General features: G+C 42.2%; 2 protein-coding genes and 1 long non-coding RNA gene across 8 annotated transcripts in view; 2 read left to right on the forward strand and 1 right to left on the reverse strand.

The window, feature by feature from the left end:
* The first annotated feature begins 3,667 nt into the window (after positions 1-3,667).
* Positions 3,668-52,936, forward strand: PAXBP1 (PAX3 and PAX7 binding protein 1). Its single transcript, XM_089688924.1, has 18 exons — positions 3,668-4,485; positions 9,482-9,607; positions 12,513-12,683; positions 13,005-13,223; positions 14,698-14,801; positions 15,989-16,209; positions 18,127-18,316; positions 20,569-20,692; positions 30,404-30,506; positions 36,134-36,249; positions 37,900-38,099; positions 41,665-41,809; positions 42,003-42,124; positions 44,215-44,291; positions 44,519-44,585; positions 47,606-47,752; positions 50,712-50,866; positions 51,644-52,936. The coding sequence occupies exons 1-18, from the start codon at positions 4,281-4,283 to the stop codon at positions 51,759-51,761; spliced, it is 2,610 nt and encodes an 869-aa protein (XP_089545050.1). The 5' UTR covers positions 3,668-4,280; the 3' UTR covers positions 51,762-52,936.
* Positions 52,937-69,357: 16,421 nt separating this feature from the next.
* Positions 69,358-72,158, reverse strand: LOC149452832 (uncharacterized). The gene is made up of 2 exons (XR_016314826.1): positions 71,960-72,158; positions 69,358-69,666 (listed from the first exon to the last, which is right to left on the reverse strand). It is a non-coding gene; the product is annotated as an uncharacterized LOC149452832 (long non-coding RNA).
* A 7,520-nt stretch (positions 72,159-79,678) lies between these two features.
* The window catches only part of SYNJ1 (synaptojanin 1), a 180,846-nt gene continuing 116,345 nt past the window's right edge, over positions 79,679-144,179 (forward strand). For all 6 annotated transcript variants that reach the window (XM_089688925.1, XM_089688928.1, XM_089688929.1 and 3 more), the window contains exons 1-2: positions 79,679-79,780; positions 104,016-104,163. In XM_089688925.1, the coding sequence (XP_089545051.1) occupies positions 104,043-104,163 (121 nt within the window). In that variant the 5' untranslated portion in view covers positions 79,679-79,780; positions 104,016-104,042. The remainder of the gene's footprint in view (positions 79,781-104,015; positions 104,164-144,179) is intronic.

Genomic DNA, 144,179 nt, shown 5'->3' on the forward strand with positions numbered 1-144,179 from the left:
CCTTCTGGGTTTGCGAGCTCCGGCTGTCTGACTGGCCGTGCTGTGATGACATCACAGGTCTCAGGCCATGGCACAGCGCTCTGAAGCAGCAGCACGGAGATGCAGTTCGTTCAAATTGCATGTGCTGGCTGTCAAAAAGAGCAAATATCTCCTAAACATGGCACATTAAACTGGAGCTCCATTTTCTTCGGCAATTTTTTTTAAAAAGCACCCCCATTATTCTCTTTATATGTACAATCAAATTAGGATACTGTCACAAGTGTAATCATTCTTTTTACTTCTAAATCTGTCATTACTCACAGGATCCCCCACAGGATCATCTGAAGCCCTCTCCTATTTGTTTCCCAAATTCAGTGCAGCTGGCTACCCAGCATGCACCTCCAGATCTTGTGCCTGCGCAGTAATGACACTGTGTTGATTACAGGTTGCCAAAGCAATGGCAGCGTTGGCGAGTTCCTGCCCCTTTGTTATGGCAACCTCTCAATCAATTAATCCAGCGGTGTCCAAAACACAGCGTCTGTATTTCCTCCTTGCAGATCCTATTTCTCAAAAATGGCCTCTCGATCGCATCATTTCTAGTCTAAAAATACCGTGAGATTTCACTATTAGGCTTCCCGAGGACTGCTGGGATAGGTGATGCTGATATCCCAGGAGACCTCAGAAATCGCCTAATGACGAAATCGCTTAGGCGGCCAGGACCGGAAGTGCCTCTTGTATACAGGAAAAAAAAATTATTTAAAAAAAAAAAAAAAAAGTTTATCCATTTTTAACTGTACTATGTTATAACTGTACTCTGATATCAGCAACATGTAAAAATAGGTAGAACTCTGCTTTAAGGAGATATTCATTTTATCTACAGGTAAATTTTATTATAAACCTACCCGTAGGTAAAAGATACAAAAGTGGGTTTACTTCCACTTTAAAAGCTTAGTGGCGCACTTCAAATCAAACCATATGATTCTTAATGCCAAAAACAATTCCTTCCTGATCCCCCGAGAGGCAATCGGATATTCCCTGGTTTAACTTTACCTATAAATGTTAGTACCCAGTTACAGGGACGTCCCTAGGGTTGGTGTCAACTAGTGCAATAACACTTGGTGACACCCCCCGACAATCTCCACAGAATGGATCGGATCTCTGGATTGAGCATAATGGATCGGACTCCGATCCATTATGCTCCCCAATCCGATCCATCCTGCGGGGATCGTCGGCTTTCTTTACAATTTACCTTTTCATGGAGCGGGTCCGGTGTCACCCCGTATAGGTTGCATGCCGACGATCCCCGCAGGATGGTTCAGATCTGCGGATTGAGCATAATGGATCGGCATCCGATCCATTATGCTCCCCAATCCGCAGATCGGATCCATCCTGCGGGGATCGTCAACTTGCTTTACAACTTACCTTTTTGTGGAGCGGGTCCGGTGTCACCCCGTGCGGTAGGTATCACCCGGTGCAGGCTGCACCCCCTGCACCTGCCTTGGGACGCCACTGTCCAGTTATACTCTGTGTATCTAGGAAAGAATCCAGGCCTTTTTTAAAGCAATCCACTGAGCTGGCCAGAACCAACTCTTGAGGGGTCCCTTTTCTTGATGACAACCGGATGATCGTGGTCTCAGTGTGAGAGTGCCTGGGCTGGGTGCACGTAGCTCATGGCGTCCCCTGTGCAGGGGTGGACTGACAACTCATGGGGCCCCCGGGCAATAGGTAGTAAACTGTCTTTTTCAAAAACGCACTGACAGGCAGGGTACCCTAGAGGGGGCGGACTGACAACTCATGGGGCCCCCGGGCAATAGGGGATCATGGGGCCCCTGTGTCCTTGCCCAAACTGAAAAGAGCCTATGAAAAAGGTACCAGGGGCATCTCATGGGGCCCCCTACTGACCCCGGGCCCTCTGGCAGTGCCCGAGTGCTCGAATGGTCAGTCCGCTCCTGCCCCTGTGGGTACCAATAGGCGATGACAGACGCATTCCATTTTTGATATGGCTGCACCTGATCCAAATGTATAAAGGATGGATGGTTTTGCTCTTTCTATGTAAACTATTATTTATGTATGAGCCAATGCTGCATATGTGTACACTTATTATATGTATTCATGTTATAGGACATACCGTCCTCCTCCAAATGCTCACCCCTGATGAAAGAGAGTGATCTGAAACGCGTCGGGTGTTCCACTGATGATATTCCATGAAGATAAGGAGGACTTCTTATCCCTGATAGGCTGGATCTTTTGAATTATTGTAGCCATGCAATATAACATTTTGTATTTGGCTTTTTATTAATGACATCATTGTGTCTTTTAGATATTGGAATAAAATATTGTTCTATTTCACCTCAGTATTTCGTTTTTGAGTTGCCTGTAAATTCCCACTTTTTTGCGGAGGTCTCTCATTTACTATTTTTATTTATTTGTGTATTTATTTTACATGTATGTATTCATTTATTATTAGTATTATTATTATCACCCTAACACTATAAAAAAAAATAAAGAATTAATAAATAATAAGAATACAATAAATAAAATATTAAGCCATACCCCAAACCCTAATTCTAACCTGAACTCTAACCTCTTAACAAAACACTGGCTCCCAATTGTCCCGCGCATTAAATTCAAATTACTAACTCTGACATACAAAGCCATCCATAACGCTGCCCCAAACTACCTCACCGACCTGATACCCAAATACCACCCTACCCGTGCCCTTCGCTCCTCACAAGACCTCCTACTTTCTAGCTCCCTGGTCTCCTCCTCCCATGCCCGACTGCAGGACTTCTCCAGGACTTCCCCCATCCTCTGGAACTCCCTACCCCAATCCATCAGACTGTCACCTACCCTCCTCACCTTCAGGCGCACCCTGAAAACCCATCTCTTCAGGGAAGCCTACCCCACCCTCACCTAACAGCCGATCTCCTCCACTCCTCCTACCACTCCATCCCCCACAGCCACTTCCTCCTGTACCTCTACCCCCTCCCTCCTAGATTGTAAGCTCGAAAGAGCAGGGCCCTCGAACCCCTCATGTATTGTATTGTTACTGTCTTGTCTCATGTTCTGTCCCCCACTATAATGTACAGCGCTGAGCAAACCTATTGGCGCTTTATAAACACTGTATAATAATAATATATAAATAATAATAAAAGGAATAAAAGCTGAAACACCTAGCAACAAATGATGCAACAGATGATATATTTCTCTATTGGCTAATAAAAAGTGCCAAAGCTCAAAAACACCTAAAAAAAGAAAATGTGCAAAAGAACATGCGCGATAACCGCTTAAATTCACTACACTCAAATGTGAATGCAGAGATGGCCACTCCCTCTACATCACTTCTTTAAAAAAAATATCAAGGGGTGTTTGTGGTGCATTAACGTGATATAAACGTTTTAACACTATAGGTGCGTTAGAATTAAAAAGCCAATGTGAACTTGTTGTTTGGCGAGGGCTAGGTGCAGCTATAATCCCATGGCTCATACAAGTGCGGTGATGAGCAGACTCTGACGCTAGATGTCGCTCTTATACTACTCAGGAAATTGGAGGCCGCCGTACGGTAGGGGTCGCTGTGGGCAACAGTCTAGTAGTGAGAGCTTGCATTAGAGGCCACCATGATAGCAATAGCACAGAGAGCCGGGGGCATTGGATACAGCCTTGCGGTAGGGGTCGCTGTGGGCTGTAATGGTGTAGTAAGCACGGAGCATTGAAGACCGCCGTGCGATGGGGTCGCGGTGTGCTGTAGTTGTGTAGCAAGCACAGTGCATTAGTGGCCTCCTTGTGGTAGGGGTCGCTGTGGTGTAGTACGCACGGTGTATTGGAGGCCTCCGTGTGATAGAGGTCGCTGTGGTGTAGTTTGCACAGTGTATTGGAGGCCGCTGTGTGGTATTGTATGCACGGTGTATTGGCGGTCTCTGTGGGCTGCCGTGGTGTAGTGATCGCGCTGTACTGGAAGCCGCCATGCGGTAGGGGGTCGCTGTGGGCTGCCGTGGTGTAGTGATCGCGCTGTACTGGAAGCCGCCATGCGGTAGGGGTCTCTGTGGGCTGCCGTGGTGTAGTGATCGCGCTGTACTGGAAGCCGCCGTGCGGTAGGGGTCTCTGTGGGTTGCCGTGGTGTAGTGATCGCGCTGTACTGGAAGCCGCCGTGCGGTAGGGGTCGCTGTGGGCTGCCGTGGTGTAGTGATCGCGCTGTACTGGAAGCCGTCGTGCGGTAGGGGTCGCTGTTGTGAGCGCGCTGTGCGTGGTGCGGAGCTCGGCGCGGCGTTGCTCGGTGCTGTGTTCGGTTTGGCGGGGCCGCCATGTTTCGCAAGGCTCGGCGGGTGAATGTGAGGAAGAGAAATGACTCGGAGGAAGAGGAAAGAGAACAGGAGGCCTCGGAGGTCAGCGAGCCCCTCGTCGTGCCTCCTCCGCCCAGCCTCCCTCAGACAGACGGCGGCGTGCAGACGGCCTTCCGGGCCCGGGAGCCTAAATCCAAACTCCTCAGCTTCCAGGATGAAGAGGATGGTGAGCGTGGAGGAGGGGAGGGCGGGAATGGGCTCCAGGTGCTGGGAGTATCACGAGTGATGGGTGACAGACCTCCCCTCCCCCCATCATTGACAGCAATGGGCGGGCTATGAGTGCCCCACAAGTCCCAGCATGGCTGACCTCCCCCAGATGTGGGCCCTCCTTGTCCTGTATTGTAAAGCTGCTGCTGGAACTCTTCCACACCTCCAGTAATAGCCGCCCAACCCCCATGTTTTCCAGGCTCTGTGAGCCCAACGGCGGTCCCTGGACTGGCATGGGGGGTATAACCAGGTAGAGGGGAGGGAGAGCAGCGAACATCCTGTCTCTGATCTCCCCTTCCTGTTACTGATCCCAAAGCAACTTGTAAATTGCCATGTCTGCTCCATGGGTCGCTTTCCCCATCTGATATGGCCGGCAAAAGACGCTAATAAAGAGCAATGTGCACATTATTATCTTCATTGGAGGACAGGAGAGTCATCAGGTGGTCTTTTAGCCTCCAGGAGGTCTCATTAACCACTTCCCTACCAGGCAAATTCTGAAATTTCTCTCCTACATGTAAAAATGATCATTTTTGTTAGAAAATGACTTAGAACCCCCAAACATTTTATATTTGTATATACACTATATTGACAAAGGTATTGGGCCAGCCCTCCAAATCATTGGATTCAGGTGTTCCAATCACCTCCATGGCCACAAGTGTATAAAATCATCACCTAGGCATGCAGACTGCTTCTACAAACATTTGTGAAAGAATGGATCGCTCTCAGGAGCTCAGTGACTCCAAGTGTGGAACCGTGATAGGTTGTCACCTGTGCAATAAGTCCATCCGTGACATTTCCTGGCTACTAAATATTCCACGGTCAACTGTTAGTGGGATTATAACAAAGTGGAAGCAACTGGGAACAACAGCAACTCAGCTTTTGTAGCTGCTTTTATTTTTTGACAGGGCGAGTGGAACTCCGCTTTAAGGCATCAGCATACCAAGGCATTTTGGACAATTTCATGCTCCCAACTTTGTGGGAACAGTCTGGGGATGGCCCCTTCCAGTGCACAATGCAAGCTCCATAAAGACATGGATGAGCGAGTTTGGGGTGGAGGAACTTGACTGGCCTGCACAGAGTCCTGACCTCAACCCGATAGAACACCTTTGGGATGAATTAGAGTGGAGACTGCGAACCAGGCCTCCTCCCCCGACATCAGTGCCTGACCTCACAAATGTGCTTCTGGAAGAATGGTCAAACCTTCCCATAGACACCCTCCTAAACCTTGTGGACGGCCTTCCCAGAAGAGTTGAAGCTGTTATAGCTGCAAAGGGCGGGGCCAACTCAATATTGAACCCTACGGACTAAGACTAGGATGCTGTTAAGGTTCATCTGTGTGGCAGGCGTCCCAATACTTTAGGCGATATAGTGTGTGTGTATATATATATATATATATATATATATATATATATATACACACACACACACTGCTCCAAAAAAAATTTAAAACACTTTTTAATCAGAGTATAGCATCAAGTCAATTAAACTCCTGGGATACTTATCTGGTCAGTGAAGTAGAAGAGGAGGTTGTTAATCAGTTTCAGCTGCTTGGGTGTTAATGAAATTAACTCTAGATGGGCTACAATTAGACAACCTCCAAAACAGGAATGGTTTTACAGGTGGAGGCCACTGACAATTTTTTCCCTGCTCCTCTTTTCTGACTGTTTTTTCACTAGTTTTGCATTTGGCTAGGGTCAGTGTCACTACTGGTAGCATGAGGCGATACCTGGACCCTACAGAGGTAGCACAGGCAGTCCAACTTCTCCAGCACAGCACATCAATACGTGATATTGCCAGAAGGTTTGCTGTGTCTCCCAGCACAGTCTCAAGAGCATGGAGGAGATTCCAGGAGACAGTTACTCTAGGAGAGCTGGACAGGGCCGTAGAAGGTCCTTAACCCATCAGCAGGACTAGTATCTGCTCCTTTGTGCAAGGAGGAACAGGATGAGCACTGCCAGAGCCCTACAAAATGGCCTCCAGCAGGCCACTGGTGTGAATGTCTCTAACCAAGCAATCAGAAACAGACTTCATGAGGGTGGCCTGAGGGCCCGATGTCCTCTAGTGGGCCCTGTGCTCACTGCTCGGCACCATAGAGCTTGATTGGCATTTGCCATTGAACACCAGAATTGGCAGGTCCACCACTGGCACCCTGTGCTTTTCACAGGTGAGAGCAGGTTCACCCTGAGCACATGTGACAGACATGAAAGGGGCTGGAGAAGCCATGGAGAACGTTGTGTTGCCTGTAACATCGTTCAGCATGACCGTTTTGGTGGTGGGTCAGTGATGGTCTGGGGAGGCATCTCCATGGAGGGACACACAGACCTCTACAGGCTAGACAATGGCATCCTGACTGCCATTAGGTATCATGATGAAATCCTTGGACCCATTGTGAGACCCTACACTGGTGCAGTGGGTCCTGGGTTCCTGCTGGTGCATGACAATGCCCGGCCTCATGTGGTGAGAGTAAGCTGCTGTTCCTGGAGGATGAAGAAATTGATACCATTGAATGGCCCCCACGCTTGCCTGACCTAAATCCAATAGAGCACCTCTGGGATATCATGTTTTGGTCCATCCGATGTCACCACGTTGCACCTCAGACTGTCCAGGAGCTCAGTGATGCCCTGGTCAAGATCTGGGAGGAAATCCCCCAGGACACTAACCATCGTCTCATTGGGAGCATGCCCCGACGTTGTCAGACATGCATACAAGCACGTGGGGGGGCCATACAAACTACTGAGGACCATTTTGAGTTGCTGCACCTAAATTTCAGCAAAATGGACTAGCCTGCTGCATCAACGTGTCCCTTTAATTTTTTTGAGCTGTGTGTGTGTGTATGTATGTGTGTGTATATATATATATATTATGTGTGTAATTTTTTTTTTAAGTAGAGGCAGAGAATAAAATGGTGGGTGTTGCAATTTTTTTATGTCACAAGATATTCACGCAGCAATTTTTCAAACACTTTTTTTTTTTTTTTTTTTTTTACACTTTCATTAACTTTTCATTCAAAAAACAAATCACAATATAATAAATTTTGCGTTTCCTTGACCTTTGTGATAATATTCCTGTGACTTAAAAAATTACAACTACTGCTCTTTTATTCTCTAGGATCTCTGATTTCAGAAAATATATGTTGGGGGGCTTTGTGTCATCTTCAGGCCTTAAATTATTTTTTTTTAAACGTGTGCAAATAATGCAAAAACTGGCAGCGAAATGGAGAGAGGATAAGCCAGACACTCCCCTTTCCTGAGGAGCAGCCAACCAGTGCTCATTACACTGCACGGTCTCTCCCCTCCCTGCTAATCCCTGGGTGCGGTGCTGGAGAGAAGGAGGGGTGGAGGAAATAAATGGCGCAATGTTAAAATTATTAAGTGTTTAAGTCGCCATGAAGCTCCTTTTATTTTTAAAAGCCCCAGACATTACTTAAAGCAGAGTTCCACTCACTCTATAAAAAAGAAAAGTCACAGCTACAAAAACTGTAGCTGCTGACTTTTAAAAAAACAGCCACTTACCTGTCCCGCGGTCCCCCTGCTGTAGCCCATTTCACCGGCCCTCCTGTATTCTAGGTGGCGGCATCTTCAGTGTGGGCACCCGGCTGTGACAGCTTGCAGCTTCACAGCTGGGTGCCCACTGCGCATACGCAAGTAGCGCTGCGCTTCTTGAATGGCTCTGTTGTATTCTGGGACCTGTCACGTGTCCTACAAGACAACAGGGAGGGAGGGTATGAGGACCACTTCCTCTTCCGACCGCCTAGGTGATCGCAGCGGATGTGGGAGCGGGCATCTGTCAACTTCAGGTACCCACTCGCCAAAGGTGCCAATCCTTAAAATAAGTTTGGAGTTTTGTTGATCTCTTTCTGTCTTTCACATTTGCATAGTGCTCATTTCATGTTGTATTGCTGTGAGGTCTTTGTTCTTTGAATTGCTCTGTGATATTCAGTTATTCTTAGCACAGTGCTAGTTAAAGCAGATCTATAACCAACATTTTTTTAACATTTTGCATATAGTATCAAGTGGTTTAAACCCCCAACAAGTTTTTTTTTCTGCCTGTCTCCTGTCAGGAAGATTTGCCTTTATTGCCTGTTTTGTCCTGCGCAACAGGAGAGAAGAGGAGTTTTCTCTAATGTGAGGGAAATCCATTGTTTTACAGTTGTCACCAGAACACTTATACCCAAGTGAAGATTTTGCCTCTATTTTTGTTCTATTTACATCTAAATTTCTCCTCACTTTAAGTCCTGGTGAAAATGGTCATAGGACAAATGGTGTGAAGCTCAGCAGAGGCCGCAAAAAAAAAACCTTCCCTACTCCATCCAAGTTTAAAAAAAAAAAAAAAAGTTTTTAGATTTACTTTAGAGTAGAACTGTATGAAAAACTTTCATTTTGAATAGAGTTAGGCAGGGTTATAACCCCTGTCAGTTTATATTTTGTCTTCTGTGTCCCATTTGGGAGATTTGCACTCCCCTCCTGTCCCATAGCCAAAATAGGAAGTGAGAGAAAATCCCTTTTAAAATTAAGAGAATTCACAGGTCACCAGAACTAGTGTCCCCAATGAAAAATTTCCCTCTTTTACTTTTTTGGAGGCAGTCCAAAATTTGGGGTTTCTTTTCCACTTTCGATGATAATGGTAAACAGGACAAATAGAGAGGGTGAATCTCCATAACAGGAACACAGCAATAAAAACTGACAGATGGTCTAACCCAACTCCACTCTATCCAAAACTAAAAAAAAAAAAAAAGTTTTATTTTTAGTTCTACTTTAATGTTTGAATATCTATAATCTAAAAGGTGAAAGCCATTCAGGAATTTTGTTCCATGGGCGACGTGTTTGTGTGTGAATGCCACGAACTGCATTTTTCAGTTTGAATTAGGTTCAGGGAAGGGAAAGGGTAATATGTTCTTCTTTCCTGACTATTGTAGTTCCTGATCATTTCTATTTGTGGTATCTTTTACTACACAGAGGAAGAAGTTTTTAAAATAAAGAAATCAAATCACAGCAAGAAGATAGTAAAACTCCTTAAAAAGGAATTTAAAGAGGATCAGGAGAAAACGAAACCCAAGCCAGATGTTATCCTAGGACTAGATGGTAAGAAATTAATTCAACTGTGTGGTTCTCTGCTTTCTTTTGCAGGTAAATGAGTAATTGTTCTAACAATGAAATGTGTATTTTATACCACATGCTCTTCCAGTTCGTTTAGAGCTTGTTTAAGTGCTTGTTCGCACCTGAGATTGGGGGGGCATAAAACTGAGCCATGCTTTTACCCTGGTTACTCTCTCCCAACACCCCCCCCCCCCCCTCCCCCTGCTGCTACCCCCTTCAGCAGCTGTGGGTGTGCACATGGCATGATGCTTTGTTTCTTGTCCACGTCATGGAATTATATCTGCGTGTATTGTATGCAGTTGTAGGTTGCTAGTGTAGGATCAAATGTGAAAGAGGAGGTGCAGCGCTATATAACTAGACACAATAATAAATAAACCACTAATGGTACACAATAGTGATAAACAGTGACTGAAATTAATACCGCCACTAAATGGTGGCCGTAAAGTGAGGAGAGTGAAACAGTCCAATGAAGGAGTGCTCTTGAGATCCGGGATGATCTTCAAACGTCCTATATGAAGGACCAACAGGTGATAAAATATGAAGACTGCGCACTCACCAGATACGCAATCTTTATGCGCATTTGTGTAAAATATCACTGGACCTCCTGTATCCTCATCCTGGTCTGGTCAGATCTGGTCAGCATATCCCTCAAGGCCTGGTATCCAAATAGATGTAGCTTTTCCGTAGATTTGGCCGGTTTTCACCAATGCTCAAATAAATAGAAAGGGCCACATAGTGTAATATCCTCAGGTATCTTTATTAGAGGTACAGGATAGCAGGAAAACTGACATGCAAAAGATCAAAGATGGCCGCCGGGGCCCCTCGTGGCGCCGGCGGTGATGCGTCCGACCTGCTGTAGCTTTCTCTGACGCGTTTCGAGCAATGGCTCGTACTCATAGGGGTGCAGCTTACAGTGGTGGACGCAAATGACAGTCTTTAAATACGAACGGTGGCGCATGCGCGGTACGTCATGCGCCATTTTCCCTATGCTGGATGTCCGCGCAACAGGCGCCATATTGTTGTAGTCCGACCCGATGGCGCATGCGCAAATGCCAAACATCGGGTACACAGAAGCAAACAGCTGAGATCAATGCTGTAAGCACCAGGAATGATTCGATTGAATACTATGGACATCAGGGATTATTCTATCTATAGGTTATATAGGTTATAAACACCTGTGTAAAGTGAAACCCAAGAATTATATCTGTGTGTATTGTATGCAGTTGTAGGTTGCTAGTGTAGGATTCAAGAAGATAAATCAGGCAGTGGGGAGACTCGATTACGTAACATAATCGTTATGTGGGCGGCAAAAAATTAACCACCTTACTGCCATGATTACTATTGTAAAAAAACGCACATGGACAATCTGCTCTTTTTGAAAGCCTGTGATCAAGACGTCATTATGTAGCACAGATCACAGAGTGGCTCTGTACCTTGTGATCATATAATTTGCAAATGTAAACAAACCATTTCCTGCTCTGCTGCCAATCCTTTGTAAGTAACACTCCCACTGACCACCAATGAAAGGGTTGTGAGGGGGGGCACACTGACCACCAATTTTATGGGGAGAAAAACACCATTGACCACCAACAATTATGGGTCTCTCATCACTGATCACCTGAATTTAAGGGGCACACATCACTGACTACCAACATTTAAAGGTGCACTCACACCGATTACCACCAAAAGGGAACACTAATTTTGACCGCTGATATCTGCAAGCTGTGCACTACATAGTCCTGACCCCTACGCTTGGGCTGTGGCACTATTCACTATATCCTAAACTAGACAATTTTGGGAATGTTTGTATTGTTCTGGCATTTTAGGGACTCAAGAAATGCAATAGGGAGTCGGAATGTTAGGTGGTGGGGTTTCAAAATTTTTGCTCTTTTCTTTCTTCATATAGTAAGAGAAAAAAATCCAGTGGTTAATTTAAGAGAAGTTGGGGAACATTTTTTTAAAATTATTTTTACTTTGGTGGATGCAGTATCGATCTGATGCTGCATCTGTCTGCCTCTGGCTCCAAGGCTGAGAACTGAGTGATCCTACTGCTCTGATCAGAGTGTGGTGACTGTCAGTCTCTGCTGTCTGCTCTGAAACCCCCAGCCATACCCCTCCGCTGCTGAGCCAGGTGCTGGTTCAGGCTGCTGGGTGGATCCTGACCATATTGTTGCGATATGGACCTGCTGAGTCACGACAGCAGACTTGAGCCCGTTCTCAGCTGATAACTGGTCACAGGAGTGCAGAACGAACTGTACTCCTGGGATTCACAGAAGTAGTACAACCAAACAAGCTGTGACTGTACTTCTCCTTTAAATGCCACCAAAAGAAAATCCTCTGTTTAAAAATTGTTAGAACATGTTTTTTTTGGGGGTACATCGTTTTACTGGCCAAGTAATTATCAAACTATCACAGCACTAAAAAAAGGCCTGGAAAGGAAGGGATATACACTGGCTAGTGCTCTAGTGGTTAAAACACGTGTTATCAATCACAAAAGGTATGATTGGAACTTTGTGTTTTTGTCAGGATGGTTTTATGCTTTTCTTACCTATACATGATTTATGATTGTTAATGCCCTGTCCTCACCAGTTTTTCTATACGTTATCCGCTAAATGTAAAACTAATGCCAGAGGTGAATATTATTACACATTCTACAATACATTTTTAGAAAGCATAAGTTGCAATAAGACAATAGGAATTTAAGAGAGGCGTGGGGACAATGTCAGTACTATCAGAAAGTGCTGAACTTTGTAGATTATAACCAGCTTGTGATTCCAGACTACAAAAGAGTGCAACTAGAGGCAAGAACAGGCAGCAGTGTGCTGGAGCACCAAGCTGTTTATTCCCATGTTTGGATAAAATGTTTTCATTTTTCTTCCTTTTTGTTTAGGAGATCAGCCTGTCAGAAATATTGTTATTAAAGATGGTGGCCTGGAAGATATGAACACTGGCAGTGACCTTGGTGAAGAAGAGATGGAAGTAGAAAGTGAAAAAGAGGATGAGAAACCCAAAGCTGGTTCTTTTGCCAACTCTATGTCATCTTTAAATGTTCTGCGCCCAGGTACTAAGTCAGAATGATTGCTGATAGAGTAGGTTAAAGATCCCTGATTTTCAAACACAACACTGACACCGCTACTCCAGTTGTGGCCACTTGTTTCTGGGTCCGGTGCCAAGTGGCTGCATTCTGAACACAGGAGCTCAGCTGCTTGGTGCCGGCACCGTTCAGAGAATGATTTGCATTTTCTGAATGAATGCAAAGCATTCTCTGATTGGACGAGGTGGAGAGGCGGGTCTCTGACGTCCACACATGTAATTCCTCTTTAAGGTTTGATTCCCTTTTCACTTCCTAAATCTTCATAAAACCGTTGATGTGATTTTGTAGGAGAGATCCCAGATGCAGCCTTTATCCATGCTGCCCGCAAGAAGAGACAGATGGCTCGGGAACTAGGGGACGTTCCATCTTTGGATACGGATGGTGGCAAAAGATTGGTACGTGAAGATGAGAATGATGCCAGCGATGACGACGATGATGATGAAAAGAGGCGGATCGTTTTCTCAGTACGAGAGAAATCACAAAGGCAGAAGATAGCTGAGGAAATTGGTGAGCCCTATTACTGTGTTACTTTTAGAGGTCGTGCTTAATTTTGTGCTGAGCTAAGTGACAAGAACTTTCTGTCAGGCAGTTCCTGTTTTACTCGTTTGGGTAAATCTTGCAGTAGACTTTACATTGGCTGTTGGATGCATGGGAAAGATTCCTGTATTTGAAAGGGAAAAAAAATCACATTCACACTTTGTAGTGCATTATGACAATTCATATGTTGCATATGTTGGCAAAATGCAGTTGCATTAATTCTGAGGCATTCCAATACACTTTGCCAGTGGATGTGTATGCTGGTGTGCTGCTGAGAATGCTGCATGCATGATTTTGGGTCTGTTGTGATAACTAGTTAAAATGAATGAGATGCACTAATGCAACAAACTTTATGCATGCTTTTAACACACCGCAGAGGACCAGGCTGGTGTGAATGGACCCTTGGGGTGATTGTTAAAGCGGGACATCACCCTAAATGGGGTGTTCCACTTTTATTAACTCCCTCCAACCCCCTCATTATTATTATTATTATTATTATTATACAGTATTTATAAAGCGCCAATAGTTCGCTCAGCGCTGTACATTACAGAGGGGGACAGAACATGTGACAGAATAACAATACAATGCAAAACATGAGGGGATTAAGGGCCCTGCTCTTTCGAGCTTACAATCTAGGAGGGAGGGGATGGTGGCACAGGAGGAGATAGCTGTGGGGGATGGGGTGGTAGGAAGAGTGGAGGAGGTTGGCAAGTTAGCAGGGGGTGGGGTAGGCTTCCCTAAAGAGATGGGTTTTCGAGGTGCGCCTAAAGGAGAGGGAGAGTAGGTGATAATCTGATGGGTTGGGGCAGGGAGTTCCAGAGGATGGGTGACACCCTGGAGAAGTCCTGGAGGCGGGCATGGGAGGAGGAGACCAGGGAACTAGAGCGAAGGAGATCTTGTGAGGAGCCCCTCATGGGGCACTGCACAGGTCTCGGGAGGCTGCGGAGCCATTCACATAGCACTGCTTGACTTTCACTTGCACAGTGGGAAGCTGATTGTAAAGTCGCAAGGAGTCACAGCCAGCTTCACACAGTAAATATGCTGGGGACGTCAAGAACTGACCCAGGTGATGATGTCACTAGATCATTGGAAAGCTAGGTATCTTTTTATTAAAAGTCAGCAGCTACAGTATTTGTAGCTGCTGAAATGTAATTTTTTTCAGAGACTGAAAGTAAGTAGCGTAAGTTTGAGGAGTTTCCCTTTTACCCTATTGCTATTGTTTTTTTAAACCGCAGCCTTTGGGCTTTTTTTTGTGTAAGTGTTGTGCACCACTTGCACACTACGCCACACATACCACAGTATGTGTAAAGAAAGTTAAATAGTGCTGTAGGTTCTCATTAAGGAGTTCATTTCATACCCTTTACTATATTGGCAGCATTTTTTCTCCGTTTGGACCCATATTTCAGACAATGCAGCTTCCCACAACTCTTGTTTTTTGTGACAGGAATCGAGGGAAGCGACGACGAAGCTCTTGCAACAGGGGAGCAAGATGAAGAAATCAGTCGCTGGGAACAGGAACAGATACGTAAAGGAATTAGTATACCACAGGTGGGCATTTTTTTTATACTAGTTGCATATAATAGCAGAATGTTTTATACAGTTCGAGTTAACATTTTATATCTAACCCATTTTTTTTTGTTTTTTTAATTTTGGCTAGGGTTGAGGTTTACCAGTCTTGTTGGGTTTATCCAGGGCTCTGTTAGAGAGGTTTAACCTCACTTCCTGTTTTTTACTAAACAGGAAGTAAGGGAAAATCTGCTGCAGGGTTGCAGACAGAAATTAGCCTTACCAGGAGTTCTAATTTTCCAATTCTCTACTTAAAATAAAAAAAATAGCTGCTATGTAAGAGTCCCCCTCGCTTCTTTTCTGGCAAAAGGTTTTTCTCAGAACAGGATGTGAGGGGAAATCTCTGTGGCAGAGTCCAAGATTGCAGTAAAACCTGACTGGGTCTAGCAGTTCCCCATTTACCCTTTCAGATTGAAGACTGATGCTGTGAATTTGAAGGTCCTTTGTCCAAATTGGTGAAACTGCTCCGGCTTGGTCCAAATAAACTATTTAAAATGACAAAACTGGAACAGCTTTAAAGTGTTACTAAACCCACAACAGTAAAATCAGTCTGTATATGCAGTAAAGCATGCTTGTTATACTCCCTGTGGAACCTAAGGGGTTAATCCTCTGCATTGTGTAGAAAAGGCTGTTTGATCCTTTCTTCTCTGTTCATCCCCTTTTTCAAGTGACCACCACTTGTCTCCAGACTGAACCGTAGGCATGCACATGCTCAGTTTGGTGTATATTGCTGGAGAAGTTTTTTTTTTTTTTCTTGGGAGAGTACATATGATCAGCACAGGGCCAAATCAGCACTGTCCAGACAGAGGTCAGGGTATTTCCATCTTCTTGGAGCAGAAAAAAAAACTCCTCCTTCAAGCTTTAGCTAGTGCTGGGCTGGGCACAGAAGCCACAAGACTGCTCTAACTGCTGATGAGAAAAGGTATTTAGCCATTTATATTTACTACAATAATTGCAGTTCCATGTTCTGTGAACTGTGGGAGAGCAGATATAGTGGAGGGTCCGGGGTTTAGTAACACTTTTAAGACTAATTTGGCTTTAGCTGGAATTCTACTTTAACACACTTGTTTGCAGGATCATCAGATGAAAGAACTTGTAAATTTCAATATATTATTAAAAAAGCTTTCATGACTGCTTAGTTTAGCTAATATTTTATGTTTCTCTTTCAGGTCCAAGCACCCCAGCCTGCCGAGACAAATAATTTGTTCTACCCAAGCACTTACCAAGGAATACCCTATGGTTCATCTTATAATGTCCCTTACACCTATTCTACTTTCGGATCTGCTGAAACAAAACCTCCAAAACCAGATAATTCTGTCTCTTTCAAAACTCCCAATAATGAGATGACTCCTGTTACTATTGATTTGGTAAAGAACCAGCTTAAAGACAGGTAGGGCAGACTAGCTTTACTTTGGGGGACTACCACAGGCTTTCAGTTGCTCTGGCCTTTGTTGTATGGGACCAGGAACCGTAAAACTTTTGTGTAACAACAATGAACTGAAGAAGTCGGATGGAATCAAGAATTGAGCAAATGGCTTGCCTACTGAGGTTGCTTTCTGGGCCAGGGCTGTGTCACTAGGACTTGAGGACCAAATATAGAGATGACAATGAGTTTCACAGAGGGCCACAGGTATACAAGGTTAAGCCTACATATGCAGCATTTCATTTTATCGTTGTACAATATAATGAACCCGGGCACAAATCTATGAGTTGCTCTGTTTTGGAAATTAAATTATACCTTCTTTTTTTTTTTTTTATAGACTTCTTTACTCCAAGCACAAAGTTGTACATAATAGGATAATTATTCCTTCAGTTTTGATAAGAAAACAAACTGTGAACAATTCTCTGTTAGGAAAAATAACTGTTGCATGCCCATTCTTATTAATTTGTGAATGGAAGGGTCTGTTTTATTACATTCACTTGAGCAAATCTCAATTTTCTAATGAGAAAAGGCTAAAGCGTCTGCATCCTTTTTGGAGAGTGATTAGCCTTAGGATGAATTCACACTATAAGAAAAGCTTGCGCATACGGTAGAACATCTGTCGCTGCATATAGTGTGATTTCTCCCTTAAGCAGCCCATAGAATATGCAGTTTTCTTTCCTTCCACCAGGGGTGGAAGGGAAGAAAATTGCTTGATTCCCCCATCAACACAGTCAGTGATGGGGAAATACTTCTCACAGTGTTATGGTGTTCTGCAGGCGGAGAGCCTTCCTTGCCAGCAGAACTAAATGATCACTGCTTGTGGCTATAGCCGCTGACAGTAATCGCATGAAAAAAAACATGACAGGCTGGTTTTACTGAAGTCGATTGCTGAATCAACTTCAGTACAACCATCCTGCCCAAAGATGGGTCAAATCTCAGACGGTCCTTGCTGAATTGACCAAGATTCGATCCATATATGGCCAACTTTAGCAAGTATCTCACCAAAAATTAAATAACTGTTGCAAGGGATGTCTATAACTTGATTTGTATCAGTGCAACGTCCAGCTAACATGGTGAGCTGAGAACAAAGTTAGATGTGTGAGGCATTCTGTACACCAACAGTGTATAAAACACAATGTGGTTGTAATTTTTTTTACATTTATTTTATTTTTTAGAAGATTACAGCAGCTGCAAAGTAAGGTGGAAAAGTAATTTTAATGACCTTAATCACAAAACAGCTTGTGCAGCAATTGTGCTATCCTATTGGTGAAAGGTTTTCCTTTGTACTATTTATTCTTTTGCTTTTGTGTCAGTATTTTTGCAAAACTTAGATACGTTGGTATCTACATTTTAAATGGTTGCTCTTTTTAGAGTGAGATCTCTGTTTTAGATGTTTATGGATTTCTAATATCATTTGGTATTGGTTCACACCGAATGCGGCTTTGAAATTGCACTACTTCAGTTGAAGTAGTGCGATTTCAAAGCCACCGGTCAGTGCGATTTCATGTGTGGCTTGCTGACATCTGTTTAACTTCATGCACAGATGTCAATGCCAGTTGCACATGAAATTGACAAAAAAATAGTTCAGCAACCTTTTTCAAAATGGGTGCAAGTCAGGCGCACCGATTTGAGTGGTTCCATAAGCACAAATAGGGTGCAACTTGTCGTGCAATTTTTGAACTGTCAAATCGCATTGGTGTGAAGAAGGGCTTAAGGACTCACTTCTTTCTACACACACGTGTATTACTAGGCTGGAATGTGTTTTGTGGTGTAAGGTCTGAAAAAATGGTGCATGGATTAAAGTTAGGAGCTATTGTTGCTAATACTTTGTGTGCAGAAATAGAAACAGACATAAACATGCTCACATGTAACATTTTATACCAGGCTCAGAGCAATGGAGGAAACTCACAAAGCAAATTTGGAAATGTATGAGAAGCATGATCAAAGCCGGCAAGACTCCAATAAAGCAATTAGCCGATTAGAAGGGTGTTCTGGGGATAATGCCGAACGGTATCAGTTCTTACAAGAAATGCGAGGGTATGTCCAAGACTTGCTTGAGTGTTTCCGTGAAAAGGTAAGAATGCAATCGTTTTTAGTCTTCTGTTTCAGACCTTTCTGTGGTTTTCACATTATTATCTCTAAGCTTTTCTGTTGTACTTTTGTGTTTGTTGTCTCAACGCTCGTTTGCCTATTTGTTTTTTTTTCATGTTTGAATCCAATGCCAGTTTAGTCCAAACGTGTTTTAATTTTATTATTCAAAAAGCAAAATGTCACTTTCCATACCTCTCTTGCAAATGCAATGAAAGTTTTTTCCTTTATGAAGCCCATTTTTACACACAATTTTTAATATGGTTTTAAATCCCAGATATCTGCAGTTAGAATCTTAGGTTTTGACCTTTTTATGGCCTTAAAACATTCTTGGTTTTCTATTTGGACCACTCGCATATCTCTTGGTTCCTACATATTCAGCTTGGGCATGTGTACACCTTCTTTTAGATCATGTAATTATTAAATAACTGCTGCTCTCGCTGTAGGTTTGACATGTTCTGTTTTGTTTAAATATTGAGGCTGTATTTTGTAGCCTTTTGTTGGGAGTTGGTGCTAATAACTGCAATGTAAAAGAGAAGTTTGCATTGGGTCTCCAGAATCAGTCGTCTTATGAGACTACAGATCTGGTTAAATAATTTACTGTTTGATTTAATTTATCAGGGCTGGTCATATCCAAAGAATCGGGTAGCCTATGTCTTATATAGAATCATATGCACCTGGCTTCAGAGAAGTGCACAAACTAATCTTACAGGTCCGTTGTTCAAACATAGGTACTTTTAGGCCTTGTACATACAGGTCGTTAGCTTGTAAGAGGGTTTTGTATACAACAAGCTTTTTGCAAAACATTTTCCAAGCCTTCAGCAAACTTTGTTGTAGCCATCGCCATCCTGTTCCACTTTAGGATCGGTAATCACAGATCCTAATGGTGTGGTATGTTAAACAATCAGGCTTCAGTAAAGGCTCATTTACACTAGTGGCTGGGGTGGGGGGTAAATTCTCGCATTTTTATCTCCCAGCAACTGCTGTCCTTTTAGCTGGAAAGTCAGCGCCTGGGGTGTACACATGTTGCAGCTGTGAAGTTTTGCTTCTCAAGTGTGGCAGGAATTATACCCCCCGTCACGTTCGGCGGGCACTACAACCCACCAAATGCAACACATTCAGGTGAATGGGGCCACACTGCAACCACATGCAGTTGCAGAGGAATAGTCCTTCATTTAGGGGGTTAAAACAGGCGTTGAGGAAGTAATACAATGCCTCCTCACCCCACTGGTAAAGTGCTCTCTGAAGAGCCTACTGAACATAGATTGCAGGGTTCAGCAGGGACCAGATGAATTTTGATCTATGTGTGGCCATCCCTGTTCAACAAAAGTCAATCAGAAGTGTTTGAAAACTTTTCTCGATCAGCAGCTACAGTCAATCAGCTGCAACTGCTGATCAGTTTATACTGACAGCCCCACTGTCACAATAGTATGTCACGGGGGGAGATACTTTCATCCACCTCACTTGTGTCGATGGAGGAATACGTTTTTATTTTTTTCATTCAGCCCGCTGGTTGAATAAAAAAAAAAAGACTCATCTTTGACCAGTCTTAGTTTGTGGAGTTAAAGGTCTTAGTAGAGGATTACATATTATGCAATCTTGCTCCACCAGAGGCTTGTATAGGTCTAATTTATATGCTCTACCCCAACCTGAATAAGCCAAATTTACATTTCCACTATCGAATGCACATTGTCTGAGTATTGGCTCTGTTTATTGGGGGCATATTTGCAGTTCCCACCAAAAGCGGACTCAGCGCAACTCTCCACCTTGTTCCCAACATGCCTTTATGGAAGCAGATGGGAATGATGTACTCAATGGAGTACAGAAGAAAATTGTCATGGGTGTTCTCTCTATTGTGTGATAGCGGCCCATTGATATTAATTAAACAAGTTTCCATCCTACAATCTTGAGGGTATATCAGGTAAGTCGAGTCTTGGAAGATGCCAGGGTTCTGTTATGAGGGTAGGATGTATATCTGGTTTGTATGGCAGCATGTTTAGGTTCTCTTTGTTTGACATCCTGGGATAGATGAGCAGGCAATGTACAATGCACTATATACTACCAAACATTTTGATTTTTGCTCTTTTAGTCATTACAGACTGCATTTCTCTTGTTTGATGTGTTAATTGGAAAGAGAAAAGTAGACTGTTCTCGGGAAGTCCTCTTAGTGCTTGGAATAACCTGTCCCCGATGCATGCACAAAGGCCGGGTATTATGAATGTTGTTATATTTTTTCAGGTGCCCCTGGTTAACGACCTTGAAACGGCAATGCACCAGCTGTACAAACAGCGAGCTGCCCGCCTTGTCCAAAGACGACAAGATGATATTAAAGATGAATCTTCGGAGTTTTCGAGCCATTCAAGTCAGTCCATCTTGAAGGTTTTTATTATTCATTAAACAACCTTGTTAGTAAATCACTTGAAATGTCTGTGCTTTAACCATTTCAGAGCTGGTTTAGGTGTCAAACTGGTGCTCATCACTTTTGCAGTGTGCTCTTGTGGACATGTGGAAGGGACTAATCGTGTACATGTACAATCCTAAGCTTTGTATATCCACGTGTCAGATTAATATTTTTTTAGTACAGCTTATATATTGGCCAGCTCCATCCAAAACCAATCATCTATTGGTTTGTGGTCAAGGCTGCATAGAACGGTCTTTACCTGTGAAACTTCAGTGTTGAGATTGTCTTGCAGTAGTGTGTATCTCTGTCCCTGCCACAAATTCATAACAGGAAGTGTAATTCATAAATAGTCCTTTATGGACCCCTTTCTTTAGTGGTTTCCCTGTGGGTATACATAAACTTGTTTCCCTGCACCTGTGATCTTCATTGTGATCCTGGGACGGCACCTTTTTTCTTCAAAATGGGCCCCCCCACCCTGGGCATGTACCTTGTATTTCCCTTCCATTCCTATGGAGAGGCCGCTATACTACAAGTGAAATACAGGAATACAAGTATAGATCCGTCTATATAAGTGGGGACTGCTGTGTACATGTGTGTCGGGCTCAGCCAGCATTGTTAGCAGTGCTGGGCTTAGGCTGCAGGTAATATTTTTCCACTGAGAATCCATTGTTGGGCAGGGAACTGAGGGTCCAAAAAGGACAGCTTTACTAAAAGTGAAATTGTCCTTTGATCCATATTTTTAAGGATGCATCAAAGGAGCATAACATTATTTGCCATTGCAGTGCTTATTGCAGCTCTCGTACAGATATGTAATCTCTAGAATCTCTGAGCAAAATCTGTTTTGGGTAGATTTGGCGTTTAACCACTTGCCCTCTTAAGGATTTATCCCCCTTCCTGACTAGGCCATTCTTTGCGCTATGGCGCTGTGTTACTTTGACAATTGCGTGGTCATGCAGCGCTGCACCCAAATGAAATTTGCGTCCTTTTTTCGCACAAATTGAACTTTCTTTCGGTGGTATTTGATCGCCTGTGCAGTGTTTTTTAATTTTGTGCACTAAAAAAAATTGAGAAATTTTGACTTTTTGCTATTAAACATGTCCAGTAAAAAAATAAAAGTAAATTTTCATCTTAAATTTTCACCAAAATGTATTCTGCTGCATGTCTTTGCTAGAAAAAAAATACCAATACATGTTAATTCGTTTACGTGAAAGTTATAGCGTTTACAAATGGCGTTATATATACTGGGATTTTTTAATTCATTTTTAATTTTCACTAGTAGTGGCAGCGATCAGCGACTTATAGCGGTACTGCGGCGGACATTCTGCCACTGGGGGGAACTGATCTGGTGTCACTGACATCCCCAGTGACACCAATACAGTGATCAGTGCTAAAAAAAAAAAAAGCAGTGACACTGTACTAATGGCACTGTGCAGCAAGGGGTTAACATGAGGGACGATCAAAGGGTTAACTGTGTGCTGGGAGTGTTTTACTAGGGGGCTGTGTCCATGTGCTTCACTGTAAGCAGTGTGCCTGAGCTGACAGGGGGGAGAACTGTTAGTAAACAAAACAGTTATCCTTCCCATCAGAGATCCTCGGAAATCACAGGCCGGGACCCGGTGAAAATCGTGTGTGTGTGTATATATATGATATATGTGTGTGTGATCTTGCACACTGCTGCTGCCCTGCACCAGTATTTCTGCTATAGGGTGCTCAGGAAGTGGTAAAGATATGTATTGAATTTGCAAAAGCTAACCGTTATCTTCATTTCTCTTCATGGACGGACGAAGCTTCATATCGCTAGAGGGCAATTACAAATCAGTTTTCAATACTGATTGCAATAAAATGGTTGATTCCTGATTGAGTGGTGTGCAGCGAGTTACTATTACTGTTCTCTACGTAGTTACTAAATGAAAGCCCTGTGTGGTATTGATTATTCATTTTAGTACCTTACGTGGTTCCTCCTTAAGCTGGCCTGCTGCTTGTTGAGCCTCATTCTATACTGTAGTGTAGAGGCCTACCTCTCTGGCTGCAGATTGAGTGAATTGTTTAGGTAAGATTGCACAACTACATAGGAGATGGTAAATTGTAGGAAAATTGCTAGATATGTACCAGATTATTCTTTTTATAAACAGTCAATCATGCGGTCAAGTGAAGTTACTTCTAAGTATGACATGATCATCGCCCAATGTCTTAAGTACTTTCAACTTCAGCAGACATTTCCAGCCAGCAGATCTTGGGTAACAAAACTAACTGTTTAAGTTGGATTTTCTAAGGTAGTATCCACTGTTCAATTGAGATGGGCTTGTCTGCTGATAGCAGCAATATACCTTTAAAATCTGTCTACCCCATGAGTGTTCTGGAGATCAGTGAGCTGAGAGTATGCCCTGTACTCCTGGTCATATTTATAGAAAATTTCTATTTTTTTTTGGTCAGGAAAGACCACCCACGGGTGTCTGGACAAGTTGTATGTCAAACATGTATGAGATATGCAGCTAGCTAAGCTAAATACCCAGCCCAGTTACTGACATCTATGGTGTTTGCCTAGGACAAAATCAAGAGATAGCTTTGTCCTCCTTTTTTTGATCGGGAATCCAGTTAAGCAGACTGGTTGTGACCTATAGTAACTGAGCGCTCTGCAAATCTCTAAACCACAGACCTATTTTCCATTCCAGTCATAGGCCATGTGAGGTGATAATTATCTTATGTCTGTAGATATAGACATCTGTACACCTATGTTCTAGTTAAGAAAAGATTGTTTGTTCAGACCATGATGGATATTTTACAGATGGATTAAGGCCGTATGCACACTAGCGTTTTTTTATAATCTCAAAAAAAAAAACGCTATTAAAAAACGTTAATAGTTTTTGTGCCAGCTTGTACTAGCATTTAGGAGTGTTCAGTGTTTTGTTCTGCTGGGAAAACGCTTCCAAAAACTCTACAGAAAAATTTTTCTTTTCTGCTCCTAAACGCTGAAGTTTGAAAATCACTTCTAGCAGAAAACAGTGTGCATGGACACAGGATAACTATTCACTTCCAGGAGCAGAAACAAAAATGCTCATAACTGCTTCTAGGAGCTTAAAAAAACACTAGTGTGCATGGTGCCTAACACGGTCTTGAATTATCTTGATGACTGTTCACAATTGTGCAGACTGGGTTAATACATGTATTAAAAAATGTACATTGTATGTCGCTGGCTGCTTTTTTGTTAGAACAGAACTCAAGTCAGTATACTTTCCTCTTGTCCGAAGTCTGTGAGGTTTCCCTTGCTGGCGTCAGCATCTTCCCACTAAATGCCAGTCTTTGGGCCTTTTCATTGGCCAGCGCGGGATGATATAACTCCTGCATGTGTGCTGGAGTCAGTAATCTCAGCACATGGGGACCATGCCGGCGATGTTAGTTGAGCTTTGTATGCGCAGCTTGGATTACATGCCAGCGAACACTGTGAGAAGGCAGGTAGGTGTATTTTTGAGGAAGAGACAATGCATGTCTTTTTTTTGATAAATAGCCTGCCTGTGTTATCAAAATGCCTTCAGTTCTTCTTTAAATGCACATTTTTACAAGATGCTCGAATGTTTGGTTCTAACTGAATATTTTGATATATTGGCTTTGTTTCTGGGTCCTGAGGTGTCTACAGACCTGATTAGAGATTTATCTGCCGTGTGTGTGCTTCGCCAGTTCTCCTGTTCTGCCCTTTTGTGATTCAGCATCGTCCTCTTCTTTCACCTTACAGAATATTTGTTTGCATGTCCTTGGAACTGAGCTGAAAGCACAATATTGTACAATTAGATCACCTCCAGCTCCTCCTTATCTTCTCATACTGAGAATTTTACATTTACTGCTTATCTGTTATTTTCTGTAAATGTGTTCTTGGTAAAAGTAGTCTAATGGCAGCTTGACATGGCTTACAAGTATTCCAGAGGTTCTGTGGAGAAAATAACTGTATAATACATTGTAGTCTTCATTGTAGTGTACAGTTCTTTCCTATTTTGCATCTGTTGACATTTATTCAGTGACTTAAACGTCATGTGTTTTTCTAAGCCTATCGAAGGCAAACCTGTATGTTCCCCATAGTGTGAAAAGTAATAGGATTGCTTTTCAGGAGGCACTGTAGTCAACACCTACCTGCTAGGCTTGAGCCCAGATTAAAATATTAAAGTTTCCATTTTTTTTTATTAAAATAACAAACATGTTATACTTGGCTGCTCTGGGCAATGGTTTTGAGCAGCAGCCCTAATCCTCCTCTTCTGGGGTCCCCAGCCAGCACTCTCAGCTCCTCCTCTTTTCCATGAGCCATCACAGGAAGCCACTATGGTAGCATATGTGTGGGCTCACTCCCAGACCCAGCTATCTATGTCTATTGACACAGACAGCAGAGTTCAGCTCTGGACCCTCATCATATGATTTGATTGACTGGAGCTGGAGCCAATGGCCCAGCTCTCATGCACATTGCTGGATCAAGATCGGGCTCGGGTAAGTATAAGGGGGGCTGAGGGGGGGATCCTCTGCAATAGGAGGCTTTATACCTTAATGAACAGAATGCATTAAGGTAAAAAACCTTAAGGCTTCCCCACGGGGAGGATTCCCCCAGCCACCTCAAAAGTGTTCTGTTTTTTTAGCAGGTTGAACGAAAAAACTAACCCATCTATGGCCTTCCTTACTTTGTCTGCTGTAGTCAAAGTATGGGTTCATTTTAGGAACAAGTGTGTATTTTGTGTTTTATAACTGCTCAAAGGGTAACTATACTTTAGTTGCCCTCTAAAATTACCCTCCATTACCCCACCAACAAAATCTTATGCTTGCTGTCGCTATGCTGCTGCTATATGCTATGCTGCTGCTGTAAATTTCTCTCGGCTCAGTCTGTTTGCTCAGAAAAAATCAGCACGTAGGAATGAATGAAAAGAGCCCAGATAGTAGAATTCTGCAGCAGCAACTGTGCAGCTGCCCCAGAGGAAGGAAGACAAGGAGAGTCAATTAAAGGATAAATGTGCTAAAAGTGAACGTGTAATGGTTTTGTACATATTTTGCTTCCATTAATTATACGCACTTATATGTGCAGGTAGGGAGTGCACATAGACCTCAATCACATGGGCAATGACATACATGTGTTTATAAGACGCATGCTTCAAAAAGCATGCAAAAATATGTAATGTTTATTGTTCCCATTCATGCTGTTCATTTAGGTGCATTCCGTTAAAGGAAAAGTTAACCTTTTAACAAAAAATAATAAATGCACATTTTTTTGCAGGTAAAAAATTGCATTTATTATTTTTTGTTTGTGGAGCCTCTAAAGCACGGGTAGGCAGCCTTTGTGAGGTGGAGATCTACCTGAACAACATGAAAGAGATCAAAGATCATCCTCCAGAGGATTTACCCCACTTCCTGACCAGGCCATTTTTTGCTTTACGGCGCTGCGTTACTTTAACTGACAATTGCACTGGCATGCAGCACTTCACCCAAATGAAATTTACATCCTTTTTTGGCGGTATATATATTGGAAGTGTGTTTTGTTTTCTTTTTTTACTAGTTATGGCGGCGATCAGCGACTTATTGCGGGACTGCGGCTTGCATTCAGACACTGGAGGGAACTGACTTGGTGTCACTGACATCCCCAGTGACACCAATACAGTGGTTAGTGCTAATAAAAAGCACTCACACTGTACTAATGGCACTGGGCAGGAAGTTATTAACATGTGGGGCGATCAATGGGTTAACTGTGTGCTGTTTCACAGTATGCTGTGTTTGTGCTTTCAACTGTAAGCACACTGCTTTGTATGGCTCTCGCTGATGCCATTCAGGTCTCCTCCTGACCTGTCAGTATATCTACTTGCTTGTACATCCTGCACAGGCAAGCACATACTGACAGGAAGGATCAATGAACTACCATGGTCCTGTGAAGTGCCATGGTAATTTCATTAAGAACTACATGCTGACAGCCGCAAAGGCTGTAGGAACTTGTAGTTTTCCCATTCACAAAATACTGTGAATGAGTGATGTAGCCGGGTGGGCAGAGCCCCGTACGGCTGTGTTTTAAAAAAATAAAATTGTGACAGCTAGTGGGGGAGGAGCAGATCCCCCACTAGCTGTCACAACGGTGATCTGGAGGGTGCAGGGGCCAATCTGACTGTAACATGTTACACCCTGAATATGTTACATAAGGTGAACTTATCCTTTAAGCTATGTTTAGAGAAAATAGAATTCTCAGCATCCAGATTTGAAACTCTGAATATATCTAAACTCGTGTATATTTAAACGCAGGACAACTTGATCTAGGAAGCATAAAGTTTGTGTTATACGCCCCTACTTCCCAGTTAATTTCTCCTGTGATTAAATAAACCAAACACAGAAGGCTAGCTTAAGTGCCCAGTCACACCGATGTGATTTCAGGTGCAATTTGTGAATTGAAGTCGCACATGAGATTGCATCTAACGAATGTGAATGTCGGTGTCTTAACGTGTGATTTGCTGCAACACGATTTCTAAAGTAGTTCTTGCATTACTTTTTCTGCAGTTTTGTTGCCATTTCACATACATAGAATGTTATTATATTATTATACAGGATTTATATAGCGCCAACAGTTTGCTCAGCACTTTACAATATAATGGGAGACAATACAGTTCAATACAAGAGGGATAGGAGGGCCCTGCTCCTCGGAGCTTACAATCTAGGAGGGAGGGGCTAGTGGTACGAAAGGTAGTAACTGTGGGGGATGGACTGGTAGGAAGAGTAGAAGATTCCATTATTAGCTGAGAGCAGGATAGGCTTCCCTGAAGAGAGAGGTTTTCAGAGATCGCCTAAAAGTGAGCAGACTAGGCGATAGTCTGATAAGTTGGGGTAGAGAATTCCAGAGGATGGGGGAAGCTCTGGAGAAGAGCATGGAAGGAGGAGACGAGGGAGCTAGAGAGCAGGAGGTCATGCGAGGAGCGGAGAGTACAGTTTGGGTGATATTTGGAGACAAGATTGGTGATGTAATTTGGGACAGAGTTATAAATGGCTTTATATGTTATTGTTTGTTTCACATTTTATCCGTTGGGCAATGGAAAGCCGTGGAGGGATTGGCAGAGAGGGGTGGCAGATATGGAACGGTTAGTAAGGTGGATGAGTCTGGAAGCAGCATTCATGATAGACTGAAGAGGGGATAGCCTGCGATGAGGTCGGCCAATGAGGAGGGAGTTACAATAGTCAAGGCGAGAGATAACCAGGGAGTGAATACGTTGCTTAGTGGTTTCCGACGTTAGGAACGGGTGTATCTTGGAGATGTTACGGAGGTGAAGTCTACAAGATTTAGACAGCGATTGGATTTGGGGCTGAATATAATGGAAATCACAATGCTAATTGCAAGAAATTGTGAAAATCTTCACAAGTAGCAATAAAGTCTTCAGAATTTGCACCTGAAATCATGCTGAAATTGCAAACAAATTGAACAATTTTAAATCGCAGCAGTGTGACTGGTGACTAAATATAGTTTGGCAAAACTGAAAAAGTAGCAAAAAGGCCATATAACAAAAGCGAAAAGTGGCCTATAGAGCTGGAAAGAAAATTTTTTTATGTCCTTATTTTTTATCAGGACTAAAAAAAAAAAAAAGTGTAATTTTTCTTTTTATTCAAGTGCAAGAACTATGAAATGCTGCAAGTGCAGGAACTTTGGGTTCATGTACTTAAAGAGAATCTTCACGTATTTGTTACAAAAAAATAAATTGTTTACAGTTATCAGTAGCTCTATCTACAGAACAGTGACCTCTCCCTTTAGACCAGGGGTCTTTTCAGTACAAGGCCATACCACATATTTTACAAACATTTGGGGGCTGATAAAAAAATCAGTTTTAAAAATGAATACGGTTTTAAATGAATACATTTTACTTTTAGCTTTATTTGTAATCCGCCTATGATTTAGAATAACAGGGAGAGAGCTTTAGTAAAAGTAAGCAAAGGCATTCGAAATACCATTTCATGAACTATATAATAAAGGTTGAATAGAAAAAAAAATTGCCTGTACCTTCCGCATCAGAATTGCTCCTATACATCAGTGTCCCCATCAGAGCGCCCTATACATCAGTGTCCCTATCATAATCCTACCTTAACACGTATATTAGTGCCCTATCAGTGGTACCCTTACATCAGAGTCCCCCTTACCTCTGTAATTAGGTTTACAGAGCGGTATTACAGCAGGGTGAGATTCGGGAGGTGGAGCAGGTTCGGACGAAGCTGCAACAACATTTGGTGTGGTGCGCATGCAAAAGCGTCCCATTTGCCGATTTGTGGGGTTGCCATTAGGAATTATTGGAACCTCTGTGTGTCTGCTAAAGTCCATGCAGGCCCGCTCCCAAGCCATACTGTCTACATCTATTGACACAGATTTGTTGGCTTGGCCCCACCCAGGTCCGGCCCACAGCCCCCCTCATGACAGCATTTAATTGACAGCAGCTGGAGCCAATGGCTCCCACTGCTATAAATCAGACCTTCAAGGAGGGAGACAGCGGCGAGTGCCGCTGCTCTCGTGCAAATCACTGAATTGGGCTCAGGTAAGAATAGGGGGGAATCTGCAGCAGAGGTGTTTTTTTTTTTTTTTTTTTTTTTTTTTTTTTTTTTTTTTACCTTAATGTACAGAATGCATTAAGGTAAAATAAAAACAGCCTAATCCGTATGCTGATGCTAGCATTGCAGTCTACAGATTTAGATCAGTGGTTACATTTTGCCTTTTAAGATCACCGGTGAACTCATGTTTTCAGCTTGAGAAGTAGTTAGGATTGTTGCTTTCTACCAATACCACCATAACTACCAATAATGTGAACTGGTGATACATAATTAAAGCAGTTTAAGGGACAATTCTGAAAAATACAGTTTTGGTAACTGCTTAACTAAGTTGTATAGTGCAATATTAACTTCTTACCTTTAAAAAAACTGCAGACCGGCTTCTACATCCTGTTGTCAGACCAGCAACACTCAATAAGATTTACCATATTTTAGGCATATTATGCACTTGTAAAATCCTCCTTGTGCAGACATCCAAAAGCCCTGAGACTGCGTCTAGGCTCCGCCATTTGGGATGTCAAGTAAGCAGCCCCAGCAAACTCAGCTGTTCACTCCTACCCCAGCTGCTACATAAAAGGTTATGTAGGGAGGGGAGGGGAGTTGTACCATTACAAAGACTTATAAGACCCTCTCAGAAGAGAAGAGGGCTATTACATACAAGGAGGGAGGGGGCAGTACTCATTGCATGGAAATATAAAATGCTCATTAACAGCACATTCCAAAGGAATATTAAATTATTTATGTAGAGGAAAATCACTGCATGTAAGCACTTGGAATATTTATTTAGTGTGATTTTTACCTTTAGTTTTCTAAATTGAGGACAGGTTATCTTTAAAAAGAAACTATGTTGTTATTCTGTTCTTTTGGGGAATTGTGTTAGATTGTAAATGTTTTCTTATTAAATGTCTGCAAAATGTCGTATTTATAAACCATCAAAACCTGTTCACAACGTTATTTTCAATCCTGGACTTCACACTTCAGGGGCTGAGAGTTGTTAAAAAAAAAAACAAAACAGAATAAATATGGGAACATTTTTATCATGGTTTGTTCTGAAATAGATATCTTACACAAGATTTGGTGCTTGACAAATGAAGGTGTTCAGTAACTTGTCTGATTGGCGGTTTCTGTTACGTGAATTCACAGGTAAAGCGGTCATGGCACCAAATCTCGACTCTTTTGGGCGAGATCGAGCATCTTACCAAGAACACGCAAAGCAGAGGAGGATAGCTGAGAGAGAAGCCCGAAGGTAAACAGGCTGCTTCCCTGTGTGTGTTGTTGTTTTTTTTTTTTTTTTTTTTTTTTTTTTAAATATACACTGCTCAAAAAAATTTAAGGAACACTGTGAAAATGCATAAGATCTCAATGGGGAAAAATATCATGCTGTGGATATCTATACTGATATGGACTGGGTAATGTGTTAGGAACATAAGGATGCCCCATCATTTGATGCAAATGAAAATTACCAACCTACAGAGGACTGAATTCAAAGACACCCCGAAAATAAAGTGAAAAAATTGTGCAGCCAGCTAGTTAACTTTGCTGAAATTTCATTGCAGCAACTCAAAAATGGTAGTCGGTAGTTTGTATGGCCCCCCCATGTGCTTGTATGCATGCTCCTAATGAGACGACGGATGGTGTCCTGAGGTATTTCTTCCCAGATCTTGACCAGGGCATCACTGAGCTCCTTGACAATCTGGGGTGCAACCTGGCAGCAAAATATGATATCCCAGAGGTGTTCTATTGGATTTAGGTCAGGTGAGTGTGTGGGCCATTCAATGGTATCAATTCCTTCATCCTCCATGAACAGCCTACATACTCCTGCCACATGAGGCCATGCATTGCCATGCACCAGGAGGAACCCAGGACCCACTGCACAGCGTAGGGTCTGACAATGGGTCCAAGGATTTCATCCCGATACCTAATGGCAGTCAGGGTGCCATTATCCAGCCTGTAGAGGTCTGTGCGTCCCTCCATGGATATGCCTCCCCAGACCATCACTGATCCACCATCAAAACGGTCCTACTGAATGCTGTTACAGGCAGCATAACATTCTCCACAGCTTCTCCAGCCCCTTTCACGTCTGTCACGTGCTCAGGGTGAACCTGCTTTCATCTGTGAAAAAGCACAGGGCGCCAGTGGTGAACCTGCCAATTCTGGTGTTCAATGGCAAATGCTAATTGAGCCCTATGGTGCCGGGCAGTGAGCACAGGGCCCACTAGAGGACATCGGGCCCTCAGGCCACCCTCATGAAGTCTGTTTGATTGTTTGGTTAGAGACATTCACACCAGTGGCCTGCTGGAGGTCATTTTGTAGGGCTCTGGCAGTGTTCATCCTGTTCCTTCTTTCACAAAGGAGCAGATACCTGTCCTAAGGACCTTCTACGACCCTGTCCAGCTCTCCCTAGAGTAAATGCATGTCTTCTGGAATCTCCTCCATGCTCTTGAGACTGTGCTGGGAGACACCGCAAACCTTCTAGCAATGGCACATATTGATGTGCCATCCTGGAGGAGTTGGACTGCCTGTGCTACCTCTGTAGGGTCCAGGTATCGCCTCATGCTACCAGTAGTGACACTGACCCTAGCCTAATGCAAAACTAGTGAAAAACAATCAGAAAAGATGAGTAGGTAAAAAAACGACAGTGGCCTCCATCTGTAAAACCATTATTCTTTTGGGGGTCGTCTCATTGTTGCCCATCTAGAGCACTTGTTAATTTCATTAACACCAAAGCAGCTGAAACTGATTAACAACCTCCTCTGTTACTTTACTGTCCATATCATTATCCCAGGAGTTTCATTGACTTGATGCTATAGTCTGATTTTAAAAAGTGTTCCTTTAATTTTTTTTTTCAGCAGTGTATGTATATAACACATGTATATTTTTTGTCCTGCAGCATATCTCAAAAATATATTGCTGCTTACCAGTCTTTAGAGGTGGTGCATGCTTTTATTTTTTTTTTAGGTTTTCTTTATTTTAACATGATAATCCTGAAAATAATATACAGTTAGGTCCATATATATTTAGACACATGCACAATTTTCATACTTTTGGCTCTGTATGCCATCAGAATAAATTAAAAGAAAGCAATCCAAATGAATTTGAAGTGCAGACTTTCAGCTTTAACTCAAGGTGTTGAACATAAATATCAAGCACAAATTTTAGAAACTGCAACCATTTTTATATATAGTCCCTCCATTTTCAGGGGCTCAAATGTAATTGGACAAATGAATATAATCATAAATTGTTCATTTTTAATATTTTGTTGAGAATCATTTACTGGCAATGACTGCCTGAAGTCTGGAACCTATGAACATTACCAAAGACTGGGTTTCCTACTTTCTGATGCTTTGCCAGGCTATAACTGCAGCTGTCTTTAGTTGTTCTTTGTCTGTGGGTCTTTCTGTCTTTTAGTTTTGCCTTCACAAGTGAAATGTATGCTCAATTGGGTTGAGATCAGATGACCGATTTGGGCATTGCAGAATATTCCACTTCTTTTCCTTCAAAAGCTCCTGGGTTGCTTTTGCAGTGTGTTTTGGATCATTGTCTATCTGTACTGTGAAGCGCCATCCAATCAACTTTGCTGCATTTGTTTGAATCTGGGCTGACAGTATATCTCTAAACACTGCAGAATTCATCCGGCTGCTTCTGTCTTCTGGCACATCCTCAATAAACACCAATAACCTGGTGCCACTGGAAGCCATGCATGCCCATGCTATCACACTGCCTCTGGTACAGATTAATCTTCGTTTCATCCATCGAAAGAATGCTTTTCCAGAACTGGTCTAGCTTTTTTTTTAGATGTTTTTTGGTGAAGTCTAATCTGGCTTTTCTATTCTTCAGGCTAATGAATAGTTTGTACTTTGTGGTGAACCTTCTGTATTTGCTCTCGTGAAGTCTTCTTTTGATTGTAGACTTTGACAATGATACATCCACCTCCTGGAGAGTGTCCTTCACTTGTCTGGATGTTGTAAATGGGTTTTTCTTTACCATAGAGAGGATCCTGCGATCATCCACCACTGTTGTCTTCTGTGGACGTACATGCTACTCTTAAGAGCTGTAATTCCTAAACCCTTCCTCCAATAAACGTATCTTCCAACATACCCTAAAATTAAACCTGAGAGTGTGCACTTTCAGTCCATATCCATTATATAACAATAGCTTGAATATGTTTTGGTAAATACCTGAAAAAAAAGTAAAATTGTGCCTGTGTCCAAATATATATGGACCTAACTGTACACCCTGTCCCTGGGTGGCTATGCTCACTCCTCCACTGTATTTATAGAAGACACCATGGCTATCATTCAGGCTGGACTTCAAACGTGTCTGCCTTTGTTCACTCCTTACATCTAGATTGATGGGATTAATTCAGTAAGATAATGTTTTGCTTCCAGTTCATCTCACAGGAAGTGGCAAGCAAACTGCTTTTTTGGCAAGATCAGCATATATCTCCTGTACAGTACATGGTAAAAAAAAGAGAAATGGTTTTTGTGCAGTCTAAAAACTACTGAGTCCAATTATGAATACTGGAGTTCTTCAACGTTTGGGTATACAGTTGACTGCAGAAGGATTGAACACTGGCAAAAACAAACAAAAAACTGTAGTCCAGCCCTGGATATAACCCCTCCCACAACCAGCATTCATCAATGTAGTCGCAAAAAGCAATGTCCATAAACATGGAGGGGTGAAACTTTTGTATGGACTTTAGGAAAAGGATTTTACAGTGAGTACAAAAACTTTTCTGTTTTATTCATTGAGGGGGGGGGGGGGGTCAAAAGAATTCTCTAGCATTTGGCTTGACCAAAAGCAGTCCAGCTAAGGGGTGAGCAATGCTGTTACAAAGGCGAACAGGCTCAGCAACAAGAACTGGCAGCTGTCTTGTAGCTACCTGTAATGTCCTATACTGCTTCAGGAGAGGCTGAAACATTCACCATGGAAAAACTAAGAGCAAATGTGAACAGATCAGGAGGCAGCCATTTTCCCCAGCCAGTGAAATGAGATCAACGCCCAGGAGCATTAACTTCTTTCGTGCTAGGCCAGCGGAAACCTAGGAACGGTGTGAGTGTGAATTTTCAGAGACTGGTCAAGCAAATCTGGAAAGCACCCTAAGTGGAAAGCACCCTAAGTAGAACTCATTGCCCAAACGTCACTTTTGGACTCGCCCTATTAGCCTGAAACTTGATTGAAGAAGCAAAGTTAGAAGAAATACTAGGTTAAGTCCTTAATCAGTGGAGCTGAAGAAAAGATGTCCATCTTCTTAAGACACTAGCAAAAAACGGAAGCATGTAATCCTCCTGTGGATAGCAGAATAGACAAAATGTTCAATAATTCCTGTTTGTCTCAGTGGATGAGAGAAATGTTCCTAAAAAAAATGGAAACTAGTGCAACCACCACATCTAAGGACCAGTAATGTGTTACATTTTTGGTCTTGGGTTTAGTTGCGCTTTAACTATAAATGCAGAATTAGCTAACTTACAGCGATTCTAAAGGTTTTTTTTAAATAACAAACATGCTTTACTTACCTGCTGTGTGCAGTGGTTTTGCACAGAGCAGCCTAGATCCTCCTCTTCTTGGGTCCCCTGCAGGCTCTCCTGCCCCCTCCCTCCTGTCGGGTGCCCCCACAGCAAGCAGCTTTGCTATGGGGGTACCTGCTGCTCTGTGTGTCCTTTTCACACATACGGAACTGCTGCTTTTCCTCACCCCCTCTCTCTCCTCATTGGCTGACTGGCTGTGATTGACAGAAGTGGGAGCCAATGGCTCCTGCTTGCTGTCTCAGCCAGTGAGCAGGCAGAGAATCGGGACAGCCGAGGCTGTCGTGCACATTGCTGGATCTCGATGAGGCTCAGGTATGTATTGAGGGGCTGGGGAGCACTGCTGTACACTTTTTTTTTTTACCTTCATGCATAGAATGCATGAAGGTAAAATACCTTCAGCCTTTACGACCACTTTAAGGCTAAGTTCACATCTGTTCGGGTGATGCCATTTCGGATCCGCACAAAAATATGCAGAGCCGCACCACCCACACAGAGGAATGCGGACCCGCGGGCAGGTGCCATTAATTGCAATGGCACACCGCCCGCACTGGAAGTCGCAATCGTACTGGGAACCTTGGTTCCCGTACAGGCTGCGTTTTCCGAAGAAGTGCAGGGACTTCTTCCATGAGTGTCCCTGGGCATGGGAGTCCATTCAAATGAATGGGCTCTCGTGCCTGCGCAAAACGCGGCCCGCACAGCCACAGATATGTGAACCATGGGTAAAGGATAAGTTCACCTTTTGAGAACATGATGCATGTTTCGCCCGTTTTAATGGTGGAACATGTAACATGTTCCCAATGCTGCAGCCCCTGCAAGCCCAGTGGAGAGCTGTGGTAGTTTATTGATTCTTCCTGTCGGTGAGTATCTGCTTGCTCGTACATCCCGTGTGGGGAAGCAGATATACTGACAGATCTGTAGACCTGCAACCAAAAATAATAAATTAAGTTTTTTTTTCTAACCTGCAAAGAAATTTTTTATTTATTTCAGGTACTTATATAGCGCCGTCAATTTACGCAGCGCTTTTACATACATATATTGTACATTCACATCAGCAAATATGCGGTTTGTTATTTTTGGTCAGAAGGTGAACTTATCCTTTAACTCAAATGCATGACCACCAAGTAGCCAAGTGTTTTTGAAATTGTAAACTAGTTTTCTGTAAACTAGATTTTCTCCTTCACTTGCAACAATCTGTTTAAAAGTTAACTTCTGAGTAATAGTGAGCTCTTCCAAGTACCAAAAATAATAGTTATGAAAACTATAAATTTTGTAACATGTTCGAGTAATGAAATTTCTGTGAGCACTTGGCTTTTAATCCTAAACCAGCATTTGCTGCTGTTTTCAGAGCACGTCGGAGGCAAGCTCGAGAGGTAACTGGCAAGATGGCCGAACACCTTGAAGGTCTTTCTAGCGATGATGAAGAGACGTCCACTGACATCACTAATTTCAACATGGAGAAGGGTGGGGTACCTTTTTTGTCTTTCTTTTTATTAATATTGTGAGTAGCACAACACTTGACCCATCACCTCTGAAAACAGGCTAGGTTAAGTCAATTGGTCTTGGTTTTGCTTTCTTTACACACTGCCAGCTAATCTCAGGTGATGCTTGTCTAGGGGTACAATCGTTCTTACTAATAAAATAAAAATGTGCCTGTGGAGCCAAAAGCAGGATGTGGGAATCTCAGGTTCTTACAAATAGATCTCACAGGTGAAGGAGAAGATTACTCTGATACAGAACACTGCACTAAATGGTTCTTGCAATGGTCTAATCATTGTGGCTTATATAGTCTCATCTCCACCCTGATATGTACTGTAAATGCTTACTCTGGGATATCGGATATAGATGTATAATATCTCTGATACAAGGTCAGTGTAAGTAGGGTAATGTAGAGAGAGACTTGTATGTTAAAGAAAGTTTATATCCTCTTTACATATTGTGATAGCAAAACGTAATGTATATTGATATCCATGGCACGCCTACTCAAGATATTTTACAAAACAAATACTTATATTTATAAGAGTGCATATAAGATAAAAAAAAGTACATGACAATTGGATACACAGCAAATAAAGTACTGTGCAGATAGTGTGTATAAATCTATTATAAGGTTATAGTTTTTAGTGTATTGGTTTATGCGTATGTATAAATCATGGCAGTAACAATATGATCGCACATCATCTAAATAGCCCAGTATAGTCATTCTTCACAACTGTAGTTACAGCAGCAGTGTAAAACTGGCAATGTGTACAGAGATATACAAAACGGGAAAATTAAAAAATCTTGGGACACCTTTGCTGGTACCGTGCCCACTATTTATGTATTATGCACTTCATGGGAAACAAACTATATCATAGAGCACTATGGATAATGGCCATGGCAACCACGATTTCCTTCATTGGTTTTGTACACCAAGCCTTGCTGCACTGAATATCTGTGGCTCCGTTTCTACTTGTTTGTGGTCGACCTGACATCACTTCCAGTGCAGGACTCACACCAGCACCGCTGTAGACCCTAGTAGCCAGCTTTCTGCATCCATTGCCTTTTTACCCAGACCTTCGGTAATTGGATGGGTAAACAACCTGGATCAGTACCTAAAGTGTCATCACCACTATTTTGACCCCATGCCACTACATCTGCTTCTCCAATAAGTGTCACAGCACACTGGTATGTGTACTATATTCCTGCCAACAGCACAGTGACACTTTTATTTCTACCAACAGCATGTTTTTATATGGCATGAAATTTTTTTTTATTCACAAAGCCATTTTTATTAGTCAGTTGGAAGTATATTGAAATTTACTAAACTTTTGTGCTTTGCCACTTTGGATTACATGTCTTTTTGCTTACAACACTATGAACCTGTCTGGACACTCTATTTGAGTCAGCGCTATCTTGTGGCCATTCACCATAGCTTTCTTTGATTTAGTTTGCTTCTATAAAACATTGCTCCTGATGGTCATTCAGAGCGGCTGAGGGTTTGGCTCACTCATATATTTTATCATATATATGCTACTCCATTTATTATCAAGGTTATCAGCGTCCAGTTGTGAGATGTTGTATGCTCCCTCTTCATGGGAATCCTTTATTAAACGTTTATTTCTTTCTTTCTAGATCGCATTCTAAAAGATTCTAGTAAAGTTTTTGAAGATACACTGGAACATTTTTATTCTTTTGACTGTATTAAAGAGCAGTTTGAAACCTGGAGATGTAAATATGAGAATTCCTATAAAGATGCTTATATTGGACTTTGCTTACCGAAACTTTTAAGTCCTCTCGTACGGCTACAGCTTTTAACTTGGAACCCTTTGGAGGTAAATTTAAAATGTGCAGTATATTGATGTTGATGATCCCTCCAGTAAGGCTTTACAGTGTCATCTATGGACATGTTTTGAGTATTGTAGTTTTTTGCCATTTCATAAACATGCACAGTGTTAAGGGCTGGTTAACACTAACACCTACTGTAGATTGCAAGTGTAGTATATTATGTCTGCGGTGAGGTTTCCCGCACCATGTCCTGGTGTGTACTGGCCATGACATGTTTACTATCAATTTACTCAACCCCATATTTGGGTTTGTATGTAATTAAATTAAATTTTAGTTAATTTTTGGCTGAAAATATGTATGTGAAAAACAGTTGTGCAGGTATTGCAAGACCATTTTATTTTACAGGGCTTTCAGAAAATTTGTTGTTTTGGGGGATTTAAAAATATGCAGATTTTGACATAAGCAAATTAAAAAAATTTCGCTGGTAAAATAGTGGCTACACATTTACTGTGGCTCTTTAACCGCTTCCCGACTGCCCTATAGCAATATAAATATACGTGATTTCACATTTCCGAGTAGGAGGTGCGCGCACCTGCAGCTGTGAATCACCAGGTCCCGGCCGATGATTACTCGCTGGTGCCCGGTGACTGACGAGGATCTCAAACAATACAGTTTGAGATCCTTGTCAACAATTGATGAGGATCTCAAACTGTAAACAATACAGTTCTCCTCCCTGTCAGCTCATGCACACTGCTCTGTATGGTTGTGCACAGCCATCCAAAGCAGTGTGATTACAGTGAAACACCAACACACAGAACATAGTAAAACCGCACACAGTTAACCCTTTGATCGCCTCTCTTGTTAACCTCTTGTATCATTGCTTTTTTTTTTTTTTTTTTTTTTTGCACTGATCATTGCATTTGTGTCACTGAGGTTGTCAGTGACACCAAGTCAGTTCCCCCCAGTGTAAGAATGTCTGCCGCAATCCCGCTAGAAGTTTCTGATTGCCGCCATTACTAGTACAAAAAAAAAATCCCAGTGTATATATACTCCCATTTGAAACGCTATAACTTTCACGTAAACCAACTAATTTACGCGTATTGGGATTTTTTTTTAGCAAAGACATGTCGCAGAATACATTTTGGCCTAAATTCATGATGAAATTTGATATTTTAAAAAAATTTTACTGGACATGTCTAATGGCAAAAAGTCAAAAATACTGTTTGGTTTTTTTTTTATATATATATAGCGCAAAAAATAAAAACCACACAGGCGATCAAATACCACCGAAAAAAAGCTCAGTTCATGGGGAAAAAGGACATAAATATTATTTGGATGCAGTGTTTTATGACCGCGCAATTAAAGTAATTCAGCTTCGTAACACAAAAAAATGGCCTGGTCAGGCTGGGGGGCAAGTGGTTAACCCTATTTGGGTGCAAATATTAATAGAAAGATCTGCATCATTTTGAAACAGAGCCAGGATAAAAGTACAACAATTATTTATACAATTTAGGGGTCTAAGAATGAGCCTAGGCATGTTTGGACATGAGTCAAAAGCCACCTGAAAGCTGTCAACGCAAGCAGCCAGTCATAAGCGGCTGAGGCATTCCCCGTGCTGCAGCTTCACCCCTTGTACACATGGGGTGGGAATGCCACTTATGATTGAGTGCAGTGATTGGATAGTTCAAGTGGGTTCAGACTTGTCTCCAAATATGCCTGTGCTCTTCACTACATAGGACAATACAGAGCCATTAAGAGATTCAGGCTGTAAGTTGTCCAGTTTGCTGTGATGAAGTGTTTGCAATCCAAAATGTGTATTTTGTTATGGTTTCGGTGATTCTTAGGTCACTGCTGCAGAATGTGCATTTTAAACTACATTTTATTTATATACCATATTATAAATAAGATGGTAAATTCAAAGAAACATCCAGGCAAACCACTACATGCACAAGGGAAATGCATATATAAATATTTGCTCTTTTTACCTGCCAAGCATATGTAATGCTGAACAACCATTTTTAATTTGTGGTATACAAAATTTTCCAAACTGCACAGCCAAACAGGTGACTTATTTGGTAATTAAAGTAGAACTATTGGCAATTTTTTTTTTTTTTTACTTTATTTTGGATAGAGTAAGGTAGGATTAAAATCCCTGTTAGATTTTTTTTCACCATCTCTGTCCCATTTCAGAGATTTTGCTTCACTTCTTGTCCCATAGCCAAGCAGGAAGGGAGAGGAAATCCCTGCAAATTAAGGGAATCCCTTGGGATCCCCAGGTCACAAGAATTGGTACCCCCACTGGAAGACGCTGGGCTCCCCTCTATTACTTTTCTGGGAACAACCTGAAATGTGGGATCTTCTTTTACTTTCAATGATAATGGTATACAGGATGAATAGAGAGATTGAATCTCCCTAACGGGCACAGGCAACAATAAAAATTGACGGGTTCGATTCCCGCTGTCCAAAACGAAAAAAAAAAAAACATTTTGCTTTTAGTTTAAGCAGCTTATCTTCCTAGTTCGGCAAGGCAGTTCTAATATCGGTCTATCTCCAGCCTGGACAGTGATTCAGCATTATCGGCTTCTGTCCAGGAAACAGTTAGCTGACCTTCCAAGTAGTAAAGTTGATATGGAAAGCCGTTATGCTAAGATAGGAACCCGCAGAGTAATCAAAGGGTGTGCTTTAACAGAAGAATGCCTGGCCAGAATTACAAATCTTTTGGCAGATAAAATAGTAAACACATATGTATTTAATCTTGAATTTAACTATTAGTCTGGATTTCTTTTGTAACAAAATCTCCAACATTCCTTCGGTGATTTAAAGAGATTGTCACCAGACCTTCCATTTCAACAAAAACCTTCCTATAATGTGCAGTTAACATATTTTAGGCATGTTATCTCCCTGTAAAAGAATAGCTTTTGTAGATATTCAGAAGCACTGAGACTGGTGCTGGGTGCTACCTTCTTGGATGTGATATCAGCAGCCCCAGAAAACTCAGCACTGTCCCTCTAGTGATGCTGTATAACCCTGGTGCCCAGCAGTCAGGAGTATTGATTTGTAAAAAGTAGTCTAGTGGTTTCATGTAACATGTCCCTATAGTCTGACAGCCTCCTATGTATCTGCTGAATGCCTTCAGTTTCCTACCACTCCTGTTGAACGATCTGTGACCATTTCCTCTAGCAAGTACTCCCATCTGTGACGGTTTTCTTGCATGTAATACAAACTCCCTTTGGAAACATTGGGGGCTGTATTTGAGGCCCCTTTACCTTGAAAGTTGACAACCACTGCTCTGTAATAATCATCTTTGCTCCACCCCAGCAGCTGCATAAAGGTTATGCAGGTTTAGTGAAGACTGCGTTGTAGCTGGGCTAGCACAGTTACACTCAGAAGAGGAGAGGGCTGTGTCATGCCAGTAAAGAGGGCTTGGGTTAGGGAAGTGACTCTTCCTGAAGAAGTCACATTTTCTAGCATTTTCCATTGCAGATTATTAAAACCTTTATGGAAAGAAAAAAAAGTAACGTTTATATTTTATTATTTTTAAATGCTTTTATGTGCAATTTTTTAAGCTGGTGAAAGGGGTTCCTTAACATGCACCTTTTCCCTTTCTTTTAGCCCAATTGTTGTGACTTTGAAAGTATGATGTGGTTTGAGAGTTTACTCTTCTATGGCTGTGACGTGCAAGAAGCAGACAAGGAGGATGCAGACGTTGCTCTATTACCGTCCTTAGTGGAAAAAGTTGTTCTCCCCAAGCTAACAGGTGTGTTTATTTTATGCATTGCTGTGATTTACATTAAGCCTGTAAGACAGCAGAGCATTGTGTGATAGTTGTTTACACCTCTCTCTAGGTTGAAACCTTTTTCCATTCATAAACAGTGATGTCTGATAATGATTGCACATGGCAATTAATCAGCCCTGCTCATTTTATGTCCTCTCTGTCATTTGTCCCCCAGGTATTGCTGAGAGCGTGTGGGACCCCTTCTCCTCTACACAGACGAATAGACTGGCTGCCGTGATGCAGAAGCTAATAAATGGATACCCTACCGTTGTAAATTCTGGCAATAAAAACACAGAGGTATAAATCTCTGCAGCCCTAGAACATTGTGCATTCTCCCAGCTTACTATAGGGAATAGAAGTAAAGGAAAAAACATAGTCTGTTATGTAAGATGTAGTTTACCCAGACCTTCATTATTTTTTATTAGGCTTATGATCACTGTAAAATATATAAAATAAAACAACAAGTGTATGATCGAGTGTCTCTGTGCCTGCACCACGGAAATACTATGATTAGATCCTATGCATAGCTGTTTAGTATTTTATTTATGATTTTTCATTTTGATAAATTTTACCCTTTTTTATTGGTAAGCATTTTTTCTATTACTAAAAGTTCGGAGTAGAAAGTTGAGATGTTGAAATGAAGTGGGGAAAAAAACCCAGAAAAGTACACAGATATGTTTTACAGAAAGTGGGGAAAAAAATACTAAATTGGATCTCCAGGAATATTTGTAACTACATTATAGGAAATGCATATACTGGAGCTGTTTTACCTGCAAAGATTTTGTATTTCTGCCCATCCATGTGCAGTTTATGATATTCTAAAACATGTCCCCTTCCACCAAATCCTTTTCATAGAGCCTTGCTGGCATCTGTACTAAAGCCTAAGGGCCAGTTCACACCAGTGTGTTTTAGTGCAGCTGTAAAATGCAAATCAGTGGAAGGACATCTGAAAAACAATTCTAAAATGTATGTCGACAGATGTCAAAATGTATGGCAACGGATGTCAGTGCGCGTTAAAACGCATCTAAAATGGATGTAAATACATTTTAGCGCAAGTCAATGTGATTTTGGCTCTTCTCTCAACATATATGTGGCAAGTGTAGGAAAGAGATCTTCATTTGCTTCATATTGGCCTTGCAAATTTAGGCCCAATACCCAGGGGGTATATGATACGTAGGACCTTCAGGCAGTGAGATCCTATGTGAAATCTTGTTCATACATTGCATGTATGTAAAGCTTGTGCTAATTTTTGCATGTGTACCATGCATATGTACTGTAATGGTTAATAGGATATCGGTAGCTCTTGCCCCCTTAGGTCCTAAGATGCAAGCTGCTCCCGCCACCTAGTGTCCTTGGTTGCCAGGGCTGAGTCTTTCAGGGCTAACATGTCAATTCCATAGTGCCTAATAACCAGTACAGGGATCCCTAATTACACATTGACACATACATGTTGACCCTGAGTGTCTTCCACAGAGTACATTAGTGCTGTACACATGTAAACATTAGCAGAAATGTTTGAGTACGGTATAAATAACAGTTCTTATGCAGTACCTTGGATGCAAATGTTTCTGTTTTTACACAGCTGAACTCCAGATTGCAGAGCTTTGTGTATCTGTATGCATTAGCCAATAGAAATACAATACTGTGGCATTCAGATCCATATAAACTATGGATCTTCACGCATATTATTGTTTGCCCTTCTATGAGCCCTTACAGTTAGCTCATTGGTCTAAAGGTGGAAATCCCCAGACTTTTATTGCAGAAGAGACGTGCACTATCTCTTCTGCAATAATATGCCTGCTTGATGTTTCCTCTGGCGCTGTGCAGTGCCATTGTAAACTCAGCTGAGTGCTGAGATGATGGTTTCCTGTGCATGAGCAGGAGTGGTGTCACACCTACCAGCCAAAGAAATGGCCCAGAGACTGGCACTCAGAAGATGATGCTGGTGCAGGACCTTTGGGCAGGTGAGTATTGAGCTGCTTTAAATATAACTGGTTAGTTAACAGATCTCCAGCTAATACAGTATGCTTTCATCCTCATTTGACCCTTTTCCATATTTTTTTTTTTTTTTTGGGGCCATGGGGCACGATTCACTTTTTCATCTACAGCCCCACCAACTGCCAACAAGTTTAGGAGTAGTGGCTTACCTACTCCTTATCCAATAGGATTTTAGCACCCTTTATAGTACACAGATGGTTATTGTGTGAATGGGAAGCATAAACAGAAGCGGGACAGTGGTCGGCCTATTGCAGATCTGTGCAAAGACATGCAGGATATATTTATGCAAACTGAAAAAATACCATTTGTAATGGCTTTTCAAAGTGTTACAGGCTGGTGTTGAGAACAAAATCTGAAATTTAAAATATGTATCCTTTGTTCCTTTCCAGGCACTACTCAAAGCTTTATTAGTAAGAATGAGAAGGACTTTGGACGATGATGTCTTCATGCCATTGTATCCTAAAAAGTAAGACCTTATCCTTTTCCAGCTACTTTGGCTTAAAATGTATGAATCTTTCTTTCTTTTGCACATTTTAATGCTATGTAAAGTTTTTTTTTTTTGGTGTGTTTTCTAAAACTAAAATAGTAAATTCATTTCTGTTTCATTCCCATTCTTTGTCTTTCACCTTCTGATGTATAAATGTATTCAAAAGCGAGTAGTGTTCTCATCATTGTCAAATCTTCTGTTCTTAGCGTTATAGAGAATAAAAATTCGGGGCCATGTGTGTTCTTTCAGCGCCAGTTCTGGTCATCTGTGAAGGTAATAACATGAAATTATTTCTGTACATGTAAAGTAATCCTCCAGCCACAAGATACAGTATATATTGTACTGTATTCTATTTTTGGTGTAACGTGAAAGTGCTCAGCTCGGCAGTAAGGGGCTATTTACCTGAGGCATATAATAACTATAAGGAGCCCAAACACTTCTGTGAAAGGACACGTTGGGTAATTTGTCATTAATGCATTACAAAACTTAGTTTTTTAGATGTGTGCATCTCCTTGACCAGAGCTGAAAGATAAACCTAAACAGTTACAAATTCGAAATAAAAAAATCCTGTCTGCACTCCCCAAAATGGCTTACAGAAAACAATAGGCCTGTCAGAGTTCCAAAAACCCTTCCCACCAACAAAAAAAAAAGCCATTTACGGCTTGCAGATGACAAAATTCGAAATATGTATAAATGCAGAAGTAAAAACTTGATATGTTTTAACTCTTCCCAACTCTTTGTAGGACAAAAAAAATTCCTGGAATATAAATTACTCAAAAAATTAAAAACACTTTATCAGAATATAGCATCAAGTCAATTAACTCCTGAGATATTGATCTGGTCAGTTAAGTAGCAGAGGGGGTTGTTAATCAGTTTCAGCTGCTTTGGTGTTAATGAAATTAACAGGTGCACTAGATGGGCAACAAACAGATACCCCCTCCAAAAAATGGTGTTACAGGTGGAGGCCACTGATATTTTTTCCTTACTCATCTTTTCTGACTGTTTTTCACTAGTTTTGCATTTGGCTAGGGTGTCACTACTGTTAGCATGAGGCGATACCTGGACCCTACAGAGGTCACACAGGCAATCCAACTCCTCCAGGATGGCACATCAATACGTGCCATTGCCAGAAGGCTTGCTGTGTCTCCCAGCACAGTCTCAAGAGCATGGAGGAGATTCCAGGAGACAGGCAGTTACTCTAGGAGAGCTGGACAGGGCCATAGAAGGTCCTTAACCTATCAGCAGGACTGGTATCTGCTCCTTTGTGCAAGGAGGAACAGGATGAGCATTGCCAGAGCCCTACAAAATGACCTCCAGCAGGCCACTGGTTTGATTGTCTCAGACCAAACAATCAGAAACGGACTTCATGATGGTGGCCTGAGGGCCCGACATCCTCTAGTGGGTCCTATGCTCACTGCCTGGCACCATAGAGCTTGATTGGCATTTGCCATTGAACACCAGAATTGGCAGGTCCGCCACTGGCGCCCTGTGTTTTTCACAGATGAGAGCAGGTTTACCCTGAGCACATGTGACAGACGTGAAATGGTCTGGAGAAGCCGTGGAGAACGTTATGCTGCCTGTAACATCATTCAGCATGACTGTTTTGGTGGTGGATCAGTGATGGTCTCGGGAGGCATATCCATGGAGGGATGCACAGACCTCTACAGGCTAGACAATGGCACGCTGACTGCCATTAGGTATCGAGATGAAATCCTTGGACCCGTTGTCAGACCCTACGCTGGTGCAGTGGGTCCTGGGTTCCTCCTGGTGCACTACAGAGCCTGGCCTCATGTGGCAAGAGTATGCCTGCTGTTCATGGAAGATGAAGGAATTGATACCATCGAATGGCAGTCACTCTCGCCTGGCCTAAATCCAATAGAACACCTCTGGGATATCTGTACATGCAGTACATCTGATGCCGCCAGGTTGCACTTCAGACTGTCCAAGAGATCAGCGATGCCCTGGTCAAGATCTGGGAGGAAATACCCCAGCATACCATCCGTCTCATTAGGAGAATGGCTGAAGTTGTCTACTTGTCCAGATAAAAAAAGTATAATTTTTTTTTCTTTTGCCAAAACTGTATTTAAATCGGAGGTGATATTAGGAATGTCTGGGGCTTTTAAAAACGAAAGGGGCTTTATGGCGACTTAAACGTGTAATATTTGTAACATTGCACTATTTATCTCCATCTCCCCTCCCTGCCTCTCTCCAGCACCGCACCCGGGGACTGGCAGGGATGGTAGAGACCTTGCAGTGTAATGAGCACCGATTGGGTTCTCCTCAGGAAAGGGGAGTGTAGGGCTTATCCTTTATCCCTTTTGCTGCCAGAGCCTTTTTTGCACAAGTTTAAAAAATAATTTTAGGGCTGAAGATTACATAAAACCTCCAAATGTTATATATTTTCTGAAAGCAGAGACCCTAGAGAATAAAATAGTGGTAGCCCAATTTTTTATGTCCCATGATGTTACCGCAAAATTTCAGTAAAATATACAAGTAAGTTAATTTTAGGGCACAAAAAAAGCAATAAATTACCCTATTTTTTTGTAAAATATAAAAGACGAGGTTGCAGCGAATAAATAGATATCTAACTTGTCAAACTTTAAATTTGTGCGCACTCGTGAAATGGCTGCGAACTTCAGTACCTTATATTTTCTATAGGTGACACTTTTAAACTCCTAGGTCATAAGTTTAGCGTTACGGAGGAGGTCTGGTGCTAGAATTATTGCTCTCATTCTGGCGTGCGTGGCGATATGTGACATCTGTATCGCAATCGACGTTTTCATGCAAAAACGCCCCAGCGTGTGCTTTTAAGTTTGTACATGCGTAAATAGGGGGGGTCTCGATTTTTTGGCGGGAGGGATGGTGTTTTCTTGGGTGTAGCTTTAATTTTTTACAATACAAAATCCCCTATGTGATTATTTTTTGTTGATAGGTTCTCTTTATTGGGGCATCCAGGGTCCCTGCATGTCTCCCCTGTACTACACTGAATGTAATGCAATGCACATCGCACCACATTACATTCTTTCCCGGCTTCCATGGCCAGGAATCTCTCAACGTGGACCTGGAAGTGACATCATAAAGTCACTTCAAGGTTAGGACAAGGAGGGGAGCGGAGGCTGGCACTGTGTGGAAGCAATCAGGCAGCGGCACTGCCGCCCGAATGCTTCCAACTGACAGGTGAGCCCGCAGCTGGGCTAAAGGTAGAAAAAAACTACTTGCCCGGAGCTACATGTCCCGGGCATCAGGCGATAGGAATCAAACATCCCTGTGATGATTCTTCATTTCTGTTTCAGCTACTTGGTAACTTCCTGAAGTGGTACGGAGTTCTTTCCAACAAGTGTTTACAGGAACTGGCAATAGACGGCCTGCTGAACAGATACATATTGATGGCTTTCCAGAATAACGAGAGTGGAGAAGACAGCATCAAGAAAGCCCAGAGTGTAAGTGTAATCATGGTGCCTCTGCAAAAAAAAAACTGCTGTTAACAGAATACACTTCCGTGGATGGTCTGGACGTCTCTGTGAGATGGTTGCAGTTCCATCTTTGTTAAATTTTTGTATCACTTTTGCTACAGTATTCTGACTGATAAGTAAAGCTTTGTGATCTTCTTGTAGCCTTCACCTTTCTTGTGTAAATTATTTTTTTTTCCCAGGCCTTGTGACATTTCTCTTCCATGTGGTGCCATTGCTGACAGCATGAAATGGGGAAGGGGTTTTCTTTAAGTAATGCTCTTTTATAATCTGCTGTCTGCTGGACACCTCTTTAATGATAAATTAGACTTACCTGTAGTTGAATTTTTGTTCATTAGGATTTTTTTGTCTAAAATTTAGCTTTGCTCTTAACACTTTCCTTGGGGTGCATTCATTTTTGCAACATGGTCTTGAATTAATTTGTTAGGAAAAGTACTTTTGTGTGTGTGTGTGTGTGTGTGTGTGTGTGTGTGTGTGTATGTATATACACATGCGCACACACACAGTGGATATACAAAGTCTGCACACCCCTGTTAAAATGTCAGGTTTCTGTGATGTAAAAAAAAAATAAGACAAAGATAAATCATTTCAGAACTTTTCCCACCTTTAACCACTTGCCCTCCTGAGGATTTACCCCCCTTCCTGACGAGGCCATTTTTTAAATTTTTTTTTGTCATTACTGCACTGCATTACTTTGACAATTGCACGGTCATGCAACTCTGCACCCAAATTAAATTTACGTCTTTTTTTTTTTTTTTTTTCCCCCCCACGAATTGAGCTTTGCCTGTGTGGTGTGTGTGGTTTTTTTTTTTCTTTTTTAAAAAGACTGACAATTTTTTGAGGGAAAAAAAAATATTTTTTACTTTTTGCTATTAAACATGTTCAGTACAAAAATTTTAAAAATCTAATTTCGTCATAAATTTAGGCCAAAATAAATTCTGCTACATGTCTTTGCTGAAAAAAAAAAAAAAAAAAAGCCCAATACGGAAGCAGTTAATGTTACCTACAAACTTAAATCTTTTAGGTGGAGGGAAGTAAAAATAAAAAAAACTAAAATAATATGGTTGCATAAGTGGGCACACTCTTAAATTATTACTTTGTCGAAACACCTTTGACGGTCTGGGCTCTGGCTGTTCAGTTTTCTAGCAGAAACCTGAAGGTTTTGTGCCAATATTGACTCATATTTGGAACTGTTCATAATTCCCTCTACCTTGTGTAAGGCCCGAGTTCCAGCTGAAGAAAAACAGCCCCAAAGCATGATGCTGCCACCACCATGCTTCACTGTGGGTATGGTGTTCTTTTGGTGATGTACAGTGTTGTTTTTGTGCCAAACATATCTTTTGGAATTATAGCCAAAAAGTTCAACATTGGTTTCATCAGGCCATAACACATTTCCCACATGCTTTTGGGAGACTTTAGATGTGTTTTTGCAAAATGTAGCCGGGCTTGAATGCTGTTCTTTGTAAGAAAAGGCTTCTGTCTTGCCACTCTACCCCATAGCCCAAACATATGAAAAATACAGGAGATTGTTGTCACATGTACCACACAGACAGTACTTGCCAGATATTCCTGCAGCTCCTTCAATGTTGCTGTAGGCCTCTTGGCAGCCTCTCAGACCAGTTTTCTTCGTCTTTTCATCAATTTTGGAGGGACGTCCAGTTCTTGGAAATGTAACTGTTGGGCCATATTTTCTCCACTTGATGATGACACTCTTCACTGTGTTCCATGGTATATCTAATGCCTTGGAAATTCTTTTGTACCCTTCTCCCGACTGATACCTTTTAACAATGAGATCCCTTTGATGCTTTGCAAGCTCTCTGTGGCCCATGGCTTTTGCTGTAAGATGCGACTCAGAAAATGTCAGGAAAGACCTACTAGAACAGCTGAACTTTATTTGTTGTTAATCAGAGGCACTTTAAATGATGGCAGGTGTGTACTGACTCCTATTTAACATGATTTTGAATGTGATTGCTTAATTCTGAACACAGCTACATCCCAAGTTAAGAGTGTACGTACACATATGCAACCACATTATTTTAATATTTTAGTTTTTTATGTTTACGCCCCCCCCCCCCCCCCCGAAAAAAAAGATTTCAGTTTGTTTTTCAATTGAGTTGTACAGTTTATAGTTCACATTAAAGGTGAAAACCGTTCTGAAATGATTTATCTTTGTCTAATTTTTTTTACATCACAGAAACCTGATATTTTAACGGGTGTGTGTAGACTTTTTATAGCCACTGCATATATACATACACACGTGCGTTTGAGCTTTGGTTTGTATACTTACCTTTAACGTTGACAGGGAAGAGCTCGTTGGTGATCTCATCACTGTGCTGCTCCTTCATTGTCAAATCAACTGGCATTGGTTAGATCCTTGACCAGCCTGAGCAGCTTAACTGCACTGCCTGTGCTCTCAGTAATTGTTGTCTGGATTACAGAAGAAGCTGAATGAATAGTTCACTTATTTTGTATTTCAACTGTGTATGTAGCTGTTTGCTGAAAGTATACTTTGAAGGAATTTGTATATCATAATACTGAGAAGAGGGTGTGAAATTCAATTTGCATGACAACCACTTAGAATATATGTATATTGGCAATGTATGCTTACTAGGTTCTCAAAGAACTGTGATTTCAGATGCTGATAAATGGACCCCCTTGGGTGTTCTGTTAACTAACATAAAAGTATTGCAGGAAAATTGTCATATTGCTTTGTATTACCGTGAGCTGATGTCAAATTACATAATAAGCAGAGGAACCCATATTCAGGTCTTTTATAAACCCCTTGGGATGTGTCCTACATTTCCGGGAAAGATGATACAGGAAACTCCCCCATATTGATATTACTACTGTCTTCATCTCTTCCCTGCTTCTGTTATTCTGCACGTGCCACTAAAATGTTTTTGTTTTTTTTTGTTTTGTTTTTTTACAGGTCATTGCTTGTTTTCCTAAGCAGTGGTTTTCAAACCTCAAAGGTGGCAAAACGATTCCACAGCTGGAGAACTTTGCCCGCTATCTTACACATCTCTCCGGTGTCATCTACAGACAGAATGTTGGCTGCTCAGATGTAGAGAAACGAAATGCCAGGTGAGATTGTGTCGGTCTATTTATTCTCTATATCTTTAAATATCTAGAGCTATAATAATGTTATCAATGATTGATAGGGACAGGTTGCATTTCAGTCATACCTTTTTTTGGCTTATGTTTTGTATATTTCCACCAGAGATTGGTTTTCTGAGAGGCGGCAAGGGCTGTCACAAATGTAAGCGAGCCCTTACAGTTTTCTTTCTAAAGCAGCCATAGCCTGAGTGAAAAAATGTTCCCTTATCGGCATGCTGTAGAATGTGGCTCTTGCTCTCTGTGAGCAGTGGTCTTTCTGCAGAGGTCCAACACACACCCTCTGAGCTAGTGCTCTTCAGTCAGCAGGTAGCATGAGCTTTGCTGATAACCCCTACTGGATCAAACCTAAAACTCTGTTATGTTGAATCTCTGCAGAGAGGCTACTGTATTCACACAGGATGCAAGGGTCCCACTGTACTTGCTGACAGGGACCTTTCAATTTTGTTACACAACATAATTTCTGAACTTATTTGTTTTGGTTTCTTTGTATGTATAGGTTGTTACAGACATGAAAATTTCATGACAATAGCACCTTTAGAAATATATTTACTGAGAAAAATGGTGATGTGTTCAATACTTATTTTACCCATTGTATAAGTTGCTGTCACTTGAGTCACTTTTTGGCTGTTTGTTTAATGAACAGTTTACTTAGCTAACTACTGAGCGGTTATATATAAAACATTGAAGTGATAATCTTACCATTTTTTCTCTTCTTCCTCACATATACTCTTTTTTGTATCCCAGGGACCAGATCCGGCAGATAGTAAAGCTGCTTGCAGCTATCCGTGCTCTCCAAAACGCGGTGTCAGTGGCAAACGATTACAACATTAAAGATATCAAGTCCTCTTCAGATGGGAAATGAACTTGAAGCAGCAGTGTGCTATGAACCCATTCCTTTTGTGTAAATATCCTGTATCTAAAGTTTCTAATTGCTGTATAAAAAGTTGATTTTAACACAAGGGTCAATATGTCTAAAAGACAAACAACTGACTGAGGATTGTATTATATGTACCTAGGTTTATAGACATAACCATTGCATGCATTTCTGCACAAAGATTCAGTGACAATTTTGTGCAGGAGTTCGAGGAAAAGGCAACATGGGCCTGGCAGACTGTTTTTTTTTTTTTTTTTTTTTCTTTTCCATCAAGGGAAATACATTTTTGCAGTAATGTTTGATTGCTCTTCTAAGGAGATGTGTATGGGATGCCAAATACTTCCTTATCTTGGTCTCCTTATCTATCAACTTGCCCTGCTTCCAATGTCCGTGGCATAATGGACACCTCTTCATTCCCAGAGCTGGAGATAATGAGTGAACTATGGGCACCCTTCCCTCACCAAAATGGAGCCAGAATCCAAAGAAATACACCTGCTGTTTACATGAACAATCTCCCTCTAGAGCCTGAAGTGGATAGCTAGAATGATCATATCTTACAGAAGGATAAAGATGGAACTCTGCTGTGCACCAAAAGATTTGGGTGCCTGTCGCTTTTGGAATTGCTTGGTATCTTCTCCATAATGCCTTGTCACTGTAAATATGAAGCTGGTTTCTAATTATTACAGATCACTCGATTCTGTTCTTAGATAAGATTAACCAATTTCCTGCCAGGTATGAGCCTCACAATGTCTTGTGCCTCAGTTGTACTAATTTATAGTGATACAAGTGAAACTCCATTTTAGACACCAGAATTTTGCCATTATCTGTACAGTTAAAAACCTGGGTAAGTTGGTAAAATATCTTAGCTGATCCCGGGGCTTTGGCGATGAGTTTGAGGACACGGAGATGTCTGGCTGTCCTTTACTGTCAGTGGGACTTTTGCCCTTCTATGGTCAGCTTTACAACTTTGAAGCAAATGACTGATGGTATTCCTGCTTCATGCCCTGTCCTTGTTCATGTCTGCTGTGTGATGTCAATGCTTCTTTTGTGAATCGTGTACAGGACTAATTCAGTGAATTATGTACAGATGCTGAGCTTAAAACCACTTCTGAGAACTCTTGTATATTTTCTGAAATGAAATACATTTCTTAGGCTGTTTTTAACTTGTCTCTCCTATTTATGTTGCTAAAATGACCAAGCAAACTTTGTTACAAGGCTTTTTCTTTTTTTATATAAAGGCGCTCTATATTCATCATAGCCACCAATCCTATGAAAACTTTCAGACGCCTGTTACCATCTTCTAGGACAGATTTGACTTTGATGGCAGTGAGTGGGTTATGAAGACTATTCTTAGCATTGACACTTTGATTCATAAGGTTTGTTGTGAAAGGGCTCGAGATAACACCCCCATGATTAGTTCACACAACAGTGTGATGTGTAACTCATTCGCATAATGCACTGTACTGCATAAGGTCTAACCAATCTTTGCCAGCCTTTTTATTTCCTTCAGTGTGACTCTTCAGATTCTTTATCTGTCAGCTTCAATTATGGTTCCTCAGGACATCACACTGGCCTCTACATAGCACTTCAAAGTCAAGCCTAGGGGAAGCTGTTCTTGGATAGCTATGTGCGGACCATGCTGGGCTGGATATTCATGGCTAGTCTACGATGTGACTTTCAAGCAGTGGGCTGGGTTACAGTGTGTGTTTGCCAGTGTCATATCTACTATCTGGGCAGCAGTATAACCTGACAGTATCAGATTTCCCATGTTCCTCAATGAACTCCACAAAAAAGGATTTTACAGTATTCTTTTTTTTTTTGTCTATTTTAATTTTACCCTAATGCACATATACAATGTGATTTAACACACCATGATAGTCAATTCTTAATTATTGGGCATACTTTCTTACTCTTCAATTGAGGAATATAGGATGTCATTCAACTTCGAGTTACACACCTTCCTACAGGAGGGTTAAAGCAGACCTATACTGCATATAAGTGCTACAAATCAAAAATGCGATTTGATTCATTTTTAATATTGAAAGCAAACTCCCCCATCCTTCCATATCTCCATGCTTTATTTTCCTGAGAAATCACTTTGAAATACATCCCCTAGCATTTCTGGCTATGGCCATCTTAAATAAGGGCAGATGATTCATGTAGCATTTACTTCCTGGAATCCACCTGCCCTTATCTCAGGCATGCAGACAGAGGAGGGTGTGCTTAGCTGGGAAAACCCCTCCTAATGGCTCCTGGAATGTATGACATAATTTGCCTAGTCATGGAAACCAGGAGGTAACTGGTAAAAAATGAAAAAAATTAAAACAAGTTAATATAATATACTTTCCTATCTATTTAATAATGCTAGAAGCATAAGGAGTGAAGTTCACTTTAACCATTAGCCGCCCGGCCTATAGCCGTTTGGCGGCCGCAAAAATGCTGTAGCTCTCCGGGGTGTACGCCATTTGGCGTCCTCCCACACATCCGCGGTTGCAGAGCCGGGCAGCGGCGCAATCTGTCACCGGCCGTGTACCTCGGACACGGCCAATGACAGATCTGAGTACTGGCCCCCGTTGCCGGTACCATGTGACCTGCTGTGACCAATCACAGCAGGTCACATGACAGTTGTATATAATGGATGGCTTCATTCATGCCATCCATTGTATACTAGTGTCTAGCTGTGAATGGTCACAGCAGGTCACATGCACATGTCATGTGATTAGCTGTGGCCAAATCACAGCTAAGCACAAAAAAAAAAACCCTGAATGAATAGATGTCATTCAGGTAAATGCTTGCTTATAGCAAAATAATTATTTGCTATAAGCAAATTGTGTAAAAAAAAAAAAAAACAAAATACTGATCACTTCCCCAAAGTAGTATAATGTTACTATGGTAACATTGTACTACTTTGGTCATAGTAAAATATGAAAACAAATCTTTAAAAAAATTTAAAAAAAGTAATAAAAAATTAAAAACAATAAAAAAAATAAAGAAAAAAAATATATATTTTTTTTTCATACTGTCACCAGTCAGTGTCCCTGTTCACCGCCATGCCAGTTATACGATGACGCTGTACTGCACTGGTGACAGTATGTAAAAAAAAAAATTGTGAAAATAATTTTTTAAATGTTTTCATTTTCCGAAAAATTATGACAAAAAAAAATACAACTTCAAAAAACTCGCCATGCCTCTTATGAAGTACGTCGGACTGTCAACTCTGCAAAAAGGGGTCATTTGGGGATATCTGTACTATTCTGACATTCCTGGACCTCAAGAAATTAGATTGGCTGTCAGTACTTCAGGATTGATCAATATTCAGATCTATACCATAGTTTGTGAACTCTATAACTTTCCTACAAACTAAATAATACATCCTAATTTGGGTTATTTTCACCCAAGACATGTAGCAGAATACATCTCGGCCTAAATTTATGAAGAACAATTATTTATTTGTAAACTTTTATAACAGAAACAAAGAAAAACGTGGGTTTTTTTCTAAATTTTTGGTCTTTTTTTGTTAATTTAGCAAAAAATAAAAACCCCAGCGGTGATTAAATACCACCAAAAGAAAGCTCTAGTTGTGTGAAGAAAATGATAAAATTTTAGTTTGGGTACAATGTTGTATGACCGCGCAATTGTCATTCAAAGTGTGAGAGTGCTGAAACGTGAAAAATGGCCTGGGCAGGAAGGTGTAAAATTGCCCGGTATTGAAATGGTTAAACACTAACAAACTCCAGACCAGCATTTTTTTCCCTCTGATTGTACTAGGAAGATGGAAGTCTTCAGCTCTGTTGAGAAAAATCTAACTATTTCTCTACTGTCCATTGAACACTGTTTGATAACTGAGCCACTTAGGGTTATACTGTCACCTGCAGAAGAAATGGACTCTCTAGGCACATAGAAATCTGAAGGCCCACCACCTTGAGACTATGACCCCTTCCACCTCACACCTGCTCAGCTCTGTCTAGTGTCTGTAGGAGAAGGGATGTCTTTCCTTTCTGCTATATTTTTCACTTGAATTGGAAAGTTTTCTACTATCAACAGCTACTGTTCGATTCTGGCCAGATATTTTTAAATCCTTGAAGTCTCTCCACTTGAGTACGGGGTTTTCCCAGTTTATTAGGTATAGCATGTGCTCTCTGTGACAGTCCTGCAGTTAGCAGTGAATACTCACCTATGTTCCAGTTAGCACAGTATTTGGCTTTTGGCCAGGCCAATATAACTGGGTTTTCTTGTGGAACTATTGGGCTCGAGCTGCAGCAGTCTTTTGTCACAGATCATAACGGTTTGAGATTGTTTTGTACCAAGGCTATGTGGGTGGGTATTTGTAACAGAAACTCGAGCAATCTTTGTAGTGCATGTATCAAAAGTGGAGAACTGTCAGGCAGATTTCTTTATCATTCATTTAGGGACACAGGAATTCTTAAAGTAGATTTCCACTTACCGTATTTTTCGCTTCATAAGACGCTCTTTTTTTCCCCCCAAAAAAGGGGGGAAAATGTCAGTGCGTCTTATGGAGCGAATATAAAGGGGCCGGTCCGGTATTTCTGCCACCACCATGTCAGAATACCGGGCCGGCCGCTCAGCTGTTCTCTCCTGCAGGGCCTTACCTGTTCCTCACTCCAGCGCTGCACAGTCTTCCTCCGTTGGCTTCTGTGACAGCCGGGTGTCCACTGCGCATGTGCTGCGCTTTGTGAATGATCCGCTGTCTTCTGGGACACATGACAGGTCCCAGAAGGCGCCGGGCCATTCACAAAGCACAGCACATGCGCAGTGGGCACCCGGCTGTCACAGAAGCCGGCCCGGGAAGGACAACTCCACAGAAGGGGAAGCGGGTACCTGTCAAATTCAGGTACCCGCTCCCCCTCCCTCCCTAAAGGTCAGCAGTCTCTGGTTATTCCCTGCAGTCTCTGGTCATCTCCTGCACTGTGTCCGCAGTCTCTGGTCATCTCCTGCACTGTGTCCGCAGTCTCTGGTCATCTCCTGCACTGTGTCCGCAGTCTCTGGTCATCTCCTGCACTGTGTCCGCAGTCTCTGGTCATCTCCTGCACTGTGTCCGCAGTCTCTGGTCATCTCCTGCACTGTGTCCGCAGTCTCTGGTCATCTCCTGCACTGTGTCCGCAGTCTCTGGTCATCTCCTGCACTGTGTCCGCAGTCTCTGGTCATCTCCTGCACTGTGTCCGCAGTCCATTGGTTCAGAATATTTTTTTCTTGTTTTTCGCCTCTAAAACCTAGGTGCGTCTTATGGAGTGAAAAATACGGTATGTCGTCAAATTTAAGAAGCAAAAATACTTGTGTGTGTTCCCATTCACACAGCATGCCTAAAAAAAAAAAAAAAAAAAAAAAAAGGTTTTTTTTTTGAGGAGAAGATATCATGGCTGACTCCAATTTTTTAAGTTAGCATGATGTGTCTTGAACCATGTGTCTTTAAACCATGTACAGAAGACTGCAGATAAATATATACAACTTATGCGGGTGATCTGTTTATCACCTGAGGCCAGTCACTTCACTAGGTGTATGTAAGGGTTTACAACCACTTTACCCTTTTGTTACAATAGACAGTGTTCAAATTTTGTACAACTGATGAGATACCTGCCTCCAGGCAGGGTACATTATGGTAAACACCGCTTCCCAGTCCCCCTCATAACAAAAAGAAAGAAGTAGATTCTTTTCTTGCTGGAAGTTTAAGAACAGCATCTAAAAAGGTAAGCTGCAACTTTTTTTTTTTTAAGGTATTCTATGTTAGTGGGGAAATATAACCGATATTAAGTAGATATTATCCTATATTGATGGACAGGAGGTTGTGGCACTTGCAAACAACAAACATTAATTTAGAGGTTCAATTTCACTTCAATTCATTTGGGCCAACTGGCCCAAGTGAGCTGTTTTCATTGCAGAATGATGTAACTATTGGGTGTGCTGTAACAAACTACCAGCATTAGGTTATACAGTAAGCGGTTCTGTGTCCCAGCAGCAGTACAGGCGACTTCCCATCTGCTGCTGGAATTAGTCGGACTGAGTGCTTCTTTGCCATTTAGTAGAAGCCTTGTCATGAATACAAGTCTTTTGGTGATTGAAACTTAAACAATCAGGGCCATGTAATACTCGTGCTGTAAAATGTGCTAAAAACCTATATAGTGCATGCCATTTGTGCAAATCCCACATCTTAAGTGTACATCACAACCTATGTGCTAATATCACATGTATAGTGCATTTAATCCTATTAGTGCATAAATTTACACTATTTCAATCACAATTCCAAATGACTGCTCCAGTGATTGGCTGAGGTGTAATGCACGGGAAGTTTCCTGTACTGGATCACAGTACCACCTTACTGTATGTAGCTAATGTTGCTGGAGTTCATTACAACACATAGCATCTGCGTTCTGTAATGAAAATAGTTTGTAAAGTGAAATTAAACTTGGAATTCTGTTTTGCTGGCCCCTGTATAAGCCTGCCTACAATGGACTAAATGCAATTTCTCCTGCGCTCCGGGACCCAGGCCGGTGGTGAGTAGATCAAATCCCAACAAAGCAACCACCGGGCATACAAGGTTGTGCAGCTCCAAACCAAGGCTGGGGAAACCCGAACAGAACTGTGAAGTAAAACAAGAAGAAGCGCACCAACCTTGCGCATTACCTCAGTAACCAAAATTTATTTAGTAAAAGAATGGTACTCACAAACAGCGAATAAAAACAGGCATGTAAGTCCTCCCAGGGACTTCAAAGGTAAGAGGCCAGCGCAAATCCCATCATGGGGGTAGCCACTCAGTACAGCTGACGCGTTTCGAAGGTCATGCCTTCTTCCTCAGAGCTGACTGGACTGAGAGTGTAGGTTCCTATTTATACCCCCAGACTGAAATAAAGCCCTCCCCTAAAAAGCCTGCCTACAACCATCCTCTCATTTTTGCTAGTAAGTGGTTGGTCCCTAAATGTAATTTTGCTATCCTATTTTATTCTGAATGGTTTCTTCAATCAAGAGTATTGGTACACCCTAGTTATTTTTTTTTCTTTGGTAACTTCATTGAAAACTTCAAAATGCTGCTTGAGCTAGTCTCTACATAGCCACTAGCTGGATAGGCATGTGCTTAGCAACAGCTTTGGAGGCTGGAACCTGCAGGACAGAAGATTGCAGGGCTAGCCTGAAATGTGACCTTGGGGCACTGGACTCTGCATTGTGGTGCTTTTCCAGAGCCCAAGGTACTGTGTGAGCCAAGAGCACTCTCCAGAATCAGAGCTCTGTAACCGGGTATTTAAGAACTTGCTTTGTGCGTAAGGCTATTGGTCCTGAAATAGAATGGCATTTGGAAGCTGGACCCTGCTGGAATGTGAATTTGCAGGGCTACCGTGGAATGTGACCTTTGGGCACTGGGCTCTGCATTGTGGCACCTCTCAGGCCATTGTGTACTATGTTAGTCACAGAGTGTTCCCCAGGTTCAGAACTGTGGCACAGTCTCTGGTGTGACCAAGTCTTTGAGGACTTCTGTAGTGAATAAGACCAGTCAGGCTAAAGCACAGAGAGCTACCTCACAGTTGGTAACGTTGAGTACCTTTTTAAAATTCCTGCCACTGCCATCTTACCGTGGTAACTTTAGGCAGATGGAAGTGAGTGCTGGTGGCACCTGCTACATGAAGTGTTGCACATGCACTTTGTGCTTTTTTTTTTTTTTTTTTTTTTTTTTTTTTCCCTCACCATGTAGCCTTGATGGAGTACATTCCTGTTGCTGTTCCTGCTTCTGAGACACTGGATTCTCCAGTTTTAGTCCACTCCATCTACCGTGACTTTGTCACCTCTGTTAATGGGGAGGAGGAACCCCATCCCTCATCTACTCAAAGGAGATCAAAGTCCACCTCAGATCTTGAGGTGAGAGGCCCTCTGTCTCATCTCACCCTTCTGCATGTATGTGCGCCACCACCTTTGCAAGTGGGAACGTACTTGATAATCCTACTGAGTCCTTGGAATCTTTATCACCTCGCAGTTTGGATGCTCAGGTTTACCTTTGTAGCTACCACTCTAGACTTGTCAGTCAGGCACCTTCCTTAGCTGTCTCTTCTAGTATTATTCCACCCTATTGTGCTTTTTCCCAGGGTTGTTTGTATTCTCTGCACAGAGATTGCTTATTCCTACTCTGCTAGGACTATACCTTTAGGAATGGTATCTCACTTAGTCTTTCACCCCTCTATGCAGGGAACCTCTGTTCCATCACTGTTAGTAGCACCCCTTGAGGTGCATAACCTTTCTCAAACCAATACTTCTTTTAAAGGATTGCTTTTTCTCTAGTGTGACAGGGATTGGTTTCTGTTTCTCCCTTTCCTACTATGGACTTGACTCCTCAGTTAAGTACTCTGCTAAAAGCACTCTGGCACGTCCACCCCATTTCCTTTTCTTGGCATTCCCATTGTGGAATGCTCTGGAAACCTTCCTTGAAACAAGTCTTATTTTTTTTTATTCTGGATTCTCCTAATGTTACTAAGTCTAGGACCCTTTAGTCTTCAATCCCCGTAGACCTCTGTTCCCTTTCTTGTTGGGAATTCCTATTTAACATGGCCACTGCTTCCTTTTTCAAATATACAAGTGCCATGTGTTCCAATAAATAAGTCAACAATTAATAAAATGTGTAAAAAACAATGAGTGCACAAAAAATTCACACACGCCTCAAAAAAAAAAAAAAAAATTAAAGGAACACTTTCAAAACACATCAGATCTCAATGGGGAAAAAAATATCATGCTGGATAGCTATAGTGATATGGACTGGGTAATGTGTTAGGAACATAAGGATTCCCCATCGTTTGATGGAAATGAAAATTATCAACCTACAGCGGACTGAATTTAAAGTACCCTGAAAATCAAAGTGAATAAATGATGCAGCAGGCTAGTCCATTTTTGCTGAAGCATTTTCCTTGCAGCAACTCAAAATAGTTCTCCAGTGGTTTGTATGGCCTCCATGTGCTTTTGTATACATGCCTGACAATGTCGGGGCATGCTCCTAATGAGACGATGGATGGTGTCCTGGGGTATTTACTTCCCCATATGGACCAGGGCATCACTGAGCTCCTGGACAGTCTGAGGTGCAATCTGGTGGCGTCGGGTGGACTGAAACATAATCTCCGAGAGGTGTTCTATTGGATTTAGGTCAGGTGAGCATGGGGGCCATTCAATGGTATCAATTCCTTCATCCTCCAGGAACTGCCTGCATACTCTTGCCACACGAGGCTGGGCATTGTCGTACACCAGGAGGGACCCAGGATCCACTGCCCCAGTGTAGGGTCTGACAACGGGTCCAAGGATTTCATCCCGATATTTAATGGCAGTCATGGTGTCATTATCCAGCCTGTAGAGGTCTGTGTGTCCCTCCATGGATATGCCTCCCCAGACCATCACTGACCCACCACCAAAACGGTCATACTGAATGATGTTACAGGCAGCATAACATTCTCCACGGCTTCTCCAGCCCCTTTCACGTCTGTCACGTGCTCAGGGTGAACCTGCTCTCATCTGTGAAAAGCACAGGGCGCCAGTGGTGAACCTGCCAATTCTGGTGTTCAATGGCAAATGCCAATTGAGCTCTATGGTGCCGGGCAGTGAGCGCAGGGCCCACTAGAGGACATCAGGCCACCCTCATGAAGTCTGCTTCTGATTGGTCAGAGACATTCAAACCAGTGGCCTGCTGGAGGTAATTTTGTAGGGCTCTTGCACAAAGGAGCAGATACCGGTCCTGCTAATGGGTTAAGGACCTTCTACGGTCCTGTCCAGGTCTTCTAGAGTAACTGCCTGTCTCCTGGAATCTCCTCCATGCTCTTGAGACTGTGGTGGGAGACACAGCAAACCTTCTGGCAATGGCACATACTGATGTGCCATCCTGTAGGACAGGGGTTAAAATTTTGAGTCCAGACCTACTAGCCAGACCCAAACCTTACTTGTGTCCCCCCAAGGTGGCAGAGAGCGGGCCTCGAGTCCCCCGTGGCAGTGGAAAGGGTATCTCCTCTCAGCGTAGGAGAGCGGACCTCTCCTGCACGTGTCCCTTCATCTGCACTGTCACTGTAATGGCGATGCCGCGGAAACCAGAAGTTGTAAACCGGAACTCTGCTTTACAATGAGGCTTGGAGCGTATGTGCAGTCGCTCCATGCTTTTTCATCTGTGCTCGCCGCTTGCCACAGAGGAATTTCTCCTCGCATTTGGCGAGCGGCTTTTTCAAGCCCTGCTGTAGGAGTTGGACTATCTGTGCATCCTCTGTAGGGTCCAGGCATCGCCTCATGCTACCAGGAGTGACTCTGTCCCTAGCCAAATGCAAAACTAGTGAAAAACAGGCAGGAAAGATAAGTAGGGTAAAATGTCAGTGGCCTCCACCTGTAAAACCACTCTTGTTTTGGGGGTCGCCTCGTTGCCCATCTAGTGCACCTGTTGTTAATTTCATTAACACCAAAGCAGCTGTAACTGATTAACAACCCCCTCTGCTAATTAATTGACCAGATCAATATCCCCGGAATTTAATTGACTTGATGCTATACTCTGATTAAAAAGTGTTCCTTTAATTTTTTTTGAGCAGTGTGTATACCTATACAAAAATAAATAAAAAATCCCAATTATATGGTGAAGAAAGTGCTCTGTGCTGCAAAACGTCATGTAAAGTGCTTTGGTGCTCAGGTGTTCTTCAAAAGAAACAAGCAAGCCTGTAGAGAGATCTAATGAGTATATGTATCATTATTATTATACAGGATTTATATAGTTTGCTCAGCACTTTACAATATAAAGGGAGACAATACAGCAACAATACAGTTCAATACAAGAGGGATTGGAGGGCCTGATCCTGGGAGCTTACAATCTAAGGGGGAGGGGCTGGGGCTACAAAAAGTAATAACTGTGGGGGATAAACTGATAGGATGAACAGAAGATTCTATTATTAGCTGAAGGCAGGATAGGCTTCCCTGAAGAGAGGTCGTCAGAGATCGTCTAAAATTGGGCAGAGTAGGTGATAGTTGGATAGATTGGGGTAGAGAGTTCCAGAGGATGGGGGAGGCTCTTGAGAAGTTCTGGAGACAAGCATGGGAGGAGGAGACAAAGGAACTAGAGAGGACAGTTTGGGTGATATTTGGAGACAGGATTGGTGATGTAATTTGCGGCAGAGTTATAAATGGCTTTATATGTTATTAATGTTTTGAATTTTATTAGTTGGGCAACGGGAAGCCAGTGGTAGGATTGGCAGAGAGGGATAGCAGATATGGAATGGTTAGTAAGATGGATGAGTCTGGCAGCAGCATTCATGATAGACTAAAGAGGTGATATCCTGTGATGAGGTAGGCCAATGAGGAGGGAGTTACAATAGTCAAGGTGAGAGATAACCAGGGAGTGAATAAGTTGCTTAGTAGTTTCAGAAGTTAAGAATGGGTGTATCTTGGAGATGTTGTGGAGGTGAAGTCTACAAGATTTGGACAGTGACTGGATTTGGGGCTGAAAGGACAGATGGTAATCTAGGAATACACCTAGTACCCTGGCATGAGTGATGGTTGTATTATTGATCTTGATGCAGATGTCAGGGGAGGGGGCACGGGCTGGAGGGAATAGTATGAGCTCCCTTTTGGAAATATTTAGTTTGAGGAAGTGGAGTGACATCCATACTGATATGCCACTTAGTAGGTTAGTAATGCGAGAGGAGACTGAAGGGGTGAGGTGAGGAGTAGAAAGATGGATTAGTGTGTCATCAGCATAGAGATGGTACTTAAAGCCATGGGAGTTTATCAAGTGACCAAGGGAGGAGGTGTAGATGGAGAAGAGAAGGGGTACAAGGACAGAACCTTGAGGGACCCCTACAGAAAGAGGAAGTGGAGAGGAGGAGACTGAGTTATAAGTAACACTGAAGGAGCACTGTGATGGGTAGGAGGAGAACCAGGAGAGAGCAGAGTCTCGGAGGCCAAGAGAGTGGAGTTTTTTGAGGAGGAGGGGATGGTCAACAGTGTCAAAAGCCTCAGAGAGGTCAGGTAGTAAGAGTATGGAGTAGTAGTAGTTTTAGCAGTTAGTAAATCATTTGTAAGTTTTAGTAGGGCAGTTTCAGTGGAGTGTAGTGAGTGAAAGCCAGACTGTAAAGGGTCAAGAAGGTTGTACGTGAGGTAGGAGCTCAGGCGATTGTTGACTAAGAGTTTAGAGGTAAACGGGAGCAGGTAGATGGGTCTTACGTTGTCCAGGTTGGTGGGGTCTAGGGAGGGATTTTTAAGTATGGGAGTGATCTGTGCATGCTTTAGAGGGGGTGGGGAAGGCGCCATTAGAGAGGGAGAGATTGAATATGTGAGTGAGGGAGCATAGGACAGAAGAAGAGGGTGACCGTAGTAGTTGAGAGGGGACAGGATCCAGGGGGCACGTGGTGAAACGGGCTTCTGAGTAAAATTTAGTGACCTCTTCAGTAGTAGCAAGGTCAAAAGAGGAAAGTGTTGAGGGAGGTTTAGTAGAAGGTATGCTAAGTAGGATAGATGTCTGTGTAGTGGAGATGCTCCTCCAAATTGCAAATCATTTCAAAAACAAGATTGATGCAATCTTGTAAGCAGTGATTTACCGGGTGGAGGTGGAGAAAGTAGAGAGTTACAAGTAGAGAAGAGATTATGCGGACTGGATGACAAGGTATTAATAAGAGTGATAAAGTAGGCTTGGTTGGCAGCATGGAGGGAGGAATTTGTTAAGAAAGCAGATTTATATAGGGTGAAATAATTGAAAAGAGAACCCTAACCACAAAAGCTAATGGGGCTTTGAAAGTACCATACCGTACCAATACAAATAAAGTGAAAAGATGAAAACAATAGATAAAATTGAACACCTTTTATTAGGTTAAAAAAACCACCCATTGGTGGAAACAAATTAGTTAGACATAGACACAAAAAGGCATATAATTTAAAATCAACAAAGGGTGGCTACAGTAGGCAGTGGCTGATGTTTTAGACGTAATAAACATCACGGGCATCGGCCATGGCGAACTGCAGCCACTGTCTTAGAGCAAAGTAAGCTCAACTGTACAGATAGTATGATAAATGGTTATTAGTGGAAATATACACATATATAAACAAAGAACACGCAACCATAGGACATAATAGGTGATAATGAACAACTGGTGATACAGTATCCACTTGAACCCATGAAAAATGCTTTGCATTATAGGTTCCTACGCTTTTCGTGGGACGAAACCCACTTCTTCAGGGAAAAGGCAAAACATAAGTGTCAGTCGATGATATCAGCACAGTCTGAGATGGCTCCTGCTAAGTATAGATCATTGGTATCTGGGTGAACAGGAAGAAGCCTCCAACCATAAGAAAAAGTTATCGATCAAAAAAGGGTTCAAACATATTTGAAGACTTGTGGAGACCAAGTCAACATTCATTCAAAACAAGAATGCAGTGGCCAGGTGGTATAAGTCATCATATATAGCCAAACATAGATTGCTTCACAGAAATGGGGAGACAAATATCTTGTCAAAGAAGGGGGAGAAATGAACCTCAAACCCATTTCCCCGTGTTTCCCCCTATAATGCAAAGCATTTTTCATGGTTTCAAGTGGATACTGTATCACCAGTTGTTCATTAAAACCTTTTATGTCCTATGGTTGGGTGTTCTTTGTTTTTATATTTATATATATATATATATATATATATATATATATACACACACACATACATACACACACATACAGTCATGGCCGAAATTGTTGGCACCCTTGATATTTCTCCAGGAAATCATGTATTTCTCACGAAACGTATTGCATTAACACATGTTTTGCTATACACATGTTTATTCCCTTTGTGTGTATTGGGACAAAACAAAAAAAGGGAGGAAAGAAAGCAAATTCGACATAATGTCACACAAACCTCCAAAAATGGGCTGGACAAAAGTATTGGCACCCTTTCACAACTGCGGATAAATAAGAATGTTACAAGCATGTGATGCTCCTGTAAACTCACCTGGGGCAAGTAACAGGTGTGGGCAATATAGAAATCACACCTGAAAGCAGATAAAAAGGAGAGACGTTCACTTAACCTTTGCATTGTGTGTCTGTCTGTGCCACACTAAGCATGGACAACAGAAAGAGGAGACGAGAACTGTCTGAGGACCTGAGAACCAAAATTGTGGCAAAATATCAACAATCTCAAGGTTACAAGTCCATCTCCAGAGAACTAGATTTGCCTTTGTCCACAGTGCGCAAAATTATCAAGAAGTTTGCAACCCATGGCACTGTAGCTAATCTCCCTGGTCGTGGACGGATGAGGAAAATTGATGAAAGATTGCAACGCAGAATAGTCCGGATGGTGGATAAGCAGCCCCAAACATGTTCCAAAGACATTCAAGCTGTCCTGCAGGCTCAGGGAGCATCAGTGTCAGCGCGAACTATCCGTCGACATTTAAATGAAATGAAACGCTATGGCAGGAGACCCAGGAGGACCCCACTGCTGACACAGAGACATAAAAAAGCAAGACTACAGTTTGCCAAAATGTACTTGAGTAAGCCAAAAGCCTTCTGGGAAAACGTCTTGTGGACAGATGAGACCAAGATAGAGCTTTTCGGTAAAGCACATCATTCTACTGTTTACCGAAAACGGAATGAGGCCTACAAAGAACAAAACACAGTACCTACGGTAAAATATGGTGGAGGTTCAATGATGTTTTGGGGTTGTTTTGCTGCCTCTGGCACTGGGTGCCTTGACTGTGTGCAAGGCATCATGAAATCTGAGGATTACCAAAGGATTTTGGGTCGCACTGTAGGGCCCAGTGTCAGAAAGCTGGGTTTGCGTCCAAGATCCTGGGTCTTCCAGCAGGACAATGACCCCAAACATACGTCAAAAAGCACTCAGAAATGGATGGCAAAGAAGCGCTGGAGAGTTCTGAAGTGGCCAGCAATGAGCCCAGATCTAAATCCCATTGAACACCTGTGGAGAGATCTTAAAATTGCTGTTGGGAAAAGGTGTCCTTCCAATAAGAGAGACCTGGAGCTGTTTGCAAAGGAAGAGTGGTCCAAAATTCCGGGTGAGAGGTGTCAGAAGCTTATTGATGGTTATAGGAAGCGACTGATTTCAGTTATGTTTTCCAAAGGGTGTGCAACCAAATATTAAGTTAAGGGTGCCAATACTTTTGTCCAGCCCATTTTTGGGGTTTTGTGTGACATTATGTCATATTTGCTTTTCTGCCTCTGTTTTATATTTGTTCCAATACATACAAAGGGAATAAACATGTGTATAGCAAAACATGTGTTAATGCAATACCTTTTTTGTGTGAAATACTTGATTTTCAGGAAAAATATCAAGGGTGCCAACAATTTCGGCCATGACTGTATATAGTTCCACTAATAACCATTTCCTATACTATCTGTACAGTTGAGCTTACTTTGCTCTAAGAGAGTGGCTGCAGTTCGCCATGGTCGATGCCCGTGATGTTTATTACGGCTAAGACATCGGCCGTTGCCTACTGTAGCCTCCCTTTGTTGATTTTAAGTATATGCCTTTTTGTGTCTATGTCTGACTAATGTTTTCCACCGATGGGTGGTTTTTTAACCTAATAAAAGGTGTTCAATTTTATCTATTGTTTTCACTTTATTTGTATTGGTACGGTATGGTACTTTCAAAGCCCCATTAGCTTTTGTGGTTAGGGTTCTCTTTTCAATCATTTCATTAGGGGTGTGGTACCAGTAAAACCCTTATACAAGGATAAAGAGAGTTATTGTCTCTCCACCTCCCCCTTACCCCCATTATATAGGGTGAAGCCTTGCTGAGATTTGGTTTTACGCCACAATCTCTCCAGTGCATGACTGTCTCTTAAGACTTCTGGTGTCGTCAGTCTGCCATGGTTGTAATGGTCGGAGTCTGATGCTTTGTGTAGTTAGAGGAGCAAGTGAGTCTAGTGTGGATGAAAGCAAACTGTTGTAGACAGCAGTGGCCAGGTCAGGGTAGGACAGGGGAGAGATTCTATCAGAGGCGGTCAGTTGCAGAGTAGAAAAGAGAAGTGTTTAAGTTGTGAAGGTTTCTGCGGTTAATTGTTTGCTGCTTGGAGGGATAGGTGTTTGAAGATGAAGACACTGTGAAGGTGATGAGATTGTGATCAGAGAGAGGAAAGGGGTGTTTGTGAGGTTGTAGGGAGTGTAAAGATGGGCGAAAGCAAGGTCTAATGTATTCCCATCAGAGTGAGTGGAGGACTGTGTCCATTGTGTTAAGGCAAAAGATGAGGTTAGGTTGAAGAGTTAGGTTGTTCACATTAATGGGGATGTTAAATTCTCCAAGAATGATAGTGGGTATTTCAGAGGCGTCATCCTGAAAGTGACACCAGTCCAGGATGCTGGTAGATCACTGCAATCCTCAGAGAAATGGGAGAAAACAGCTGAATTCAGTGAGTCTCGGAGGAAGAGTAGGATTAAGAGGGAGGATTATGGAGGACTTGAAAGGCACTCAGTGGGGATGGAAGCAAACCAACTCCACCTCCTTTCTGACCACTAGTTCTGGGCGAGTGCGTCCAGAGAAGCCTCCATAGGCAAGTGCTATGGGAGAAGCAGAATCTGATGCTTAGATAGAGGGGAGCTTATTACAGACAGAGCGGGCATTCCAGAGTGAAGGTGAAAAAGGGAGGGTGGTTTTTAGGAACATGGGAATTGAGATTAAATTGAGTGTATTGCTGCTATTCCTGGAGGAAGGAGGGGGCCTGGTGTGGGGGTGAGATAGTGGAGGACCAGGGTTTGGGGTGTAATTCCCAGAGGTTAGTAGAATGAGGGTGAGGAAAGTAATATGGGAGTGGGATGTATATGAGTGCACATGCCTTCCTGTCCTTGTGTTTGGGTCAGCAGATGAGTAAAGTAATAGAAGGTGATGAGAGCAGTAGTAGGGAGATGGTAGCAGTGAAGGTGATATGTATAAGCTTTGGGGTTTAGCAGAGGCTAAAGAAATGAGATTTTGAGAACAGAGGATAGTAATATGAAAAGGAGGAATAGAGGGGGCATATTAAAAGGTAGATGGAGTGGGAATAGGGGATCATGGGGCCCCTGTGTCCTTGGCCAAACTCAAAAAAGCCTATGAAAAAGGTACCAGGGGCCTCTCATGGGGCCCCCTACTGATCTCGGGCAGTGCCCGAGTTTCCAAATGGTCAGTCTGCCCTTGTTAGGAACTGATAAGGATCACATGAATTTGGGGGGAGGTTAGTCCAAACCAGATCAGTTGCATACATCGGCCAGGGTCATAAAAGATGATTGATTCTCTGATCACAGAAAGGCAAATGGAGGTGAGAATCAATCACCACAGACAAGAAGATATAGACTAATTATCCTGAGTTTTGCAGAAAGTCAGTGTGTTGCAGTGAGACAGTTTAAGGTGGAGATCACACAGCAGCATTTACCTGTGCAAAAGCAGAGAGGATATGATCGGGGCTGTGTTCAACTGCTGTTTTGCACTCACACAGGATAATGCCCTGTTTGCGACTGTACCCCCATCATGACCCCAGCCTGGCACTCTTGCAGTCAAACCACTTCCAGAACAAACTGGCTGCATCCAGCGGGCTTACCGCAAATTTAATATGGTATCAAATGCCGCTCATTGTAATGACATGGAAGGATTGAACAAGAGAAACCTCTTGGTGCAGTATATTAAAACCAACTATTTTATTAAAGTATTGCACTTACAAACAGGTGAGTAAAATAAGCAGCAGGCAACTCCATGTATTCACCCGCCTGCGCTCTCAGTACGCACGCCGGTGCGTGATGATGTCTCACAAGAACTCTTCTGACGTGTTTCCCTAAAAATGGCATCCTCTAGGGTTGGAGATCACTTGTGCAATGTCAGAAGCCGTCCATTTAAAGGGAAAAAGACCCGGAAGAACTCTTATCAATATATGCAGCCACGAGAGGTACCATAAATGAATGTCAATCAGAGGAGAGAGATGGATTCTGCAGAGAAAAAAGCTAAAATTTCAAAAAATACATTTTGTAAACAAATACCTGATCAGCTGAACCTGAGATAAACAAAAATAGCAGCATCTTGTGGCTACATATAAATATAATAAAAAAAACACAAAAATTCATTTTTGGATATATAAATCCCCAAAAATATCAATAAACAAAATACAATATTAAATAAAAATAAATTTTTTTAAAACAAATGAATAACATACTGACATAAACTAACTTTGGAAAATGAATTCACAAAAATACAACAAATAATTAGTACAGTGAAAGGAAAAATAGAAAATATATCCCAAATATCTAATTGAAACAACCTATAAAAGGTTCCTTCTCCATCATGTATTTCTAATATTTCAATCATTATTAAAATAATTTCCAATTCAACATTGATGCCCCATGGTTGATGAGTTTTAAGGTAAAAAAATCATTGTGTTTCACGACGTGAGATCTGCCTCTTCATATTACTCCCCCTCCAGTGTGGGACGTATCTCTCTATACCTATAACCTGCAGCAAAGAGGGGTCTCTATTGTGAAACAAAGCAAAATGTTTAGTCAGAATATGAGATGGAAAACCCTTTTTAATATTGGCTACGTATTCCCCTATACGAACATTCAAAGATCTAGTGGTCCTACCCACGTATTGGAGGCCACACGTACAACTCAAAAGGTAAACAACCCCCTTAGTACAAAATAAAATCACAAATCTTGTAATCTTTTAGAGTGACATTAGATGTAAAATAGGATGATTGAACAGACTGCGCACTTTTGCACACCTTACACATTTTACATGGGTAAAAACCCTTAAGGTTCTCAAACATTTTATTCTGAACAGGCTTATCCCCTAAGGTGCTAAAATGTCTCGGAGGGTACGTGTTTTTATGAATATGATCTGTGGTCACGCTGGAAAGACTGGACTCAGGATATTGTCTTTCCTAAGAATATTCCAATGTCTCCTCAGAATATTATTGATCCAACCGTACTGAGATGGGAAAGCTGTAAGGAAGGACCATTCATGTTTATTATTTGCTAGACCCTTCTCTTTTTGGACAAAAGTGGATCCCTATTCAGTTTTGAAACTATCTCCAGATCGTGATCAAGATTGCTCTGGGAATATCCCTTTTCTAAGAACTTACTTTTTGGAATCCCTGCCTGTACAAAGAATTATTCTTTCTTAGAGCAGTTTTGACGAATACGCTGAAACTGCCCCTTGGGCATAGTCCTTAACCATGCAGGATGGTGACAACTTCTTCCTGGGATAAAACCATTACAATCTGTGGCCTTGAAATATGTTTTAGTTAGCAATAGGTTTTATTCATGATAGTAAGATCCAAAAAATTGATAGCCTGATCACTCCACTCATGAAAAAAGTATGCCCAGCAGGTTAGTATTCAACTGGGACATGAAAGAATGCAAGGAGCTTTCATTACCCTGCCATAAAAAGAAAGCGTCATCAATATAGCAATGTCAAAACATTAAATTACTATTCTAATTGGTATAAATAGCATCCACCTCCCACATTGCCATGAATAGATTGGCCAGGCTGGGAGCAAATTTAGCTACCATGGCCATGCCAGTGCATTGTTGAAAGAAGTTACCACCAGAATAAAAGTAATTGTGCTCCATACCAAATTTTAACAGGTCCAAAATAAACTTTTTTTGTTTGGAAGAAATTCCACCAGTACTATTCACAAAATACTCTGCAGCTTCTTACCCCTTCTCATGAGGAATAAGAGTGTAAGATGTAATAGTGTGAGAGAAGACATCTGCTATGACCAAAAGATTTGCACCCTCAATGTTAACCTGCATTAAATCATTGATAATTTGGTATCTTTCAAAAAAGCAGTCCAAAGGCTGTAAGAAATAGTCAATGTATTTGCCTATGCGGGAGGTCACAGAATCTGTTCCACTTACAATAGGTCTTCCGAGGGGCTTACAAGGATTTTTATGGACTTTGGGAAGGTAGTATATAATAGAAATCCTGGGAGCTAATGTTATTAAATACTGTTTTTCTTTTCTGTCAATGATGCCATTCTTATATCCACCCTATGATTTTGTGCAATAGTTTGTTATATGTATGAGTAGGGTCCTTCTTTAATACCTCATACCTGTTATTGTCAGAAGATGATTCATCTCCTCCAAATAGTCCTTCTTAAGCAGAACTATTCCTCCCCTCTTATCTGCAGGTCAAATGACCAAATTCCTATGTTCACATAAAGATTTAACACCATCCTGCAAAGATTTATGAGCTCTATTCCTGAAGTTAGCCCAATCTAAATACCATGTTTTTAAAAACAGTTGGTTAGAGTTATTTTGACTGAAGGGGTTAAACAAAGATGCGTTCCCGAAACCAGTGTGTACCACTTCATCCCTCCGTTCAGCGCCTCCATTCCTAATGATAGGATTAGAGAGGAAATATTGTTTAACACTCAGTTTTCTTATACATTTCTGAACATCTATAAAGGTCTTAAATTTGATGAGAGGTCTAGCAGGTGCAAACTTGAAACCTCTATTTAATACATCCTTTTTCTTGAGCAGTGAGAGCTACACCACTTAAACCAAAGAGACCCTCACATGTTACCATTTTCTCTTTGGGGTGTTTTCTCCTTCCACCTCTACATCCTCTGGCCTTTTTCCCTTTCCCATTCCTTTACCTAAAAAAATTATTAGGTCTGTACTTCAAAGGAGCCATTGCTTGGGATCCCCCACCATGCGATGAATAGATCTCTCCACATAGGGGAATTATAAAAATCCCTCTGATTATTCATATCACTCTTGACAGATCCCAGGCTGGAATTCCCCAGACAATGGGGGGGAGATAAAACGCTGTGACAGAAGGCAGCTCATACACACACACACAAAGAGAACACCTGAACTCAGCGATTCCGCAAAGGGACAGATCTGACACAACACACCCAACACAGATCAGCAGGCACTAGAAGAGCGGGCTGTGGGATCGTGATGATGTCATCACTCACTGACACATTGCACATGTGATGGATGGCTGGGTCACACAGACACAGGACATCAGAGTCAGACATTACCTTCCTCTGCAGACGCAGCACCGCCTCTGCTGATGAATGGGAAGAGAAGGACTGGAACTCCACAGTAATCAGCAGCTGCCAGCCTGTTTGCAGTAAGGGACTGAGTCTGAGAGGAACACTGGAAGGAGCAGCAGCTCAGCTGCTACACTTGTCCCCAGACACCCAGCACCTTCCTCTGTCCTTTCTTCCCTGTGCTGCCCTTCGCCTCCCCTTAGATGAAGGATCATTCATGATGTGGTGGCCTGTGCTGCGCCCCTAGGTGGCAGTGTGCCCTAGGCAGCTGCTTAGTTCGCCTAGTGGAAGTACTGGCCCTGCATGTGATTGGGTATTCTTTGCACCGTGAGGCTTCACCTCATTTACTAATCTATCGAGCAACTGCATTTGCAGTGCACAGTATATTTGCCTTTAGCAAATCAACCCCAGAGTGTCTGAAATTTGCTCAAGACACCTACCTCATCATTCAAACCAAGAAGTCCTGGAAGCTATTCCTCATACGCCAATCATTGTGGAATTCCTTTACTGATTGAATCCCCTTGCCTATTCCTTGTGTCTGGTTGTATGCAACAGACATTTAAAAGGCTGAATCCTGTGGTCTGTTGATTGGCATTTACTCTAACTTCAGCTGAATCTCATCTTCACCTCCAGAAAGATTTGAGAACTCCCTCTATAACAAACTGGGTGACCTTGTCCCTACACTGGCCAGTATTGAATGTGTCAGTTGTGACCATGCTATTGTCTTTTAGAATTACTGCCTTCCTGAGCTTCTTATCTGATGATCCCCACTTTGAAGGTTCCTTCTTATTTGCAAGTAAGTATCCATTGCTGGAAGATCTACTTCCCTGGCATGTCAGCATATTCTCCCTAAGTGGAATACTTTAACTCCGGAGGTCTTTATGGGCCCTGATTATTGGAATATAGATTCTGTCTATCAGGGACAAGATAAAGGTGTACTACCTAAAGTGTAAATTCACTTTCAGCAAGATTTTCCTAAAATCCCTCTATTCAATTCCATATGTCCTTAAACCACTTGCCTACCGGGCACTTTCACCCCCTTCCTGCCCAGGACAATTTTCAGCATTCAGCGCTGTCGCATTTTGAATGACAATTGCGCAGTCATGCAACACTGTACCCATATGAAATTTGTATATTTTTTTGAGACAGAGCTTTCTTTTGGTGGTATTCAATTACCACTAGGTTTTTTATTTTTTGATAAACAAACCAAAAACAACTGAAAATTTTGAAAAAAAAGTTTGTTTCTTAGTTTCTGTTATAAAATTTTGTAATGAGTAATTTTTCTCCACTGATGTGCGCTAATGAGGCTTCAGTGATGGGCACTGATAGGCTGCACTGATGGGCACTGATGAGGAGGCACTGGTAGGTGGCCGTGATGGGCATTGACATGCATCACTGGTGGGCATTCACAGACATCACTGATGGGCACTGAAAGGCAGTACTCATATATGGCACTGATAGGCAGCACTGACGGGCACTGATAGGTTGCATTGACTGGCACTGATTGGCAGCACTCATAGGCGGCACTGACTGGCACTAAAAGGTGGCACTGATAGTTGGCACTGAAGGCAGCTCAGATGGGCACTAATATGTGGCATTGATGGGCAATGACAGGTGGCATTGATGGACACTGAGAGGTGGCACTGATAGGGCTACACTGATCATCAGGGCACTGATAATCAGTGCCCTGATGATCAGTGTAGATGTCCCCTCTGAGGAATGCAGATTACCGGCTCTCCTCTCCTCACGAGCTGTCAGTGTGACAGCTCGTAAGGAAAGGAATGCTGATAACCGGCATTTCCTTATTTACATGCGATCAGCTGTGATTGGACACAGCTGATCACGACAGAGCCGAAATTATCGGCTCTTTCCACTGATCGGTTAGAGTGGGAGGACGTCATATAACGTCCTCCCAGAACAAGACAACCACCTTGTGCCCGTCAGTTCCTTATATGGCGGGTGGGAGGCGTTAATGGTACATACAAGTGCTGCTCCTATTTTAACCACTTGCCCTCCAGAGGATTTACCCCTCTTCCTGAGCAGGCCATTTTTTGTGATACGGTGCTGCGTTGCTTTAACTGACAATTTCGTGGTCATGCAACGCTGCACCCAAATTAAATTTATGTTCTTTTTTTTCCCCACAAATGTGGTATTTGATTGCCTCTACGGTTTTTTTTTTTTGTGCTATAAACAATTTTGAAAAAGAAAACAATATTTTTTACTTTTTGCTATAAAACATATCCAGTAAAAAAATTTTAAAAATCATATTTCATCATAAATTTAGGCCAAAATGTATTCTGCTACATGTCTTTGTCAAAAAAAATCCCAATACGTGTAAAGTAATTGAAAGTTATAGCGTCTACAAATGGCGGTGTATATATACTTATAGCGGGACTGCAGCAGGCATTCTGACAGTGGGGGGGCGGACTGACTAACTGCCACTGACATCCCAATGACACTAATACAGTGATCACTGCTAATAAAAAGCACTGACACTGTACTAATGGCACCGGGCAGGAAGGGGTTAACATCTGGGGCGATCAAAGGGTTCTGTTTTACTGTGTGTGTTTTACTAGGGAAACATATTGCTGTGTATTTCTTGATGTGCAGAGAATTACACAGCATCCTGTTACTGCTGGAAGGATAGAGACCTGTGTTGTTTACACACAGGTCTCTCCACTATCAGTGATACTCGGCAATCGTAGAGTGCCGGCGTGGAATCTCTGACTGGGACCCGGTGGTCAACATCTGTAGCCCCCAACAGCGGCGCAGGCAGGGCGGAGTGCGCGTGCCCCCTACCCGTAAATGTAAAATCATGTATATGTAAAGCGCTAAGCAAACCGTTGGCGCTATATAAATCCTTTATAATAATAATGTAGATATACGTGATTTCGCGCAGCTCTTCCGCCCTGTAGCAGTAGTTCCGCTATAGGGCAGTAGGGAAGCGGTTAAAATTGCTGACCCCTCTATTATGCCGTTTTGCAGGATGGGCTGGATAGTGTAGTGAGAGAAAACATGCACCATTTAAAACAGGAAGAGCACTGCTATGTACTATTCAGAGCATATGAAACTGCAGAGAGGGAAATTTGGAAGTTCTTGTTGAAATTGAACTAAGGCTTAGTTCACACTGGCTTTGAAAGCCAGTGCTAGAGGGGCATTTTTAACACTCCTCAAACGCTTATGGAAATGATACTATGGGCAGTACACAGTGCTGTCCACATTAGCAAAACATGAAGCGTTATCGTTGTGTCGCTTCAAAATTGAAGCCTCATGTCGAGTCAGGGGGAGTTGAAGCCTTTCAACGCCTCCCATTCAAGTCTGTGGTGAAGATCCTCAAATGCCTGGCAGGTGTTTGCGGGGCATTAATACCATTAGAGTTTATTATAGGCATTTGTAGTGCGGTTTTAACGCTTGTAAAACGCCTATAAAATGCCTCAAAACCATGCATAGGGTGTTTGGGGAGCGTTTTTAACGCTTGTAGAATGCCCATACTAAAGCTCATTAACACCTGTCTAACTCTATAGGGGCAATTTTGAAGAGTTAGAAATGTAGTCAAGTGTGAACAAGCCCTACGGCTACTTTCATACTGATCCCTAGCAATAATGCATATACGTTTTTATCGTGTTTGTGGTGGGGTTTTTTTTTTTTTTACAGGACCTGACTCACCAAAAACTGTGTTTTTTGCCACATTTTCCACTCATTTCGACAGGGAGGTGAGTTTTTGGTGATTTTTGTTTTCAACACACCAAACCTGCACCAAAAATCCAGAAAGCAGGAACAGTGTGAAAAGTTCTGTGATGGATTCCTGAGACCCCTGTGTGGGTATTTTTTTTGTAACTATAATAATACAATTTTTTTTAAGATTTACTGTGCTGTTTATAGGTACCGAGACAGTCCATTCTGTCTTTTTTGTAGGGATTTTTTCTTCCCCCTCTCTTTACTATATATAGATATCAGCCTTGTTGGAACAAGGAGACTGTGAAATTTTCCCATTGCCAGGGCTACAACCCTTCTCTGCTACTAAACAGAATAAACATTTTGTATGGCGTTGGGCTTATGTTGTGGTTTTGTATATATGTTCTTTAATAAGTCGGAAATAAATCAAAATGAAAAAAATATTTGTCAATTAAATATAAAATATTGCTTATAATTACTTTCTTTAGCCCTCTGTTTGGCTATTGGGTGCCCGAAGGGGTGCCTGACTGCCCACCCTAACACAAAATACAGCCTTCCTGATCCCCCAAGAGGCAATTGGATATTCCCTGGATCAACTTATAAATGTTTGTATCCAGTTATATTCTGTGTATCTAGGAAAGAATCCAGGACTTTTGTAAAGCAATCCACTGAGCTGGCCAGAACCAACTCTTGAGGGAGTCTATTCCACATTTTCACAGCTCTCACTGTGAAGAAACCTTTCCGTGTTTGGAGATTACATTTCTTTTCCTCCAGACGTAAAGAGTGCCCCCTTGTCCTCTGTGATGACCTCAGGGTGAATAACTCTACACCAAGTTCACTATATGAACCACTGATGTATTTATACATGGAGATCATATCCCCTCTTATGTATTATACATGGAGATCATATCCCCCCTTATGTATTATACATGGAGATCATATCCCCCCTTATGTATTATACATGGAGATCATATCCCCCCATATGTATTATACATGGTGATCATATCCCCCCTTATGTATTATACATGTTGATCATACCCCCCCTTATGTATTATACATGGAGATCATATCCCCCCATATGTATTATACATGGAGATCATACCCCCCCTTATGTATTATACATGGAGATCATATCCCTCCCTTATGTATTATACATGTTGATCATATCCCCCCTTATGTATTATACATGGTGATCATATCCCCCCTTATGTATTATACATGTTGATCATATCACCCCTTATGTATTATACATGGAGATCATATCCCCCCCTTATGTATTATACATGGAGATCATATCCCCCCTTATGTATTATACATGGAGATCATATCCCCCTTATGTATTATACATGGAGATCATATCCCCCCCTTATGTATTATACATGGTCATCATATCCCCCCTTAATCTCCTCTTCTCAAGAGAGAATAAATTCAGTTCCTCTAATCTTTCCTCATAGCTGAGCTCCTCCATGCCTCTTATCAGTTTGGTTGCCCTTCTCTGTACTTTCTCCAGTTCCCCAATGTTCTTTCTGTGAATTGGTGCCCAAAACTGAACTGCATATTCCAGATGAGGTCCTACTAATGATTTGTACCGGGGTAATATGATATCTCTCTCTCTCTGGAGTCTATACCTCTTTTAATACAAGAGAGGATTTTGCTCGCTTTAGAAACCGCAGCTTGGCATTGAATGCCATTATTAAGCTTGTGATCTACCAGATCTCCCAGATCCTTCTCCACCAATAGTGCCACATTGCTGGTGTCAGTGGCAGGAATAGTGTCCCATCATTGGTGTCAGTGGGAGGAATTGTGCCCCATTGCTGGTGTCAGAGGGAGGACTAGTGCCCCACTGTTGGTGTCAGTGGCAGGAATAGTCCCCCATTGTTGGTGTCAGAGGAAGGAATAGTGTCCTATCATTGGTGTCAGTGGGAGGAATAGTGCCCCGTTATTTGAGTCGGCTGGAGGAATTGTGCCCCTCATTGTGTCAGTGGGAGGAATAGTGCCCCTTCATTGGTGTCAGTGGGAGGAATTGTGCCCCATCATTGGTGTCAGTGGGAGGAATTGTGCCCCGTCATTGGTGTCAGTGGGAGGAATAGTGCCCCATCATTGGTGTCAGTGGGAGGAATTGTGCCCCATCATTGGTGTCAGTGGGAGGAATTGTGCCCCGTTATTTGAGTCGGTTGGAGGAATTGTGCCCCGTCATTGGTGTCAGAAAAAGGACTAGTGCCCCACCGTTGGTGTCAGTGGCAGGAATAGTGCCCCATTGCTGGTGTCAATAGGAGGAATATTGCTCCATCCTTGTTGTCAGAGGGATGACCCATACTTGGTGTCCAGAGAAGGAACGATGCCTCATCCTTGGTGACAGTGGGATGATAAACACCACAAGGTATAAAAGCAAGCAAAGGGACACAGTTTGGAGGTCACTGATGTAAACACAGAGGTACATGTAAGTGGCCAGGATCAGACTTTGTTCTGTCTCAGTGCTGTCTGCTGCTGGGGAGGAATTAAGCTGCAACCTTGTAGTAGATCTGTGAGGCCTCGCTGCTCCTCTTTAGCATTGCCTTGCTGTGTGATAACAGATATAAATGTCCTCCGTAGTGCTTTGTGAATCCTTTGTCATGAATTAAAGTGACCCTGTCAGCACAGGAATCCTAGTATCAAAAATCATTCCAGCTGAAACAAGAGGAAACATAGATACCTTTCCAATGGCTTGCAATTCTGCTGCTTCTGGCCCCTGCAAGGGTGGATTCAATACTGCTCCCCCATTCCATCTTGCAGTGGTTCCTCCCGCCTGTAATCAGGTATGAGCAGGTAGGAGAATACATAATTGGGGGGGGGGGGTATTACACCTGGAAGTGTGGAATATATATATTTATATGTGTGCATATGACGCCTCAAATTGAAAAGAAAAAAAAGGACTCCGAGCCATTACTGTATCTCCTCCACACTCCTATCCTCTGCCCGTCATCTTCTCTCCTCTTTTCCTGACACAATGTTAGTTGCTTGGCTGCCTCTTGCTGCCATACACAGCAGTGGGGCTACAAACTGGGCAAACCTAAGCATCCAGCATTATCAGAAAGCGGAGGTCACCCATGGCGTTCTCCATGTTTCTCTCATGACAGATTCCCCAACAGTCGAACCAGCCAGCACCAAAAATGGCCACCCAGCCTTCAGCATCACTGTACGTCACACGTACAGCACACCAAGCTCCTATGATTGGGAGAAGCGGGTATGAGGGGGGCGTGGTAGGCCGCCATGTGGGCGGTGTCTGCTCGGGAGCTAGCCTCTGATAGCTTGTGAGCGCGCTCCCGGGGACAGGAGGCTTCAGTGATCGCCGGGGATCGGCTAGGAGCAGCTGTGGTCACCTCTGAGCACCGGTATGTACCTGATCCCCGCCCCCCATCGCCTGTCACCCCACACGGTGCAGGTCATCGCTCCCCATCCCTTCCCTGCCGGTGTCACTGCACTGCCGGGGATAGGCGGGGGTATTAGCAGGCCCTTCACCTTCCCCTGCACTCAGCCTGGGCACAGGGCTGGGCTCTCTCTGATAGCACCGGGCTGGGGAGGACATGTGTGACCCACCCCCAGGATCAGTCCAAGCAGGTCATCACCTGTCATTTCTAATATGTCTGTCATCAGCTCCCATCCATAGAATCACACTCCCAATATCATTTATATATCTATATATGTCATCCCATCCATAGAATCACATTCACAATATTATATATATATCTATATATGTCATCACACCCCATCCATAGAATCACATTCACAATATTATATATATATCTATATATGTCATCACATCCCATCCATAGAATCACATTCACAATATTATATATCGGTGCATAGATATCATCACACCCCATCCATAGAATCGCACTCACAATATAATTTATATATCTATATATGTCATCACACCCCATCCATACAATAACATTCACAATATTATATATATATCTATATATGTCATCACACCCCATCCATAGAATCACATTCACAATATTATATATCGGTGCATAGATATCATCACACCCCATCCATAGAATCGCACTCACAATATAATTTATATATCTATATATGTCATCACATCCCATCCATATAATAACACTCACAATATAAAAGATAGTACCATATATGTGATCCAATCCATATAATAACACTCGTAATATCATATATAGTACCATAGATGTCATCACATCCCATCCATAGAATAACATTTATAATATCATATATAGTACCATAGATGTCATCCCATCCCATCCATAACACTCGTAATATTATATATAGTACCATAGATGTCCTCACATCCCATCCATAACACTCGTAATATTATATATAGTACCATAGATGTCCTCACATCCCATCCGTAGGATAACATTTATAATATCATATATAGTACCATAGATGCCATCAGGTCCCATCCATAGAATAACACTCGTAATATAATATAATATATATATATATATATATCATCACATCCCACACATAATATATTTATTACCATTTTTGTCATCACACCCATCCATAGAATCACAATATCATATGTAGTACCATATATCTCATCCCATCCATATAATCACAATATCATATGTGGTACCATATATCTCATCCCATCCATATAATCACAATATCATATGTGGTACCATATATCTCATCCCATCCATATAATCACAATATCATATGTGGTACCATATATCTCATCCCATCCATATAATAACATTTGCAATATCATATATAGTTCCATATATGTCATCCCATCCATAGAATCACACCCATAATATCATATATAGTACCATAGATGTCCTCACATCCCAGATATATAATATTAACAATAATTGTATGATATAATAATAGGCATATGTGTGATCAGATCCCAGACATATAACAATTATGTATATATAAATACCAGAATATATAAAGATACCTTCTAGATATGTGATCAGATCCCAGAATTATAATCATATGTGATCAGATCCCAGAATTATAATCATATATGTGATCAGATCCCAGAATTATAATCATATATGTGATCAGATCCCAGAATTATAATCATATATGTGATCAGATCCCTGGTATATAATATATATTAGATCAGATCCCAGGTATATGATAATAAATATAATACAAGTGATCATATCCCAGATGTGTAATAGATTGTAAGCTCCATGAGCAAGGCCCTCCTGTTCCTTGTGTATCGAACTATATTGTAATTGTACTGTCTCTGTTTATGCAACAATTTAAAATATTAACTACTGGAGCTATATAAATACTGTATAATAATATAATATGTAATCAAATCCAAGATATATAATATTAATAACATAATATATATGTGATCATAATCCAGACATATAACAATCACATGTGATCAGATCCCGGATATATAATAATAATCATATACAATATATGAATAAATCCAAGATGTATACCAGTAATAATCATAATTGATCAGATCCAAGATATATAATACTTATACGTGATCTGAGTCTGGATATATAATAAAAAATATATGTGATCAGCTATATAATACTAATATATTATGATCAGATCCCAGACATATACTATTCATATAAGTGATCAGAGTTCAGACTTGTATAAATAATCATATAAGTGATCAGAGTCTAGATACATAATAATACCAGGAGGTATAAAGTTGCCTCCTGGTTTGAAGAAACATCAGGGACTTTCTGCTTGTGGATACTCTGATATTTTGGCGTTTTGAATTTCTTCTTTGAAGAGCTGCAGGTTTTATGTTTTGGGTCGCTCTGTTTCATTCATATAATGTTCTACTTTGTACCACTGTGTTGTTGTGTTTTCTCTTTCTTTAGAATAGAGGGAGGTGAGGGTTACAATGTTGCACTGTTTTGTAAGTTTGATATGATGTTTGTACACATTGTCTTTGATGTAATCATGCTATGAAGAGATATATTGGTGCACTCTTTATGGTAATAGTGCTGTATTTAGGATGCATTTTGCTCTAAAATGTGTTCTATATTATTATTTAGCCAGGCTCTGATTATTGTATAATCATAATAATCCTATACTGTTTGATCAGAGATCAGCTACATAATAGCAATCAGAGCCTGGCTAAATAATAATCATCATATATGTGACCAGAGCCTGGCTATATAATAATAATCATGTGTGATCAGTGCCCAGCTATGAAATAATATTCAGAACAACTTAATGGCATAGTCCGCTTTTTGTAAAAATATAATAAATGTGTCCATACTCATAAAAAGGTGCATTTATTCAATTTTTGCATTCAATCCTGCAGAACATGGTAGTGGTGATCAGTGCATTTGCAGGTGCAGTGCGCAGGATCCTATATTGCCCAGCCCAAGCCCCAGGCCTGTACAGAGGTATGGACCTATCAGTGTGGGGCTGGGCAGGAAGTAAACAATGGACTACAAATGTGGAGAGGTCCCTGCATTTGTGTCGGTGTGATCTGTGAATTTCTCTGTCGAGGTCTCAGATGGGAATTGTAGTCTCCCCATTCATAGATCCTTCCCACCCTGCCAGCACAGCTACGTTCAATAAAAAAAAAAAAAAAACAGGACACAGCAGGGAGAAGCACTTGATTCAGGTAACTAGGAGGGTTCGCGAATACAACCATGTATCAACTTACACAACATGAAACTTGTCTAAAAAGGTGAACTATGCCTTCAATACATGTGGAAAAAACAGCCTTACCGGCCAGATCACCAGGTGAAATAAAAGAGAGATGCTAAAAAAACTAAGAATCACATCTAAGAATCGGTGAACGGCAATATAGTAAATGTTTGCTTTAGGGTTTAATTTTGCTTTAACCACTTGCCATCCAGAGGATTTACCCCCCCCCCCCTTCCTGACCATTTTTTGCGATACAGTGCTGCGTTAATGTAACTGACAATTGCGTGGTCATGCAACGCTGTACACGGGTGGACTGATAACTCATGGGCAATAGGGGATCATGGGGCCCCTGTGTCCTCACCCACAACCAAAAAAGCCTATGAAAAAGCCAATGAAAGGTACCAGGGGCATCTCATGGGGCCCCCTACTGACCCCAGGCCCTCGGGCAGTGCCTGAGTGCTCGAATGGTCAGTCCGCCCCTGGCTGTACATAAATTAACTATCTCCTTTTTTTCCCACAAATAAAGCTTTCTTTCGGTGGTATTTGATCACTTCTGTGGTTTTTATTGTTTGCGCTATAAACAAAAAAAACAAAAGCCGGCAATGTTTGTATGGAAAAAAAAAAACAAAACAGTATTTTGACTTTTTACTATTAAACATGTCCAGTAAAAAAATCAAATGTCATCATAAATTTTAATCTAAAATGTATTCTGCAACTTTGCAAAAAAAAAAATCTCAATATGTGTAAAGTAATTGGTTTACATGATCAGATCCAAGATATATAAAGTTATAGCATCTACAAATGGCGGTATTTATATACTGGAATTTACATTTTTTTAATACGTGTAATGGCGGTGATCAGCGACTTATAGCAGGTCTGCGATGGACATTCTGACACTGGGTGGGAACTGACATCCCCAATGACATCCCCAATGACACTAATACAGTGATCAGTGCTAATAAAAAGGACTGACATTGTACTAATGACACTGGGCAGGAAGGGGTTAACAGCTGGGTCGATCAAAGGGTTAACTGTGTGTGTTTTACATAATGTGCTGTGTGTGTTTTACTAGGGGAACATGCTGCTTTGTATTTTTTTGCTGTTTAGAGAAATACACAGCAGCATGTTCTTGCTGACAGGAGAAAGACCTGTGTTGTTTACGCACAGGTCATTCCTCTCTGTGTTACTTGCCGATCGCTGGGTGCCAGCGGGGAATCTCCAGCCGAGGCCCAGTGATTGACATCTGTAGCCACCAATGGCGGCATGGGGAAGGGCGGCGCGTGTGCACCCCTTCCCGGAAATGCAGATCACGTGTATACATACATGATTTTGCACAGCCCTGCCACCCTGTAGCAGTATTTCATCTCCTAGATTGTAAGCTCCCAGGATCAGGCCCTCCTATCCCTCTTGTATTGTTGCTGTATTGTCTCCCGTTATATTGTAAAGCGCTGAGCAAACTATTGGCGCTATATAAATCCTGTATAATAATAATAATAATGTCACGGTGTATACTGTGGGGCATAAACAATTGTACAGATTCCAGTAGGAAACAAGCTTCATCTGTCACATTTGAGCAGGTGATTTTTTTTTTTTTTTTTTTTTTTTTTCATGACTTGTATTGCAGGATCTATAAATGCAAAAAATGTTGAACTTGTCAGAAGTGCGTAGCTGTTATGTGCTCTCTGCCTGTGTTATCTCAAAAGACCTTTTAGCCTTCCTTGTTTTCTTGGGCTGCAAGTCAATTAGTCCCTATGTTGTGGAGAAGAAGACAGTGGGAGTGGTTGAGTAGTTTAGGAAAAGACAACTGGGCAGGGCTGACACCGCTCAGTCCACAATAATGCTGCCTTGTCAGCCCACAGTAGGATGTTAAGGTGTTACTAACCCCACAACAGTAAAATCAGTCTGTATATGCAGTAAAGCATGCTTGTTATACTCACTGTGGAACCTAAGGGGTTAATCCTCTGCATTATATAAAAAGGTTGTTTTATCCTGTCTTCTCCAATCCTTCCTTTCTTCTACTGTCCCCAATCCATCTGCTGATAGTACAGAGCTCTTGGAGTCACTCTGCACATGCTCAGTTTAGTGTGTATTACTAGAGTTGTTTTTTTTTGTTTTGTTTTTTTTTGTTCTTTTTTTACTTTTCCGGGTGCATTTGACCTGCCCAGGGCCAATCGGCACTGTCCGGACAGAGGGTCAGGGGTCATGCAGCCCAATAAGACAGAGGAGAATGAAAACTCCGACAATATTAACCAGTGCTCTGCTGGGCACTGATAGAAGTCACAAGACTGCTCTAACTGCTGATGAGAAAAGGTATTTCACAGTTTATATTTACTAAAATAATTGCACTTCCATGCCCTGTGTACTGCGGGGGACCAGATATAGTGAATGCAGGGTCCGGGGAGACCGGATATAGTGAATGCAGGGTCCTGGGGAGACCGGATATAGTGAATGCAGGGTCCTGGGGAGACCGGATATAGTGAATGCAGGGTCCGGGGGAGACCGGATATAGTGAATGCAGGGTCCGGGGGAGACCGGATATAGTGAATGCAGGGTCCGGGGGAGACCGGATATAGTGAATGCAGGGTCCGGGGGAGACCGGATATAGTGAATGCAGGGTCCTGACTTTAGTGGCACTTTAAAGCTGAGTTTCACCCAAAAGTGGAAGCCCTGCTTGTTTGACTCCCCCCCCAAAACCCCCCCCCCCTGCCAAATCTGGGTGGGGGGGAGCGGCTACTTGGTTTTGACAGGTACCTGTTCCCACTTCTGGGTCAGTTCGCTGCGGTGAAGTGAGCTGGAAGTTCGGCCCGCTTCTTTCTCCCGCGGTCTCCTGGGAACTTTCACAGGTCCCAGAAGACTGCCGGACCAATCGGGATGCGCATTTTGCACCCGGCTGTGAAGCCGCAAGCTGTCACAGCCTGCTGCCCACAGTTAAGATGCCGGTGCTGTGGAGAGAAGAGAAGGGACGGTGCAGGTGAGTACATCGCTGGACTCTGGGACAGGTAAGTGTGTGTTTATTAGAAGTCAGCAGGTGCAGTTTTTGTAGCTGTTGACTTCTAATAAACACAAAAACCGGAACTCCGCTTTAAGAGCAGAGTGTATTTCTGGTAGATCAACAGGTATTTTTCTGACTTTACAAGGAATAAAACATTTATTAGTTTTCCTGCATGAGCCTACACTGTAAAGTATCAGAGGATCACAGGTGCAAAGTCCTGCTCCTACAGGCAAGCCCTGCAGCTTTCAGCCCCTACCTCTGAACAGGCTGTCAGTGTGAAAGCTGCAGTGCTTGTGTATGGACTACAGAGACTCTCATCAGTGCTTTTTGGCATTTATTAGGAACTACAGGCCACCTGCTGCGGTGGCAGATGGGACTTGTAGTTCTCTCATTCACAGGTTCCATTGAATGAATGATGCAGCTGTGCGAGGATCCACGCTGTTTTTGAAAAGTGACAGCAGGTGTGGGAAGAGAAACCCCCACTCGCTGTCATGGGAAGAGGAGGGTCGGGGTAGGGGGGCTGCTGGAGCATATTACACACTCTACATATGGATGTAACATGCCCCAAAAGGTGAATTTAGCCTTTTAAAGTATTGTTTAAAAAAAATAAAAAATCTGCATTACAATTAAACGTGTCATGCTTACCTGCTCTGTGCAGTGGCATTGCACAGAGCAACCCTGATCTCCCTCTTCTAGGGGCCTCCAGCAGTGCTCTAGGCCTTTCCCTCCTGTCAAGTGTCCCCACGGAAAGCAATGGCTCCTGCTCCTGTCTCAGCCAATGAGAAGGGAGAGACCCGGGACAGCCAAGGCTCTCATGCACATTGCTGGATCGAGATGAGGCTCAGGTAAATATTGGGGGACTGTGGGGAGCGGCTGCACACAGGTTTTTTACCAACCACTTTCGTTGAATTATATTGCCTTGGCATATGCTTAATAGCCATCTAGGCTCCTTACCGTAAGATATCTAAGTCCAGGCAAGTCCATGTACGGTTTAGTGGTGTTATGAAGTTGTCGAAGAGCTTGTGCACATGATCGGATCGGTAATTTACACGGATCTGAATTATTATTATTATACAGGATTTATATAGCGCCAACAGTTTGCTCAGCACTTTACAATATAACAGGAGACAATACAGCAACAATACAGTTCAATACAAGAGGGATAGGAGGGCCTGATCCTGGGAGCTTACAATCTAGTAGTTCTGCAGCATTGTATATTGCCCATGCATTCTGATCCTTATTGGTCCACAGTGTTCAGCTTTTTAAACCGATACCTGCATCAAGTGTAGTTTGTTTGGCTGTATTTTTACTTTGTGTTTTAGTATTAATGTTTTTATGGCTACATATTGGATTCTGATGCTGCTGCTCAGGACTGATATCTAAATAGCGTGTTTTCGGCAGGAGCCATTACTGTTTACTTGTCGGCCCTAAATCTGTCATTCATGTTGCTGAGGCGTACCTGCAGGATGACCTTCACCTTATTATTATACAGGATTTATATAGCGCCAGCAGTTTGCTCAGCACTTTACAATATAAAGGGAGACAATAAAGCAACAATACAGTTCAATACAAGAGGGATAGGAGGGCCTGATCCTCGGAGCTTACAATCTTAAGGCCTGATTCACACCTATGTGTTTTGTTGAAACGAACTACAATCCATTTAACATGGTCTCCTATGGGGCACGTTCACATATATGCATTTTTGGAAAGGGTCAGGGACTTTTTTTTTTTTCCCCTCAGCAGATAGACTTCAATGAAACCACATCAAAATGAAAGTGATGCGTTTTTCCTTTTTTTTATTTATTTATTTTTTTTATTTTTTCTCCCAATAGGAAAGTATTGAGTGCAACTTTACACTCTCTGGCACTCAAGTCACATCAAAGTCTCAAAGTAGTGCTCAACTTTAAGTTGCATAGATTTGAATGGGTTCCATTGTCATCAATGGGCTGCGACTTGCCGTGCAACTTTGTGTCCAAAAGTCGCATGTTGAATTTAGGGTTGAGAGCTAGGGTTAGGGTTCAATGCTAGGATTATGGTTAGGGTTATTATTATACAGTATTTATAAAGCGCCAATAGTTCGCTCAGCGCTGTACATTACAAAGGGGGACAGAACATGTGACAGAACAAAACCAATACAATGCAAAACATGAGGGGATTGAGGGCCCTGCTCTTTGGAGCTTACAATCTAGGTTAGTGTTCTATCCCTGACATTTAACCCTAGCCCTTAACCCTAACATGCGACTTTGGACACATAAAAACACATGACAAGTCACAGCTTATTGATTGCAATGGAACCTCTTCAAATCTATGCAACTTAAAAAGGGTTCCTGCACTACTTTGATGTGACATTGAGTGCCAGAGTGTGCAAAACGCATAAAGTGTTCAAAATGCACCAGAAAAATGCATCAATTACAAAACACATAGGTGTGAACCTTGCAACCTCTGCACATACGCCATTGCCACTACTTGTAAACAGTGGGGTTGATTTACTAAAAAGAATGCAAAATTTGGTGCAGCTGTGCATGGGAGCCAATCAGATTCTAACTTTAGCTTGATCAATAAAACCTGGAAGCTGATTGGTTTCTATGCAGAGCTGCACCAGATTGTGCGCTCTCCAGTGTTAGTAAATCACCCCCAGTGTGTAACCAGCAGCGGTGACTTCTGATGATAAAAAAAAAACACAGAACAGTGACAGCAGAAAAAAGACCAATTGGCCCATCGAGTCAGTGCTTTTTTTAATACATTTTATTTATTTATTTCCGGTACTTATATAGTGCTGTCAATTTACGCAGCGCTTTACATATATATTACATTCACATCAGTCCCTAACCCTCAAGGGGTGTACAATCTAAGGTCCCTAACTTACATTCATACATACACATACTAGGGCCAATTTAGACAGGAGACCAGTAACCTACCACCATGTCTTTGGAGTGTGGGAGGAATCTGGAGTACCCGGAAGAAACCCACGCAGGCACAGGGAGAACATGTAAACTCCAGGCAGGTGATGTCATAGTTGGGATTCGAACCAACGACCCTAGTACTGCCAGGCGGAAGTGCTAACCATTTAGCCACTGTGCTGTCCACATGGTTATGGTTTTTTTTTAATTGTTTTTTTTAATACATGTTATGGTTTTTTTGTTTTGTAATGTTTTTTAATACATGTTATGTTTTTTTAATTGGGGTTTTTTTTGTTTTTGTTTTTTAATACGTTATGGTATTTGTAATTGGGTTTTTTTTTTTTTTTCTGTTTTTTTGTTTTGCTTTTTAATACGTTATGGTTTTTTGAATTGGGGTTTTTTTGTTTTGTAATGTTTTTTAATACATGTTATGGTTTATTTAAATTGGGTTTTTTTTGTTTTGTTTTTTAATACGTTATGGTATTTGTAATTGGGTTGTTTTTTTTTATTTTTTAATACGTTATGGTTTTTTAATTGGGGTTTTTCTGTTTTGTAATTTTTTTTAATGCATGTTATGGTTTTTTTAAATTGGGGTTTTTTTTTTGTTTTGTTTTGGGGTTTTTTTAATACGTTTTATGGGGGGGTTTTTTCTTTCTTTTTTAATTGGAGTTTTTTTGTGTTTTTGTTTTTTAATACATATTATGGTTTGTTGTTTTTTTTTTGTGTTTTTTTTTTTGTTTAGATCTGTATTTGTCCCAAGCATTTTTGAAACCACTTACCACAGTACCACTGCTGGAAGTCTATTCCTAGCATCAACTACCCTTTTGATAAAATAATACTTTCTAAGATTATTTTTTGAACTTTCCTCCAGTTAGTTTGAGATTGTGTCCCCGTGTTCTTGATTTTGATTGCTATTGCTGCCCTCTTGAACCTTCTATCACCTTATCGTTTACATGTCAGCCCTAAGCAGCTGCTTTCTAGTCAGTGACTGAATGGAAATGTTCATGGAGGGGAGAAGTGGCCGTATAATCTGCCTGTACACCACAGCTATACTGAGTGTGCAGGTCTGCATAGTACAGGTGGGGTATGGAGAGCGGTTTACACAGGATCCTGCTGCCAACAAGACTCCACATAAGACGAGGTTCCCATCTATACATGTTGTTTGCTGGTTTTTAAGGACGCCAGCGGCTGCCCACTCCTTACCAACCAGCTCAAAGTCACACAACACGCAAAATTCACTAAAATCACATCAAAAACTCAATTCTTGCGTTTTTGGTGCGGTTCTATTGAAATTGCATGAAAAATGCAATCTGCTGTGGGGGGAAAAAGTCCTTGGCCCTTTCAAAAATCCTCACCGGCTCAAAACGCACAGATGTGAACTGGATCCATAGGCAATCGTGTTAAATGAACTATTGTGTGTCTCTGCAAACCGGGAAACGCACTGAAATCCGCAAAAGTGTCAACCTAGACTTAGGGGTCAGATCACTAAAGATTACGGCATGCGATAGCAGTCATGTGACTCATTCGCATAAATTATCGCATGCGGTAAAAAAAACTGTCCAATTCACAAAAAAAATGATTATGCCGTATCTAACGCAGAAAGAAAAATATGCCGGTAAATATCTAAAAAACATACAGTAAGCTGTTAAATCCAATTAAAAAATGGAACAGAAAGTAAAAAAAGATATTTATCACCAAGGTTTTGCTGGCGGTATCACATGTGGTATTTTTTTCAGATGCAGTGTGGGGGTCCCCCCCCCAATCCGTACCAGGACCCTTTGGTGTTCGGTGTACAGGTGTTCATGAATCCCCATGCAGGTAGTCCCACCCATTAATGGCATATGTGATGCAGTGGCTGCATGGACCACCTGTGCATCCCCATTTGGGCTAGCATCATCCTTGCACAGGTGTATGATGTAGTACACCCTAGGCTAGGTTCACGCCTATGCAGGTTGTGTTTGAGCCGTTTCTGCATTGCGTTGTTTTTGATGGTTTTTATGCATTGCACTCCATGCTTTTCTGCAACGTTTCCATTGAAATCTATAGAACCAAAAACGCAACTTTTTGTGTTCAAAAAAGTCCCTGACCCTTTCCAAAAAACTCACTGGGTGAAAATGTAGAGATGTGAACCTGTCCCATAGGAAATCATGGTAAATGGACTGTACTGTGTTTCTGCAAAACGCAGCAGAAAATGCTTAGGTGTGATCCTATGGTTAGACTCCGTTTAGATATATGCGTTTTGCGTTTGATGCTTTCTCCAGTGCTTTTTGCTGTTTGTTTTGTAATTCTCTACATGTTTTTGATGTGTTTTTGACACATTATTACTGTGTTTTGCGGTTTTCTGTTCCTTTTTTTTTTTATTGCTGTTGTTGCTGGACAGAATAAACTTGCAAAACGCTGCAAAAATGCACAATCATGCGTTTCAGCAGCTTCTCCATTGAACTCTATTGTAGCAAAAACACTGCTCTTTTTTTTTTTTTTTTTTGCTTTTAAAAAAGTTCCTGACTCCAAAAAGATAGCAGCTCAGAAAAGCATAGATGGGAACATGTGCCATAGGAAACCATGTTAAATGGACTGTAGTGCATTTCTGCAAAACGCTGCTTAAAATGCTTGGGTGTGAACCTGGGGTTAGGCTCCATTTACATATATGCATTTTGCGTTTGATGCTTTCTCCAGTGCTTTTTGAAGTTTGTTATGAATTTTCTACACGTTTTTGGCACATTTGAGTTTTTTTGTGTTCAGTTTTTTTTTTTTTTTTGGGTAAAGTGGAATTTGTCTGTTGCTGGACAGAATAAAACTGCAAAACGCTGCAAAAATGCACAACCATGCATTTCAGCAGCTTCTCCATTGAACTCTGTTGTAGCAAAAACGCTGCTTTTTTGCTTTTAAAAAAGATCCTGACCCTTTCCAAAAACGCAGTAGCTCAAAAAAGCAGAGATGTGAACATGTTCCATAGGGAACCATGTTACATGGACTGTAGTGTGTTTCTGCAAAAAAGCGCTACAAAACGCATTGGTGTGAACGGAGCCTTACTGGCTGCTAGTAGCAGGGCTGGACAGTGTTGGTGACTTTCGCCTGCTCCAGAACACTGTAATCTCTTGCACCGGGACTAAACAACCAGTGTGGAAGACCTACAAAGGCATCTTACATCTGTGGCAGGAACCATTAAAGGATAAGTTCACCTTTGGGAACGTGATACATGATTCTCCTGTTTTTAGGGTGGAACATGTAACATGTTCCCATAGCCGCAGCTGCCGCCCGCCGCTTCCTCTGACAGATAATACGGGGAGACTTCTCCATATTCTTTCTGTAAAATTTGAAAACCACACAGCCGTGCAGACCTTCGCCCACACGGCCGCATCATTCATAGAGTTCTGTGAATGAATGAACTACAAGTGCCAGCATCCTTAGCAGCTGTGGGCTGGTAGTTTTCAATGAACTACCACAGCACTGTGGATCACTGTGGTAGTTCACTGAAGCTTCTTGTCAGTATATCTGCTTGGTCATACATCCCATACAGCAAGCAGATAGTCTGACAGGTCTGCAGGAGACCTGCATGGCACCAGCCATCTACTGATCACCGGTGCAATGCTTTCCAGGCTCCTGTAGACAAAGATAACAAATGCACATTTTTTTTTTTACCTGAAAAACAATATGCATTTATTATTTTTGTCTAAAAGGTGAACTTGTCCTTTAAGCTTGTAAATGTAAATCTAGACTGACGCATTATTTGTGTAGGGTTCCTCGGTTCTTCGTATATTGCTGAGCTCCAGTTTCCTGTGGTGTATTGTACTTCCAAGGATTATGCACAAAGGTCACGTTCTGCTCTCTGGAATCAGTCTAATTAGTGTATTTGCATTCTCTTCTTCTTTCCCCGTAATACCATTTAATGAGGGGAACCAATGCTGGGAGTGACGGGCAGAGATGGACTGAATGACAGCCAGTGCGCTCATTGTCAGCATTAGTGTGACAATGGCAGGTGTATTGGCTACTGATAATGATCCCTTATCAGATAATACATTGATGACTTTGTGCTCTGTATGATTCCATCTACTCCATCACTAATCACTAATAATGCTGGATTTGAGTTAAATCTGAAATATGTAATTGAAAACCTATAAAGCCAAACCACTAAACACACAGATTTATTACATTTAAGGGAGCTGTTTTACCTACCAAAGGATTTTTGATTCTGCCCATCAAGTTCTACAGTTTGCACAGCCATGTCACATAGCAGCCAAGTCCCTTTCTAGCAGGAAAGCAGACCTAAGCTTTCCACGCTGCAGTTGTCCTTTCACTTACTGGTCCAATCCCCATCGTGTGGCTGGACAGTCAAAGAAGAAGCAACACACTGATGTGCTCGTGTTTGTCACTCTGCTCTCTTCTCCTATCGCACTGCAGCACAGCTGATCAGCTTCTTGTGCTGCTTCTCCCTCTTCTTCTCTGAGCTTTGCTGTACAGCAGGCGGAAAGACTACTATGGGCAGCACAGTGGCTGAATGGTTAGCACTTCCGCCTGGCAGTACTAGGGTCATTGGTTCAAATCTCAGCCACGGCACCACCTGCCTGGAGTTTGCATGTTCTCCCTGTGCCTGCGTGGGTTTCCTCCCACCCTCCAAAGACATGCTGGTAGGTTAATTGGATCCTGTCTACAGTCAGGTCCATAAATATTGGGACATCGACACAATTCTAATATATTTGGCTCTATACACCACCACAAAGGATTTGAAATGAAACTAACAAGATGTGCTTTAACTGCAGACTGTCAGCTTTAATTTGAGGGTATTTACATCCAAATCAGGTGAACGGTGTAGGATTTACAACAGTTTGCATATGTGCCTCCCACTTGTTAAGGGACCAAAAGTAATGGGACAATTGGCTTCTCAGCTGTTCCATGGCCAGGTGTGTGTTATTCCCTCATTATCCCAATTACAATGAGCAGATAAAAGGTCCAGAGTTCATTTCAAGTGTGCTATTTGCATTTGGAATCTGTTGCTGTCAACTCTCAAGATGAGATCCAAAGAGCTGTCACTATCAATGAAGCAAGCCATCATTAGGCTGAAAAAACAAAACAAACCCATCAGAGAGATAGCAAAAACATTAAGCGTGGCCAAAACAACTGTTTGGAACATTCTTAAAAAGAAGGAACGCACCGGTGAGCTCAGCAACACCAAAAGACCCGGAAGACCACGGAAAACAACTGTGGTGGATGACCGAAGAATTATTTCCCAGGTGAAGAAAACACCCTTCACAACAGTTGGCCAGATCAAGAACACTCTCCAGGAGGTAGGTGTATGTGTGTCAAAGTCAACAATCAAGAGAAGACTTCACCAGAGTGAATACAGAGGGTTCACCACAAGATGGAAACCATTGGTGAGCCTCAAAAACAGGAAGGCCAGATTAGAGTTTGCCAAACGACATGTAAAAAAGCCTTCACAGTTCTGGAACAACATCCTATGGACAGATGAGACCAAGATCAACTTGATCAACTTCTCTTCCCAGAGTGATGGGAAGAGAAGAGTATGGAGAAGGAAAGGAACTGCTCATGATCCTAAGCATACCACCTCATCAGTGAAGCATGGTGGTGGTAGTGTCATGGCGTGGGCATGTATGGCTGCCAATGGAACTGGTTCTCTTGTATTTATTGATGATGTGACTGCTGACAAAAGCAGCAGGATGAATTCTGAAGTGTTTCGGGCAACATTATCTGCTCATATTCAGCCAAATGCTTCAGAACTCATTGGACGCCGCTTCACAGTGCAGATGGACAATGACCCAAAGCAGACTGCAAAAGCAACCAAAGAGTTTTTTAAGGGAAAGAAGTGGAATGTCATGCAATGGCCAAGTCAATCACCTGACCTGAATCCGATTGAGCATGCATTTCACTTGCTGAAGACAGAACTGAAGGAAAAATGCCCCAAGAACAAGCAGGAACTGAAGACAGTTGCAGTAGTGGCCTGGCAGAGCATCACCAGGGATGAAACCCAGCGTCTGGTGATGTCTATGCGTTCCAGACTTCAGGCTGTAATTGACTGCAAAGGATTTGCAACCAAGTATTAAAAAGTGAAAGTTTGATTTATGATTATTATTCTGTCCCATTACTTTTGGTCCCTTAACAAGTGGGAGGCACATATGCAAACTGTTGTAATTCCTACACCGTTCACCTGGTTTGGATGTAAATACCCTCAAATTAAAGATGACAGTCTGCAGTTAAAGCACATCTTGTTCGTTTCATTTCAAATCCATTGTGGTGGTGTATAGAGCCAAAAATGTTAGAATTGTGTCAATGTCCCAATATTTATGGACCTGACTGTAAATTAGCCCTAGTATGTGTATGTAAGAATGTGAGTTAGGGACCTTAGATTGTACACCCCTTGAGGGTTAGGGACTGATGTGAATGTACAATATTCCATTTACATCCAACCACCCATAGAGGAAAGCGGACTGAGTCTGTGTCCGCTCTGCATAAGCGGAGCAGACACAAGCCTGTCATCTGATGAGCTGACAGATCCCCCACTGAGCAGGCGGATCCACTCGTGTGAAAGGGGCCTTAATGTATTTGTTTAAAGTGACCCTAAACAATATCCATATTCTCCAAAAGTAATCCATACACATCCACTTAATAACCTGTAATTGATTTCTCATGGAATTGTTTCTTATTGTGTTTTTTGTTTCCTTTTAATGTCCTCGGTGAGCTCCTGAACTTCTCCTTTTGCCCCCCTGACCCCCATTTGTTTGGAATAAGCAGTGACTTTAGTTGTGGTCATGCACATTGCTCTGCACATTACAGAGCCCATAGTCTATAGGCCATCTCAGCAGTGAGCAAGAGAGGGTGGCTACTTTCCTACATACAGTGGGATCATGGAAAGTGAATGTAGCCACCCTCTAACAGGAAGTCAGATCACAAAACAAATATAAAAAGGAATCTGGAGATTTTGGAGGAGGCTGAGAGAAATAGAAGGGACATTTTTGAGTTAAGAATACATCCTGTTTAAAAAGAAAAAACAATACATACTTGAATAGAATTTTTTTAAAACCAGTTTAGTGTCACTAGAATTTTTATACCGCGTTTACACGTGTTTTTGACGCATTTAGCGGTTTCCAGCTGCCAGGAGAGAAAAATATCTAGGGGAGCTCATGTGTACTTGAGGCCTAAACCTTGGATAAAGTTTACCCACTCGGTCCTCCTCAAAAACTCCACTCCCTTGGCCTCCAACACTGTGCTCTTTCTTGGTTCTAACTATCTCAGTACTCCTTTAGTGTCTACAGCCCTGTCTCCTCCTCTCCTCTTCCTTTTTCCTTTGGGATCCCCTAAGTTTCTGCCCTCGGGTCCCTTCTATTCTCTCGCTACACCTTTTCCCTGGGCCAATTGATCACTTAAACCACTGTTTATCAACCTTTTTTCAGTCAAGGCACCCTTTAACCACATGCCGCCCAGCCACTGTAGAAATACGGCGGCAGGGCGGCACGGCTGGGCAAAAGCACGTTTTAAAACGTGTGTTTTGAAAACAGGTAGGGGGCGCGTGCGAGGCGCGCCGCCGCCCTACCTGTCCTGCCAATCACGGCCGCGGATGTCCGTCGCCGGGTCACAGCCGGTTGTTACCAGCTATGTCCCGGCGATCGGCGGCAATCGCTGACAGAGAGCACAGCTGCAGTAGCTGTGCTTTCTGTCAGTTCCCTGACAGCTCCAGGACACGCTGATCGGGACAGAAGAGTTTATCTGTCCCAATCAGCGGTGCTCCCTGCAGTACACACCCCCGACCCCTAGTAAAACACTCCCCTCACACAGTTAACCCTTTCCCTGAATAATAAACTTAACCCCTTCCTCCCCAGTGCCATTAGTACAGTGTCAGTGTTTTTTTTGGACTGATCACTGTATTGGTGTCACTGGGGATGTCAGTGACCCCAAGTCTGTACCCCCCAATGTCAGAATGTCCGCCGCAGTCCCGCCATAAGTTGCTGATCGCCGCCATTATTAGTATAAAAAAAAACTAAAAATCCCAGTATCTTTCCCGCCTTTTGTAAACGCTATAACTTTCACGTAAACCAATTCATTTACACATATTGGGTTTTCTTTTAGCAAAGACATGTCGCAGAATGCATTTTGGCAGAGATTTATGACTAAATTTGATTTTAAAATTTTTTTTTACTGGGCATGTTTTAAAGCAAAAAGTCCAAAATATTGTTTTTTGTCCTCAAACTTGTCAGCCTTTTTTTTTTCTTTTCTTTTTTTTTTTTTTTTATAGCGCAAAAAATAAAAACTGCACAGGCGATCAAATACCACCGAAAGAAAGCTCAATTTGTGGGAAAAAAGATGTAAATTTCATTTATGTACCGTATTGCATGACCGCGCAATTGTCCATTAAACTAGCTCAGCGCTGTATAGCAAAAAAATGGCGTAAATTGCAGTATTTATACCATAGTTTGTAGACGCTATAACTGTCACACAAAGCAATCAATATACACTTATTGGGATTTCGTTTACCAAAAACATGTAGCAGAATATATTTTGGCCTAAATGTATAACCAACTTTGAGTTTACTATATATTTTTTTATAGCTGAAAGTAAAAAATATCGTTTTTCTTCCAAATTTTTGGCCTTTTTTTGTTTATAGTGTGAAAAATAAAAAGCGCACAGGTGATCAAATACCACAGAAAGAAAGCTCTATTTGTGTGAAAAAAAGGACATAAATTTCGTTTGGGTGCAGCATTGCATGACCGCGCAATTATCAGTTGAATTAGTGCAGCGCCGAGTAGCAAAAAGAGGCCTGGTCATTAAGGGGGGTAAATCCTCTGGAGCTCAAGTGGTTAAAATTATGGACAGTCCCGAGGCACCCCATTCTAAATTATGAAAACCTATTCTAATAGTTTTATATAACACAGCAACATCCACACATGTAGGACACCCAACATTAGAGGTGATTTATTCTTCCAAAGCAAATACACTTTTGCACACTGGTACTGACTAGTATTCCAGGGTTTCTGTTCTCTCTGTTTTTTTCCATCAATGAGCTAGTGTGACCCAGCACTGATGGAGAGGGGCAGGGGAGGGTCAAACTAGGATTCTGTGCAGGCAGCTGACATCCTCCTTATCAACTGATGATGTCATTGGTTGTCAGGATGCCGGCGGCTAGAAGGTCGTAATGGTGCACAATGAAAGCCTGTGACTTTGTGTAACTGGCTTGTCAACAAGTTTTGGGCAATTTTTAGAAATTTTGCCAAGGCACCCTTGAAGAAAACTCAAGGCACCCTGGTTGAGAGAGGCTTAGCTCGCCCCTTCAGGCTCTTCACAGATCACTAATTTACTGACTGACATATCCGCATGGACGTCACAAACTCCTACAAACTCAAATTGTCAGAAACGGCTTCTAATTTTGCCCCCCCACTATTTCCTCTTCCCTCACTATACCATCAAGATCAATAGCAGAACCATCAGTGCCTCCCCTCATTTTAGGGTGCTAGATGTAATCCTGGACTCTGACCTCTTCTTCAGGCCCCACTTCCAACCACTGACCATATCTTGATGCTTTCACCTCTGTAACATTTCCAATTGGTCCTTTCCCAACTAACAACACCACAAAGCTACTAATTCACTACCCGGTTAGCCCATTCAACTTTCTTGTTGGCCTACTTTTACACAGATAAACCCCACTTGAGTCTATTATGAATGCTTTTGCCAGTCTCCTCCACCTAATCAACCACTCAGTGTGCACCACTTTCTCTGCCAATTCCTCCACTGCTTTCCACTGGCTCAGCATATAAAATGCTAAATACCAATATCAACATACAAAGCCATCTACAACTCTGCCCCAAACTACATCACTAACCTCTAAAAATACCAACCAAACCATCCGCTCTGCTCCTATCATAACAGGTTCTCTAATTTTCTTGTCACCTCCAGGAACTCTCCCAGAATCCCTCCCTTCCTCTGGAACTCCCTACCTGAATCTGTCCTCCTTTAGGCGATCTCTGAAAACGGAACTTTTACTTTCTCCATCAGCTCATCCGTCACAGTTTCTTTTGTACCACTTTCCCTCTCTTTTAGATTGTAAGCTCCCATGAGCATGACCCTCCTCTTGTAATTTCATAGTAACTATTCTGTCTCCTTTTATTTTGTAAAGCGCTGTGCAAGCTGTTGGCTCTTTATAAATCCTGTGTAGCAATGACAATCCTGTGTGAGAAGGAACATTGCACAACACAGGATAATGATGGCAAGGATAGATAGTAATGGCAAGGAGCAGACGGAGGTCACAGACCCACCCAGGAGTACTGAGGAGCTTCCTGGAATTTGTCTGTACTGCAGTACAAGGAAATCAAAAAGGAAAGTGCACGTGGAAGCATTCATTGATGGCAGAAAGGGTTTATTGGCTGGTTCCCTTGTTGCTTGGGTCAGTAAACCAAAGTGTGATATTATAATCTATGGTGGAGACTTGCAGGGCACCCGTCCTCAACTATGGTATTTATCATATATTTGCAGAAAAATGATGTTGGGTCCACCTAATAATATGTAAAGTAGAAGGCAAGCAATAGAATAACTCTTCTTTTAAAAAGTTGCCTCTGCCTGCTCCTTTTTTCTTACATACTGTTTCTAATAAATCTTAGTTTAAAGCCTTTTTGTTAATGTTTTTCAAGTTGTCATGTGAACACCAAGTGATCTAAGGCTTTGTCGGCCCTGACAGAATTCATGGCCACGAGACACACACTTGCCGAAACTTCGCGGTCATTTGACTGCTTGGAATAAGTTAGAAGACAAAAGGTATTTGCATTGAGATTTATTTGAAAACGTATGCTGGAAATATAAGCACAGCGGGGAGGCCACGTTTAAAAGGTGGAGATTGTAATGCCTTTCCTTCTACTTTAAAGTGGTATTGGAGCTGAAAGCAAGATTTAAGGTTAGGGATTATATATTATAATATTATTAATGTAATAGGGGTTATTATTTATGATTTGTATTTATTCATGTATTTATATTTACTTTTTACTGAAAATAATAAAAAAAGTTTAAGTACAAAACAGAGCCTCTGGACATACCCCAGCTCGAGGTGATACAACATTTTATTTATTCATTTTATTATTCTTTTCAGCACAAAAATGCTCAAATCACTGACAGACGTACGGCCATCTTTGAAACGTTTTACACTGTTCAAATGTTTTACTGTGGCTGAGCGTCTTATCCCTGCACTGTGCTTGAAGTCTTCTGTAGATATCTGTGGGTTTGGCGCCTTTGTTCACAAGAAACTTCATCGCCACACGCTGTTCCATGCACGCACCAACACTGTTGTCTGCCATTTGATTAACAGTCTCTGGACTGGCCCCCGACATGTGCACCGCCTATCTGTAATAGGACACTTATTATTATTATAGGTATTTATATAGCGCTGTCAATTTACGCAGCGCTTTTACATATATATTTTATACATTCACATCAGTCCAGGGGTGTATTTACCATAAGGCATTTGCCTAGGGCGACATTTTTCAGGGGGGCAGCAGCATCGTTCAGGGGGGCAGCAGCATCGTTCAGGGGGGCAGCAGCATCGTTCAGGGGGGCAGCACCGCCCCCGAAAGGAAGGGATGGAAGAAGGGACAGACTCAGCATGGGGACCAGGTGCAATCTGAGAGAGGCTGAGGGCTGCTTGATGGTGTATGCAGAGCCTGACTCGTTTCAGGGGTAAGCTGTGAAGCTGAGTGTTTTCTCTCTCGCAGGGTCGGGGGTAATTGCCAGTGTATGGGGGGGTGGTGGTAGTGGAAGGCTTTCTCAGGTAGGTGGGCTGGGGTGTGGTTGGTCAATGTCAGGCTCTTTGTGGGGGAGGGGGATGTTGGTCGATGCCAGGGTCTCTCCGTGGGGGGGAGCTTATTTTCGTGTTGCCTAGGGCAGCCGAAACCTAAATACACCACTGCATCAGTCCCTAACCCTCAAGGGGCCTACAATCTTAGACTTGCAACTTACTACTGCGTGTTTTGGGTTTAATACTGCTTTCGTGTTTCCTACCACAGAAGTCAGATGCCAGGGTAGGTCTTGGGCCTCTTGCATACTAGGGATTTAGCTCCTGCACATGAGGTTTGGCTTTTATATGTTGGCGGAATTGTCTAGCCCCACCGGCAGCAATCTGCTGTGGCTGGATAGCACACCGAACGCTACCAGCTTCGAGCTTCTCATAGACTTTTACAGGCTGCTTGTGGCGGGGCTGGATGCTTCATCTCTGCCTTCTGCCTGCACTAAAAAGCCAGGGGGTAAAAAAGGGGGAAAAAGCCTAAGAAAAGAAAACTAATGCAGTCACCACATATGATGATTGGTAAGTTGCAATATACACAAAACAATTTAAGGAACACTTTGAAAGCACACCATATCTCAATGGGGAAAAATAGAATGCTGGATATCTATACTATATAATCTATATCCTATGGACTGGGTAATGTGTTAGGAACGTAAGGATGCCCCATCATTACATGAAAAATTACAATCTACAGAGGACTGAAAACAAAGGCACCCTGAAAATCAAAGTGGAAAAAATGATGCAGCAGACTAGTCCATTTTGCTGGTTTCATTGCAGCAGCTCAAAATGGTTCTCAGTAGTTTGTATGGCCCCCACGTGCTTGTATACATGCCTGACAACGTCGGGGGAGACTCCTAATGAGATGACGGATGGTGTTCTGGGGTATTTCCTCCCAGATCTGGACCAGGGCATCCACTGAGCTCCTGGACAGTCTGAGGTGCAACGTGGTGACGTCGGATGGACCGAAACATGATATCCCAGATGTGTTCTATTGGATTTAGGTCAGGCGAGCGTGGGGGCCATTCAATGGCATCAAATCCTTCATCCTCCAGGAACTGCCTGCATACTCTCACCACATGAGGCCGGGCATTGTCGTGCACCAGGAGGAACCCAGGTCCCACTGCACCAGTGTAGGCTCTGACAATGGGTCCAAGAATTTCATCCCGATACCTAATGACAGTCAGGGTGCCATTGTCTAGCCTGTAGAGTTCTGTGTGTCCCTCCATGGATATGCCTCCCCAGACCATCACAGACCCACCACCAAAAAGGTCATGCTGAACAATGTTACAGGCAGCACAACGTTCCCCACAACTTCTCCAGACCCTTTCACGTCTGTCACATGTGCTCTCATCTGTGAAAAGCACAGGGCGCCAGTGGTGGACCTGCCAATTCTGGTGTTCAATGGCAAATGCCAATCAACCTCTATGGTGCCGGGCAGTGAGCATAGGGCCCACTAGACATCGGACCCTCAGGCCATTTTGTAGGGCTCTGGCAGTGCTCATCTTGTTCCTCCTTGCCCAAAGGAGCAGATACCGGTCCTGCTGATGGGTTAAGGACCTTTTTGTGGCCCTGTCCAGCTCTCCTAGAGTAACTGCCTGTCTCCTGGAATCTCCTCCATGCTCTTGAGACTGTGCTGGGAGACACAGCAAACCTTCTGGCAATGGCACGTTTTGATATGCCATCCTGGAGGAGTTGGACTGCCTGTGCAACCTTTGTAGGGTCCAGGTATCGCCTCATGCTACAAGTAGTCACACTGACCATAGCAAAATGCAAAACTAGTGAAAAACAGTCAGAAAAGATGAGTAGGAAAAAAATTTCAGTGACCACCACCTGTGAAACTAATCCTGTTTTGGGGGTCGTCTCATTGTTGCCCATCTAGTGCACCTGTTGTTAATTTCATTAACACCAAAGCAGCTGAAACTGATTAACAACCCCCTCTGTTACTTAACTGACCAGATCAATATCTCAGGAGTTTCATTGACTTAATTATATACTCTGATTAAAATGTTTTACTTTAACAGTTTTGAGCAGTGTATTACATTTTTGGTTTTGGGTTTATTACTGCTTTAAACTAGGGATGCACTGAAATTTCAGTGGCCGAAGCATTTTGTCCAAACGAAAAAAAAAAGCACCGAAACAGGTGCTGAAAAACCCCCACCCCTCGACCCCGCTACTCGGCAGTTCTCAGCCTTACCTGAGAAACCATCAAATGATCCCGGCGCTGGGCATAGAGATGAGTGAAGGAATGATGGCCTCCACTCATCTCTATGCCCTTTGAGGAGCGGAGCGATGTCCCTTCTGGTTCCAGACATTTTTTTCCGCACTAGATCAATGCTTTATTTTTTTTTGTCTTTGTTTTGTTTTTTTTGATCCAATGCTTTACATTGCAGAGGAGAGATATGGGGTCTTATTGCCTCCATATCTCTCCGTAAAGAGAACCTGTCACTAACTATTTCTATCACAAGGGATGCATACATTTCTTGCGATAAGAATAAAAGTGTAACTTTTTTTTTAAAGGAACAGTGCAAACAAAACAAACAAAACCATTAACTACATTTTTTAAAAAAAAGTTTAAAGTCCCCCTGTCCTCGTACGTAGTGGTGAGCGCATACGTAGGTCGTGCCCACATATGTAAGTGGTGTTCAAACCACACACGTGAGGTATCGCCACGAACGTCAGAACAAGAGCAATAATTCTCGCACTAGACCTCCTCTGTAACTTTACACTGCTAACCTGTAGACATTTTTAAAGCATCACCCATGGAGATTTTTAAGTACCGCAGTTTCACGCCATTCCACGAGCGTGCGCAATTTTAGGAGCATTTGTTTCATCTCTGTATCACCTGAGGCCAGTTACTTTGCTGGGTATATGTACGGGTTTACAACCACTTTAAAATGAATGATGCACTACCTTTTGGGTTGAGAATATATTTTTTTTTTTTTCCTGAATTCGTCCTGTTTGTAAAACTTTGTGGAACATGCATACATGAGAATTTTGAAGGCTGTAAATATAGTTTTTCCTCTTGCTATAGTTCTTTACCAATTTATAAAAACTTGGCATGTATATTGGGTGTCTGTGCTTTAAGTAGGTGAAAATGCTAAAATTGCTAATTATCTTCTGAACTAAACAAATCTAGTATTGCTAATCTTTCTAGGATTTATAAATGTCAGTTTTTCAGTTTTTGCAAACTATTCTTGCATTTGATAATAGCTGATGCAGGTTTTGACCTATTTTATAATTCGGATCTGAAAAGTGTACCAAGGAACCCAGACACCTTTCTGTGACATGATGCCTCGTACTCAAATAATTGAATCTGTCATTCTGTGTTCCAGGGCTTTCTATCTGGTCCCACAAGAAACATGGCGTTTAGTAAAGGATATCGGATCTTCCATAAACTGGATCCACCGTTCAGTCTCATGGTAGAGGCGCGGTACAAGGAGGAGTGTCTAATGTTTGAGTCCGGCGCAGTGGCAGTCCTCTGTAAGTTTATCATTTTATATACTATGTAGTCATCTGGATTGCCTTTTTAGTACTCCTTTAATATCTTGCTAGCAAAGTCACGTTCATTACATTAAGTATTAATAAAGAGTATTAATCAGTGACTCAAAACTGTATTTTTATTGTTGAAATATTTTTCTTACTTAGAAAATGTGTGCATATCCTCAGTCCATCGCTGTAGCTGCAACTGCTGTTTGAGTACTTCTGGCTGTTTTTTGCAAAACGATATGTCCCAAGGTTCTTTCCAGAGCCTCTAGTCGTCGTAATGCTGTTATGTCTGATCCCAAGTGAAAGAACATCCCCATGCACCCTTTAGACATGCATGTTTCTGGAAGGAAGCTAGCCAATGGATGGTGTAGACTTTAGCCAGTAGTGTATTTACACAGTATTGCCATCCAAGGCAACGCCTTGTTTGCCTCATGGTAAATACATTGTTGACTTTAGCTGCTCAGTTTATCAGTTACTTGATTACTTTCTCTCAGACCTACTTCTGGATACAAGCAACTGATCGGCACAGCTCAACTAAAGTCTGTGCCATACAGTGGCCAGCAGGTAGGAACATGCTTCTCTAAAGGGATGCCAGGAATGTGCTCTTTCACTCGGGCTCATCACTGGTCATCAGTTATTCTCTGCTCTCAGTGCATCTGAATGGGTTGCTATAAAGGGAATGCTGTTGAAAGTGCATTGTGAATTGAAGACACAAGCATAAAGGAAATTACTGCAGCTGGGATTTCTAAAACTTTTTAAATTTAGTTCCCAAAAATACATTTTTAGAATTGTTTAAAAGAAGCAGGATGAAACAATTGAGAATGGAAACTTATAGAATACATATATTTGTGTGTGCGTGGTGTGTGTGTGTGTGTGTGTTTTTGGCTATGCTTTCAATCTTGATTTTTAATCTATGTATATTTTGCATTCTCTGTTTCCTTCTTTCCTAATGACATTTTATAAATAAAATCTTTCTGTTTTTATTACATACCTTATTTTAGATCCAGTGATATCATCACTGGGTCTCTGTGTTTCTCCATGCGATGCAGGCAGACCATGGCTGGGTAGAGGGGCCATAAGGGTTCTGTACATAGCTTCAAAGCACCCTGCCTCAGTACTCCTCTGAAGAGTCCTCCGCATCAATGTAAGCAGTGGGCTGGATCTTTGGAAGAGTTATACAAATCTCAAAATGCCTTGATGGGTGGATGTCAGTCTGGAGCAGTGAGCGGCTCTTCATTTGCATGCAGACTGCACTAGGTGACCTCCATGAATGAAAGAATTGAAATCTAATGAATGAAAGAGGAGGGCCAGGAACAGTCAGACTGGTGAGGAAAGAGCTAGATGATATAGCCCCTCGCAGGCTATCAATGGCAGTATTTATTCTGGATGTAAAAAGTATATATTGGAACCATATCAAGACAATCAATCATATCAATGCATGTACCCAACCCAGTCCACCCCCCACCTCCAACCGATCCCTCCTACCCCACACCCCCTGGCTGGACCCCACCCCATGCACAGGCACCCAGGGCCACCACCACCCACTCCTCCCTATAATACGCCCTGAAGAAGCCCCGGGCAGTGGGAGGAGCTAAACATGTAGGCAGAAGGGATCACGTCGTTCTTTCCTGAGAGGTCCCCCTGGGAGACGCCAGCCTCCATGTCCAGTCTGGATATGTGCCGCCCTGGTGAGATCTATGGACCTTACTACACACCCATGCATGGACACTGTGAACTCCGGCTACAGAGCGAAGGATGATCTCCTGTTCTAGGAGGCACCTACCTGCGTCATGCAGGCTGTGTATGGGTCAAGCAGCAACCTCCGTAGGGTGGACCTGTCGGCACCTGTCGGGGTAACCTGGATGGTCTCTGAGGAATTACTGTGGTCTGCAGGTAGCAGCGGCATATTATAGATATTGAGTGGCTGTGCACACTATTGGAATATTGATCCACCTCAAGTGGGGCATTGTGGTTGTCCCTTCGCTCTTTCCTCCCCCAAGTGGGTCACACCCGGCGTTATTCATATTGGGACTACATTGCACTACTGCGGACTTTAGCCGGGTATTCATATCTCCATAGACTTTTACCATCCGGTTTCGGCACTGCTACACAGGGACTCTTTGGGGGACATTGTCCAGCTTTCCTCAGATAGGGGGACCAGGGGAATAATATAGGTTGGAGTGGGTGGTGGCGGCCCCGGGTTCCCTGGGGGGAGTGGGATAGGGGGGATCAGTTGGAGGCGAGGGGGAAGGGTGGATGGGTGGACTGAGTTTGGGTACATGCATTGATATGATTGTCTTGATATGATTCCAATATATATTTTTTACGTACAGAATAAATACTGCCATTGATAGCCTGCGGGGTGCTATATCCTTTCTGGTGATTTTTGTTGTAGTGCATTGTTCTTGGATGCATCTCCCCAATGTAGGATTAGGCACTGGCAGATATATCATTCCCAGGACAAGGCTTTGCTGTGGGGTTTTTATATAGAAAGAGTTAGATGATGCTGGATGTCCTCCAGCCAGTAAATGAGGTGGGCTCTGTCTTCCTGGAGATTATAATGCACACTGTGGGAAGCTCACAGTGTGCAGTGACATCAGAATAAGTCATTTAAGTCCAGGAGAGAAGCCTCTACAAGGGAAGGCTGGAGTTCGGCTTTAGTCTGTTTGTATTGTGCCATATTTATAGTTTACACCGACAAAGTTCTTTATTATAAGTCTTCCTTTTCCATAATGTGTTAAGTGGTTAAATGTATAAAATGTCGGCACTCACAGCCGAATGATGGCTACAGTGCGGTTGTCTAGTTCTGAGAGGGTGTCATATGACATCCTGCAGAACCTTGCTTCCCGCATGCCCCCTGGGGTGCGCATCCGGTGAGCTCTGCGATCACTGTGTCCTTTGGACCAGGGGCGGACTGACCATTTGGAAACTCGGGCACTGCCCGAGGGCCCGGGGTCAGTAGGGGGCCCCATGAGATGCCCCTGGTACCTTTTTTCATAGGCTTTTTTGAGTTTGGGCAAGGACACGGGCCCCATGATCGCCTATTGCCCGGGGGCTGAGTTGTCAGTCCGCCCCTGCTTTGGACACAGCTGATCACATAACATGGTAAAGGGCCAATCACAGCGCTCTTTTACCATGTGATCAACTGTGTACAGTGTCACATCTGATCACAATGTAAATACATTTGCCGGTTATCGACTGCACTTTCCTTTACGCTGTCACAGCATGAGGAACGAGGAGAGCCGGTAATCGGCAAGGGCAGTCCCACATCCAGAGGAGATCAGTGCAGCCACAAGGGGACATCATTGTAGTCTCAGAAGTGTCCATCAGTGCAGCCTATTGGTGTCCATCAGTGCAGCCTCATCAACGCACATCAGTGAAGGAGAAAAATTACCTGTTTACAAAATTTTATTACAGAAACGAAGAAAACTAAAAACAAATTTTTTCAAAATGTTCGGTCTTTTTTCGTTTTGTTTAGCAAAAAATAAAAACCCCAGCGGTGATTAAATACCACCATAAAAAGTCTAAAAAAAAAAAAGAAAATTTCATATGGGTACAGTGTTGCATGACCACACAATAGTCATTTAAAGTGCAACAGCGCTGAAAGCTGAAAATTGGCCTGGACGGGAAGGGGATTAAAGTGCCAGGTAGGCAAGTGGTTAATCTCTTTCTAAGCTTTCTCCTAGTAGACCTGAAACCCAGACTACACTAATATATCAGATTAGCCTAGGCTAAAGCTGCAGACGTCACGGTGTGTGTGGGCAGGCTACCCGTACAGTGCCTAACCTTGATTGTTTGTTTGTTTTTTACTGCTAGTTAATGATCTCTGGTAATGCTGACATTGATTTGGCTATGTGCAGCACTGTAGGGGTGGCCTTACACCCCGGTCACATCAAACACTACTTTGAAATCGTGTGACTTACAGTGAAGTCGCATGATTTCAAAGTAGGGTGACATGCTGATTTCATGTGCGATTTGCAAGACATCTGTATCAGATGTCTATGTAAATCGCACCAAAATTAGTGCATGTACTACTGTAGAAACGGGTGTGGCTCTGACCAAGTCAGAACCGCACTGATATGACCGCTCTAATTGTGGACAATAGGCTGCGATTTTTCAGTCGCATGACATGCAAATCGCATGCCAATTCGCATCCTTGTGCCCGGGGTATTAGTCTCCTATCCTTTATCACAAACTTAAACACTAATTGAACCTTCAGCTTCAATCTACTAAATACAGTCAGGTCCATAAATATTGGGACATCGACACAATTCTAACATTTTTGGCTCTATACACCACCACAATGGATTTGAAATGATATGAACAAGATGCGCTTTAACTGCAGACTGTCAGCTTTAATTTGAGTGTATTTACATAAAAATCAGGTGAACGGTGTAGGAATTGCAACAGTTTGCATATGTGCCTCCCACTTATTAAGGAACCAAAAGTAATGGGACAGAATATTAATCATAAATCAAACTTTCACTTTTTAATACTTGGTTGCAAATCCTTTGCAGTCAATTACAGCCTGAAGTCTGGAACGCATAGACATCACCAGACACTAGGTTTCATCCCTGGTGATGCTCTGCCAGGCCTCTGCTGCAACTGTCTTCAGTTCCTGCTTGTTCTTGGGGCATTTTCCCTTCAGTTTTGTCTTCAGCAAGTGAAATGCATGCTCAATCGGATTCAGGTCAGGTGATTGACTTGGCCATTGCATAACATTCCACTTCTTTCCCTTAAAAAACTCTTTGGTTGCTTTTGCAGTCTGCTTTGGGTCATTGTCCATCTGCACTGTGAAGCGGCGTCCAATGAGTTCTGAAGCATTTGGTTGAATATGAGCAGATAATATTGCCCAAAACACTTCAGAATTCATCCTGCTGCTTTTGTCAGCAGTCACATCATCAATAAATACAAGAGAACCAGTTCCATTGGCAGCCATACATGCCCACGCCATGACACTACCACCACCATGCTTCACTGATGAGGTGGTATGCTTAGGATCATGAGCAGTTCCTTTCCTTCTCCATACTCTTCTCTTCCCATCACTCTGGTACAAGTTGATCTTGGTCTCATCTGTCCATAGGATGTTGTTCCAGAACTGTGAAGGCTTTTTTAGATGTCGTTTGGCAAACTCTAATCTGGTCTTCCTGTTTTTGAGGCTCACCAATGGTTTCCATCTTGTGGTGAACCCTCTGTATTCACTCTGGTGAAGTCTTCTCTTGATTGTTGACTTTGACACACATACACCTACCTCCTGGAGAGTGTTCTTGATCTGGCCAACTGTTGTGAAGGGTGTTTTCTTCACCAGGGAAAGAATTCTTCAGTCATCCACCACAGTTGTTTTCCGTGGTCTTCCGGGTCTTTTGGTGTTGCTGAGCTCACCGGTGCGTTCGTTCTTTTTAAGAATGTTCCAAACTGTTGTTTTGGCCACGCCTAATGTTTTTGCTATCTCTCTGATGGGTTTGTTTTGTTTTTTCAGCCTAATGATGGCTTGCTTCACTGATAGTGACAGCTCTTTGGATCTCATCTTGAGAGTTGACAGCAACAGATTCCAAATGCAAATAGCACACTTGAAATGAACTCTGGACCTTTTATCTGCCCATTGTAATTGGGATAATGAGGGAATAACATACACCTGGCCATGGAACAGCTGAGAAGCCAATTGTCCCATTACTTTTGGTCCCTTAATAAGTGGGAGGCACATATGCAAACTGTTGTAATTCCTACACCGTTCACCTGATTTGGATGTAAATACCCTCAAATTAAAGCTGACAGTCTGCAGTTAAAGCACATCTTGTTCGTTTCATTTCAAATCCATTGTGGTGGTGTATAGAGCCAAAAATGTTAGAATTGTGTCGATGTCCCAATATTTATGGACCTGACTGTACATTGTGGGTGCATCAGGACAAAAGCTGTTCAAGGTCTTTAAAGTTCATTTTATTTTTAAAACGGCCACAGCCTCAGGAAGGAAGCCTGTTCCCTTCCAGCAGCTGAAAACTGGGACCCTTGCTTTCTGTGCGGAAGCGGTGGTCTCTCTGCAGTGGCCCGATACACTACCTGCTAATTTGGAGCCAAAGAGCTCATGCTCCCTACAGATTGAAGAGATCTGGCTCTGACTGAGTAGGGGGCATGTCGAACCTCTGCAGAGAGATTACTGCTTCCTCACAGAGAGGAAAGGTCCCACTTTGCTGCTGCTGGCAGGTGCTTGGGCTGTGGCTGCTTTAGAAAGAAAATGATTTTGTACTGAGATCTAGCGCTGTATGTTATATTTCTGTTTGAGACCCTCAAAAATTTGTAAAAGAAAATTAACTGTAAGGGCTTTTTTAAATTCGCGGGAGCCCTCTGAAGAGCGATCTGCAGTGAATAGTGTTTGAGTGTGTTTGATATGCAGTGGGGATGCATTATATCGCCTCCTTACCGCCTATTTTAAATCCTAAAAACATGCACACAGCCCCATTCACTTAATTGGGTCACGTTTGCCGGCCAGTACTGCCTTCTGAGTGCAATAGGGGCACTGGGGCCAAGGCATGTGTATACCTCTCATGTGGGTGCCTTTGCAGCTTGGTGGGGAAGTAAAAACATGGCTCAATTGCCTTTCACTCAACTGCAAGTGTAAACTAGATTTAAGGGCTCATGTACACTGCAGCTGATAAACTCACGTTTAGGAGCTGTTCAGCGGTTTTTTTCAGCAGCCCCTGAACTCACCCTGTTTTCCTATGTGTCCATGTACACATCTTCGTTTACAGGCATTTTAGTTTAGTGGGGGGGGGTTTTAACGCAGAAAACTTGCGTTCAGCAGTCGATTTTATCAGCGCTTCAAACGCTAAACGCGGCAAATCACATTTATAAGCGTTTGCAAATTTTTTTTTAACTCTTCCAGTTCCCGATGCCTTCCAGAGCCTTTTTTCATCATGAAAAATTCATGCAAAGCGTTTTCAAGGTACTTAAATGGACAAAACACTGAACACAGGATGTTCCTACCAAGCTTGTTACATGACCAATTCACGCCTAAGACCTCTCCCACCCTTGGAAGCAAAAGATATGTTAATGACCATTCACACCTAAAATTCCTCATGCAGACCCCCTGCCAGGTGGCCTTAATGACTCTCTCCACCAGACACCTTTCCCACCCTTGGAAACATAAGAAATGTTAATGAGCAACTAACACCTAATTATCTCAACACATACTGCTGTCTCTGCTTCTACTCTCTGTATTTCTCTGTAACAGTCTGAAATAGTTAATAATTTACCACTTTTCAGTGCAATCTGGGCATTTGGGAGGTTCTCCTGTGCTTATCTTTAAAAACCGCTTCAAAACGCATTATGCAAACGCAGCTAAACAGACTTTTTTTTTAAACCTACGTTTTCCAGCAGTCAGTTTCCATCGTTCATAAACGTCCCGTGTACATGGGGCCTAAGATATTGAATTGAACACCTTTTTTATGCACCTTGAATGTATTTAGCTGATATAAACTGAAGGTTAAAACAAACATAATATATTGTAGTTTCCAGTCCTTGGATGTGGAGGAGAGTACTACAAAACACCTCTCCCTCTCCACATCACTATAACCTAGGGGGAGGTGTTCTGTAGTCTGTAGAGTGCACTGGGAATGCCTAATGATAGAAGTGCACAGGAAGTAACATGCTCATTGGATTTTTAAAAATATCAACAGGAATTTTTTATGTGCGCTAGTTATGTACTGGGACAAGAGAATAAAAAACACATCCAAGGACTGCTAAGCTGCATTTTATTACCTTCCTGTGCTTTGGTTTAGGAATGCTTTTAGTTAACATTTCTGTGTAGCTACTGTATGCATTCTGCTCGTAAAAGGGAAGTCTCAGCCTGACTGCAGCATGGGGTTACACAATCACAAGATTCGGAAGGGTTTCATTTCCTTTGTTGGCTGGTAATTCTTTAGAAGGGCAGTTGTGGTCTTCAAGTTAAAGTGTGATTACACTGAATACATCATTTACAGAAAAAAATAACACAAAAACCAGAAAACATAAAATCGCGCTTGAGATTAAGAATAAATCCGAATTTAGAATTCACACTAGCAGCTAGCACAGTATTACAGGTTAAAAATACAAAAACTATACAAATTGAAAAATGCAGCACTAAGGATATATCAAGAATAACCAAAATACAAAAAGTTCAGCATATACAATATAAAAGTCCAGTGTTGAAACAACAACATAAATCCAATGTGTGTCCAAAAGGAGACATCAAAGGGGAAATGGGAAAGGGTCCTCCACCAACACCCCTTACCGAATACTTTTGACCCCCAAAAGAAGGTCAATAAGCGCTGTATGTTTCACAGAAACCATCACTGGATTAATGATATGTCTTGAACTTCCATCCTTAAGAATGGTACTTCTACCGAACAGCAACTAAATTCCTCGAGGCCTCATATGGGATATTCCTTGTGTTCACATATGCGACAATGTGGGGTTTATTTACTAAAGCTGGAGAGTCCAAAATCAGACTCCCTTCTGCATAGAAACCAATCAGCTTCTAACCTCAGCTTGTTCAATGAAGCTTTGGCAATGAAACCTGGAAGCTGATTGGTTTCTATGCAGAAGGGAGTCTGATTTTGGACTCTCCAGCTTTAGTAAATAAACCCCAGTGTGTCCAATGACATGCGCCTGCCGGGCCCGTGGGAAGGGGCTCAAAATTAGCAGCACTTGCAGAGGACTACTCAAATATCAACATCCTACAACCCAATGGAGTTCAACAAATAGATATGGCGTCACTAGCAACACATTTCCATTTAGTTATTGGATTTGAGACACCAGCCATATATTGTCTATAAAGATTGCTTGGTATAAAAAAAAAAAAAAGTAGATCTAGGATCCCAGTCCAATTATTACACCACCAACACCCATAGAGCACATGTCAAAAATTACTTCTAAAGCCTGGTACAGAATACTAGTTTTTTTTTTTTTTTTGTTCAACCCAGCAGGCTCTCAGGCACTCAGGAGGAGCTGCTGTACTAACGATCTGATGTTAGTACAGCGATCTCCCCTTCTATACTATTGTGTTCTAACAGGGGGATGCCCCCTCCCCCCGCCAGAACACTGCAGTCAGCGCTCCCATTGGATGAGAGTGCTGATCGAGAGCCGATCAGCAGACCTTTTTTGGACACGCCCCTTCAACGGAAGCCATCTGAATGGCCGACTTCTGTTAAATCGGCTACCGTATATTCTATACTTATATCCTTTTCAACCGGCCGATGCTGCCAGACATTTGGCCTGTGTGTATGGGCTTAAAAGGATTGTGTAGCAATTGTATATAATATATAGAATTTTTTTTTTTTCTATTTACTGTATTTTTTTCATGGAAGGTGAGTTACCCTTTAACTCTAAACCTTCTGCATTGATCAATGGATAACCCAATACAGCACACTACAATAAATCTGAAAATGAAATCCATTTTACATGTTGGTTGTTCCATATTTAAGTCCCTCTATAAAAATTTTAGCACAAATTTCACCTAATTTTTACCTGAATGTAATTTTTATTTTTTTTCTTTTAAATGATGTTATCCGTATATCACACTTTATCCTTTATGAGCAACAGTCCTGATGACCACAACTGATCTTTCGAATATTTTGATTGAGGAAGTCTATGCTGCATTTTAAGACTGATGTTATCTTGGTAAAGTGGAACTACACTGTATCTTAATTCATTTTTTAATATTTAAAAAGCAAACACACAACCTCCATGCTTATTTTGTTGAGTTATATTGAACCCCCCCCCCCCCCATCCCAACATTTCTAGCCACGGCCATCTTGAGTAAGGGCAGATTATTCATCTAGCATTCACTTCCTGGAACCCATCTGGCCTTTTGCTCAGGCACTCAGGCAGGTGGGTGTGCTTAGCTGAGAAAGCTCCTCGTCCCCTCCAGATGAAAAGGAAAAAAAAACATGCATATTCCTGGGATGAATTTACATCATTTTTGGCCTGGGCCATAAACCAGTAAGCAACTGAAGAAATGTAAAAAAAAAAAAAAAATTTAAAACTAGTAAATATATTTTTATTCTTATTGCTCTGTTTATAACTGGACCGATCAGCTGCTCTGAGTGGATTTGTATCTTTCAGGACATACTTTTTTTTTTTTTTTTTTCTACTCAAAAGAGAAAAAAAAAAAGAAAAACCCAGGCACTGAGCGTTGCAGCGTTTCAGGATTATCATGCCACCCTTGCAGTATACACAGTATATTTGAGTAATAATAGACATACACACAAATGTAAGTGTGTCTGCAGCTGGGAGGACTCCAGAGAGACATTACAATAATATTTCCTGTGTAAGGTTTATATAGCGACACGCTCTTCATACACAGCGGTCACAGGGGGGCCACATATGTCAGCTGAGATGGAGTCCAGAGATCGCTGTGTGACATGTCTGAGCCCCGGAGCTCCTACTGTCTGTCATGTTTGATATGAACATATTTAATGTAAATCAAAAGGCTAAACAAGTCCTGTTTCCATGTTATGTACAAGCCCCATAAACTAAACAAAAAAAACAACTCCTTTACCTTTCCTGACTGATCCAGAGCCTCCACTTGTATCTTATATGCTCCTTATCTGTTTGAAAAATATAATTATAATACCTGTAGATTTGTGTCCGAAACTCAGAGCAGACCTGTGCAAGCTTTCTTTATCATCTTGAAGTGATCGTAAACTCACACAGTTTCATTTACATTGTCCCCTCTCTCTATATGTGGATGATGGTTCTGTAATTATTAAAAAAATTTAAAAAAAATACCATCTAAGTACCTTTTTCGATATCGATGTATAGCTTTCACATGACCCAGCTCTTTCCCAGCCTGTCTGCAGGGAAACAGTGGCAGGAGGAGCTTCTAGTTCTATGCTGCTGGTCACATATTTGAAATAAAAAATACACAGTTTTAACTTGTCATACAAATATACACTGCTCAAAAAAATTAAAGGAACACTTTGAAAACACATTAGATCTCAATGGGGAAAAACATCATGCTGGAAATCTATACTGATATGGACAGGGTAATGTGTTAGGAATGTAAGGATGCCCCATCATTTGATGGAAATGAAAATTATCAACCTACAGAGGACTGAATTCAAAGACACCCCAAAAATCAAACTGAAAAAATGATGCAGCAGGCTAGTCCTTGTTGCTGAAATTTCATTGCAGCAACTCAAAATGGTCCTCAGTAGTTTGTATGGCCCCCACGTGGTTGTATGCATGTCTGGCATTGTTGGGGCATGCGCCTAATGAGACCACGGATGGTGTCCTGGGGTAGTTCTTCCCAGATCTGGACCAGGGCATCACTGAGCTCCTAGACAGTCTGAGGTGCAACTTGGCATCGTCGGATGGACCGACACATGCTATCCCAGAGGTGTTCTATTAGATTTAGGTCAGGCGAGCATGGGGGCCATTCAGTGGTATCAATTCCTTCATCCTCCAGGAACTGCCTGCATCCTCTAACCACATGCGGCCGGGCACTGCCATGTACCAGGAGGAACCCAGGACCCACTGCACCAGTGTAGGGTCTGACAATGGGTCCAAGGATTTCATCCCAATACCTAATGGCAGTCAGGGCGCCATTGTCTAGCCGGTAGAGGTCTGTGCATCCCTCCATGGATATGCTTCCCTAGACCACTGACCCACCACCAAAACCATCTTGCTGAATGATGTTACAGGCAGCATAAAGTTATCCACGGCTTCTCCAGACCCTTTCACGTCACTCATATGTGCTCACGATGAGCCTGCTACCATCTGTGAAAAGCACAGGGCACCAGTGGTGGACCTGCCAATTCTGGTGTTCAATGGCAAATGCCAATTGAGCTCTTTGGTACCGGGCAGTGAGCACAGGGCGCACAAGAGGACATCGGGGCCTCAGGCCCCCCTCATGAAGTCTGTTTCTGATTGTTTGGTCAGAGACATTCACACTAGTGGCCTGTTGGAGGTCATTTTGTAGGGCTCTGGCAGTGCTCATCCTGTTCCTCCTTGCATAAAGAAGCATATACCAGTCCTGCTGATGGGTTAAAGATCTTCTACGGCCCTGTCCGGTTCTAGATTAATTGCCTGTCTCTTGGAATCTCCTCCATGCTATTTAGACTGTGCAGGAAGACACAGAAAAACTTCTGACAATGGCACGTATTGATGTGCCATCCTGGAGGAGTTGGACTGCCTGTGCAACCTCTGTAGGGTCCAGGTAACACCTCATGCTACCAGTAGTGACACTGACCCTAGCCAAATGCAAAACTAGTGAAAAACAGTCAGGAAAGATGAGTAGGGAAACAAAATGTCAGTGGCCTCCACCTGTAAAACCATTCCTGTTTTTTGGGTCATCTCATTGTTGCCCATCTAGTGCACCTGTTAATTTCATTAACACCAAAGCAGCTGAAACTTATTAACAACCCCCTCTGTTACTTAACTGACCAGATCAATATCCCAGGAGTTTAACTGACTTGATGTTATACTCTGATCAAAAAGTGTTTCTTTACTTTTTTGAGCAGTGTGTATTTGAAATCAAATCTTTATAATTTGTTTTAAAAGAACACGGTGTGGCGGATTTCTGCCAGTCGCAGGCTGTGTCGCATCCCTCTAGCCTGTGTCTTAGGATAACAGGGTGGTGATATGGTGCCATTCATTCTCAATCTTTTATAATATTTACTTCCATCCTAGCAACAGTTAATTATAAGTGCACTACACAAATCAACATGTAATATCCCACCCCCATTGTGGTTAGTGGGCATGGAGGGAGTGGTCTGTTATTTTACCATTGAGTATACGCCCACACCCATGTGTGACTGAGCACGTGCACTAGCTGCCTTCACTGCGCTGCAGAATCCCAAACTGCAATGGGGACATGGACAGGAGGGGAAGTCAGAGAACAGGAGGATTAACTAGGTTTTTTCCAGAATACAGAAAACAAATCCCATAGTGACTGACTATGAACCGCATGTAATTTCAGCAGTCATTGATAGTTTTTATTGATGTGATCTTCCCAGTGAATAGCTGTACAAAGGGGGGTGTCAGCACAACTTTTGACCGTTGCAGGACAGGCAGGCTGTGCTCTCAGCACAGCCAGAAAACTGATCACACTAGGATGGATGAACAGGGGAACAGGCAAGATGACCAGAGATTTCACACAAAGGAAGCAATACAAAGAGAACAGGATATTTTTTTCATACAAGTACATGGTACAACAGGCATATATCAGGAATATGAAATGTTGGGGTAACATACTATTAATGCCTGACCCCTGCAATGCAAGTTACATACTACTGACCATTTGCAGGTAACTGCTTGGGTTGTTCCTCTTGTATCTTGTTACAGCTTTGTTTGAATAGTTAATACATCTTTCTGTTACAATATACAGTAATACCTTGGTTTTGCAAAAAAAAAAATGTGTAAACCGAAACACCATGTCCCATAGGAATGCATTGAGAGACAATTAATCCGTTCCTGGGGTCAGAAAAAATTAAACACTACTAAAATACTGCATTAGTTATTTTATTAAGTCATGCTGTATTTTAGTACTGATAACCATGTGTTAAATGTTTCAGCTGTCAGCAGGGTTCCCCACTGACAGCTGAATGTAAAAGAATTGCCGGCAATTAAAAAACAGAGTGGGGTCCCCCCCTCCCAGCCATACCAAGGCCTTCGGGTCTGGTATGGATTTTATGAAATTAAAAAAAAAAAAAAAAAAAATGGAATGGGAGTCCCCCCAAAATCCATACCAGACCCTTATCTGAGCATGCAGCCCGGCAAGTCAGGAAAGGAGGGGGTCGAGCGAGTGGGGGGGTGCTTTGTTCCTATGCTGCTGGGGACAAGGGCCTCTTCCTCACAACCCTGGCCGTTGGTTATGGGGGTCTGTGGGCACCCCAGATCCCAGCACCCCCCCCCTCCCCATGTGAATGAGTATGGGCTACATGGTACCGCTACCCATTCCCAAAAAAACACAGTGTAGTGTGAAAAAAAGACAGGACACGGTCTTTGACAAGTCTTTTTTTAAAACAAAAAACTAAAAAAATGTCCCCCGCAGTAGATCCAACGTCAATCACGATGCCCGCCGCCAACCTGAAGAAAAAAAAAAAAGGTTCCATTCCTGACGATGGCTTCCAGGCCTCTGAGCTGGCTTGACAGTTCTTTAATATGTAAGGGTATGTAAGGGGCGGGGCAACCCAGGGACTGCATGCATGTGACCCCACCCCATGTGACTTTTTTTTTTTTCTTTTTATACACCACTAGTTTGATTTGCATTATTAAATAAGAATAAAATATTCAGGAGAGAGCGCAGGACATTCTTGTAATGACAATGGCAGCTTTGCATACATGGGGACTTAAGTGCCGAGAGCTTATACTGTTACACCTGCCAAACGTAACTCCGTGTATAAAGACACAAATCGTAAATGGAGGCCTTCATGGTGAATGTTTGTTTGTAGATCCGGAGATATAGGCATCTAAGGGTGGCTGTAAAGTTCAGGCTTTCTATTCTACTACTTGACCAATAGGGAGACTTGGGAGGCAAGTTCATACTTCACAGGAAAAGTTATGATTTACGTGTGTAACTTCAGCTGCTGCCTATATTTCTGGATCTACTGATCGTTTAACATGCAGTTTTGGAGGTAACCACCTGCTTTGGGATTTTTATTCATCAAATACTCAGGTGTGAACCTGAGCGTTTTGTACCTTGTAGCTCAAAAATACTCAACAAGCAAAAACAGCTTATTCTATAGCCCTTGTTCACATCTGAGTTTCCGGTCACTTGTAGCTAAACAGCTGCAACTCTCACATAGTACATGATATACTTTTCATGCAGAATTGAGTGTTTTGGGCCCCATAAACTTCAATGGGAATGCCTGAAGATGCTTGATTTGAATGGGGTTTTTTTTTTTCTTTTTGGTGTTTTTTTTTTTGGCCTATATTTACTTATCTCCCCCTATTATTATTATTATTATTATTATTATACAGTATTTATATAGCGCCAAAGGGTTTGCTCAGCGCTAGTGATTTCCATTGACTAAAACCAAAAAAGCCTGAAGCTTGTAAAACGCCTGTATACACTTGCAAAAAGGCCCCAAAAACTCCTGAAAATCGCTCTGCTCAGGTGTGCATGCAGCCTAAAATGAGTTTTTTTGACAAGTTTACTGTAAAAGCATAGTCCAAAAAAAGTACAAATTCACCCACATAAATAAAAGTGCATGTATTTAATTTTTATTTTATTTTATTTTTTTTGGCATTGAAGCCTGCAGAGCATTGGATCTGTAATCGACGCATGGCAGGTGCAACGCACAGGCTCCTCCAATCATTTTAAGTTCTGGTTTGCACAATGGACCAAGTGACAAATGGTGGACAGATATCATCCATCACCCTATTTGGAGGTCTCTAAACTTTTCACATCATACACGAACCCCTCGTGTATTTTATTGTATTGTTACTGTACTGTCTCTTGTATTGTCTCCCATTGTAATGTACAGCGCTGAGCAAACTGTTAGCACTTTATAAATGCTGTGTAGTAATAATAATAATAATAATTTTATAAATATTAAAGGGGTGGAAAAAAAATCAGTTTGTTAAATTAATGAGTGAACACATTCCAAGAAATGACGTCACATCATTAACATTAGATCCACATTTCACGTTGGAATCTTTTTTTTTTTTTTTTTTCCTATTTGCACAGGGGTCCTTTGCCCCCCCTCCCCCATTTGTGCCAGGGTCCTCAGTCTCCTGTCCTACCTTACAGTCTTCACCACAGTGGCATTGTAGCACAGAGAGGGAGGCATAGCAGGTCTGGGTGGAGGGCGGGAGACAGGACAGGTTCTCTTTTGAATTCTCTGGTAGCCCTGGATCAGCAGCCTGCTTTTTCATGGTGCGGTCAGGCCTGATGAATGACATGTGCCTTGGGTGCTCATATTTATTGGTGGCTATGGTGTTAGTGGTTGATCCACTTGCACCACGGCATGTATGATGTAAATATGGGACAAGTTTCTGCAGGCCAGGTAAAATCTTGTGGCAGGCTGGAGCTTAGAGAGACCCCTGCTTCAGATTCCTCACTGGCTATGACTTTTAACAGAGAGATCGGTGTCATAGCTATTGCCATTGTGTTTCATACACATAGGATAGGGAGAGTTTTACAGTTTTTTAGTTCAGCTTTTTCTCGAACCACAGTGCTTACATATAAATTTCTCACGGTCACGTGACAGGTCCTCTTCAAGGCTCGGAATAGTATTTTTACTGGCAAAACTTTGGCTTGAATAGAAGAATGTTTGTTTGTTTTTTGTTTTTTTGTTTAACTACAAATAGTTTACATTCAATAACATTTTTGTGATTTAAATGTCACAAGTGCCTTGTTTATGTGAGATGTTTTGGTTTTTGGGACGGTTTAATTAAACATAGCAGAACTGATTGAAAAAAAAAAACCCTCCCTTGTTTTAAGAGGAATAATTGAATTCTTAAGAGTTGAAGCTTGTTTTCCTAAGCAGACTCTCCCAGCTTCTGCATTGATTTTGTTTGTTGTCAGGCTGGGCAGGAATGGCTTTGTCAGATCCCAGGGGACGTTTGGGTTATTCATTTTGTGTAGTAGTGCTGATAATATTCTCCGATCTCGGTGAGCACCCAGCGGACATGAGATCAAGGTATGCACTGGGCCTGACTATGGTCTTTAACATTTTCTGCCTCTTCGAATGGGAATGCATTTGGGAAATATGAGGAAGGACACAAAAAAGCATGATTGAACTGATGGGGAAAAAAAAATGGACGCCCGTGTTAAAGGACCCTAGGACTGGTCATTAAGTACTGTGATTCCTTACAATCACAAGCTAATCCAACAGCTCCTCACCTGCAAGATTTAAAGCCAAGCTCGGGAACTAAAAAAAAATAATTATCCCTTGTAGTTGGGCTGTGCTTGCACTGCAAGAGTTAATAGCCCATTTTGTCTAGGGGAGAAGAGAAAGTGTTTTACTTACCTGATCCTCCGCTCCCCCAGCAGATAGAGGTCCCCCACACATCAGCAGTCAGTTGTCCCTCTGTGTCGTCAGGTCCAATGCAGGACTATGGACCCTGTTTTGGTCTTGATGACATCAGGACCCTATGCTGCTGGAGCCGAGGGGAAACAACACTTTGTGGGACCAGTCTAGCTGTGGTTAAGTTTTTTTTTTTTTTTTTTCTTTTTTTTTTTTTTCCCCCTAGATCAAAACAAGCAATTATCTCTTGCAGTGTGAGCACAGACCCACTGCAGCAGATATTGTTTTCTTTTTTTTGTTGGAGCCCTGGAGTTGGGCTGTAACTTGTGTGAACTTCAGAAGCTTAAGACCGCTTTGTTGGTCACGCCATATTGGCAAATTGATAATACAATCTCATCTATTATTTCAAAGGTGAAGGTGACTGTTCTCAGCCTGGCCAGTAGCTCAGGCCCATGCATATGGGTTCCCTCTTGGCTGCCAGAAAGTTTAAATGGCTTTCCTACTACGTCATGCATAAAGTGTGCCGTCAGATTATGGTTGGCATGTAGGTTTAGGCAATACAACGCTTTACAGCCATCCTGACTTCTGAGGTTCTAGTTGGCTCAAAATGGGTTAAGAAGCTCCTTTACAGTACAAGCACTGCAACACATTGGAACCCAACTAAGCCTTCAGTTTAAACCATCTAAATACATTCCAGGTACATCAAACTGTGTTCAATGTCTCACAGTCCACTTTATTTTAAAAGCAGCAACAGTCCAAGAAGAAATGTTTTTGTCACCTGGCAGCTGCTGTAGAGTAAGACTCTTGTTCTCTGTGCAGAAGTAGTGGTCTCTCTGCAGAGGTCCAATATGCTGAGTCAGGGCCAGAGCTCAAATATTGGCCCAGCTTCACACTATTTTTCACACAGGACCCACATTGCATTCTTGTACAATCACATGTGGTGCGATTTGAACCCATTCATTTTGAATAGGTTCAAACCACATTGCACCCACACCAAAGTCGTGCATGCAGCAATTTTGGGAATGCACTGCAATCTGATCACATGCCTGTTTTTGTACCATATGATCTGGTGCAGGCAAACACACTGCGTTTGTAACCTGCCTTTGGAGTGTTAAGTTTTCAATGACACCTACTGCAGATCACAGGGGCAGTGCAATTTGAATGCAGTTCAGAAACGCGCATGGATCTTGGGTTTTCCCGCACCTCATTCTAGTGTGCACCGAGGCTCAGTAAAGCCCATGCTCCCTGCTGATTATAAAGACTTCTGGTTGTGACTTAGCAGATAGTGTGATGCCCCTTTTTATAGCAACCACTGCTTCCCCACAGAGAGTAAGGGTCCTATTCTGCAGCATGCTGGCAGGGGACAGGCTTTTCTACTCAAGCTGTGATGAAGTTCTTATCTTAGTACCAATATTGCATTAGTGGTTCAAAATATTGGAGTAAGCAGGCCAGCATGTTAGCCAGAAAGCTAGCATTGTCAGGGATGGCAGCCTCCATGTTTCTGCGTCGAAAAGGTTTGCTGTCAAGCAGCAGGCATACAAGGGGACTGATTCATTGAGGCCCACGCGGCTCGCCCACACAGCTTGGGCTGCTGACTGCAACCTCCGTTCTGTGTGTTGACAGGTTTCAGTTGTTTGGATTTACATTGCTGAACAGTTTTATTGGTGAATCAGACTGTGTCCTATCCAGATCTTTACAAATTGTAGCAGTAAGGCTCATTGCAGAGCTCTGCTTATATCATTCTAAATGAAAACAAATGGAGTGTATGGCAATTAAAGTATAATTCCAGTCACCAGCTGATTCCTGATCAGACGGTGAATTTCCAAACTGCACTCCGAGGGAACACCATCAATTTACTGAGTCATAAAACGTTCAGCAGAGCTGATCTTCAACCAGCCGGCTATTTCATCTCCAGACAAATCTCATTACAGAGCACCGAAATCTGTTTACCACCCAGCTGAACATTTCAGAACCTCTCCGAAGTTTGTTTTATTTATCTGGAACATTAAAGGACATCTGTGGTCACAGCACACACTTTCATTTTATAACATCAGCATTGTAATACAATCACTAGTAAGTTTTGCCAATCCAATATTATTTTTATTATACAGTATTTATAAAGTGCCAATAGTTCGCTCAGCGCTGTACATTACAAAGGGGGACAGAACAATAACAATACAATACAATGCAAAACATGAGGGGATCGAGGGCCCTGCTCTTTTGAGCTTACAATCTAGGAGGGAGGGGATGGTGGCATAGGAGGAGATAGCTGTGAGGGATGGAGTGGTAGGAAGAGTGGAGGAGGTCGGCAAGTTAGCAGGGGGTGGGGTAGGCTTCCCTGAAGAGATGGGTTTTCAGGGTGCACCTAAAGGAGAAGAGAGTAGGTGATAATCTGATGGGTTGGGGCAGGGAGTTCCAGAGGATGGGGGACACCCTGGAGAAGTCCTGGAGGCGAGCATGGGAGGAGGAGACCAGGGAACTAGAGAGAAGGAGGTCTTGTGAGGAGCGGAGTGTGCGTGCTGGGCGGTACTTGGATATTAGGTTGGTGATGTAGTTCGGGGCAGTATGGTGGACAGCTTTGTACGCTAGTGTTAGGATTTTGAATTTGATCCATTTGTCCAATATAGGCTTACTCGAAAAATCTCTTTTCATGTTGAGTTCTACCTGTCTGCTGGCCATCTCTTTCCACAAGCGGTGCCTACTTCAGTGATTTCCAGCGGCACCGCCAGGTATATCATATTCAGTTGTGCTCAAAAGTTTGCCTACCCTTGGCGCATTGGTAATATACAGTATGTTTTTATTAACCACTTCAGTTCCGGAAAATTTTACCCTCTTTATGATCCGGCCGTTTTTTGCTATACCACACTGCGCTACTTTAACTGGTGTTTAACTGCTACTATGCAGTGCTGTACCAAAATGAAATTTCTATAATTTTTCACACAAATAGAGCTTACTTTTTGTTGGTATTTGATCACTGTTGAGTGTTTTTTATTTTTTTGAGATCTAAATGAAAAAAGACTGAAAATTAAATTAAACAAAATAAAAAAACTCTTCATAAATTTTAGCCAATATTCTGCTACATGTGTTTGATTAAAAAAACCCAATAAGGGTATATTGATTGGTTTGCGTGAAACTTATACTGCCTACAAACTATGGGATATATACTGAAATTTTTTTTTATACTACAAATGACAGCAATCAGCGATTTTGTGTTTGGGCTGTGGGAGTGTGGCAGGCAATCTGACACTGACTAACTACCAGTGACATTAATGCAGTGATCATTGATAATACAATACACTATCACTGTGCTAGAGACACTGGCTGGGAAGGAGTTAACATTTAGGGTGGTCAGGGGTTAGATGTGTGCTTAACTATGTTTAAAGTGTGCTGCTTTTACAAAGAGATCTAACGGAGAGCTCCCTGTGTACAGAATTCTGTGTTCCCAGTCCCCAGTTGTGAATCATTGGCTAGGACTTACTGATGGGCACCCGCTGTTTACAGGCGTAGTGCACACGCTCGAAACCCAAAAAATAGGAAGCGATGTACCCATGCGTCACTTTGTCTTCAGCGGCCACCCGGCTGCAGTACAGTGCGGGCAGGCAGTCGTGAAGAGGTTAAAGAAACCATGAGTGAGCAGACAAAAACACATTTATTTCTTATGGGATTCATATTCAACTATAGGTCATAACAGAATGATACAATCCTAAAACAACACTTGGCAACATGTAAACCAATGAAATGCCCCCTGTTCAGAAGTCTGCACCCCCTTAGTGCTTAATACTGTGTATTGCCTACTTTAGCATCAATGACGTCGTGCAGTATTTTGTCTGAGGCCCCGAATTCTTGCAGGTTGCATAGCTGTCTTGTCAAAATGCCTCCAGGCCCTGCAAAGTCTTTGGTCGTCTTGCATGAACCACATGTTTGAGATCTCCCCAGAGTGGCTTGATGATATTAAGGCCAGAAGACTGTGATGGCCACTCTAGAACCTTCACCTTTTTCTGCTGAAACCACTGAAGGGTCATCTTGGTGTTGTGCCATTGTCGTGCTGGAAAGTCCAAGAGCTTCAAAGTGCAGTTTACATGCAGAAGAATGCAATTTGTCTTTCAGTATTTTCTGATAACATACTGCATTATTATTCTTATTATACAGTATTTATATAGCGCCAAAGGGTTTGCTCCACGCTGTACAATAGCAAGGGGGACAGAACATGAGACAATACAGTAACAATACAATACACGAGGGGTTCGAGGGCCCTGCTCTTTCGAGCTTACAATCTAGGAGGGAGGGGATAGAGGTACAGGAGGAAGTGGCTGTGGGGGATGGAGTGGTGGGAGGAGTGGAGGAGATCGGTTGTTAGGTGAGGGTGGGGTAGGCTTCCCTGAAGAGATGGGTTTTCAGGGTGCGCCTGAAGGTGAGGAGGGTAGGCGACCGTTTGATGGATTGGGGTAGGGAGTTCCATAGGATGGGAGAAGTCCTGGAGTCGGGCGTGGGAGGAGGAGACGACCAGGGAGCTAGAGAGTAGAAGGTCCTGTGAGGAGCGAAGGGCACGGGTAGGGTGGTATTTGGGTATCAGGTCAGTTAGGTAGTTTGGGGCATGGATTCATCTTGCCATCAATTTTCACAAGATTCCCCATGCCTTCAGAGCTCGCACACCCCAAAACGTGAGTGAAACATCAACATGCTTCACAGTGGGGATGGTATGCTTGTCTCTATTGATCCCTTTTTAAACATAGCACTTATGGTTGTGACTATAAAGCTCTATTTTGGTCTCGTCACTCCAGATTAGTGTGCCAGAAACTGTGCGGTATGTCAAGGTGTTTTTGGGCATATTGTAACTGGGCTTTTTTGTGGCATTGGCACAGTAAAAGCTTCTTTCTGGCAACTCGACCTTGCAGTTAATTTTTGTTCACGCATCGTTTTATTGTTCTCAAGAGATCCATGAATTTTCCACTTCTTAAGTGATTGAACAGTACTGACTGGCATATTCAAGGCTTTGGATATCTTCTTATATCCTTTTCCATCTTTATAGCATTGCATTACCTTGTTATGCAGATCTTTTGACTGTTCTTTTCTGTATCTAGCCTGCCCAATGCATCCATGTGAGAGCTAACAAACTCATTGACTATTTATGCACACACACTAATTGCAAATTTAAAAGCCACAGATGTGGGAAATTAACCTTTAACTGCCATTTTAACTTGTGTGTGTCACCTTATGTGTCTGTACCAAGGCCAAACATTCCAGGGTATGAAAACTTTTGATTAGGGCCATTTAGGTGATTTCTGTTTATAATAATTTAAAAAGAAGCCAAAGAACTGTGTGATAAATTCATATGATCACTATCCTTAAAGGATAAGTTCACCTTTGGGAACATGTTACATGTTCCACCCGTTTTTAGGGTAGATCATGTAGCATGTTCCTATAGCTGCAGCTGCGCCCGCCGCAGCCCCTCTGACAGATAGATAGCACGGGGAGACTTCTTCCTGTACTATCTGCCAAATTTGAAAATAGCACATTTTTTTTACCTGCAAAATAATGTGTATTTATTATTTTTGTCTAACAGGTGAACTTATCCTTTTAAGCTTGTAACTGTAATTCTAGACTGACACATCATTTGTGTAGAATTCCTCGGTCGTATATTGCTGAGCTCCTGGATGAACTTATACTTTAAATAAAAGACAGTTGTGTGGTTTTTTTTTTTGGTTTTTTTTTGTTTTGTCATGATCAGTTATATTTTTAAATTAATACACAAATTAAAAAATTTTCAAACTTCTGCCAGGGTATGTAAACTTTTAAGCACAACTGTGCAAAGTTATATTGGTCCAAGCTGGATCAGTGTAACTATGTATAACCTGCCGATGCTTGGAATTATTGTTTAAATTTCTAACATAAACCCAGAGTACAAGCTATTTTAGGGACAGTGTGAGCTGTGCTGTTGATAGACTTCATTGCATATGCTGTGAATTTTAAGAACAGACTGCTCCACAATGCCTGCAGCTGCAGATGTCAGCGAGGGATTTTAAAGACAATTTAAAGCACATTTTGTACTTGTTAGGAAAAATTTTTACATTTTTGAATGTCCATGGGCTGACCACAAATTCGCTTTAGGGCAGGGGTCTCCAAACTTTCTAAATAAACTGTCCTTCAGGCTTTAGGCTTGGGACCAGACTGTGACCAGTGGGATTAGAAAATGCCCTGGCGTCAGTGGGAGTAAACAATGCCCCATCATTTGTGTCTGTAGGAGGAATGGGGCCCCATCATTGTTTGTGAGAGGAATGGGGCCCCCATTGTTGTCAGGAGGAATGGGGCCCCAATCGTTGTTGTCGGTGGTAGGAATGGGGCCCCCATCATTGTTGTCGGTGGGAGAGGAATGGGGCCCCCATCGTTGTTGTCGGTGGGAGGAATGGGGCCCCCCATCGTTGTTGTCGGTGGGAGGAATGCTGTTTTAAGGGTTGGATAAAGGCAAGCAAAGGGCCACAGTTTGGAGACCACTGCTTTAGGGCATTTTTTTTTTTTATTTGATAAAGGTTCCACTATTACAATAGAGATCATGTTTAAAAGGATGCACATCAAAGGACCTAGACACCATGTAAGTACAGTCCAACTGGCCGTGTGCGAGGCACTTTGAGGAACGTACCTGTTCAGTGACCTGGCTTATGAAGCTCTCACATTACAGCACGGCTGACACTGAGCCTTTCGTAGTCATATTCATCTTCCTTCCACTCCAAGCGTCTTCTGCAGAGTTGAATAGAGTACGCTTCAGGCTTGATCATCCCACAGCTTTGATTCATTTCTGTTCCAGTTTCTCATCCTTAAATGATTCATGGAATTCTGGTCATTTTTTGCTTTCACCATGTCCCGAGTTTTTTATCTGTTTGAAAAAATGTCCCTTTTCTGCACTATAATTGGAATGTGCTGGGAGAGATTTACAAAGAGTCACGCAGGACATTTTTCTTGCTCTTTTACAGCATTGCCTTTTATTGGGCAGTTACAGGAAATTTTATAATCTTGTCTGCCACTGTTCTTTAATTTAAAGTAGCAATTACATGAAAATTGTAAGTTTGGCACTCAAGTTATTAGCAGATAGTTTACCCAGACAGGCCTTGGACAGCTCTCCGTACATCTCCTGCAGCCTTCGTACCCATATTTTACTTGTGTGGTACTGTAATGCTCAATATCGTGTTCAATTAAAGGTCTTTGAAGAACTCTTTAGCCACTTGCCTCCCGAGCACTTATACCCCCTTCCTTACCAGGCCAATTTTCAGCTTTCAGCGCTGTTGCACTTTGAATGACAATTGCGCGGTCATGCAACATTATACCTATATGAAATTGTTTCATTTTTTTTTTTCACAAATAGAGCTTTCTTTTGTTGGTATTTACTTGCTGCTGGGTGTTTTACTTTTTGTGCTATAAACAAAGAGCAAAAAATTTGAAAAAAAAGTTTCTTTGCTTCTAATAAAATTTTGCAAACAGGTAATTTTTCTCCTTCACTGATGTGGCTCTCCTGGCTCTCGTCCTACCTATCACAATGCTCCTTCAGTGTTACCTATAACGCTACCACCACCCCCCCTTGCTCCCCCTCTCTGTTGGGGTCCCTCAAGGCTCCGTCCTCGGGCCCCTTCTCTTCTCCATCTACACCTCCTCCCTTGGCCAACTCATACACTCACGGCTTCAACTACCACCTCTACGCCGACGACACGCAAATCTGTCTCTCGACCCCTCGCCTCACCCCCTCAGTCTCTGCCCGAATCACTAGCCTGCTGAACGACATATCAGATTGGATGTCACTCCACTTCCTTAAACTGAACCTTTCCAAAACTGAGCTCCTAGTCTTCCCCCCAGCCCGCGCACCCCCCCCCCTCCCCACTGACTTCTCCATCACGTCCAACAATGCCACCATCAGGCCCGCCCCGCAGGCCAGAGTACTTGGTGTCATTCTTGACTCCAATCTATCCTTCCTTCCCCAAGTCCAGACGCTAACAAACTCATGCAGACTCCACCTCTGCAACATCGCCAAAATACGCCTATTCCTAACCCCAGAAACCACTAAACAACTCATCCACTCCCTCATCATATCACGAGTCAATTACTGCAACTCCCTCCTTACTAGCCTGCCTCACCACAGAGCATCCTCGCTTCAATCGATCCTGAATACAGCAGCCAGACTCATCCACCTTACCAACCGCTCCGTTTCCGCCACCCCCCTCTGCCAATCCCTCCACTGGCAACGGATCAAATTCAAAATCCTAACACTGACGTACAAAGCTGTCCATAATACTGCCCCAAACTACATCACCGACCTAATATCCAAATATCACCCAAAACGCACACTCCGCTCCTCACAAGACCTCCTTCTCTCTAGTTCCCTGGTCTCCTCCTCCCATGCCCGCCTCCAGGACTTCTCCAGGGCATCGCCCATCCTCTGGAACTCCCTGCCCCAACCCATCAGACTATCACCTACTCTCTTCTCCTTTAGGTGCACCCTGAAAACCCACCTCTTCAGGGAAGCCTACCCCACCCCCTGCTAATTGCCGATCTCCTCCACTCTTTCTACCACTCCATCCCCCACAGCTTTTCCTCCTGTACCACTATCCCCTCCCTCCTAGATTGTAAGCGCTAAGGAGCAGGGCCCTCGAACCCCTCGTGTATCGCATTGTATTGTTATTGTACTCTCATGTATTGTCTCCCATTATATTGTACAGCGCTGAGCGAACTATTGGCGCTTTATAAATACTGTATAATAATAATGTGCATTGATGAGGCGGCACTGATGTGCACTGATAGGCGGCATTGATTGGCACTGATAGTCAGCACTAATGAGGTGGCACTGACTGGCGCCACTGCTGGGCTGTACTGCTGGGCACAGGTGGGTGGCACTGCTGGGCACCGATCATCAGGGCACTGATCATCATTGGTGCCGATCCCTGCTCTGACAACTGCTGTTTCTCGGCAGTACTTTCCTCATGCTCTGACAGCGTGAGGAAAGTGCAGCCGAGAACTGGCAATTGCATTTCCTGGTGATCAGCTTGTCATTGGACACAAATAATCACGTGGTAAAAGACCGCTGTGATTGGCCTTTTACCACATCACGTGATCAGCTGTGTCCGTAGGACACAGCGATCACGGAGATCGTCTGGTCATTCGGCTATCTGCGGTCGGCAACTAGTTAAAAACTCCATAATAGCCAACTAGATGATATCTTTCAGTGTTTGGGCTGTAGTGGAGGAATGAATGGGAACCCTTAAAGTGGTAGTAAACCCTTTAATTTTTACCTACAGGTAAGCTTATAATAAAAGTATAATGAATAAAATGGAGATCTCCTAAATGTGCACTTTTTAGGAGATCTTCTCTCTTTTTGAGAGCTGGCACATGTGGTCTGAGAACTGTGCCGTGGCCTGGGACTCCTACACGCATGCATGGGAGTGACATCATCACAGCCTGGTGAGTCAGACGGCCGGAGCTCACAAACCCGGAAGGGAGACCGGGTGAAGATGGAAGCCTCTGCAGTGGTGACACCTCAAAATGAAGCCCTCCAGCGGTGTGCTAAGTCTTTCATAATATTATGACATTACCTTGCAGGGGATTTATTTTTTTTACATTTTTTTAACGTGCAATTTACTACTGATTTTAAGCTGGCCTTAGATGGATTGAAATTCGTCCGATTCAGCAGAAACCAGCTGAATTTCAATCCATCTATGGGCAGGCTGGTTGTAGTTAAGTCAATCTATTGATCGACTTCTGTACAACCAGCCTGTCAAAGTGTTGTTTTTTTTTTTTGTTTTTTTTTTTCCCCTCTTCATATGATCACTGCCGTTGGCTATTTCATTGCATTGTGATGGCGGGGAAACATTCTACTGCCAGAATACAATAGCGCGGCGGGAGGGATTCTCCCATCAACCCACCTCTTCAGGGAAGCCTACCCCACCCTCACCTAACTGCTGCTCTCCTTCATTCCTCCTACCACTCCATCCCCCACAGCCACTTCCTCCTGTACCACTATTCCCTCCCTCCTAGATTGTAAGCTCTAAAGAGTAGGGCCCTATAACCCCTCGTGTGCTGCTTGTAGGTGCTGTAATGTTTCATGTATTGTCCACCCCTCTATTGTACAGCGCTGAGCAAACCCTTTGGCGCTATATAAACTAGATGTAATGTAATGTAACACTGACTACAATTTTCAAGCACATTTCTTTCCTTTAGCCCATGATTGAAAGAAAAAAATTGCATAATGTATGGCCTTATTAGGTGGGGTATGATCGCCAGGCATATAGGAAACAAAAAAGCAGTTCTAACCTTTTTTTTTTTTTTTTTTTTTTATTTGTAAAGTAATAAACATGTCTATACTTACCTACTGTGTGCAATGGTTTTGCCCCGAGCAGCGTGGATCCTTCTCTTCTCAGGTCCCCTGCAGGCTCTCTTGGCTCTTCCTGTTGGGTGCCCCCATAGCAAGCTATGGAAGCACCTGCTGCTCCATATTTCCATTCACACACTGAGCCGTGGCTTGGCCCTGCCCCCCTCTCTCCTCATTGGTTGACTAGCTGTAATTGACAGCAGTGGGAGCCAATGGTTCCCACTTGCTGTCTCGGCCAATGAGGAGGCAGAGACCTTGGACAGCCGAGGCTCTCATTCACATCAGTGGATCACGATGAGGCTCAGGTAAATGTTGAGGGGACTGGGGGCACTGCTGCACACAGAAGGTTTTTTACCTTCATACATAGAATTCATGAAGGTAAAAAAGCCTTCAGCCTTTACAACCGCTTTAAACTGATTGTAAAACAACCCATTCAGTTCAAAATAGAAATGAAAGGCAAAACATATCAAGTCTGATCATGGGAGAAAAGCAGGCTGTGTTTCCAGCACAGCTAGAGAACCGACCATGCTGCCTAGTGTAGTCAATTTTTTTAATAGGAAAGCAGGATTGGCAGGAACACCAGGGATTTGACACAAAGGAAGCAATACAAAGAGAACAGGATACTTTCATACAGTAAATGGTACAGCACGCACATATCAGGAATATAAAATGTTAGGTTTACATACTCTTTTAAAGTGATTCTAAAGGCTTTTTTTTTTTTTTAATAACAAACATGTCTATACTTGCATGCTGTGTGTAGTGGTTTTGCACAGAGCAGCCCGGATCCTCCTCCTTCTCGGGTCCCCCGCTAGCGCTCCAGGTCCGTCCCTTCTGTCAGGTTCCCCCACAGCAAGCAACTTGCTATGGGGGCACCTGCTGCTCCGTGTGTCCATTCACATATGGAACCATCAGCCTTTAGAACCACTTTAAAGATGAATTCCAAGTGTGGCAATGTTCACAGCTTAGACCAGTCTAAGTATGTATGTACCATACCTGGGGGATCCCCATAGATCCCACATGTATGGTATCTCTACCAGGTCCTGTGCCGAGCTGCTGCTTTATAAACACAGGAAGCTGTTCGCTTGGTGGGGATACCATTCAAGGAATGCTTTGCAGGATCTCAATTAATGAAGGTGTTCTCTGATTGGATGAGGTGGAGAGGCAAGCAGGTTGATGTGACAGTCTCCACCACCAGTTTTATCCCCTATAGGACAAAGTACCTGTTGTGCTTTGTTCAATGTGTTTTCCAACCATAGTTGTGCGGTCCAACCTGCTCCTACTGCCGATCCGACAACCGTTCTGAAATAGACTGCTGATTTATAGCTGCAGCTTGTCTCGGCTGCGAAAACTTTCCCATGACACGCAACACCAGAAAGCACTTAGCAACATGGACGAAGTACTACATGTATTTTGTTCCATTGGGGTCAGAACTGTATCAAAAATTGTAATGATAGATATTCTTTGAAAATAGGGTGTGCAGCGCTATACAAATAAAACACACTATCTAAAGTATGGCAAAATATGACAGAAATGGAAAAGTCCTATAAACTGAATGTTAAACAGTCCAAGGTGGTAAAATATCAGTCCAAAAGGTATACTCCAGTGATGGAGTATAAATAACTTCAATCCAAATGGGTATATTCCAGCATCCTAACATGAAGGTGTAGAAAAATTGCCCACTCACCGGAAGTGCAATTTAATGTGCACATAGAAATTCCATGAAGCCGGAGGTCCCATGAAGGAATAGCTTGATGATAAAGGTGCCCTCTGGTGGTAGATGGGGTGACGGCTGCCAGAGAAGTTGATCTGGACCAATATCCCAAATTGTCCTGCCTGGGTGGACTCCTAGAATGCTGGGCTGAGATGTGGAGGCTCAGTGCCAGGTGATAGAGATGAAAACGCTCATGGTGTAGTATTATAAAAAGTATTTAATGAGTATATATCATTATGATAAAACAGTAAAACGTACAGGGTTAGAGTACCAGTATAGGTATAGTGTAAACGAGCTCTTTAAATGCACTGACCAGTGAATACAAATGATGGCCACCGGACCTCCTGATCCGGTGGCGTAACGTCAAGGCGTGCAGAGGCTCCTCCTAGACGCGCTTCGTGTAATAACACGTCTCCTGTAGGGGTGATGCCATGCATGCCTGACGTCTCCTTACTGCTATTTATAAGCTAAAATTGCGCCAAAAAGTGTCCTGGCGCCGTTCTGCCGTTTTTCGGCCTATTGCGCATGCGCGGGCGCCATTTTGCCGGCTATTTGGCCTCATGCGCATGCGCGGGCGCCATGTTATCGGTGATATTGAAAACGTCTAAAAATGGTCGGCGCGCGGTACACTGCGCATGCGCGAGAGTTCCGGCGGCCATTTTATTGGTTTGAAAGCATGCTGCCGACATTCAACTGCGCATGCGCGAGCCGAACGATCGCAGCTAATGCCAATAGAACAGTCTAGGTGGTATCATACTGAGCTGATGGCCAGTATATATCACACCTAGCAAATGGACAATGACTGTGGTGGTGGATACGAACGGTACCAATATAAAAATATGGAAGTATATAAAAAATATGAAAGTATAAAAAATATGCATATAGAGATGTGCATATAAAAAAGGGGGGGAAAGCCTATGCTTTAATTAAAAAAGTGGTCGCCATTTTATTAGGGATATGAGATAAACCCGGGCAATTAGCAGGCATGAGGTCTCCCCACACTTAAATAGACAGATATATGGATGGAAAGACTATATCCTGCTGAAGATCAATAGATACTTAGCGTATTGTTTTAAAAGATATTGGCTTAATAAAAATATATAATATAATCCCCAGTAATAATAATAATGTATTGAATAGTTATAATACTCAATGAATCATATAAACAATCATATAAAAAATATAAAAAATATATATCACACATAATAATAGTAAATGGATATTACCATAATCAAATTCTTTAAATGCTGAATAAATCATGTAGACATAATGACCTAAAAGAGTATTGTTATGATCACATAGTAAAACACTAGATGAATCATGTAGACATCCATCTAGTATGCATCCCTTTCGCCCAGATTGGGTCGTTACTACATATGTGCGTGCAGTGTGTCAGAAAAAAGACCTTTCTCATAGTGCAGGGTATATACAATATGCCAGATCAGCTATTATCTATATAACAGTTGATGTCCACTTCAACATTATGTCCTAAAGGGACCATGGATTTCATTTCGAAAATCCATTTAGTTTCTAGACGTGAGACTTGTCTTGATTTATTAATGCCACGCCAGTGATGTTGTGCAATATCAATCCCCATAAATTTAAGGGAAGAGGGATCTTTATGATGAAATTCCCTATAATGTTTTGAAAGTGAGTGCTCGCGGAACCCTCTTTTAATATTATATACATGGTCGCGGAATCGGTCACGCAGCCTTCTGGTCGTCCTGCCAATATACTGTTTCCGGCAAGGACATTCCAGAAGATATACCGCGTACCGGGTGTTACAAGAAATAAAGTTGGAGATGGTATAATTTTTGCCTGTTGTAGTCGAGGTGAATGATTCCACTTTCTTTTTTGACATTCTACTATGTTGACAGATCTGACACTTTCTGCACGGAAAAAAACCTTTCAGGTTACTAAATAAGCTCGGACGAGGTGGGGGGTTAGTTATGTTGGGTGCAATCGTATTGCGTAAAGATGGTACTCTCCTGAAAACAACTTCTGGATTGGTAGGTAAGGCCCCAGCAAGGATGGGATCCGCTCTGAGCACTTCCCAATTTTTCTTCATTATATAGCGTATAGTTTTATGTTGAATAGAGTATGGAGTAATGAACGGGCAGAACATACTCTTTTTTAAGGTAGGTGGTCCTGAGAGCATGTCCTGTCTGTTCATGCGGGCAACATTATCAATCTCTGCATCTAAAGTGTCTGCCGTATAGCCCTTATCCAGAAACCTCTGCCTTAAAATTTGTGCTTTGTTTTGATAAGTATCAATTTCAGTGCAGTTACGCCTAATTCTCATAAATTGGCTCCTAGGAATACCTGTCAGCCAGCGTGGATGGTGGCAGCTGTCAGTAGGGATGTATCCATTCCTATCCGATGGTTTAAAGTACGCTTCAGTGATACAGTAACCTCCCTTGTTAATAATGGAAATGTCTAGGAAATTAACTCTGTCTGTACTGTATTCGTAAGTGAGATGGATATTCAAATTATTGTTGTTCATCGTGCCAAAGAAGTTTACCAGGGCAGTTTCTTCTCCCTGCCATAATAGGAGAATATCGTCTATATACCTCTTATAGAAGAGCAATTCTGGCCATTCCATGGAATAGATGTTATCTTCCTCCCACCTGGCCATAAACAGGTTGGCCAGGCTAGGGGCAAACTTGGCCCCCATTGCGACGCCTCTGGTTTGTAGATAAAAAGTATTATTAAACCAGAAGTAGTTTTTTTTCATTGCAAAATTTAATAGGTCAAGAATGAATGTTTTATGGGTTATAGAGATATTCTCTGCTAGACCCAGGTAGTAATCTGCTGCCATCATACCGTCATTATGATTGATGTTACTATATAACGAAGTTACGTCAGCGGTAACAAGAAATGTTATAAGATCGGGGTCCCAATTAAGTGTACTTATTTCGTTTAATATCTGTTTGGTATCTTTGACGTAAGATGGGGTGGATGAAACCAAAGGTTGTAGAAAGTAGTCGATGTACTCACCAACTTTAGAACATAGCGAGCCAATTCCGCTGATTATTGGTCTACCCGGAGGATGTATGGGGTCTTTATGTACTTTAGGGAGGTAGTAAAAAACTGGAAGTCTTGGTGCCTTAGGGCATAAATAATCTCTTTCTTTATTATTAATGACATGATGGTCAAATCCCAGTTTAATTAGGCTCTTCAGAGACTTTTTGTATGCGATGAGCGGATTTTTTGGGAGTGTGGTGTAAGTGTCCTTGTCCCCAAGGATTTTTAAGGCCTCAGTGATATAATCTGTTTTCTTTAAAACCACTACGCCTCCCCCTTTGTCAGCGGGCCGAATAACGAGATCTTTGTTATTTAGTAGAGATTTGAGGCCTATATCAAGATCCTTAGGGTTGCGTGGTTGTTTTATTCTGATCGCTTCAACATCCTTGATAACTAGTTCCCTGAAAATATTGATGTATGATTGTTTGTATGGTGGGGGGTTAAATAGAGATGCGTTTCTGAGATTGGAATGATGGGAGTTGTTAGTTGGATTATTGGATCCTATGGGCTTATTCATAAAGTGTCTTTTGATTGACAATTTCCTTGTGAACTTGTGAATGTCCACATAGGTTTGAAACTTGTTAAGTTTCGATTTAGGTGCATACTTTAAGCCTTTGTCTAAAACCTTAAGTTCCTGTGTTGTTAAAACTGTACCACTTAGGTTGTATATGCCCTTACCCGTTATGTTCTCCTTTTCTTTGGGTCTGTTAACCCTCTTTCCTCCTCTACATCCTCTGTACTTGCACTTCTTTTTCTTGTGCATCCCCCTCCTAAAAAATGTGGACGTGGTTGTGAATCTGTATTATAATTGTTATTTTGATGGTTGTAATTATTTGGATGATGATTATGGTCCTTATTGTGGTTGTTATAATTCCCATGATTGTGAGTATTGGAATAAGTTACTCTTCTCTGTGGGGAGTGATAAGATTGTCCATTATGATGGGAGCTAGGATGTCGAGGGCCTTGAGTTTTCCTAGGTGTGCTGTGGTAGTAATTTTGATTCCTAGGTGTACTATGGTGGTAATTTTGATTCCCTGGTTGTCTGTATTGTTGTTGATGGGAAAATTTATTGTTATTATGATTACGTTGCTGTTGGTGAGGAGAATTGTAATTGTGGCGTGGTTTCTTAGATTGAACTGGGTGCCATCTCATATCTCTCGAGCCAATATTCTCGTCCTCCATATTATAGAGAGGTTCGAACCTATTTTGAGTGGGGACGGATGCGACATTATTGTTAGTCATGGGTCTCCTGGATGGTCTGTATGTATGATAATTATCATCCCTTGTGTGGGGAGTTCCCTGCATATTGAGTTTGTTCATGGGTGTTGAAGAAAAATTATCCTGCGGGGTATCTATTTTGGGAATTTGCCACTTGAATACTTGTTTATTCTGGTAATCACTAGTGTCCCTGGAAAATTTCTTACGTTTTTTGTTTTTCTGTGTGCGTTCTACACCTTCTAAGTGTGCTTGCAGTTTATTGGATTCTATAGTGTATTCAGGTGTGCCCTTAAAAGGTGTAAGCTGTTCTCTAATTTTGTTTATTTCATTGTCTAAATGCGTAAGTTTCTTTTTTTTCCTAATTATAAGGAATTTCAAGAGATCAAGGCCCATATTGTTGAAAAAATGGTACCACTCCTGCTCATTGTTAATGTCACCAGTTTCTGGGGGGACTTCCCACCTCAGAGATCTGGGGACCATGTTATCCTTTATATATCTCTCTAGTAATGATATATCCCATAAGGTCCTTATTTCTGAAGAGGTAATATTTTGTAAATGTAGAAATATACCACTAATATTTTCAGTATCTTTATCAACAGAAAAGGTATCCTCTGGGATATTGAGCCTTTTTTGTCTAAGCTCAAAAATGTCCATAATGAATGCAATGCTGCTCAGCTATATTGTAGTAGTATAATATAGAGTATAAATGTGTGAGATAGCGAGCGCACCAGTAAAAAGCTGCTGATGCACAAAAAGGAACCACAAAGCCTTTCTAGGAAAATGACATGAAAATAGGGTGTGCAGCGCTATACAAATAAAACACACTATCTAAAGTATGGCAAAATATGACAGAAATGGAAAAGTCCTATAAACTGAATGTTAAACAGTCCAAGGTGGTAAAATATCAGTCCAAAAGGTATACTCCAGTGATGGAGTATAAATAACTTCAATCCAAATGGGTATATTCCAGCATCCTAACATGAAGGTGTAGAAAAATTGCCCACTCACCGGAAGTGCAATTTAATGTGCACATAGAAATTCCATGAAGCCGGAGGTCCCATGAAGGAATAGCTTGATGATAAAGGTGCCCTCTGGTGGTAGATGGGGTGACGGCTGCCAGAGAAGTTGATCTGGACCAATATCCCAAATTGTCCTGCCTGGGTGGACTCCTAGAATGCTGGGCTGAGATGTGGAGGCTCAGTGCCAGGTGATAGAGATGAAAACGCTCATGGTGTAGTATTATAAAAAGTATTTAATGAGTATATATCATTATGATAAAACAGTAAAACGTACAGGGTTAGAGTACCAGTATAGGTATAGTGTAAACGAGCTCTTTAAATGCACTGACCAGTGAATACAAATGATGGCCACCGGACCTCCTGATCCGGTGGCGTAACGTCAAGGCGTGCAGAGGCTCCTCCTAGACGCGCTTCGTGTAATAACACGTCTCCTGTAGGGGTGATGCCATGCATGCCTGACGTCTCCTTACTGCTATTTATAAGCTAAAATTGCGCCAAAAAGTGTCCTGGCGCCGTTCTGCCGTTTTTCGGCCTATTGCGCATGCGCGGGCGCCATTTTGCCGGCTATTTGGCCTCATGCGCATGCGCGGGCGCCATGTTATCGGTGATATTGAAAACGTCTAAAAATGGTCGGCGCGCGGTACACTGCGCATGCGCGAGAGTTCCGGCGGCCATTTTATTGGTTTGAAAGCATGCTGCCGACATTCAACTGCGCATGCGCGAGCCGAACGATCGCAGCTAATGCCAATAGAACAGTCTAGGTGGTATCATACTGAGCTGATGGCCAGTATATATCACACCTAGCAAATGGACAATGACTGTGGTGGTGGATACGAACGGTACCAATATAAAAATATGGAAGTATATAAAAAATATGAAAGTATAAAAAATATGCATATAGAGATGTGCATATAAAAAAGGGGGGGAAAGCCTATGCTTTAATTAAAAAAGTGGTCGCCATTTTATTAGGGATATGAGATAAACCCGGGCAATTAGCAGGCATGAGGTCTCCCCACACTTAAATAGACAGATATATGGATGGAAAGACTATATCCTGCTGAAGATCAATAGATACTTAGCGTATTGTTTTAAAAGATATTGGCTTAATAAAAATATATAATATAATCCCCAGTAATAATAATAATGTATTGAATAGTTATAATACTCAATGAATCATATAAACAATCATATAAAAAATATAAAAAATATATATCACACATAATAATAGTAAATGGATATTACCATAATCAAATTCTTTAAATGCTGAATAAATCATGTAGACATAATGACCTAAAAGAGTATTGTTATGATCACATAGTAAAACACTAGATGAATCATGTAGACATCCATCTAGTATGCATCCCTTTCGCCCAGATTGGGTCGTTACTACATATGTGCGTGCAGTGTGTCAGAAAAAAGACCTTTCTCATAGTGCAGGGTATATACAATATGCCAGATCAGCTATTATCTATATAACAGTTGATGTCCACTTCAACATTATGTCCTAAAGGGACCATGGATTTCATTTCGAAAATCCATTTAGTTTCTAGACGTGAGACTTGTCTTGATTTATTAATGCCACGCCAGTGATGTTGTGCAATATCAATCCCCATAAATTTAAGGGAAGAGGGATCTTTATGATGAAATTCCCTATAATGTTTTGAAAGTGAGTGCTCGCGGAACCCTCTTTTAATATTATATACATGGTCGCGGAATCGGTCACGCAGCCTTCTGGTCGTCCTGCCAATATACTGTTTCCGGCAAGGACATTCCAGAAGATATACCGCGTACCGGGTGTTACAAGAAATAAAGTTGGAGATGGTATAATTTTTGCCTGTTGTAGTCGAGGTGAATGATTCCACTTTCTTTTTTGACATTCTACTATGTTGACAGATCTGACACTTTCTGCACGGAAAAAAACCTTTCAGGTTACTAAATAAGCTCGGACGAGGTGGGGGGTTAGTTATGTTGGGTGCAATCGTATTGCGTAAAGATGGTACTCTCCTGAAAACAACTTCTGGATTGGTAGGTAAGGCCCCAGCAAGGATGGGATCCGCTCTGAGCACTTCCCAATTTTTCTTCATTATATAGCGTATAGTTTTATGTTGAATAGAGTATGGAGTAATGAACGGGCAGAACATACTCTTTTTTAAGGTAGGTGGTCCTGAGAGCATGTCCTGTCTGTTCATGCGGGCAACATTATCAATCTCTGCATCTAAAGTGTCTGCCGTATAGCCCTTATCCAGAAACCTCTGCCTTAAAATTTGTGCTTTGTTTTGATAAGTATCAATTTCAGTGCAGTTACGCCTAATTCTCATAAATTGGCTCCTAGGAATACCTGTCAGCCAGCGTGGATGGTGGCAGCTGTCAGTAGGGATGTATCCATTCCTATCCGATGGTTTAAAGTACGCTTCAGTGATACAGTAACCTCCCTTGTTAATAATGGAAATGTCTAGGAAATTAACTCTGTCTGTACTGTATTCGTAAGTGAGATGGATATTCAAATTATTGTTGTTCATCGTGCCAAAGAAGTTTACCAGGGCAGTTTCTTCTCCCTGCCATAATAGGAGAATATCGTCTATATACCTCTTATAGAAGAGCAATTCTGGCCATTCCATGGAATAGATGTTATCTTCCTCCCACCTGGCCATAAACAGGTTGGCCAGGCTAGGGGCAAACTTGGCCCCCATTGCGACGCCTCTGGTTTGTAGATAAAAAGTATTATTAAACCAGAAGTAGTTTTTTTTCATTGCAAAATTTAATAGGTCAAGAATGAATGTTTTATGGGTTATAGAGATATTCTCTGCTAGACCCAGGTAGTAATCTGCTGCCATCATACCGTCATTATGATTGATGTTACTATATAACGAAGTTACGTCAGCGGTAACAAGAAATGTTATAAGATCGGGGTCCCAATTAAGTGTACTTATTTCGTTTAATATCTGTTTGGTATCTTTGATAGATATTCTTTGTCGCTTGTGTCACTGGTCCAGAACAAGCATTCAGCAAATGAAGTTGGATGTCCTGTTCTGCATATTTTGCTTAGTCAGTCACAAATGGTTGAAGCCATTGGATCAACATGACAGCCAGGCCACTGGTATTCTTTGGACAGGGAAGTATATGTATTTCACGAGAGATTTCTCTTAATGGGTTTTTTTGGGGGTTTTTTTTGTTAAAATATTTTCTTTTTACATTTTGCAAATTTGATCTAGAATGATTTAGAGCAGAGCACGCATAAAAGTGGCCATCTTTGTGTTCTTCTTTCATGTAATCCTCAGCTGAGCAGAGTCGGGAAGGGATGGGGGGAGAAGGATGATAATGAGGAAAGCAGAGTGACAGATGGGACTGGGTGCTGCTGGTCTTCTAAGGAGTCTACATAGTTTATCTGCAGAGTTTAGAGCATTGTATTTGATATGGATTTGCTCCCTTGTGTTTGCTGAAGTCAATCTTTTTTTGTGTTTTCAGTTTACATTTAATGATTACGAATGGAAAAGTACACCATGTTATTGTGATTAGTGGCTCATTTCTCCTTTGTACTGTACTTCTTAGAAGTGCTGTGTCCTCTTCGTCTTTTAGTTTTTGCCTTGTAGATTTAGTAGGTCATATCATTAGTCTTCAGAGACATGGGCACAGTGAGTTTTCAGCATGCAGGGTTATTTTTTTGTTTTTGCTTCTGTCTTGATGCAGAATATCGTCATCATTAAACTGCACGGGTAACTGTACTGTTGAGGACTAGTTTAGGGCCCTGTTGCCCAACCTGGGAGGATGGTGAATGGAGCCCTTTGCTACTTGTGAAGGGGCTGTAAAAGCTGTGATCTACAGCAGTACCATGAGTCCATGATTCTCTCTTAAAGCCACTCTGCATTTTGAAACTGCTTGTATAGCATGTTTCTACTGTAGCATGTCCACTGTCTCAGACCATCTTTTATAGAATGCCCATAACCTCTGACCACCTTCTGTTGCATGTCTGCAGTTTCTTGCCATCCATTGTAATATGTCCACAGTCCCAGACCATCTCTTGTAGAATGGCCATAGTCTCTGACCTTCTCCTGTTGCATATCAGCAGCCTGTAGCTATTTCTTGTAGCATGACCACAGTCTCTGGATATCTCTGATCTTTTTTTGTAGATTGTCCATAGTCTCTGACCATCTCTTATTGGAGATAATGCAGTCTCCTGATGATTTCAGGTAGCATGTCCAGAGTCTCAAGCCATCTCTTGCAGAATTCCAATAGTCTCTGATCATCTTCTCCTATTGCGTGTCGGCAGTATCTGGTCATCTTTTGTAGCATGTCCACAGTCTCAGACCATCCTTTGTAGAATGCACAGTCTTTGATCTTCTCCTGTTGCATATCTGCAGCCTCTAGCTATCTCTTGTAGCAAGTCCACAAGGACATGTTACAAGAGAATGTGGACATGCTACAAGAAATAGTTACAGGAGGCAGATATGCATCATCTCTGATCATCTTTTCTAGAATGCCTATAGTCTCTGACCTTCTTCTGTTGCAGATATGCAGTCTGATGATTTCTGGTAGCATATCCACAGTCTCTTAACATCTCTTTTAGAATGCCCATAGTTTCTGACCTTCTTCTGGATATCTGATGCCTCTAGCCATCTCTGGTTTCATGTCCACAGTTTCAAACCATCTCTTGTAAAATACCCATAGTCTGACCTTGTCTTATTGCATGTCTGCAGTATCTGGTGATCTTTTGTAGCATGTCAACAGCCCCAACCATCTCTAGTAGAATTCCCGTACTCAAGAGAGCCTTCTTGCAGAATTCCAATAGTCTCTGATCATCTTCTCCTATTGCATGTCTGCAGTATCTGGTGATCTTTTGTAGCATGTCAACAGCCCCAACCATCTCTTGTAGAATGCCCTTACTCAAGAGAGCCTGCTATTCCTGCATGTCTGGAGTTTCTGGCGGTCTCTGGTAGCATATCCACAGTCTCAGATCATCTTTTATATGAAACCCATAGTCTCTGACCTTCTTCTATCACGTCTCCAGTCTCAGACCATTTCTTCTAGAATGCCCGAAGTCTTTGATCATTGCTCAGTTTTTTGTTTTTTTTTAATCCTTTTGGTTGACCAACATGCCATATATTCAATAGAAGAGTTTGCCTAATGAAATATTGTAAGTGTGTGTGTGTGCGCGCGCGTGCCTGTGTGTTTTTCAGACTTCAGTCAAGTCCAACACAGTTCTTTATTTTGAACGTTGACCATCCACATGTTGATACAGCCAACCACTGAAATTGCATCATTGTCTACAAATTGTGCAGTCTATGTTCAGACATAATTAGTTACATAATGCATGACAGATAAGCATGTATATCCCTCTGTAATGGTCTACAAGTCTTGCTTTCCAGACAGGTAAACTCACCACTGTGGCTTTGTAACGTTGTGATTTTTCCATATAAATTATTTACTTTTTTCCTGCCTGAGCTTTATTTTAAAATTGGTAAACCTAATTTTACAAATATAATATTTATGTGATGATACTGTGACGGAGCTGTTATGTTTTAGTTTCTATTTAACTTTAGGTTTTTACTTTGCGTACATGGTTATATTTATAGTTAGTCATGTTATAGTTATCTAAATATTTCACCTTGAGATAACATTTTTTGTACATTTACTAAAAAAATATTAACAGCAGGTCATCTACTGTCTACATCTGAAGTATCCACATCTCATAATGCCGTTTTAATTTCAGAGAGTCTAAAAGCCTTTTTGTAAGTTAGTGTCAC

This window comes from Staurois parvus, unplaced genomic scaffold, assembly GCF_062004578.1.
Source record: "Staurois parvus isolate SC_StPar_1 unplaced genomic scaffold, SC_StPar_1.0 ptg000461l, whole genome shotgun sequence".
Classification (NCBI taxonomy): domain Eukaryota; kingdom Metazoa; phylum Chordata; class Amphibia; order Anura; family Ranidae; genus Staurois; species Staurois parvus.

Coding starts and splice junctions, on each gene's coding strand:
- PAXBP1 (XM_089688924.1), top strand. CDS start 4,281: ATGTTTCGCAAGGCTCGGCGGGTGAATGTGAGGAAGAGAAATGACTCG. Junction 9,608..12,512: donor TGTTATCCTAGGACTAGATG/GTAAGAAATTAA, acceptor CTTTTTGTTTAG/GAGATCAGCCTGTCAGAAAT. Junction 44,292..44,518: donor ATGCCATTGTATCCTAAAAA/GTAAGACCTTAT, acceptor TTCTGTTCTTAG/CGTTATAGAGAATAAAAATT.